The 132,958-nt window shown below is 39.2% G+C and overlaps 2 protein-coding genes across 4 annotated transcripts; one reads left to right on the top strand and one right to left on the bottom strand.

Moving 5' to 3' along the window:
* Nucleotides 1-26,896: 26,896 nt before the first annotated feature.
* Nucleotides 26,897-97,436, top strand: PDE8B (phosphodiesterase 8B). 2 transcript variants are annotated; one of them, XM_077790215.1, is made up of 22 exons: nt 26,897-27,208; nt 56,416-56,472; nt 61,084-61,274; nt 62,566-62,625; nt 64,574-64,631; nt 68,904-68,992; nt 71,650-71,728; nt 72,211-72,351; nt 73,690-73,778; nt 74,193-74,253; nt 80,696-80,747; nt 83,626-83,703; nt 84,539-84,615; nt 85,782-85,946; nt 86,708-86,753; nt 87,183-87,318; nt 88,523-88,721; nt 89,620-89,837; nt 90,817-90,952; nt 93,061-93,228; nt 94,744-94,873; nt 95,402-97,436. In XM_077790215.1, the coding sequence occupies exons 1-22, from the start codon at nt 26,897-26,899 to the stop codon at nt 95,515-95,517; spliced, it is 2,658 nt and encodes an 885-aa protein (XP_077646341.1). In that variant the 3' UTR covers nt 95,518-97,436. The 2 variants fall into 2 exon arrangements, with proteins under 2 accessions (XP_077646341.1, XP_021387511.2); XM_021531836.2 differs by having other exon boundaries at nt 56,413-56,472.
* A 2,304-nt stretch (nt 97,437-99,740) lies between these two features.
* Nucleotides 99,741-125,431, bottom strand: WDR41 (WD repeat domain 41). 2 transcript variants are annotated; one of them, XM_021531838.2, is made up of 13 exons: nt 125,335-125,431; nt 121,253-121,368; nt 118,399-118,447; nt 116,633-116,764; nt 116,203-116,265; nt 115,632-115,743; nt 114,220-114,282; nt 111,531-111,641; nt 110,081-110,265; nt 107,186-107,307; nt 106,129-106,217; nt 102,444-102,577; nt 99,741-100,667 (listed from the first exon to the last, which is right to left on the bottom strand). In XM_021531838.2, the coding sequence occupies exons 1-13, from the start codon at nt 125,383-125,385 to the stop codon at nt 100,515-100,517; spliced, it is 1,380 nt and encodes a 459-aa protein (XP_021387513.2). In that variant the 5' UTR covers nt 125,386-125,431; the 3' UTR covers nt 99,741-100,514. The 2 variants fall into 2 exon arrangements, with proteins under 2 accessions (XP_021387513.2, XP_077646342.1); XM_077790216.1 differs by having other exon boundaries at nt 110,081-110,247.
* Nucleotides 125,432-132,958: the final 7,527 nt, after the last annotated feature.

Here is a 132,958-nt window from a genome sequence, read left to right as displayed (position 1 = left end):
CAGGAAGACCCAGTGCGGCAGTAGTCTCGAGCACCTCATTAACACAGAACTATTAAATTAAATCTGCCATGCCCTGCCTGACTGTTGTAAAAAGCCTTACAGCTCCTGCTCCTCAGGTTACCCTGGCCCTCTCTTTGTCTTCCCTGTGCAAGGACAATGTTTTTGCCTTGATAGTCTTCAGGCAAACCTGGTTCCTACTGCAGATGGTGTGCTTTGGCCAAACCTCAACTGCTGAACCTCGTGGGACTGGAAAGTTTACAGATTGTCAAGCTAGAATGTGTAGCACTCTGAGTCTTGCACAAAAACCTGTTCATCTCCAACATTTTCCTCCTTCAATCCTTTATTTCTTACTTTGTTGTTTCCTTATTTTTTTCCTTAGCTCATCAGATTTCTTCATTTAGCTGCTTTCTATACATCAAAAACAATGTGATGAGTAAGTAATATTGTGATATTTAAGTTACCACCATCAGATTGCTCACTGGGCTTGTTTTTTCAACATTTTATCCTCTTTACTCAGCCTATACCACCACCAGGCAGGAATAGTCTAAAGTGGCCAGTGAGGTTGAGTAATGTTTATTGTGAATCAAAATTACAGTTTCTGTTCCATAAGTTCCTTGGCAAATCCCTAATCAATTGGTTTGATTCTTCAACTGTGCACTAAAAATAATACTATTTTTCCCCTTTTTAGAGGTATTGAAAAAGCAGACAGTACTATGTGGCCCTGCTTGAGCAGGGAGTTGGACAAGGTGACCACCAGATGTTATTTCCAACCTCAGCAGCTTTGCAGCTCTGTGATTATCACAGAAGGTGCAATGAAGAACTGCTTGGCATTTGGATATTGCAGGGGTAAAGGCTGTAGGCATATTAGGCAAAAAGAAGGAAGTACTGAACTCACAATAAAACCAACAAAGACCCCAAGGAGAATGGGCAATTGAAGACTTGGCAGCAAGGAAAAATCTGCTGACCACTCTACTCTTCACCAGCTGTCTTTGAAGCTGGGATTCATGATCCTACAGAGGTTACGTTGCAAGAACAATAAGCATGTGATGAGTCTGACTGGTAAAGATTAAACCAGGGTTATGGAAATGGCTTTGCAGGCTGGCAAGTCCAGCATTCCTCTACTGAGCATAGCAAAGAAGTATAGCTTAAAAAAAAAAAAAAGTTGATACAATCAGTAAGCAGCACAGCAGTGGACCATTTAGGTTTTTTAAATGCTGTCACATGGTTTTTAAAGATAGATTCTCCATTGTGTAACACTGTAAAAAGTTGTCGTGTTCCCAAACATTTGCTTAGCAGCAGGTCTGCGTGCAACTATAGGTGCACTCATCCTCCACTGAGACAGAGGCAGGATAAACCCCACTGAGGCATACCTGGGATGTGTTCTCTGTTTGGAAGACTTTCTGAAAGACTTTCTGACCTTTGTTGACCAAGAGGTTTGGGGTTTTTTGGTTGTGATTGACACAAGACAGCAGAGCTTCAGTCTAGGTGTGTTACTTGACACTGAACAATTGTACTCTACCAGTAAGTCAATATGATGTGAACATGGTAACCAGGGGGCCACTAGAAGTGGGCTTCTTCTTTGTTCAGGTTGAGCACAACATAACTGGGTGGCAAGTCCCCTATCCAACAGTTCTGAGCTTTTTAAAGCTCTTGATAAAAAGGAGGGTATAACTGGGGTGTTTCATTTTTGATTTTACCATATACATGCTTCATTTGAGACTTTTACCTTTATACAATAAAGCCTTGACTTGGAAATTGCTCACAGTACACAAGTTCCCTAAAATAGCTTTATCCACTGTTTGTCTTTAGTGTTTTTAAAGAAGGGTATATCTTCTGACAAATTTGCAGTATGTGGGGCTTTGTTACAAACTGAGATACGTTTTATATGCTTTTACTTGATTGGGAAATACATATGAAAGATGACTGTGATTTTCAGCTTTACCTGTTTTCGCCCATGTCTGAACATGAAGCACCCTGCAGACACCCTGCCATTAGGATGGTGATTGAAGTCTGCACCTTGCTTGATCAAATGCCCATTTACATTAAATTTTGCTACAATTTACATTGCCCATTACATTTGCCCATTTACATTGAATAAAGCCAGTGTTGAGTGTGAACTGAATGTGGTTTTAATGCTTGTAACCTTTCACACTCTGGAAGTATGAACAAGTTGCTACATTCCTTCTTCCTCAGGTCTTCTGCAAAATCCATGTCTTTTTATTTGGAGTTATTTGAGTGATGGTGAAGCATTACAAAAATGTTTAAACAACTGTCTACAACATGTGACATGATGCTCACCTCTTTCTTCACTGTCCTGTGACTTGCATTCAGTGATGTATTCTCTTTCCCCTAGACACTGCTGACACCTGGCTACAGTAATATGCCAATTCCCAGTAACTGCCATTAAAACTAACGAACTGTTGAAGCCTAGATAAATCACTTTAGTCATTACAAATAAAGATTAAAAAGGCTTAACTGAGTGTAGGGCTCATTTTTAAAATGCTGCAGTAGATGTGTTATCAGGAGACCTTTAAGTTGAGATCTCAGTATACTTCAAAGTCTTCCTGTAACAGCTGGAAGGATTATTAATAGCTGCCACTGCTGATTTAGGTAAAGAGTATGTTTTCTTGGGGGATTTTAACTAATGAGTCATGTCATTTTGTTCACCATAGTTTTTATTTGTTTTGCTTTGAAAGAAACAAGTTTCTGTTCACTAGATGGTGTGCCTGTGTTTGACAGCTCAAAAGAGCAACCTCCAGATTCTGGAATGTATGGATGGGAGCTCCAACTGGGATTTCAACCTGACTTCAGTGAGTGCATCCTGCCCGCCATCACCTAATGATCTGGCTGCTGAAGCTCATAAGCCAGTGTTACTGAATAGATAATGGCTTGGATGCTGGTACAGAACTCTGCACACACATATCCTTCCCCAGCTCTTCAAGCTGGAGGAGAAAACAAAATTATTGTGTCAGATTTTGCAGGAACAAAGTAGTGGTTTGATGCCGGTTTGATGCCAAGCACCCACCAAAGCCACACTCTCACTCCCCTCTGCCAGTGGACAGGAGAGAGAAAATACAGTAAAGTGTTCATGGGTTGAGATAAGAAGTCGCTCGCCAAATACTGTTGCAGGCAAAACAGACAGAACTTTGGGATATTACTTGAATTGATTACTAAAAAAAAACAGAGCAGGGTAATAAAGAGTAAGATCTTAAAAACTCCTTCTGCAAACCTCTCCCTCTTTTCCGAGCTCTACTTCCTACCTGTGCAGGGAGACAGGAAATAAGGGTTACAGCCAGTTCCATCACATTGTTCCTGTCACTGCACAGGGAGAGGGGTCCTTCTTCTGCTCCTGTGTGGGGTCTCTCCCACAGGAAACAGTTTCCTACAAACTCACCCAATGTGAGTCCATCCTACCGGCAGCGGTTCTCCATTAATGGCTCCAGCACAGGTCCCTTTTCACAGGGTGCAGTCCTTCAGGCACAGTCTGCTCCAATGTGGGTCCTTAACAGGGACACAAGTCCTACCAGGAAACCTGCTCCAGCGTAACTGCCTCTCTGGGTTCACAGGTCTCTGCCAGGACTGCACTCCAGCAAGTTTCACGGGCTTCTTTCAGGCGTTCACCTGCTCTGATGAGCAACTCTTCCCAGAGCTGCAGTTGGGTCTCTACTCCACCATGGATCTCCATGGGCTGCAGGGGCACAGCTGCTTCACCATAGTCTGCACCGTAGACTGCAGGGGAATCTTCAGTCTGGTACCTGGATCATTTTGTCCCCATCCTTCTCCACTGACCTTGGTGTGTGCACAGTTGTTCCTCTCACACATTCTCACTCCAGTACATCTGCACAATAACTTTTTCCCTTTTAAGTCTGTTGTCAGAGAGACCTTATCACCGTTTCTGATTGGCCCAGCCTTGGCCAGCAGTGGGTCAATCTCTGAGCCAGCTGGCTCTGGTTTTGTCAGACATAGGGGAAGCTTCTGGCAGTTTCTCACAGCAGCCACCTCTATTTGCTCCCTTGCTACCAAAATCTGTCCATCCAACCTGAATACAGTGTTGGTATAGAAGTCTACACATATATATATTTATGCCCCAACTCTTCAAGCTGGAGGAAAAATTTCACAGAATCACAGAACATTCTGAGTTGAAAGGGACCCAAGGATTATCAAGTCCAGCTCTTAAGTGGATGGTTTATATGGGGATCAAACCCATAACTTTGGCATTATTAGCATCATGCTCTAATGAACTGAGCTAATCTAATTTTGTGACTTAAAATGGTTGTGTCAGACTTTACAGGAACATGATCCCAAACTGAGGAAATGTGTTTTTATTTTGCAGCATCATCCTCCTGCCAAACTGCATGTTACACTACTGCAGTTAACCAAGGAAGATCTTTCTGTTGTCATTGATTTAGATCTCTTATGTTTGCTCACCTAAATAAAGCATTAATTGGCTGTTTGTACTCAGCATTTTGTTGAATCACCAACTATTAGTGCAGTGACAGCTGCACTAATAGTTGGTGCTATCATAGTGCCAGCCAAATTGCAGCAATGTTACAGGTGTCAGGATACTTGCTTATTTTGAAAACACTGCACTTTTCAGATTGTGTATCTTTCTTTTGAATAATACAGGTTTTATATTCTACATACTGTTAAAAATAGTCTAAAGCCTTGAAATACCTAACTCTTGACAGCTGCACTGGCATGATTTTTTCTATTGGCTTCAGTTGGAGTGGCTCGATTAACGGTTAGCAGTGGTTTTATAAAGTGTATTTTGGAATCTGTAAGGCTCATTTGGAGTGAAAAATCCTTTTATGCAAAGTAAAGATAACAGTCTTTGCTTTAGGCTTTCAGAATGGTATTTTTTCTCCAGCTACTTGCCACTTGTAAGTCTCTGTTGATTATGTAAGAATATGATGTTTATTTCATTGATGGTTGATCTGTTTGTTTAATGTTTGGGTTTTTTTTGTTTTTTGGGGTTTTTTTTTTATGATGACAACTCTTTGAGTTCAATTCAGTTACTTGGAATTCAAGTTAGAATTTATAAGAACAGAAATACCTTCCTAGTCCTGTATCCTCAGAATATGAGATAGTAACCAAAGCCAAAACATGGCTGAGCACATTGATACATCACAAGGAAAATCAATGTGAAGAGAACATTGTTATCATTGCATTAAGGCCCTCAAGTGCTGCAGAAAGGCAAGAACTATACTCTCCAGTTGTTGACTGCTTTAACTCCACTGTCATCTCTATGAAGTTTCCTTGCTTTATGATTTAATGTATAATTATATTCTTGTGCTGTCTTTACTCTCAGAGTCCCTAGCTTTTATTGCACAGGACAAAATGTGTTTAGCAAGCAAGCAACTGGATCAGACTTTTTGCCTTCATTTTCCATTTCCCCAGTTGTGTCTCCTATTCACATCTTCTGGCCTACAGCAAAAATCTCATGCTGTTACATGGATGTGTCTGTTCCATGACTGGGATTCCCACACTATCTGATCTGCACTCTACATCAGCACACTTACAACCAGTGCATGAAGATGAGGCTGAAGAAGCTGCAGTAAGTGGTGGCAGCAATTGAATTAATGATATTTAGGATTTAAAATATAAGCACATCAGCTACCTACTATTTTCCAGTGATAGAATCATAGGTTCACAAAATAGTTTGGGTTGAAAACTACCTTAAAGATGTCCTAGTTCCATGCCCTGCCATGGATAAGGAAACCTTCCACTAGACCAGATTGCTCAAATCCCCATCCAGCCTGGCCTTGAACACTTCCAGGAATGGGGCATCCACAGTTTCCCTGAGCAATTCTCTTCCAGTGCCTCAATGCAGTCACAGTAAAGAATTCTTCCTGATATCCAATATCATCTGTTCTCTTTCATTCCCCCTTATCCTATAATTACACTGATAAAAAAACCCTTGTCCAAAGTAATTCCCCCTTGTCTTAGATGTCTCCCTATTACCTTCTCTGCTGCAAACTGAATAACCCCAACTCTCTCAGCCTTTTCACATAAGAGAGGTACTACAGCTCTCTGGTCAGTTCTGTGGCCCTTCTCTGAATCTGCTTCAGCAGGTTCATGTCTTATGCTGGAGGCCCCTCCAGCGTGCTGTGGCCCCTCAGCAGTTGTGACACCACAAAGCTTGGTGCCATCAGCCAACTGCTGATGGTGCACCTGGTCCCACTGTCTGTGTCCCTGACAAAGATGTTACATAGTCCTGGCCCTCGTGCAGACCCCTGAGGAGCAGCGCTCGTCACTGCTCTCCACCCAGACTCCTGGCCATTGGCCACAACTCTTTGAGCAGGAGCGCTCAGGCAATTCCGTATCCACTGGGTGATCCACCTGCCAAATCCAGGTCTCTCCACTGTAGAGTCAAGGGTGTGCATGGAAGCATCAAATGCTTTTCAGAGGTCCAGTTAGATGGCATTCCTTTATCCGCCCATCACAGGAGGCCACCAAGTATGTCAGGCATGATTTGCCCTTAGTGAAGCCATGTTGACCACCATGTTGGTTACTGACATATGTAAAGTCAATGAACAAGCTTTAGTGCTTTGATGCACAAAACCAATATTTGAAGGCTCTTATCACTACGTGGTCAGTGTCTTTCTGCACTGCAGTCTTCCAGAATAGGTGAAAGTCCAAGATCTTCTTTGGACTGTTAAGGTTTCCATAAGGCATTCAGCACACATGGAAGAATTTGACCAAATTTCAGCCTTGAGGACAGCAATGCCCATTGGATAAATTTCCTGTGTCAAATTTTCCCTGTGTTTTTCCTTGTTGTTTCATGTCAAGAGTGATCATGCTGTAGCTCTGCACTGGTATACAATTGCCTTGTTCCTGCAGGTCACTGACATTATCACCAGGACTGCAAAAAACTGGAGACCTCTTTATTTGCAGCATGGCCACATAAGTAGGGATTATGGTCAGAGTAATGTCACAAAGGAGCACACGCACACAACATCTCCCAGGAGCAAAAAATATTTCTGCCTGGCCTGACATGGCCTGTTAAATGTTGCTGAGGTAGAGGCACCCTGAAGGTACGCAGAGAGTCTGTTATCACAAATCTAATGCTTTCAACACTCTTTATAAATGAAGTCACAATTGAAAATTCAACTGCCTGTTTGGCTGATGGTCAGCCAAACAGATACGAGACCTGGGTTTTCCCAGGTTGGAAAAATGACTTACACATCTCTGGCTTCATGCTCCTGCAGAATAAAAGGCTTGCTCTGCATGTAGGAGAAGTGCTAGTGGGTTTTTGGATTATTTACAGCTTCATATAAGTAATCTAAGCATTTATTTGGCATTCAGAAACCTCTTTTTCTGTGCATACCCCCCTCTCAGCTCCTACTGTGCCAGAATTTGGAAGTAGTATGGAGGACCATAGCCAGAATGACTAGAGGACTTAAATACATGGTTGGGATGACAAGCTAAAGAATTTGGTTTATCAGTTCTTAAAAAAAAAAAAAAAAAAAAAAAGAGAAGAGTGCATGGACAAAGAGTTTGCAGGCATGGTGTTGAAGAGGATGATAACCAGTTGTCTACCAAATTTATGAGGGAAAAAACTAGTATGACTGGATTTGGGAGTTTTTCCCCTTTCATGGGTGCCATGGAATCTCCAGGCGGAATGCAGATTTATTATAGCAAGTTGCACAGCTTGCACAGCTGTCCCTGTGCAAATTGTGCAAATGAGTTCTGTTTTGTACAAGGTCTTGCTTCCAAGAAGGCAGCCAGGGTAGATGTCCAGGAGCTTCTTCCAGCTCTATTCTAACTACTGTTGTGTGCTGCAGGGAGCGTGTACAGGAGCAACCTAGTAATGTTGTAGGATCACTTCAGCAGGGAGTCAGTCAGGTGGCCAGGAGATAATTTCATCTCTTGAAGTGCCCTCTACCTTCAAGTGTAAGTTCTAGAACACCTGTGTTTGGGTGTGCTTTTTTTACTATGCACCTCATCCTATTATTGGTACATCTCTCAAATTTGGGCATTTGCAATAGCAACAGAAACCTTTACTTTTCTGAACTTATTTTTCTGAACACTTTTGCAGAGTTTAGTAAATTCACATGATACCACTGACCTCCATACTGTGCAATCTTTACATCTTGATGTAATTCCATGCCCTATTTTGCATTTCATTTCAGTGTATTCTGTGAGACTAAGTGGAAATAACTAGGCAATTGATTTTTTCCTAAATGATTTTTCTAATTTATGTCTCTTGTTCATGTTTTCCATTTCATCTCTGGTTTCATAGATCTTTGTGTTCTTGGTCTCAATTTTTCCTGCTGAGAAGTGCTGACTGCTGTGTAGCATACATTTTTTCTTGTAGAAAAACAGCTATAATAGTAAAAAAAGAAGAAAAAAGAAAAAGAAAATTACTGTCTTCATATTAATCAGGAAAGAACGTGTCCCTGGCAGCTTCTGTTCAATCTGAGCCCAACATGGAGGATGATATAACAACTTGCAGTACTGATTTAAATGCCACATCTGTTACTGAGAAATAAAAACCAGAAAAGTGACCTTTTGTCAAGACCTATTTACACATCTAAAAACTTAAAGACATTTTTAATATATAAATATAGATTCAGATGTAAATCAGCATAGATACAACCATGCAGTTTTGCACTGCCTATTTTTGCACAAGACACTGTCCTTCATATTGGCAATCTTACCTCTAGCTATGTAGGACTATGTCTTGGTTTGAAAAGACAGGAGTCTGTGAAGGAAGGCGAAAGCCTCCTGTGAAATGGAAAAGGTAAACCCCCTCCCTCCGAATTACCACAATTTTAAAAAAGGTTCTCAGGCAAAGAATATGGGAATGGGAATAACAGTTCTTTACTAGGAGAAAAACAAAATAAAAATAATAATTAAAAAAATTAGTAAGTAGTACAAACAAAACTGGTGATAGAGTCAGAAACCTGACACCCTGAGGAGTCAGGGTGTTGGTAGTAGTCCAGTTAAAGTGGTGGCTGCTCCTCCTGGAGTGGCAGATGAAATGCTGCTGAAGTGGTGATCTCTAGAAGGGTGTAGTTTTCTCTGAAGGTCTGGTAGTAGTTGGCCTGGTCTTCCTCTGGGAATTCAGCAGAGAAGAGAGCTGCTTCTCTGGGAATCCAGTGAAGTGGTTGGCAGTGTCTCAAAAAGTGCTGATTTTATGCAGGTAGGAATGCTTGGCTCCTCCCTCTGGGTGGAGCATCTCACAATGGGATGATGGAACTTTGCCAGTCATGCAGTGAGTCATTCAATGGCCATTAACAGAAGATATCTCCCCGGAGGGAAACATTGTTATTGGAAGAGATAAGAAAACTGCCCAACCTCCAACAGATTGCAATAGAATACATGCTTATTTTACAAGCCAGAACAGACTATAATTTGTGCATTTGTGGATTGGCACACGTGAATGTGGATAAGCAATCCTCAGCAGGTCAAAAGCTCTGGAGCATGGTTTTCTTTAAGTATGACCTAATTCTCCAGATCTGTATTGCTCAGTTTAAATGATATATCCTCCCAAGATCATTCAGTGTGTGATTTATTGAAAAAATATGGATATTGATCTAGTACCACTATCCAACTGTGACGGACAAAAACTCTCTAACAGTTTAAATTTATAAAGTGTGTGTTTATTCTACACCAGGCAGCATGTGGGATAGCTCCCGAATACACACTGCACCTTTCAGGTGATTACAGAGTCTTTTTATCCATACAAGTATTGAATACACAAAATACAAATACATATTCATCATTTTGGTACATCCCATTCCACGCTTCATATGCTAATTACTCCAAAAGCTATTAAGCATGCGTAGTTTGTTCCTTGAAATGGGTCGGTGGTCCCTTTCATGGGGAGGGGTCCCAAAATGAGGAAGTAAATGAAGTCTTCCTCATTCTGACCTTTCTACCTTTTCAATGCAAATATGACAAATGAACTCTTGGTAGAGCTCCCATTCCTTGTCTTCAATTGGTTTCAGAACAGAGGAGACCCACAATTGTTTTATGTTCCTAAAAGCTATTTGTCAGTTTCTATATTCTTCATTATAAACCCAGCTAACTATTGTGCTGACAAGCAATCAATTATTAGTTAACTACTAACTCCTTACTTCATCTAGGCCTACTCATTTATTATTATTATTTTAATTAACTCTAGTAAGGCTTATTTCTAACTAAAATCTTAGTTCCTCTAAAATCTCTAAATTCCTTAAAATTTACTTTTCATGTGAACAAATTTAGCAAATGTACATTCTAATAAAGCTACCAGGACTCATGTTGCTGAGGCCCTCCAATAATCTAATGCTTCTTCAGACTGCTTTCAGAAAATTCAGAGGAAGTGAATTCCAAGCAGTGGATTAGCACCTATGGTGGCCTGATGTCTGTCACACCTACAACTCCTGGGAGCAGGTGCTGTCTTCACATACTTAAGGTGGGCTAATTAGAGTACTGTAAGCCTAAATACAAACTTTGCTTTAGACTGAATGGCTTATTTCAGCATAAGCCTGTGCTTCTCTAACCCAAACCTGATTAATATACTGGGTTTAAATTAAGGGATGACTGATTTTTTCTGGGTTTTGCACTGAAAAAACTACAAGGTTTAAATCACTTTTTTGAAAGAAACTCTGCATGCAGACAAGCCTTTAAGCTTCAGTTTGTTTGTGTGATATACAGACCAGAGAATACAAAGGGCATCCTTATTCTCCCACCAGTTTTGATCCACACATCTCTCTTTACTTGTTGTTCTCTGCTGGACCCATGAGGTCATCTCAGTTTGACTGTTCATTTGTGACTGCAATAGTAATGTTTTAGAAGATGACACAAGTGGTGAGAATACCTGTCCTAATACCATTAACAACATGGTGAAAGACAGGCTGACCACCTGGCCAGGGCTGAAGGTAGATTCTGGAAGTGCTGTTTTCCTTACCTGGGCCTGATTTCAGTCTCAAGCCTATTTGCAGTGCCAACATGCCGTCAGATTTCCAAAATACTCAAAGGAAGGATTTGTACTGACAGCTGCACTGATGAGTGCCCCTTCTGATTCCCCTCCCCCAGCTCATTAACATGCATGTCTTCCCTTATTAGTGTTTGTCATTATGTGAACAGCTGGTAACTGTTCTGTTTTTATTCTCATCAAAAAGAGGGCCTCACAGCCATGAGGAAAATTAGTATTAGGTACAAGCAATTTTTAATACTGACTCCAGGTCCATTAATTTTTTCATTATCGTTCTCATCATCATCATGGCAAGGGTGGGCAGGTAGTCTGCAGGCCTGATTCTCATCTCACTGGGAGGAGTATAAAGGGAGAGAAAGTCTTTCACAGGCAGTGGGCTTACACCAGTGCAAGGTGGGCTAAGTGCAGATCAGAGTCTGGCTCTCATTACATTTTTCATGGCTGCTTTTAAAATATGAATAGTTTCTCTTCCAATCCATTTTAACTGTAATTAACTGTAATGAAGATTTTTCTCTGCTTGTATTTCTGAAATACATGGTCCACCAAAGATTTTAAATGACCCCTGTGCTACATATCTTATAATCAAGGTATAAATTATTCCCCTCATGTATTTAAAGAGATGAGAAACTAAAAGATAATTGGTAACTAGACACATCTGCTGAGGTTCTAACTTTGATTTTTCTCTCAGTAAATGACTGGTTAGTAGGGAATATGCATTTTTAGTGGACCTGTATTCAGGACTCTGAGCAAGGACAGTCAAAGTATTTTGTGAGCTGTCTGAAATACTACAGCATTTAAATCTCCAAGTTCCAAGTTCTTAACCATTTTGGAGTGATATTTTGCCCTAGATTTTTAAATTACTTAGGAGGGTTATTTTCTTCCATGCTTTTCATCTGGCACATAAGATATTTACCATTTTCTCTTCTTAATCCATTAGCCTGAGAACACAGTCATTTTCCACAGGAACACAAGCAATATATGAATGATTTTTTTTTTTTCTGTTGTGGGAAACTTAGGTAAGCTGTAGTAGAGGTAAGAGAATATAAGAGCTGGATTTGTGTCTGACAGTACTAGTTAAAACTCTTTCTTACTTTGCCTAACTCAGCGCTAGTTAAACTCTTTTTAACTTTTTCTAATTTTGCCTTTATTATGGCAAAGTCTCCAGGAATAATGTCTGGTGGATCTAGAAATTTGGTAAATATATGAAATTTCCGTAGGAAAGAAGTCTCACGCTATCATAGATTATTTTTTTTAATACTGTTTTTAAGTTTACATGGGCTTAAAACAGCATGTAGCCACTCCCTCAAGGCCCTCTCTCTTCCCTTCCCACCCTGGTCAAATGGGAAGAAGAATTGAAATAAAACTTATATGTTGAGATAAGAACAGTTAATTAATTGAAAATAAAGAAAAACACACTAATAATGGTAAATAATAATAATAATAATAATAATAATAATAATAATAGTAATTATAATAATGAATAATGGTAGTAAGAAGGGAAAAAATCAAGTGCTGCACCCTGTAATTGCTCTACACCCAATGCCAGACCACACTTCCCAAACCCAGACTGGCCCCCCTTCTGCGTTTATATTCTGGACATGACCTCCTGTGATGAGGAGTGCCCCTTTGGGCAATTTGGGTTATCTGTCCCAGCTATGCTCCCTCCCAGTTTGTTTTTTTTTTACCTCACTGGCAGACCATAAGAAAAGAGGAAAAAAAGAGTCTTTGGATAAACAGGACTTAGCAAAAAGCCAAAACATGGGTGTGTTATCAACACCATTCTCATTTGGAATCCAAAACACAGCACTGTCAGAGCTACTGAGAAAAAATTAACTCTACCCTGGCTGAAACCAGGAAAAACAGTGCACTGTTTTTACACTTCTTGAACATTGAACTCAACTGATAACAGACTGTAAGTCAAGTAATTGCAGAAAAGAGCAAACATGGAACATATTATGTGCATATATAAAAATACTTACATATGTAAAATTAAGTTTAAATCTCCCTTGAAAAATATGGAACTATTAAGCTGCAATGTATGAACATGACAGATTAGGTCACTCTCAACTATTTTTCCAGGTTAAATACAAGTGCAAAACAGTGAATAGCCATTGAACCAACTAAATAGCATTGAAACCAACTAAATCCAGTATGTTCCGCAAATAAGTTAAAACACTCTTTGTTGCCACCAGTATATTGGAAAGTACTTCAAAATTAACTTCTGCTTCCTCCATATTTCCCTCCCAGTATTGTTATATACTATCTTTTTTTTTTTCATTTGATTATAATCTCCCATTCAAAGAAAATTAGTTTAAAACAAATTGGTGAAATAGTTTTAAACAAAAACATTTTAACCAGTCCGATGACATGAAAATTAAGGAAATGCTGGGAACGAAATACATGAAGATAAATAATTAAATTGGTTTTGAATGTTGAGCTGTTCCCCTGTCTTCCAGTGAAGAGATGCGTACAGTGATCAATTGTCCAAACAAAGCCGGTGAGACGTTCTCCTGCGTTCCTCTCCTTGCGGGACCGCGTTCCCACCTCGGGAGCTGCTCGTTCTGGGCCGCCAGAGGGTGCTCAGACAGCAGCATTACTGGGAATTACATCGTCCTTCCAGGGATTTGGGGCTTTTATGCAGCTAGCCGCGCCTTTCATTCTCATGTTCCTACATGCTTTGGCTGGTTTGTTCGTTTGTTTGTTTGTTTTCCCTGTGTCTCTTTATTTAGAGCTTCTGCAAGGTGAGGGGTTCTTGCTGAATGGCTTAATGATCAGCACAGCACAAATACTGCATCCCTTCTCATATGATCAGACATGCCTTTCTCCTCTGCAAATGTGATACCAGCATTAAACAACAGCTTCCAAGTAATTAAAATAGGTGTGATAGAATCCAGGAATTCAGGACCAGGATAAGCAAACCCACAGTACATGGCTCACTCCCTTCTCTGTCCCCTTCTGAGAAATAAGTATAAAAGTCTTCTCCAAACTTACCAACTTCAATTTCCCACTCAAGGAGACGTTCCATGTCCTAAAACTATTCACTGTGTCACCAGTACTAAAAAGCCTATGCAAATGCACAGAACTTGCATAAACATGCTTCATGCATGATGAGGGTTCCCACTCTTCTGGAAGTAAATTTCACTGCACTGTGTAACTTTTAGGGGATTACTGGAGTGAATGAATTGGAAGGAAAGAGAGCACCCAAGGACAAGAAGAAATGTATGATTGTAGGCTCTTGGCAATTTTCAAAGATGAGTGAGGAAAAGGTGATAAAGTCTCTGTGAAGAAAGCATTCCAGAAAAGTGCCTGACCAGCCTGTGGATACAGAACTGGGTGCCTTTGCTGTACACAGCTCTGCAGGCATATATTGTGGATTAAATTGTTCCAGAGTAAGCCAGAGTTTTTAGTTACTTGGATTAGAACGTAATTTTTCAGGGACAAAGACAAGGAGTTTTCTGTGAGTTTCAATGAATTCATTCCTTTTAAGAACAGATTGTACTACTGATCCTTTTTTTCATTGTCCTATGTAGAACTGGGTGTCACAATTTCTTCAGGTAGGTTTTGCTGACCTGCTGAAGCAAAAGTATCCATATAATTGTGGTTGTATTAAGTACTAACTGATGCTAAACTACTCCTTGTACAAAGGAGGATGAAAAAGTAATCTATCTGCCATCAGTATTTTTGATCAGTATTATTTCAGAGTTGTGTGAGTAAAAGAGCAGCAGTAGCTGTAGATGATGATCTTGCTATGGCCAGAAGTATGGTATGTATGCAGCAAGATTAACTTAATTTTGATTATTTCAATTTTGACTCTTGGTCATAAGACAGGATGAATATGTGATGATGGTCACAGATAGGAGAAGGCAGAACTGCTTTGGGATAATTTTTCTCTCTTGTATTTATTTGATCACTTCTTTTTTTCCCGTTGATCTTTTTTGTATTTAGAATCCTACTTCTGGTTGTACTCAATCAACTGGAAATCGTGACTGTCCTATGAGGGAATGGTCATTGTCAATATTTACTCTTCCAGTAATATGGATTACTCTGGCAGATAGGAATATTATCAGCCTTTAAAAGAACTGTTTGATGGATTAGTGAGAAAGCAGAAAGCTGATTTAAGGAGTCACAACTTAATTACAGGAAAATTAGGTAGAGATAGCAAACAGCATAACCCAAAAATTTGGAGGTGAGAGAAAGATGGTATGAGAAGGCAATAGTTTTATAAACTATTATTGCTGTGGAAAAGGTTTTGAATGGAAAACCAAGGTGTGGCCCTCTAGACAGGTGGGGCAAAAAGGCAAAAACTGCAAAAGATAAAAAGCTCACAGAGATGAGAAAAGACACAGAGAAGGGAGAAGCAATGGGATAAATATGTAAGTTTGAGGGGAAACTGAGGCAGGGTAGTCTCTGCAAAAGCACATTTTAATAAACATTAGTGGGTACTGTCATAAGTCTAAGGCAGCACATTTTTTTTACTGGGGTTTGTTTCCTTCTTTCACTGAAGTTGTGGCATTTGTTAGTATCTGAAATAACCCACTATGGAAAATCAATCCCCCTCATACAATGCACTGAGAAACCTATTATGTAATTTTAAAGTCAGATTTTAAAATGGATTTGAACTTTGTTTATTGATACAAGCCTGTAAACATTGTACACAGTGATTTGCAGCAAATAAAGAATATTTTACCTACCTGACTTGTGGATGAAAATGGTCTGGGTCCACAAACAAGTTGCAAGGAGTTGTATATTGTTGCAAGTGATCTTGCTTCCCTAGGTTTTTCTAGGAGGTGTTCTCCAGAAGTAGGTTGGACTGCCCTCTGACCTGTGATCTCATGTGTTTATTCTGTCACATGAAATATCTGGGGAAGAATGGTAGGGTTCATACCTTTTGTCGTTGCACCAGAAATTATCATTCAACTGAGTATTTACCTTTATCTGTGAGTTCTGTGAGGAGTGCTTTGCTTCTGGAGATCTTGCAGTCTGTGTGGTGTGATTTTCCAGCCCAGTGGGCTTGTGAGAAATCAGCCAGTCTCCTAAAGGGCAGCACATTCAGCTGCTGTAAGCACAAAAGTCACTACATAGCCATGCAGAGCAACGCAGCACAATGGCAAAGAAGGTGGTGAGATAGGTAGGATCTGGTTGCCACCCCTCCAGTAATTCATGCCCATGTGAAGTCTACAAGCTGGATGAACTGCAGACTGCAGCCAGACTGGGAGTTCTTGGCTTGGCAGGTATCATGCTGCTGCTTTGTGAGTAAAACTATTGGTATGCAGCAAGCAGTTCAGTGATTTACCCCCCAGGTTTATGAAATTTCAGACTGCCTTCAGGAATGAGGCACAAAGAGGTAACTGCACCCCTCTTTCTGTCCTTAGAGCATTATGCCTTGAACACACCAAAGATTTTTATATTCTCATTTGTGATGTGCAAAGGACTTCTGTGCCTTTTGTGCAGGTATATTTTTAACACACCTACTACCACAGCTGGGAAGAAGGTAGTGAAGATGCTGCTTGGATGCTTCTTGGAAGGCAACACAAGTAATCTTCATTGCTTGCAGAAATAAGCAGATTGCAGCTGTGGTACTAAAGACAGGACTGTGCAGCTCAAAGAGAAATGGGTAGTTCTGCCACCACCAGATCCTTCACACATTGGTATGCTCTTTATGGGTTTTTGTTGTTATGTTGGGTTTTTTAAAGTGTTGCTGCTTTTCAATTCCTGCTCTGGAAATCGGTTTTCTCCAAGCCTGACGTAACTAATTTGTAGATATCCTGAGACTACTGTATGCAAAGCACATGCAATTTTAATGTTACATGAAACAGAATGGTTTGATGGCTTTTTTTCCTGCCAACTGCTGAACCTAAGGAACTTTCAATTTATTTCTAAGATTATATCACTTTAGTCATTCCTTGAGTAACTTATTCTTGTGTGTGCTGCACTAATTCATCTAAATGGACAATAGAAAGGAAATATGCCTTTCTATATGAAATATAGAAGGAAAGGAAATATGAAAAGAGAGTTAGACCTTCTAAACTGTGTCTGTTTGTAGAAAGCCATGACTTGCACATCTGTGCACACTACTTTTTGGTGCAATGGCTCTGCATTAGACATTATAACATGCAACAGAAAGGATTCTTTCTGCTGTGTCTGTCTCATTAGTTGTTCAGGACCTATTGTGTTTCTACATGTTCCTGGCATTATTGCAAAATTATGAAAAAATTAGATTATTTCTGTACAATGAGCTGAGTAGTGTTTTCTTAAGCAATAACACTGGAGAGTTTTCAAATGAACCTGTTAAAATATTTGTATTCTAGCAGGTGCAGAAGCATTCATTGTAACTGTGGTATTAATACACGTTTTGCACAGGTATATTGTTTTTTGTCTCAGAACTGATGAGTTTTTTAAATGTCAGTGACTCACGTGAAGTTTGTATTCATCATAGTTACCCTGGCATGAGCCTGTGCCTGTCCATCCATGCATGGGTGTCACACAAGTACACAGTCTGTGATGTAATAATCATCTTTGACAAAGGATTGCTTACAACACAGTGCTGCTGTAGAGTGCTCTAAAATAGTGAATTCTTGTTTGTGTGTTTGAAGTGTTACCCTGAGAGATTACAAGCACAGAATGATTCATGTCACTTCCTTCTTTTGTGCCCTAGCCAAGTAACAGGATTCTGCCAAGTATTTGTAGCTCTTGAAAGCCATGTTCATATCTTTCCAGGATGGAAGATATTCTCAGCAAGTACACCGCCTGCCAAAATGAGAAGAAGAATTTCCCTACAATGGCTAAGATGAATACTTCTAATACTATTTTATAGCAAAATTTATGTCAGTGAATGCTCAACAGCAAATTCCCAAAGCTATTAGTTACTGTTCATTTGTGGCAGACAGCAAAAAGTACAGAGAAATTTTCTTGAACTAGAGAAAATTTTTATTTTACACTACTTTTAATGTTATATTTCTCTGCAATTCCTTTTTTTTTTTTTTTTAGAATACAGTAGAAGTGAGGATTTATACTTTATACTGTTTCCTAATTAGAGAATGTCTCCTTGCTCTGATTCTATTACTGGCATGGCTTCCTACAGAACCAGGAGTGGACCATATGATCCACCAGTAATGCATAATGATAGAACAAAACAGTGTCCTCATGCTGACCAGAGGACTTTTCTTTAGGTGTCCTAAATATACTTGAAAGTAAGAAATCTCATCTGAAATATGTGGTGAAATGTATGTTCCCTATTTTAGACAAAAATATCTTATAATACTTAATTTTGCTAGAATGGCTCCTCGAATTGGGCATTTCACTATCTGTAATTCTTCTTCAGTGTTGTGTAGTGTTCTCTTCTGATTTGCACTAAATCTAGAGAAAAGTAATATCCCTCAGGAGTATTTGCCTTGTGTGATGTTTGTGCCTTTCTAGGTTGTAGTTTAACAATTTAGCTATGCTATTTCTATACTATTTATATATTTAATTACTTTTTTTTTATTCATAAGAACATAAAACAGTTCCATCTGACCACACGTGTAGCAATAAATGGATTGTCTATCAACCAATGAACCACTCCAAGGCAAGACAAGAAGCTACTGTATATATCAACTGATGCAATGTATAACATCAGCTGATATGTACTTAAAATATAATGGAATTGACTACATACAAAGATTACACTGTGAAAGATTAACTATGGCAAATTGAATAATTGATACATTCTGAAGCCTATAGATAAAAGGATTAGTGAAGTATCCTGTAGCCTTTCACTCATGTTAGCAGTCCTATCAAAGTCAAATGCTATCAGGACTGTCTGAAGTCTGCTGGAAACTCTGGGAACTATCACCCCTCACTCTCAAGTGACCAGTAATTCTATTTCATCCCCTGTGGCTCAAAAAGGGGGACTGGGACTGACTAAGAACAAACCACCTAAAAAATCAGCATAAAGCCCACAGCTTTATCACCTTTATATTTTATATAAAATGGCAGCAAATTGTCCAGGAATGTAAACACACAACTATTGTTGTTTTTATTATTATTATTGTTGTTGTTGTTGTTGTTTTTATTGTTATTATTGTTATTATTGTTATTATTGTTATTATTACTACTGGGTGGCATTTGCTCTCTGAAAAAAATGGTTCCTTCTTAGCCACAAGCAACACTTTTCTGAGCACACATCACTTGATAAATCTCTGTCAGGTAGTGTCCTGTTCATCCAGCTGTGCTCTACTAGACAGTATTGTTAGATATCTGTTTACTTCAGCTCCTATCAACCCTTAATGATTTTTTTTCCATTTGTTCTTGTGATGGTCTGAAAACCTGCTGAGAAATTAAATTCTAGCTGGTGTATAAGGGCTGTATTTAAAAAATAATGAGGGAGAAATGCAGGGAAAGGATTGTGAGGAAACTGCAAAAAGTCTATGTTGCTGTATCGAAAACTTCATGCTGGGGGCCCTTGAAGCCCCTGTGTCCAGATGAGCACCTTGCCCTTGTTGTGGTGCCGTGGCTGGGTAAGATTCTTCTGGGGTTTTATTGCAAAGACAGCATGGCTGCACAGAATGGCACGAGTAATTAATTAGTCCCTAATTTTTCCACCTGGGGAAGCAGGGTACCAGGGCAGACTGTGATGCTTTCTTCTCTAACAGTTACTGGAAATAACAGGGCAAATCTAATTTTGAGATTAGCAGTTGGCTGACTGATACCTGCCACTTGTGCAGAGGTTCTGAAGAAAGAAGAACCTCCTCTGAGACCACATCAGGCTGCAGTGCCAAGTATCCAAGAATATGGCTGTGTGCAGCTGAGGCTGTAGCTAACCTCCCACCCAGCTCATCCATGCAGGACCAGGACCTTGAGAGAGTGTCAAAGTCACCCTGTCATATATGAGCTCCCAGACAACAGCTCTTGCAGATGTACAGCCACAAAAAGGGGGATGTTCTGACCTGCTTTTGAGGACATTTCAATATGTGCACTGTGTAGCATTTCTGGGGAGCTCAAGGATTGTATTTGCTGATTGTGTGTCTTTTCACTAGAAATAGGGCAAACCTTCACAGTCCCTAACCTCAATCTGACATAACCTGCTGGTCAATGCTGGTTCTGCTTTTCCTGTCTAGAACTAATTTTCTGTAGAGTATTAGTGTGTTAGGTTTGTTTTGTGTAGGAGTTGGGGTTTTTTATGGTTTTGGTTAGGCAGTTGCTGTGACTTGACCACTACCTGTCCCAAAGCTCCCAGTCATCTTTAATGTTGCTCTGTTTTTGTGACATTCGCATGTTCTCTACTGCCTTGTATGCAAGCCTTTGATTTTTTTTGGGTAGGAATTATTTTTTATGGGGTTGTCTGTATCTTATAGAGTTCCTTCATTGAGGTCTTGTGTACCTTTACAAAGCACTAACAATATTAATGAACTGTGCAGAAACAGCAGTACTCCAAAAAGAAAAGCAGACATTAGCTGCTTTTAAGCCAGGGGGGAAAGAGTAATAACATGAAAGAGTCGAGCCCAAAGATGTCATTCCCAAGATGATGCTTTCCACCTACCTTGTATATGCTGTATACTAGAATATTGCAAAGATTAATATAGGCTGTTTGAAATATGTTTCCAGTCCCACCTCTGGCAGTTTAGATTTGCTACAGATAGTGGCTATGCTACTCTTTCTCAACTCCAGGCAATTTGTGTCCCTTCTCCTAGAGTATGAGGCTGGGTTTTACTGGAGGATCCTGAAAAGCACCGGTAGCGAGCTATCAGTCCTGCATGTGGATTTTCCACTCTCTCTCAAAGAGAGCTGTGTAACTCTTAGCCATGTGAATCATGCTAGCCTCAGAGGACTCGGTTTGCCGCGCTTTCCCTGGGAGCTTTACCCCATTACTAAATGTTCCCGATCAACGCAAACAATGATCCAGCGCAGGGGCAAGAGAGGAGGCCCGCGGGGCAGAATAATTCGGGAAAGCCTTTTTGCGCTCCTTCGCCATGGGAGGCTCGGAGGCGAAACTCTGTCCTGGAGCGCTTCCCGCGGCGCTCCGGGGCGGGCCGGGGCAGGGACAGCGGCAGCGGCAGCCCGGCTCACCTGGGCAGCGCCGCCGCTCCCTGCGCTCCGGAGGATGAGCGCGCCGGGGAGGAAGGTAAGGGGACGTCGGGAGGGTCAGGGGCTGGCGGGACGACCCGGGGGCTGTCCCCTGCTCCAAGGTGCTCGAAGCACACTTTCCGGGCGTTCTCCCACTCCCGTCGGCGGGGCTGGAGATGTTTCCCACCGCCGATGCCGCCGCGGCGTCTGCCCCGCCCGGCTCAGCGCGGCTCGGCTTCGCCAGTTGTGTTCAGCAGTACCCGGAGCCCCAAAGCCAAGGAGTCAGCTTTTCCCTGACCACCCGAGAGGGATTTTCCGTGCAGATATTCCCGGAGAGCAATAAATCAAGGGAGAAGAGTTCTGCTGTTGAAACAATAACGAGCAAAGAGCAAGCTGCTTTTGAGGAAACGACCACCAAGTGCTGCTTGGGGGAACTGTTCAGTGCTGTCAGGAGAGCTGCAGCAGCATTTCTTAGCTTTTGAGTGCTGTGAAGTATTTGATTCCAGCCAACCCAAAGGCAAACCAAAGGGTTTTCTCGAGAGCAGCAGCCTAAGCCTTTTAAATGTGGTGTGATCCTTCTTGTTCTAGAAGATTTTCTCATAACTAGAAGTATATAGCCATTGTCCTGCTAGAAGTTGAGCTCTTCGGGTGAATGGTAACACTTGTTGCTACTGCTAGTGGCTGAAGACTGTTGTTGCTATGTGTTTTTATATGTTACTCTTCCTCTTCAAAACGTGTAGTAAAGATTTGCTGTGTCTCTCAAAATGAAGCTGATAGTAAGGACAGTACCATTTTCACCCATTCTAGGGAAAATTAATTACTGCAGGTGTTCATCCCCAGGGGAGAATCTGCATCCCTGGGGCAGCTCATGGCCTCTCGGCAGTGAGGAGCAATGTGCCAGGACTGCATCTTCTCCTACCCCTAGGGAGAGAGAAACAACTGCGGACAGAGAAGGGCAGGAGCCACTGAACTTCCTTGCTTGCACACAAAGCGGTGGAGAAGGTAGAGAATGAGAGGTCACCTGCCCCTCTGTAAACTCTCAGAACAATTTGTGCCCGGTGATTCATACAGTGTCAAGGGCTGCTAGTGGAAAGGAAACCAGACCGAGTTTCCTCTTCAGCTTTGCTCCCTTGAAACAGGCTTCTTTCACCTCTTGTAAAATATCCATAGTGTAAAGTATTTTATCAACTTCTGGGCAAAACTGAAGTGGCATTGTCCAAACCCGTCAAAATCTGACTGTTAAAGGAAGATCAAAGTCAAGTTCTATGGTGAGATTAGCAAGCAATTCCAGGAACCTCATTCTATTGAACAGTACCTACTGGAGAGTATATTTTTTGTGGATTTTGTGACTGGGAGACAGTTATTTGCAGCAGTCACAGAGACAGTGTAACAAAATCAAGGTAAATTAAAACACAGCTTTGCTGCAATGAGTGAATTTTCTGTTATGAAATTAAAGGAATTTGGGGAAGGAATTTTTTTAAAAAAGGATTATCTTGCTTTTTGGTTGAGTTTGAGATAGGTCACTACTGTTAGTGATGTTCCTCTTCATTTCATTATTGAGTGAGTCATTGAATTTGTGGACTGAAAACAACACTTTGCTCTTTCTCAAGCAAAAATAACCTTCATCTCTTGTATTTAATATATTTTTGATTTCCAACTGCCATAATTTCTTGCATTGTTGATGAGTAAAATCATGAAGTTAGCATTTGATAATACATTATACATTATCAAAGTACCATAAAGATGGGGGTGTTTTTAACAAAACAGAGGTGTACTGAGAAAAGATACATTCTAACTGTCATGACTATTTTTCTCATATTTAGTTTAAGTTAAAAAAAGTGCATGGGGTCTGGATAATTTAAATAATTTTTAGGTATTGACTTTGATGTAATCTGGGTGCAAAGGATGTTATTTTCTTCTGTACCTAAGAAATTTGTTGGCCCAATATGAAAAGACTGAGAAACTGTTGAACCTAAGAGCATAGTAATTTTTTTTTTTTTGTACAGTCTTATATATACTTTCTTAAACTGGTTTTACAGTAAATGACCCATGAATAGAGGTAAATGTCTTCAATAGTGAGCTGTCAAGTATTTTCAAGTCTTTGTAAAATTTGACCTCTGAAGTAGTATATTCTTACTGCAATGAACTGGAATTTACAGATGATACAACCAATAATACCGACATAAACTTAGCAATCTACTCATAGCCTAAAGCCTTAATATTGAGGTCAGAGTGAAGCCTATGACTGGCTTTGGAAGGGATATAAAGTGTTGAGGAGCATCTTTTCCTCATTCTGGAGGGATTTACAGGTGTAAACACCATAGAGAATGTATATCCACTGCTTTCTACTGGAAAAAACCAAAAATACAAGATGCTTCAGGGAAACCTCTGATTTCCAAAATCACTCATATGCTTAAATACATTATGCTGAAATTAGTCATGTGTAGAAAACTGGTTCCCATGAGCATAAAATTTGTTAGGATTTATATTGTTGCAGTTAAAGCCAGCAAAAGTTCTTTAGTAGTGGAAAAACTGATACATGTGAATATTTTCCAGTGCCTAGATGCACTGACTTCATTCAGGAGCCATACTAAATACGCATTTCTGAAGGCAGATTCTGCTTCAGTACAGCTGCCCCTTCTGTACATCCTTGGTTGGTGCATGCTGCTCACAATAAAGCCTTCTGCTTTAGTGCCCATCAGTCAGGGAATACTGCAGCAAGACAACTTTAGGAACATGACTGGAGTGTGCTATAAGTGTGCACCCTTTTAAATATTCCCTATTTCTCCTTGTTTAGTAAATCCATGGTTGTCCTCTCACAGGCAAGGTGCAGGAAAAGCACTGATGGTAGGAAAAGGAGTCTTTAATTTTCCTTCAATTCCTACTTCAGTGACAGGCATACTTCCCCTGTGCAGCCACTCACTCACCTCTGTTCCATCTTCTGATCACACTGATCATCATTTACTATATTCTATATATAGTTCTATATTCTTTTCTCTCTGAGCTCCTTCTGAGCACTGTGCTTCTGTGGCGAGGATGAGTTGGGACTGTTGAGTCTGGATAAGAGCAGACTCAGGGCATATCTCATCAATGTAAAACTAAAGGGAGGGTGCAAGGACAGACTCTTTCAGTGGTGTGCAGTGACAGGTGCAGAGGGAATGGACATGAAAGAAACATGTAAGATGGGAGATCCTCTCTGAACATCAGCAGAGTACTGTAGGGATGACTGAGCCCTAGAATGAATAGGTGGTCCAGAGGTGTCATCTTCATACTTGGAGTTACTAAAAAATACACCCAGATATGCGCATCCTAAGCAACCAGCTATAGATGGCCCTTCTTGGGTGTGTGGAGAATTTGACCACATGACCCTTTCAAACTCAACCATCTTTTGGTTCTAGGACTTTTTAATTCTGCTGTCAGGCCAAGCATTATTACTCTTCATACTTTCCTGTTGCTTTTCAGCAGTCCACATATTTCCCCATCCTAGAGAAGCCTTTGCTCCTCTCAAACATTCTGGCATGTTGCACAGAGAAGCTCACCCTCTTTAGTTATGCTCTTTCACCATAAACCTAAAGTAAACAGTGTGGGGGCTGCTGCTTGAGGGCTGCATTTAGCTATGCTTCTCCAGAATTGATACTTTTTATTCCTACAGCTTATTTTCTGGCATCAACTCAAATGTATACCTAAACAAGGGAAATCCAAGTGAGAATGGGTAGATTACTGCAATGCTATCTGAACTCAATAGCAAAGTTGTCACTGAATTCAATGGGAACAGGGCAGAAACGGGAATACTAGGATGTTAAGGAAACCTGACAGGCAGGGTTTAGGGTATGACATAATGTTTTCACCAAGCTCACTCTGCAAAGTCAAAATATGGTTTATGTTCATATCCTTTATTAAAATTATAAGTGCCATTAATACCTGGGGTGGATAAATTGTGATGAAAAATGTCTCAAACTAGGTAATCAACAAATCTTAGAGGTCTTTTGTTAACACCACTTACCCAAAAGCAACAGGTTTTGTGTGTACCCCACAAGTGTATGGCTTCTGAGTGGCATTCCTGAGCTCCTGGGTCTCTTCCAAATCTCAGTTGTAGTGTAGGGCAGGCAGCTCAAATCCCCAACTTAAGTTTCCCAATCATTAATAGAAAGGAAGAGACTTGAGAGTATTTCAATGCATGCATAAAAATGGCTGGTCCTGTTATTAAGTGAGATTTTAGGACACATTCATCTGCAACTAAGGGCATTATGCTCTGGGAGAATGAGGTCTCATCCAGAACTGCAGTCTAAGCAGCAAGAAAGGCCTCATAGTTGAGTGATGAAGCACAGTCTGCTTTGTTTTACTTATACTGAGCCTATCTCCAAGGTTGTCCTCAAAGATAGCTGCCAGCACAGCACTGTGGCAGTAGGCAAACGTGCAGATATGTAGCATGTGCAGGATGTTAACCACAACTTGATTTGTGAACAGTGGCAACTAGTGGGGAAAATAGTAACCTAGAAAATTGTGATTACCAGGGCCAACATGGGCTCACTGTGGTAACTGGAAAATTGAAAATACTTTGGCAAACAAATGGATGATCTCAGTCCGGTTTTTTGATAGACTAGTGCCTATCATTGCCATAATTGCAACGATCCATGCACTGCATCAAGAGAGACAGAGGCTAAGGCTCAAAAGCTCTCTAAACTGAGGCATTTTAGCTGTGAAACCATCACTTATGAGTAAACTGAAATCTAATTCATTAAAGTGCTTCAAAAGCATTAAGAACCAAAAATAACATATTTATACCATTTTGATGTAAAACATCACAATTCTTGCACCATGCTTCATGTTTTTAGTATTTTTACATCATTCACTAAAACTAGATGGAGAAACAGTGGTCAAACATCAGGTAATATTCCAAGAAGAAGAAAAGGTGTATACACAAGTGTTCCTTGGTGGCTGGGTTTCAGATAAATGCTTTATTAGTAGGAGGCATATTGCTTGGATAACATTACCAATTCTTGAAGGATTTATTATGTGCTATTTAAAACAGAGGGATTTAAACTAAAATCTTGCAAAGACTTAAAACCTCCATGTTTAGCTTTACACCTCCTACATAGTTTCACTGAGGTCAATGAAACTATTCACTGTGGAAAGCTAAGAAGGTGTGTAAATCCCTGTAGCATTAAACATTTTTCTTGATTATCTCAGCAGGGACTGGAAACGGGGATTGACAGCTATCAGCCACCAAGGATAAAATGGCAACTTGTGTCACTGAATGTTGGCTTAATTGAAAAGCAGCATTAAGCATTATGAAACAATTCTGGCTTTTTTCCCCCTAACTTGCACTGGGTGCTATATGGCTCTAAACTGCTCCCTCCAGGACCCTGAAACTGAGATTTGCTCACCCAAGAGTAGGGCACGTTTTGACTGTCAAAATAAGTATTTGTAACTTTTTTTTTTTTTTTTTTTTTTTTTTTTTTTTTTTAAGTATTTAGCGCAACCGGGATTGCTGGGGATGTGTGTGTGTGTCTGTGTGTGTGTGTGCGTGCGTATGTGTGTGTGTGTAATGTTGTCCCTGCGGGAGGCTTGAAAGTAGACCCTGTGGCTGGGTCACGATGGGGCTGCACCACCGATAATCATTCTTCTTCTCACCCTTCTCCTCATCCTCCTCCGCTTCACCCCACCCCAGGTGAACACAGCCCGGTCGCCTGGTCAGACGCTGCCGAAGAGGGGAAGGGGCTCAGCAGGTCCGGGGAGCGCGGAGGCAGCGCGGGGAGCGGGCGGCGGTGACGGGGAGGCGCCGCAGGGGCGGGAGCGGCCGGGGCAGCGCCGGCGGCGGGGGAGGCGCCGGTGCCGGCGGCGCGGGGAGCGCGGCGCAGGGCGGCGGCCCCGCAGCCGGGCGGGCGGCAGGTGGGAGCGGAGCGGAGCGGCGGCGCGGGAGGGGAAGGGATGGGCTGCGCACCCAGCATCCACGTCTCGCACAGCGGTGTGATATACTGCCGGGACTCGGAGGAGTCCAACTCCCCGCACCAGACCACCACGATCTCGCAGGGCACCGCCACCCTACACGGCCTCTTCGTTAAGACAGACGCGGCCGACTCCATCCCCTCCGTCCTCGCCTACCAGAGCCGGCGGCCGCCGCCCTCCTCCGGCCCCCGCCGCAAGGAGCGCAGGGAGTCCGGCGGCGCCTCCGCCCGCTCCAGGACGCCCCGCTGCTGCAGCGTCGAGGCGGAGACCCAGACCAGCAGCTCCAGCGCCAGGGTAAGCGCCGCCGCTCCGGGGGGATCTCCGGCGGTGCCGGTGCGGGTCCCCGCCGGCCGCGGCAGGGGGAGGACGGTGCGCGGAGCCAGCGCCTCCCCCGGCGGAGGATGCTCGGCGGGCGGGATGCAGCTGGAGGAGCGGTGCCCTGGTGCCCACTGACTCACCGCAGCTGCGGCGGCCGGGCCGGGCCGGGCTGGCACTGCTGCGGGGGGGCCGCCTCGCCGGGAGCTCGCCGGGGGCAGCAGCAGCCGCCGGGCCCCTCGGGCTCTCTCCGCCTTTCTCCGCGCCGAGCCCGCAGCCTTGGTGCGGCTCCGGGGCGCCCTGCGCTGGGATCGGCCGCGCACACCCAGCGAGCGGAGAAAGGGCTTGTTTCGAGCTCTGCGGCTGATGGCAGAGAGTACGTGGTGCTGGCTTTACTTCATCCCTTTTTCTTCCCGCCGTAGTTAAAATGAACTGTTGCTTCTAGGCGTGGATATTCGGCTCAGCACCGAGCCCCTGTGATCTGCAGACGTTTGCTACTGCACCTTGCTGGGGTAGGGCTGTGGAGATGCTCCTGGAGGAGCGGGTGAGGGCTGTGTCCATAGGGTACCTGTAAGACTTGGGTCCCCCTCTCAGTGGCTAAGGCAGGCACTGCTGCATCCTGCCTGTCAACGTCTTCACTTAAGTTTATAGCGCTTGAAAAGAGATCATTGAGCTGGATATTCTTTTTCCATGAGGTTTGTTTGGTTTGTGGGTTGGGGTTTTGTTGTTGTTGTTGTTTTGTTTTTGGTTTTTTTTGTTTGTTTGTTGTTTTTAATACCAGAGTAGGTAACTTCCCTGAAAGCCTTTTAGAAATGAAATTTTGCTTTGTTGCTCCCTTCCGAAGTTTATTAATTAAAACAAACAAAAAACCACCAAAACTAGTGCCATGATCCCAGCTGCATCTTAAGTTACTTTTCTTTGTACTAAGAAAGCAGGATATCATGTCACAAAGTAATCCTAGTATTTTGTTAGAATATCAGTAAGAAATTCCAAAGTTACAAAATATTCCTTAATAATTTAAAAATTCAGAAGTCATCTTAAGGAAAACATAAGTGGGAGAAATCACAGAAAAAAAATCCAGACATCCCCACAGCCGATTGTCAGTTCAAACACTGAGAAACTTGTAGAATTGTCTGCAGTCACATTGACTGTTTTACTTATTCAGATTAAGAGCCTGCATCATCAAAAATTCAAAATTTGGGACAAAATTCAAGCATGACTGGAGTAAAATAATTCCTGTATTTCTTGAGAATTGTTGATTTTTTTTTTAACTAGTCAGAGTGTAACACTTATGACAAAATATTATTTATTTTTTAATGCAGAGGAGAGCAAAATCAAAACACTTTCACAATGTTTTAAGTTGAGAATTGAAAAGAAAATTAGAAGGATTGGGAAAAAAAAGTTTTTTTAGTTATAACTCAGTTCTCAATAGTTGTTTACTATGTATTATTACATTATGTACTGTTATAAACAAATATATTTCCTAACTTTCTAGTTATTTGAACTGAATGTATTTCAGATATTTTTGAACTTTCTGATTGATATTGTAATATTATGGTTCAACAAGGCCAGTGCTTGTCCTGCCCTTGGGTCACAGCAACCCCAGGCAGCTCCACAGGCTGGGGCAGAGGGGCTGGAAAGCCCTGGGGGTGCTGGTGACAGTGGCTGGACATGAGCCAGCAGTGCCCAGGTGGCCAAGAAGGCCAATGGCATCCTGGGCTGGATCAGCAATGGTGTGGCCAGCAGGACCAGGGCAGGGGTTGTCCCCCTGCACTGGGCACTGGTGAGGCCACACCTGGAATCCTGTGTTCAGTTTTTGGGCTCTTCACTACAAGACATTGAGGTGCTGGAGCGAGTCCAGGAAAGGGAAACAGAGCTGTGGAAGGGTCTGGAGAACAAGTCCCGTGAAGAACAGCTGAGGGAGCTGGAGGTGAGAGAGAAGCCTGAAGAAAAGAAAGCTCAGGGGGGCCTTCCCACTCTCTGCAATTGCCTGAAAAGAGTGTGCAGCCAGTGGGGCTTGGTATCTTCTTCCAGGCAACAAGAAACAGGATGAGAGGAAACAGCCTCAAACTGCTACAGGGAAGGTTCAGGTGCTACATCAGGAAGAATTTCTTCACACAAAGGATTGTCAAGCATTGGAAGGGACTGGCCAGGAAAGTGATAAAGTCACCATCCCTGGCGTTGTTCAATAAATGACTGGTTGTGGCACTCTGTGCCATGGTCTCATTGATACAGTGGTAATTGGCCAAAGATTGGATTTGATCTTGGTCATCTTTTCACAGAATCACAGAGTTAACTAGGTTGGAAAAGACTTTTGAGATCATTGTGCCCAACCTGTGGCATAACATCACCTTGTCAACCAGCCCATGGCACTAAATGCCACATTCAGTCTTTCCCAACCTAAATGATTCTGTGCTTCAGTGATTTTTTACAAATTATGAGTTTTTTAGGTGTCTGGGATTTTTGAAGTTATTTAACAACTATTTCAATTATATAGTAGAAATATTTCCATTCCTATAAGAATTAAGATCTGCAAAATATTTTAAATTTTTTTTTTAGTTGAGTTAGAGCTGTCATTCTTATTGCCAGTCCTGTCATGATTCTGCAGATCACACTAAAGTATTGACTACAACAGCGTTGGCTTATTACAGAACAATCATAAAGGCAAAATAGTATACTATACTTGACAGATTAAAAAGAAGTGGAAAAGTGTGGAAATATGTTTCTGCAGCAGTACATGATAACAATATTTATTTCCATAAAAGCTCAGAAGGGAAGAATAATATTATTTATTTTGGTATGGAAAGAGTGTCTAGCAATACTACTTGGTTTTAGCTGCTGTAGTGCTGGCTGCACATATTAGCAGCATTGGATATTCTATACCATATGGCATCCCACTTGGGGAAAGAAGGAGGAGACATTTGAAGTGATGGTGTTTGTCCTCCCAAGTACCCACAGCACATGATGAGCCCTGCTCTCCTGGGAATGGCTTTACACCTGCCTACCCATAGGAAGTGGTAACTTAATTCCTTGTTTTGCTTTGCTCATGTGTGCACATCTTATTTTACCTATTAAAGTGTAAAAATTCATGAGTTATTTCACTTTTATTCTTCAGACTCTCTCCCCATCCTGTAGGTAGTGGAGTGAATGAGCAGCTGCCTGGGGCTTAGTTGCCATCTAGGGTCAAGCCACCACAAAATCTCATCTAAGTGTATTAGGGCACAAAACCAATATACTGGATGTTAGCACTATTATATATTAAAATAATTAGCTGTTGGGTAACTTCTCAAACCACTTAAACCATGTTGCTTGGTGTGTCTTCATTTTGTGTTCTGAACTGTTCTTTAGGTGTTTACAGAATCAAGTATTGCACTTTACATTTCATCCTGCCTCTTTAGAATGTTTTAAAACTCATCCACACTGTGGTATGAAACTAGCATTAAAATAAATCAGCCTGTAATGATTTCAACCCTGTTCAGTTCAAATAAAAAATAAAATAAAAGCCAACCACACAAAAAATTATCCTATGTCACTTAAAATATATGACTTATCTAAACCTTCTTTCAAAGTCTATTTTATCTGTATTAATTTGATGTGAGGTCAGTGTTACAAAAGGTAATTTTTTGTTGTTTTCTTTTCTTTTCCTTTCCTTAATGAAAAGTTCTGAACTGTTCAGGGTATTGAAATGTTTTGGTCCACTCACAATGTTCATGAGTAGCTGTTCAGCAGTTTTGGTGGGTGGGTGTGTTTCTTTTGCTCTTGAAAGCCTGGTAAACAATTATCTACAGGTTGCCTGACAAAAATCTCAAGTGCACTTGTTAAGGGTTAGAAGATGCATCTGTACCTTGATTTGGGAGAGGACTCACAGTTTCTGGTGCCCAGCCATACACTCTGTTCTAAAGGTACTTGGGCAGAAGCACTCAATTGAAAAAAAACAAGATATTCCTTCCCCTTGTACCCTCCTTAACAAAGCAAAACAGTTTTATGAAAAGAAAGAATATTAATATCTCAAATGCCCCATCAGCTTTGTATAAAGATACGAGGCATTTAGCTTCCATCACAGGAGCATAACAATGAGCTGAGAAGATGCTGACTGTATAATGGCTGCTTGACCCATTGCTCAGTTATTGCTGGTTCTGAAGTGCAATAGCACAGCTGTTTAGCAAGAGCTAAGCAGTTTTTTTGACACTTCCATGGGGATTTCAAGATGTCAAAAAATACTTATCTTATATATGTTTACATCTTTTAATTATGGCCAAATCTTAAGCAGACGTTGTGAAAAGTTCTGATTTTCTTGAGTATCTTGAGACTTCAGCATTAATAAAACTTTACAGCAACAGACAAGTTTCAAAGCTCATGTTGCTAACATATTAGCTAGATGGAAAAAACCTCCAAAGAACTTGCAGGCTTCCATTGATTATTTTATCATATTTTTCTTCTTGAAATTACAAGAACAGCAGGTATAATGATTTGGTTCTTCTTATGCTGTCATTTTTGTAGAAAAGGAAGACTTGTTTATGAGCCTGTCTTGGTCAGTCACAATAGCAATAGATTTTGGCAGTTTTCTGGCTTTTCTGTAGCAAAATAATTATTAGAAGAAAAGCTCAGAAATAAGCAAAAATACAGTGGGACAGTATTTCTTAACAGTGCTGGTCTGTGTTAAGTTCCAAGGTGGAAATTTTGGGACATATCCTTTTCTTCAAAATGTCAAGGCTTTTTTTGGCTGGGTGGGGTTTTTTTGTTTGTTTGTTTCTGTTTTGGTTTGGTTTTGGTTGTTTTGTTTTGCTTTGCTTTGTTCTTTATGTGGGGAATAAGTCAAAGACTGTAGCAGCCAAATATGAAGGAAATCCAGCCACTGAGAGAGTTGCATCAGATCATAGCTTCTGTAGAAATACAGTCCTAAGTATTGCCTTGATTTCAAATACAATTGTCTGCCAAGCAGTACCAAGTATATGAAAAATCAGTGTACTTCTTGTGCTTCTGGTTTTGTTTGAGGTGTACTATGGTTTAACTGGCTAGTAGTAAGTTCTGTAGCATGAGGAACACACCAGATGTAGTGTAAACTTAGAAAATAAAACTCCCAACTCTGTAACTTAGTGTGATGAAGGTCCATTTCACAACTCAGTAGGACACCTGAGACATAAGACACCTCTTGAATATAGCTGAAGTGTGCAGAGTTGGCATAAAAAAATTGAGCAGGCCAAAAATATTGAAATATGTTACAGTGCAGGACCTTGTTAATTTAGGCTAGCTGCTCTCTGAGAGGTGCTGGCCTGAATAGCTCTTACCATAAAGAAAATTGCTAGTATAGAGGTGTTCTTCTGTGACTAAGCCCACTCCTAAATGAATACAGTCAAAGGACTTCTGCTGCTCTGTATCTGACCTTTCCATTCCTCCTTCAAATGATGCAGGTGAGTTTTGGCACAGTAGTTATGCTCTTAAGCAATGTTAGACAGAAGAATTGTTACAGAACAGATAAAACCATTTCTTCAGAAAATATTAAACCACCTGGCAAAGAGAAGCCTGATTAACGACTTCGCATTGAGTCACACAACGTTCTGGACTTCCAAAACTGCTCTGGATGATATGCATTTATATCACTAAATATAAAATGAGCACCTGTGTGTGCACAGACAGGTGTATAAGAAAAGAGAATTGCTGAAAGTTTGTAAGAGAACAATGAGCCTCAATAGTTTCATCATTAGAACTCAACAGGTCCAGAACCCCTCTAAGTCCTTCAGTAAAAATTTATTTTGGAATTTTGACTTTCAATGCCCAAAATACCCAGTGGTTTTAAACTGACCACTATCAGCATCTGTTTTACACCTTTTACTGTTTGATATGCACAAAATGAGACTGAGGTTTTATCTTCTGAGGAGCTTGGTGGGAATCTTGCAACATTTTCTCTATTGTAATTGCCTTTAGTAAACACTGGATGTACCTGTGTGGCTGCTAGAAAATAACATATAAAATGTTTTATGATGCAGCGTTTATGTATTTTTGGTGAGTCTTGTCAAACCCAAGATTATACCTTAAGGAAATCAACAATCACATTTATTCACGTAAGAACAAAAGTACAGAGCATTGTAAAGAGCAGCCTGTGTTTGAAATGGTTGAGGGCATGAGCTTACAGCAACAACAGCCACCTGATGATCTCTTGTAGTCCTGTCTCCCTCTGGCATAGATCACTTGGTGCATTTCTAGCCCAGAAAGTCACCAGCAGGCACCTTGCTGCAGGGCAGCAGCACAATACCTGGCTGTGCCCTTGCTTCTCTGGGGGCATCTTCTCTGGGGCAATCTCACAGACCCTAAAGTAGAATGGGCTCATTCTGCATGAGCTTCCACAGCTCCCCCAAAACACCAGTGATTTTGGCTTATGAAGCTTGAGTCACCTATCCCTCTATGTGAGGAAGAAGCTCTGTGCAAAGATACATTATTAATTCTGAGTTAAGGTGACATTCTCTACAGCTTATTGGTGGCAGTGTCTATTCCAGGTAACTTCTTTCACTTGAGAGGACCATTAGTCCATTTGCCGGTGAACTTTATTTTTCCCTTTCATTTCAGCCATTTGTGTCAACCACAGCCCCATCCTTCAGCATCCAATTATTTATAAACCTCTTTCTCACCCATGTTGCCAGCTGTAAAAGAACAAAATGCATTAGAGACATGCTGTTCCTTTGTATTACCTCTGACTCTTTGGATAGCGAGGTACTCTGGAGGATAGTTTTTTAAATCTCGGTATATCTCTACCCTGTAAATCTCTGACTTGGCTATCCAATGCCATATATTTCATATCTTGGATGTAGAAAGGGTAGAGTGCAGATTTATGCTGAGAAACCCCTCAGCTAAATGGTGCTACTTCAGAAGCCGTCTCAATATGAAACTATTAATAATGTGAGTTACTCACTTTGAAAATGCATGTCTATTTTTGATGTAGATGCACAATCTGTTGACCTTTTGCCCTGGATTCTTATTGCATCTAAGGAGGCAGCTTTTGATCCAAAAGGATGGGAAAACTGGACCAATTGGTCCAGTTGGTTTCATAGTATGGAAGAAGGGAGCAGGAATTGCAAAGATCTGGGCCACCTGGACTCCAGCACACAGAATTCACAGACAATACAGCCAGGTGTGAACATGTGTATAGATATTATTAAACCACATTTAAATAAGAATTCCAAAGGGACAATGGATAGTTGAGAGACTCTGCATCAGTAGGGTCAGTAACATTCACTGATGAAATGGGCAGAATGGAGTTTTGAAGCAATATGGGTAGTAAAAATCAAGCTATTCAACTTCTGTTTTTAAGCCTAGGAGAAACTGTTCAAAATTAGTTTTCAGACAGAACTGCAGCCTGTCGGATTTAAGGATAATTCATTTGTTTATAGCTGGAAGAGTGAGGTCTGATTCCTATCTTGTAATATGCATGTTTTGATCAAATAGTGATATAGTTACAGGTGGTATACCTATCAGTGCTGTAAAAAAACCCAAAACAACACAAAACAAAAAAAACAATATAATTGAATGTAGAATTGAATATGAGGTCTCTGGTGTTAGCTTGGGAGCTGCTTCCAGCAGTCAATTTTCCCTTTTCTCTTAGGTTAGCCATTTTGTCATAAGAACAGTGAAGAGAGGCTTTCCTCTTCCTCTGTTGCTGATTTGGAAGGCTGGCTGAGGGCACCGTGGACTTGAATGTTGTCAGTGATCATTGTTCTCCTGCAGTTATCATGTCCATTATGAAATGCAATTTATCAAACCATTGTGCTAGCCTGAAAACCAAGAGATCCATTTTAGAAAAGGAGAGAGAAAATTAGGTTTAGCTTTTTGTATGCGTTCTTTTCCAAAGCTAATCAAATTTCTTCTGAGACCCCAGAATAAGTGTTAATGTAATGACTCAGGTGTTTTCTGGAGAGACACCCAAGCTCAAGTCTCTGTTTTGAAAGTGTCTAAAAAGGTTCTCCCTTTAGTGAGTTTGCTTCTTCCTGGGCTGTTGGCTATTGTGGGTTTCTCTTTCTCTTGCTTTTAAGATGGCTTCCCTGAAATCCATGCATTCCAAAGAGTCCTCCCTGATGAATCACTACTTCCTCCGTGTCAAAAAGACCAATTTTTCTTAAATAGCTGTTTAATTATATTGTGACAAAACACAAGATTTCAGAAAGAGTGATTATATTAAGTTCCAGAATAAATCCATTCACATGTGTTAAATGTTTAGGTCTGTGTTAATGTTCCAGTGTTGTGGCTTGTGGAAGACGTCAATAACTTCTGTGTCAAAGATCTTTCCATGGCCTTGTTTCAGGCTGCTGCTTTTACCTCAAATTGCAATGTGAAGGTGACTAGTATAGCAAGACAAAAAAGTTAAGATCTTTTTATTGCATTCTCGTGGTCATGGTGGGTGTACTGATCTGCAGCTGCTGGACAGCGCTCCTTCCCCTTGGAGCTCTGGATGGCGGCCACAGTGTTCTGGTGGAAACCTGGGAAATCTTTGGCTACCTTTGTTCCAAATACATCAAAAAGGTCAGCTGGAGTGCTAAGATGGTGTGGTGGGTGGTTAGAGAAAAGATGGATGAGGTGAAGGTCTGAGATGGACTAAGCAGGTGAGATATCATTGTTCAAGTAGTGGAAAAGTGTTCAATCTAGCCAAACTGGGGTGGTGTGGATGGGTCTGTGTTATGGGCTGGAGGAGGTCAGGGCAGAGAGACATGCCAAAGGCAATGAGGCTTAAGAGGCATGTGGGTAGAGGTGTTTGGGGGGAAAATAAAAGCCTTTTCTTGGTGGTACTGGATGTCTTTGATGCTTAGGAGTCTTGAGGAGATGTGATGTCTGAATCTTGAGATTTCTGTCCAAATCTTAGAGCTGCACAAAAAAACCATATCTTTACTGCTCAGTGCTGCCTAGATGATGTTCTGTGTACAAAACTGTAGTAATGTATCCACTGCTGCCTAAAATCACTTGTTAGTCTGTGCTTCTCTCCATTTTATTAATGAGCCCATCACAATAGCAGAGGACTCCTTCTACATCTTATAGTCAAACACTTGAAAGCAAAAGACAAGTATCTAATATTAGTCTAGACAAACTGAAGATCACTAACCACCTGTTTTCTGAAGGAAGTTTGACAAAAGAGAGACAAAAGCATTCTCCCCAAAACCAAAATTGCAGCAACAAAATAACACCAAAGCAAAATGAGTTAACACTAAGAATCAAAATTGTTCCAGTATGGTGATACTACTGATATAACTGGTTTTCATATAACTTCTGAGATAAGTTTGTTAAATGGCAGCATGCATCCCGATTAGGAGATAATTCACACAATGTGTTAGCTCTGTGAGTCTGGTGCACGGGAATAATTTAAACTTAATGTTATTTCTTTCTTTCAAATGTAACTTTGTATAAATTGTGTCATTTTGTTTGGTGCAACAGTTTCTCTGATATATTCTGGGATTTAATTTTTTTTGTTTGTTTGTTTGTTTCAATGCAACAGAACTTTTACTACTCCAGTTCTTTAGGTGAGGTTGGACTGAGCAACAGAACTGGGTTGTTTTTTTATTTTGCACCATTAGGGGGTTAAAAACTCTGTTTTTGATAGATTTATTTAAGGCTCACAATCAGGACAAGAGTTGTGCAAATCTTAAAGACAATATCTTTTAAATGTTATAATTTTAAGTTAGATTCTCTGCATCCTGGTGGTAGAGATGTCAGACTTTTTCTTTCAGATTTATATAAGTGAAATATAAAATTATTGAGACCAGAAAAACTAGTGGGACTAATGAGTACTACAGTCAAACAGAATGGGTGTCTGTTTGCAGATACACATTAACAAGAACAGCTGATGCACATACATATCTCTCTTGGCCCTCTGGCATTTTAGTGGCTTAGGGACTATCCACACAGTTCAAAGAGTTCAGTAATGAACTGTCTTCAAAGAAAGGAATCTTTTTCATGGGTTCCACTGCATTTATACAAGAGTCTATTTTTAGATGAAGCAATTTTTTGCCCCTTTGGAGCTATAAGACATTGGTGACCTCACCTTACCTTTGAAAAATCTGCTGTGTTGAATGTAACTCCTTTAAGGCCATCCTTTCATGTTTGCTTTATTGTTATTTTTTATTTAGTTGCAAGCATCTGCAGATGTGTAGATAGTTTTAAACTGAAAAAGGGGCTATATTTCTGTAGCTAACATGTGAAGTCTTGTCAGAGAATACTGTTTTCTTGCACGGCTGATGCACATGGTTGCCTGTCAAAGGATGATCTGAATTTTTGGTGTATAATTTCCTATCACTGAAGAAAGAGAAGCATTTTATTTCAAAATCTAATGAATGAGCTTAAAATATAGTATATACTGTACAAAACAATGTTTAATCATATGACATAAAAACTTGGTATCATTTTGCCCCTCCAACCCCAGTGCAGAAATGTGAAATGCCTACAATAGTCCAGTAGTACAAATTCAGATGTCACCACTCCATATGTTATAATGCAAATCTTGCATCTGGGAAGATAACACTGACATCAGTGAGATGATGATCTGGCTTTTTTTAGATAGGCAGTGGGCAAAAGGCTATTCAAATATACCGAAAATTTCCCCCCATTTTATTTTTAATTCAATAGGAATAAATGACTGGGCTGTGATACATTCTCTTGTGGCTAAGGGGCTAACAGGGATCAAAACAGCTGGCATTATACCTCCTACACAGCCCTTAGCTATTTTAGCTGTAGTTGGGCTGGGCAGTGCTGCTCTTTCAATTGGCTTGTTCCTAACTCTCCCTGGTAACTGTTCAACATTTCTTGGTGGGTGAAGGAGGTAGTGGCCATGCATTGGTGCAGTATACAAGATTTGCATCATTTGGAGATGTCAGCAGTGCTTCCTTTCATTTATCTGCCACTCTTCCTGTCACAGGATTTTTGTTTTTCACCTGTTCTTTCAGCATAGGATCACTGAGGAAGTGATCACATAGGAAAAGGATAGTTTGCGTTCTTTGAACAATGGGAGATTCTTTGGTGTGTTTGTACATATACTTGCTATATTCTTATCTGCAGGTGGGTGAGCCATCTGCTGGCATCTTTCCTCCAGTTTTGGTTGACTTTATTCCCAAAATACATTTTATTTATTTTATTGCCCCTCTCCTTGCCCTTTCAAATAGTTGCAGAGGTATTGCCATTACTGAAAATGGGATCAAAGCAGGATACATTTCAGGATACATTTTAATGTGTGGATTTCTTGGTCCTTTTTGGTCACAGTTCACAGCCTGCCTCTACCAGCTGCTAAGTATCTTCAATCATTCTTCCTCACTCTGAAGGAGGATTGTTCTTTGTCTATTCCAAGTATTGTCTAAGCTGATTAGTATCTGACAATATAGGTATATCTTCTTTTTTATTATCAATATGCATGGCATGGACAAGAAAAAATCATGGCATAAATGTGTGACAGAAAAAATACCTTCATGCTGCCTATCACAGAATTAAGTGCAAAACAGGTGAAGCATATTCTCTAATCTCCTTCCAAATTTTTCCTGCTTGTCTTCTTAAAAATTCACTAAGCAGATGATTGTATGCTAATGGGGATTTGTACGAATTGGATTTTCTGTTTATTCAAGAAAAATATTTCAGCTACAAAGTTCTGAGAAAAGTGTTTCATGTAAATTAGAACTTACTATAGTCAGTTTGAGATTCTGGTTATACTTTGATAGAAATGCTCTCTTTATTTACTGCTTCTTCAAAAGGCTTTATTTCTAATACATTAGTATCTTCTGCTAGCTGGGAGGATCCAGCTGAAAAATTTCTCCCTGTCTGGTACTGCTAACTTCACTTTGTGCTGCAGTGCGGAGGTCCAAAAGCATGTTACCATAGAGATACCCACAGCAGTTTTAAACCAACTTTAGGTTACTAAAGCTTGAGTACTAATGATTACTGCTACATCAGCTGCAGAATGCACACTGTCAGGATGGATACACGCTTCAGCAGCTGACTTCACTTAACTACAGCCTAGTGATGTTCCTTTTTGAGGTTGGAAGCATAGGACTGCGACCTTACAGCTCTTGCTGAGACTGAGCCACTCTTGTACCAGGGCACCTGACCAGGTGCACAAGCACCTCAGCTGTGCTGCTATTATAAGGTGGCCTTGAACAACTAGATCAAATCTAAAAATGCCCAGTGTCCCCAGATGGAATTGCAGTGCTTGCTGCTCTTTCTCCTTGTTTTGTAACTGACATGGTTTTTTAACTTTTTGTGATGATGTATTTCACAGCTTGGGTAGAGATTGCACTGTTAGATCAATATTCAGGGTGAAAAATAAAATGAGTGATTATTTACTCATCTCACCATCAGCCATAACATCTTGTATGTAGTTACAGATTTAGCTCCTCTGTGTATTTAATGCTTGCAGATGTGTTCAGTGAGCACATACAGAAATGGAAGTTTTGAAGAAAAAGATGGAGAACTAAGGTGAAGAATTTAGCAATCAATCTTTAAATAAAACGGTTTCTTATTTGGCTTGGTTCTGATCTAAAATTTGTCAAAAGAAACTAAGCAAGGTGGATGAGTAGGATGTTGCTGGTTCTGTTGTCATTTTCTTTTCATGGAGAACCTAGTCATATGAGGCAGCACATGGATGAAATATTTTCCTCTTTTTGCTGGCAGCGACAGAAGGGTGAAGTGTATGACAGTGGGTCGTGTATGTTCTGTTGTCTGTATAAATTCATGAACACTGTTGTGCTGCTTCATGCTGGACACATTTCAGTGAGAAGTAATAATCTCAGATAGGAACAACTGCAAGTCTACCTGTCAGGAGCAACATAGAAAATCATTAAACCAAGCCATCTTAAATAAGATGGGCACTCTTGCAGCTGTTTCATTTTCTCAGAATCAGTCTTTAAAGCAGTAATAAATCTTTCTGAATTAGAGTGTATTTATCCTATTTGTACAGTCACAGCCTCTTCACTAGTCTTCCATAACAATGGAATAATTTGTTATGGGTACCGGTGAAATCGCTGTGTTTATAGTAAAATCTAGTTAATTGACCATGTGTAAAGACTGTGAAAATCTGTGTCTAACCTGTGTAAATACTGCACTTTTTGGCAAGTGTCTCATGTAACAAAGAAAATTCAAAGTAACCAGTATGCATGAGAAATGCAAGAATAGTTTTTATTTTCTGTGAGCATAGATAAGGCTTCTTCGTTTTCCTAATGTGGTAACATGATCAATAACTGCGAAATTATTGCATTACCCTACATGCAGAAGTAGGGTAAACTTTTTTATGATCTAATATAGGAAAAGTTTGAAGTGTCAGTGTCCCAAGCTCTGAGATGTCCCAATGCCTTTCATGCTGTGGCTTTTGCCTCCCCAGTGAATACCACAGAGACAATTTCTGCTTTGGGATGAGGATTCCTGCAACACTGCAGAGGTTGTCTCAGTGTGACCAAGTGGGAACAAACTCCCCTGGCTGGAGGGGTAGTTTCCAATGCACAGATGAAGATCCCACTCCCAATATAAAAAGGGAACTGTGCCTAGACTTGCCTTTAGCTTGCTTTTGTAGACTTCCAAATATATATTTCTTAGCTTACTCATGGTAAGTGTTTTTAGGCAATTATATTTTGAATGTGGTAAAAGTGACTGAATAACTAAAAAATACCTCTGCATGCATCATGATTGAAGTTACAATGCAAGATTAGAGAATTACTTTTCTTTTGATTTTTATTTTTAATGGCAGAGTATATTTTTGGGGTGTTGTTTTAATGAAGTGAAATATAAAATGCTAGTTAATACAAAGACATTTTATTTAAACTTTTTAAACTGTAGAGGACAAACTGTATCTGCAAATATATATGTGTCTCTGCTGGAAGATGGAAGAGGAATTGAAACACAAGAAAGTTTAATATGAAATATTAAGCATTAGCCAGCACTTCAGACTTTTGTGGGGAAATGACATTTTCTCAGCATTTTTTTTGTATTCAATACATATTTTCTTAAAAAGTGATGCTGAAATAGGTCAGCAGTGCATGCTTCTATAAACTCCCCATAGTTCTCATCACTAGCAAAATTACTTCTTACCCTCTTTCTCATATTTCTGCTAACTTTTGTGGGGGCTCTTTTCCTGAGACATCCACTTGTCCTCTAGAGTACACAAGACAAATCCCCATCTCAGTACAGATCTCTCTGAGTGGTAAGTACACCATGCTGGCTGTAAAATTACCTTTAAATCTATCAGAGCTGTTGTCTCTGGCCTACTGCAGATTCAGAGCTACTGCAGTGGTGTGTCAAGGCCACTTGTTTTTTAGAGTACACAAGGCAAATTCCCATTTCAGAACAGATTTCTCTGCATGGTAAGTCAACCATGCTGACTGTAAAATTGCCTTTAGGACTATCAGAGCTGTTGTCTCAGACCTACTGTGGATTCAGGGCATGTTGATTCACACCAGCTTTGAAAATATTACTATATCTACCTAGAGGACTTTAAAATGTCTTTGCTTTATTTTTAATGTAAGTTTTCTGAATAATCTGTATCTGTTACGTGGCAGTCTCTATGAAAAACATAATGACTAGCAAATTACAGAATGTGTCAGACTGTGCTGTGCTTCTCAGCTATATATAAAAAAGGAGGTAGTGTTCCATGCGTAAGATCCCAGCAACACTACAAAAATAAGTAAAAGAGCTTTTTTGGGAGAATTAATAAGTAAAAAATTACTCCTGTGTGTTTTGGATATGTCTAAGGCCTTCAGTAGGGAATGCATTGGGAGGTGTCACACATGCTTAGGCTGGTCTGGTACAAATTATCCTGTGCTGACCATTCTGAGATACAGAGTTGGTTTGATGGCTTGATATAATCCTCTGCAGCTGCTACGTCTTTGCAATCCTGATCTGACTTAGCAAAATATTTAGGGGCACAGGTAGAACCATCCAGCTTGACTGGAAAAACCGGAGCACCTATTTGACTTAACTTTTTTGCAGGGTCATTGCACCCAGAAGTCTAAAATAGCCCTGGGGTGATTATGACCCACGGCTGGCAGCAAAATTTGGAGCAGTTGGTTAGCTCCATGCCATTGAGGTCTAAAAGGGAAAAATGGGATTTCTCCAAGAACTGCATATGTGAAAATTCATTGGTTTAGTAATTTTATATGGAGGTCTAAATTCTGTAAAGGGTAGTAATGATATATTTGCAATACCATAACTGAAAGAGTATGGGGTGCTCTTTTGTTATTTAGTGAGCAAGTCAGAGTGTTCTATGTGTGCACAGAAATGAACTTTTAATGTTCTTTGACTGTAACAATTACAGACATTTTATTACAGAGGAGAAGGCCTCCCAGCCCTAAGTCTCTTATTGCTTTTGGGAAAGCATTTGATCTTTAACAGCACCTTGCTATATGAAGTAAAATGTAATTTCTGGACTCTTGGGTCAGAAAGCTGGCCTTTGCAATTGTTGGAAGCCAACTCCTATACCTCCTTCAGTTTCATCAAAGCCTTAAAATGTTTATTTCTGGCCTTTGATTTACTAATGGGAGTCCTAAGTTGTCATGGCTGCTTTTTCTGTTGCATTCAGTTAAGAAGCTTCTAACATATAGCAACATAGCTCTTTGTATTGTTTGAATTTCACTTCATTTCTATGACTCCTACAGCCAAGGTTCTCTGCTACCCTACCTATCTTGCAGTTGGTTTTTTTCCTCCAGTTTTTTTAATAGCTTTGTCTGTGGCATTCCAACAAACCCTTTCCAGCAGTCTTGAACAGGACTAGTTTATTTAATTTTCTTTCTCTTGAAAATTTATTATTTTTTTTATGTTTCTGTTTATATATATGTATTTAGAAATCTTTAAATATGGTTTTGTCTGCACTCATTTTAGAGAGACCCCATATGTTTTATAAAATAATATTCTATGGCATCTTTTGTTCAACATAACTCAAAATTTTTGTTCTTCCATAGAACTCTGTCACAGAGTGACATAGATTAGTACAAGTGGCCTGAATGCCCAGACCACTTTTCCTGCTCTCTTGGCAGCTCTTTTCCTTCGGTTTATGACAATCAAATATTTCTTAACTTCTTTGAAAACTGAATGGGACCCAATAAGAAACTAACAGAAGTTACTGTTTCTGGTCTTGTGACATGCACTTGTAATGAGTACAATATTATCAGGGAACACAGCATATTTCCCTGCAGAGTGCCTCCAGAGATAGCAGTAAAATAGATATATGCAAGAGAGATATATAATGGAAAACTCAGCAATAGCTTTTTCTGTTGTAATCTCATGGACTGTAGTGTAACAGTGTGAATAACTTATGCACAGGAGTTATTCATTGGAGTTGTCCATGATACAGGGTCTAATCCACTGAAGTGAAGACATCATGTCTGTTAAAATCTATGTTGGGGAAAATGTTTGGCTGTGAATTGAAACTAAAATATTTTATGGCTTTCAGAGGCTGGATTTCTTAATTAAGGTGGTTGGAAAGTGTCAGGCTTTTAATGTCCATGTGATCTCTCTTGGAGATGAGATTAATATTCTTCCACAGTTCATGGTAGGTATATAGTTCCTGTTGCTTAGTAAGGGCTTAGTTCAGTGAAGTCCTGAACATTTGGGCTATGCTGCCTTTAACTTACAAAAAGCCCTTTCTTTCTCCAGAAATCTTGCTCATAAAATAGAATTAAACAATTGCTGAGGTGGGTTCATCTTCTGCAGTACAAGGTGCATGGAAACTAGGCAACTGCAACTCTTCTTTGGGGAGAGAAAATTTGACAGTTAACGCTGCACACAGCAGGCAGAACTTCCGCTTTTAATTCTTAAGGGTGGAAGTTCATGCTGTGCATGTGCAGAAGCTGTGGGAGAAAATTGATTGGCAAGATATTTGCAAGAGGGTCGTGCTTCACTGTGTGTGCAAATTTTTTTTATCTTCTCAGTAATGTGTTGGTAATAAGTTGCATAATTACATCCTCATAATGGACAATCCTAATGGTGGACAAAAATAACTATATTGTTTTCAAAGAGATGTCAGTACATAGAAACTGGAGTTGCAGTAAGAGGTCTCTGTAGAATCTTGTAATGCTGGGTCTGAACCGTGGCACTTAATTTAACGGCATGTCTCCTTGGTAAGACTGAAACAAAATGTCAAAAAGAACCCCTTTTTCTAGAAAGCTTTTAATTTCACACATAACACACTGTGTAAGTAGTGATGAGTAATACCAAAATTATTATTGCTTATTGTGTAAGTAATAATTTGCACTGGTTCAGTAGACCAGGTGAAGGTCTATTGTATGCCTTGTTTCCATACTTTTGCAGAGCTTATTTGGATTGCAGCTGTATGCAAAAGCTAAATCCTAAAATCAGATGCTTATCCTACCTGCGTTTATATGAATAGAATAATAGCAGTCAAATTTTCATGTCTGTATTCTGGTTTGTAAGACTGGGTAACTAAGTTTCATCAGAGTATTTCTTGTTTCAGTGAGGTATGAATGCATCTAATTCCTGCTTCTCTGTTCCTCCAAGTCAGAGCTTTTCCTTTCTCTACCACTTCGTGTATGTCACTTATACCTACCTTGTGTAAATACTCCTACTCTTTCTCACTCTTTGTTTGGGTAGAGCTTATAAGATCTGTCAGCCATGTGCCCTATTATAAAAGTCTTCTGTCTTTGAGAATAGCAAAATATGTGAGACAATCTTTGTAAACACTTTGTTCTTGAACGACAAAACTCAGAGGGTGTAAATGCTGGGTTTGGGTAGCATCTATTGTGGCTTAGTTTGATGACTCACAAGTGGGTAAGGCACTGTACATATCTCAGAGTGTCATATCTGGATATCAGTCTTGGAGTATTTGAGACATGACTGCTGCTGTCTGGATTAGCTGCAGTGGCTTTGTCAAAACTAGAATAGAAACTTGAACTGAATTAAATGTGATCATGAATTATTCAGTCATCATAAGAGCCTTGGAGATGTTTATTTAGATGAGAATATGGCTTTGATTTTTGTTGTCTGCACAATTTTTAGTGTGAGACATGGTGCAGACTTTCATGTTGATAATTTGTAGCTTCACAATAACAGACAGTGCTAAACTGGAGGCTTTGTTACACAAGACACCATCACTTGTTATACTTGAGATGGTAGGATCTGCTCTGGGAATAATTCTATTTGTGGGTTTCTAACTAAAGGTCAATGGCAAAATCAGTAATTTTGACATCTATTTAAATGCTAAGTTTGGATTTTAAAGTCAATGTAATGGGAAAAGTGTCCATACGTGCCTGTTATCCTATAAACTTGGGAAGATTTAATTTTTGTTTTATTGGTGATATACTGTGAATTTGCAATTTGGAGTGCTGTTGGGTTTTGTATTTTTGTGAAGGTTTGGGGATATTTTCAATAGAGTTCCTAGGCATAATTCTAAGACGTATCTTGTGGATACTAAAGTTTTAATCAAAAGCCAAACTAGTTGTTTCCCACTGCCTGCTCCCAAACTCAATAGTGAAGACAGAAATGCTGCAAAACAAATGCTGTCTGACAGTGTGAAGGAGCAGTGAGGATAGAACATTATGTTTTCAAAGGACATGTATCTGTCCTTTATGTACAATGCCCTGTTCTTTACTGGAGTTTATTTTGGTTTTTTGTAAAATGTAGATCAAAGTTCAATGCTGAGATTTTTTTCTAACTGCAAGACAGTTCAGAAAACTTCAATAAATTACTCACTCTCATCAGAACATGCTTGTTCTGGATTTTGTTAGTTTTTTTGGCTTTTTTTCTTCTTTGTTCCAGCAAGAGGAATATAGCGTTCTATAGAGGTTTTAGGCTGAGATAGTATGTAGGTGGCTTTCAGGAGCTGGCAAAAGAAGATAGGAACAGTCCTCTTTGAACCAGGAAAAATTTCATTCCAGCAATGCCTACCCAAGAGAAGAGGGGGTAATACAAACCCAACACTGATGGTGACATCCATCATGCATCTCTGAAGAAGCAGCCTGGTAACCACTGCAGCCTAGGGCTAGAGTTGAAAGCCAGCAGTATCTACAGCGAATAGTGTTGGAGAAATGGCAGCACAAAACCCCATGTGTTTGTTTTGCATGGCCTGTTTTGTAGCAGGGGAGCTACAGAGGTGGCTTCTGTGAGAAGCTGCCAGAAGCTTTCATCATGTGTGGCAGAACTAATCCCTGATGGCTCTGAGGATGGTCATGCTGCTGGCCAAGGCTGAGCCAATTAAAGATGATGGTAATACCTATATGATAACATGCATAAGAAGAAATCAAACTAAAAGTAGTGGTGTAGTTTTAATTCCAGCCAGAAAGGAGGAGGTGAGAACATGTCAAGGAAACAACGTTTCCCTCAGGAGACTCCAAAGTCAGGGAAGAAGGAGGGGAGGAGGTGCTCCAGGCACCGGAGCCGAGATAACTCTGCAGGCCCTGGTGAGACCATGGTGAAGCACCGTGCCCTGCAGCCCCTGGGGATCCATGGGGGATGCAGGGATCCACCCACAGCCCATGGGGGAGGTGCCCATGCTGGAGCGGGTGGATGCCTGGAGGAGGCTGTGGTCCGTGGGAGGCTGTGGAGAGAGGGGGCCCTGCTTCCAGGCTGGAGCAGCCTGTCCTTGGAGGACTGCACCCCATGGAAGAGTGACCAACCACAGCAGTTTTGGGAGGACTGTCTGCCCATGGGAGGGACCCAGTTTGCAGCAGTTTTGGGAGGACTGCTGCTGGTGAGATTGGAACCATGCTGGGGAAGGTCACAGAGAGCTGTGTCCCTTGGGAGGGACCCCATGGCCTCACGGGGGAAGGATTCCTCTCCCTGAGCAGCAGAAGGAAACCTCGGGTGATGAACTGACAAAAGCCCCATGCCCTGTCTCCCTGTGCTGCTGGTCAGAAGGAGGGAGGGGTTGGGGGGAAAAAGTGTTTTTAAGGGCTTATTTTTAGTTCTTATAATCCTCCTCTGATTCTGTTAGTAATAAACTCAGTATCTTTCATTTTAGACTGTTTTACCCTTGGAGTATTTTCTCTCAATCCTTAACTCATGAACTGTTCATGAAATTTTCTCTCTTCCATCCAGCTGTAGCAGGGAGGGTGACTGAGAGGTTTTCATGGGTGCCTGGCATTTGGCCAGTGTCAAACCATGACACCACAGCACATACCTTGAATCAGTTTTTTTTTCCCTTTTAACCCTTGTAATAGAGTCCATAATTACCTACATGTTACACCAAGATTTCAGGTGCTGCTTCTGGCTGCTGATAATATCTTAGTTATTTTGTTTACTTTCAGTAAAATGCTAAATAGTTTTTTCTAAATAGTGGAAGCCAAGACAACTACATTTTTCAGGTTATCTACTACTGGAAGAATAATGTTAAATTAATTGTGGTAGGTAACTCAGGTGCATGCAGGTAACTTCCAGATGCTTTTTCTTAATCAGTGTTTGGAAGGCAAAGTAAATTTTGCATTTTAAAATCATTGTTTGATTGCAGATTAGCAGTATGCATCACAAGTTATGAATATTTACCTAGGTCAAGAGGCGATAGAAGGCTATCATGGCTATTTAGCTAATCTCTTCCTGCAAATTATGTTCTAGTTGTTTCTGTTCATATTTTTATGATTGTATTACCTGAAATATCCGGTATTAAAACTCACTTCTTGGGGTGTTTGTATCAATTTTAATAGCCATGCTCGAGAATTGATCTACTGTATTAAACCATAAGCCTGTCTGTCTTGGGCAAGTGTAAGAAGTCTTAGACAGCAGAGAGAAAAGATTGCAGATGGAGAACAATCACTCCCTGGGCCTCGTTTAACTTACAGATGAAGGGCTTGTGAGCTGAGGTTATGTTCCTACTGGTGTGCTGTGCAGCAGCACAGGGACCCACCTTTGGCAAGTTTTGTTCAACTGCTCTTTTAACATTGCCCTTTCCAGTGGCCTGCTCTAAGTGCAGGAATCAAATCTCTTGTGTTGGGAATACTCTTGGTGAGTCATTCTTCATTCTGCTCTACGCTACTCCTGATTTCATAGATACCTGTTCGGGTCCTTAGGAAGCTCTCTTCCTAGAAGAAGCAGCCTAGTCTTTTTAGTTATCCAAAGATACTTGAAATTTTATTATTATTCTTGTTGCTTTCTCTTCAATTTTTCTACTTTTCATTAATTTATCTCAAGGAAAGCAAAAGATTATGTGCAACAATGAAAATGTTGGTTCGCCATAAATTTACATGGTAGTATAATGTTGTTTTGTTTGGATCTTTGTTGCTTTTTTGACTACCTCAACATAAAAAAAAATGAAAATACAATTAACTTTTATATCTCTCTGTATCTATAGTCTTGGATTTTTCTCTCTCCCAGACACCAGTGCAAATGTTTTTGAAACAGCTCAGTCTCAATTGGTGTGTTTTTCCCTAAGGTAAAGAAATTTGATCGGATTCCCTAGTAATGTGTGTGACTCATACTTCTGCGAAGTTGAGAATGGACAATAACGACAGATGGATTTACAGAAAGAAGTCTCACCATGCCAAGATCCATAAGTCTGGACATATTCTGTTCACTTTGACAGATGTTTGTAAAAGTTTGTTTTCCCTTCACCTCTTCACACTGCAAGGGCATTAACATAACTTACCTGCCAAGCATATTCAATGAAATGAAATTTGTGTGCTAATAAAATAAATATACTCTCAGAGAAACTTCTGTTGATAAAAGTATTCAAATTAAGCTTGATGCATTCTGTAGTTGTTTCTCCTTCCAAAAATCTAATAATAATAATAATCCGATAATAGTTTGGAAATTAAAGCACTTGTCCAGAAAATGGATTTTACTTTCTGTCTTGTCAGTACAGGCTGGAATGTGATTGCTGAGCTGCAGCCATGCTGGCAAGGGATAGACAAAGCCATGGCTGACCAAGCATCTTTCAGCACCACTTGAAGAGACCAGATGGCCTTCAAAAGTTTTGTGTTTCTTTATTCTTTGGAGTTTCTTTATTTCTTTGGAGTGAACATCTCAAGCCATTAGCCAAACACTTCTTCTTATTCACATTCCAAATATCTGGGGGAAGGGGTGGAAATTTCCCAATGCTGTGAGTTTTGATACACCTCTACATGGTCAGTGAAGAAAGGAATGATTTTAATTTACATGCCCTGCTGCTTTGTGAGCAGAAAAGCATAAGCTAAGACAAGCTATAAACATCAAGATTAGGGGTGTAAGGGACAGTGTCACTCAGTGCTTGTCCTGCTTTTGCATCTTCCAGTTTTCCATCTGCTTTTAGCCACTTTTGAAGACAGGATGTTGGACCAAGATTGGCTGGTTTGACAAATTTTTTTTTTGATTGCTCCTCACAGGTTTTTCAAAAATGGGAATTTTTTTTTGTTTGTTTTATTAAGGAGCATCCTACTCAAATTTATTCAGCCAACTGTATCTCAAATACCAAATTTATTCTATGTTAATACCAAAAACCAGAATTTTGGTAGTCATTCTAATAGTAGATCATGATCCTTGAATCCACATAAGAAAAATCTGCATGATGAGAAATGGCATGTACAAACTACAGGACTACTTCCAGATGCTGTTGAAAGTCCTAATCTGAAAATTATAGGAATAAATGAGATGTTAACTACCCTCTATGGGTAGGGGGTTTCTGAGTCTTTTGCAGCCTTGAAAGGTCTCAGAGTAGCTGCTGCTGTGAGCAGAATTGATGACAGCCCAACAATGGTAGTTTGTACGCCAAATGTAGCACCATAATGGCTGAACTAGTGTCTTTTTCTGCTTGTTTGTTCTATTGTCCTATTATGATAATGTATGCACAAGGAAGCTGCTACCAAACTGGGAACAGAATGTAAAAAGTCCTAAAATAATATTCTTTCTTCAGTTATCATTTTATATCAGATACATATTTATTATCTTAAACCTCATAGGATTATTTTAAAAGTGTCAGCTTGTTTGTTCAAGAAGTCATCTAAAATCTCTATCAACTTGACACTGATATTAATTTCTCAATTTTTGTTTTCCTTAAGGTGATCCACTACTTGTGACCTGTTGGTGCTAACTTCCTTTTGTTTCCCTCTCTCTTCTCCATGTCTTTCAGAGGTTTACCTTCATCCCTTTTGTTTGCTTTTCTCCCCTTACCACTGATTTTAAATTAAAACAGCAAGATTATATGACTACTACTGACTCTAGTTGCTTAAAAATGGATGACTTATGTCCTGGGCACAAAAAAAGGAGTGAGAAATAGAGAAGAAACAGATCTGTGGTTTTGACTACTTACTTTTCTAATTTTTTATTTGAAACACAAGTCAGGAAAACATATAGAGAAGAATGAGAATGAAGGAAGAAAGAAATCTTAACATCTGTTCCTGAAGCTGATTCTGAGACAAAACTTCTCAGCTTTGCACAAAAGGAGTTTGTACAAAGGAAAAGCAGACTCTGAGAATGAAACACAAATAACCCCAACCAACTTAGACATTCATTATGTTATCAACTGTGTCATTCACAGAAATTCAATTTTAGGCATTTGGTCCTTATTTTGAAGTTTTTATGAGGGCTCCTGCTTATCTCCAGAACTGGTGACCATCTTATCTCTACTAAGATATGAAGTCTTGGCATATGGCTCACACAGAAGAACATGTAGAATTAGCAGACAGAAGCATCTCTATGGCAGGTCCCCTTAGGAACCCAGTCAGGCTGGTATTCAGAGCACAGAAGAAATGCAGGGATGCAATGGGCTGGTGGATCTGATAGGTGATATTCTATGCCTAGCCATGCTTGGTTTAAAATGCTTCACTGCTAAATGACTGCTCTCTCACCAGGTGATGACAACGTTGGTAGGGAAGAAGGAGGTGGGAAAGAAAGTTAGGGATTAATGTTCCTTTTCAGACACAGGTCATTGCAGAAAAGGAGCTCAAAGGTCATGGGTGAGAGTACACAACAGGAGCTGAATTTCATCACCCAGAGGTGAAAGTAGTCATGGAAGGGCTCTTCTTCCTCTTTACTTTGTTCTGCTCCCTTTTAAATATCTAATTATCTTGTGTGCAGTGACACAGCTTTAAGTGGGGGTATTGATACGGCCTCAGCCCAATTCTGCTTGCTTTTGAGAGGCAAAAGAAGCAGATGCAGGTTTGTGAATGCTACCCTTGAGCTATATGCAGACCCTGCCAAACCTACAGGTCTTGTGGATTTAGGGTCCTGTTGTTGCCTGTGGATGAAGTATTTTATCCCGTATGCCTCAGTGTGTGTTGTCACAAGTGTTGTTAGTAGGCCACCACTTTTAAATGCATGTATGTATTTTTTACCTACATATCTTATGGGTCAGACTTCTCTTAGGAGTGCTTGCAGAGACTGAAGTGGCTGAACCAGCAGTGATAAAACCTTATTTCTTCTAAGTAGTATGTGTGTTTGATCATTGTTTTCAGAAAATCAAATATCATACCTTGCATTAACTTCAGAGTCGGGCTATCGAAATATCTAATGCTCCTTGGGACCCCATGGAAAAGTGGCAGTCAGCTGGCAGGAGGGGAGCAGCTGTGGAGCAGAGTTGGCAGCCCTCTAGTGGGGTGAGGAAAATGAAGGGGACGAGCAGCTCAGCAAGTAAATGTAGAAGTCAACTGGAAACCACAGCAAGGAGAATCTGACAGGAAAAAAAGTAAAAACCCAACAGAATTTGACAAAAAGGTGGCAGAGAGCCATCATTCCTGAAAGAGAGTTGCTGTAGTTACTGGGACAGTAGCTCTTCAGTGGGTGGAGAGGATAAGGAGTCAGTCAGTCAAATGAGCAAGGCAGGGAAAGATGGTGTCTGAAAAAGCTGGGGAGGTCAGACCACAAAACCATCTAGCTCAGGACCAAGCTCCAGCAATATGAGTATGTACTGTAGGAGTGATTAATCCTACTTAGTCTCCCAGCCTTTGCCAAATTATCATTTCGGGGCTTTTTGACTCAGAGGTGAAAGAAGCTCTCCAGTTTTCTCCCATAAATCTGTATCTTCTTTATAAACACAAATTGCTAAACAGGTCAAGTGATACTCTCTGTGACTGTAGAAGCTGACAAAGAAAGAGGTGGAGACTCCAAACAGAGAAAGAGTGGCCAAGTGTTAAACTGTACAAAAATACCTGTAGAGTTGGATGGACGAAAAGTGAAAAAAAAACTGGAAGAGGAGAAAGGTTGTGATATAGTTCTATTAAGGAAGACAAGACAAAAAAGGGGGGAAAACAGAGGAATGTAGCTTTTCTGAACAGCAGAAGGGGATCTGGGCACCCTTGTCTGGTGTGCTGTAGCAGGAAGAAGTGCAGGACACCAGCTCCAGGCCAAGGGTGTTGGACAAGAACTCTTGTCCCTGCATTGTGTAAGAGAATTCATGCAAGACTAACACCAGGGTTGAAGTCGTACATGGTTGTGGACTGCAGTTTGGCCAGGAAAAAGAAAAAAAAAAAAGCCAAGGGGCTTGAGGTTGAAAATAGTGGTACAATCAAACATGAAAATTGTAATAGCCAAGGAACAGGCTGAAGAGTCAATCTTCACCAGCAGTGTGGATAGAGGAAACTGAGCTGGAGAGCAGTGCAAACAAGCCCTGGCAAAGATGCAGCCAGGGAGCACAAGGCTGAGGTGAAAGCTGGGTCAAAAAGAGATTCCTGTTATTGGCTTGCAAAGCTAAAGGGCAGGTGTCTGAAAACACTACAAAGCTGAATGAAGGGATGCACTAGTGACAGGGAAGGGGAAGAGGGCAGAGAGCATCTGCGTGTTGCTTCTCAACTGGCACATCCATCCCGAGCCTTTTCGGGAGGCTGAATTCACTGACACCTTTGCATCGCTGCTTGGTTGGCTCTAGCTGCTATTGTTGCTTTGAAGCAGCACAGAATTATGCAAGATGATTTTGCTGTACTAATTAGTCTACACTAATTACAGTGGCGTGTTGGTAATTATTGATGATTCATAAACTGCATGGCCTGTAACTCTGCAGCCATACTGAGGTAAAGACTTTTGTACTGGCGATTTAGAAAGGTGAAAATTCAATGAAGTAGTAATGCATTTTGCTTAATGGCACTACTATGATAGTAAGGTAATTGATGATCACTGGTTTGCACAAAAGCATAAGAGCTAAGAAAGTGCTATTGACTTTGTTTCATAGCTGATTCCTGGGGAGACTGCTCAGGAGACTACAGTGATACTGAAAATAATATTGGGCAGTTAAAAATGTTAAAACAAACTTTTTTTTTTCCACTGGTTTTATGCTTTTATTATTTCTAGGTGGTAATTTCTTTGTTTTCAACACAGTGTCTGTTCCTCTGCTCACTGAAATTATGGATTTTCTCACTGGCCTCTTTAGAATCAAGCTTGTCTCTGCATGTTTTACCAGAAAAGTCTGTTATGAGCTACTACACTAATTGATTTAGGTTGCAGATCTATTAGCAGTCCTTCCTGGCAGTCAGTCAAATAATGAGAGTTTTATTTAAACTGGAAATCATCAGCAATATGATATTCACTTAAGTGAGGAAATGAACAGAGGTATGGTTATGGTAGCACTAATACATAATGTCCACATGGTCTGGATTGTCCACAGATTCTTCTGAGAGTTCAGGAGATGTGGAATTAATTCATTCAGGTGAGTGAGAGATCCATAGGACATTTATGAAGGCCAGACACACATGTCATTATTTTTGCTGCCTCCTTTAGCTGGGTTTGACAGAGAAAAGTGAGTCAGTTACTTACACCAACAGCAGTTTGGGCCTGTAAATCCAAGGGTCTGATTCTGATTTGAGTTGTAAAACAAGACTCAGAACTTAAAGACCAAAAAGGAGAATATCAGACATAGGTTTTCCTACATCTAATTAGAAGGTATATTTATCCTTCCCATATTCAGGTTCATTACCAATCTTAATTTGTCTCATCTGCTTCTGTGCATTGTATAATTGATGAAGTTGGGCGTTTTGGGAACTCAAAGACTACACATAGCAATCTTTCAAGTAGAGCAGCACCTAATCTCCGTCTCTCTGTGGTTCTGACCCTATCATGTCTGCACTGAGCAGGACAGTTCACCTACATCAGGAGTCTCTGATTTTTGAATTTTCACACCTAGCTTTTCTGCTGTTAGGAAAGGCAGGAGCACCCTGAATCTGGAAGGAAGGGAGAAGGAGAAAGACCCTGATTTTTTTGTCCTTCTATTCAAGTGTTTTCTATTCATTCATAAGGCTGACACAGAAACAGCTGGGAGAAAAACTCTGAGTCAGAGTCTGAGTGAGTGGATTATTTTGTTGCTCTTGTTTTAAAATAAACAGGATAAGAAAAGTGGCTAATCTATAAAGTAATCTTTGTAAAGGACTTGATAGACTTGCCTGCATTGATCTATGTCTTAGACACAGTTATTTCATTTCTGACAATATGGAGTGACTAACACTGGGTATCTTCTGAAGCAGTAGAAGGTGGAAGGCATTCATTTACAATGTGAGTTCCCTGATATTTCCCTGGCATTAATAAATTGAGAATAAAATAAATATCTGTGTCCAAACATACATGGCTGTGTCTGTATTCTTTTTTTGAAGAATCTGATGCTTTTGATCCACACCTTCTGAGACAGTCTGAGCTACGTATTGTCAAAAAACATGCTTTTGCTCTGAGGCTGGCTGAAGTCTTTGTGTAGTCTTACAGATTTGTCTAATGAGATCACTTCAAACCTTTTTTTTTTAATCAAAGTGGATGATGATAAAATATTTATTTAAGAGTTTCCTGTTGAGTACCATTGGAATATGAATGTGCTGTTTTTCTCTTTTGGTTGGGGCTTTCAGAGAACTGTTTCTTTAACTCACTCTCAACTCATGGTTGATGATGGGTGCTAAGTTCTGTTTCTGTTCAGATATGCTTACTGGCACTAAGCTACATTCTGCTACGGACAGAGCTCAAGTGGGAAGTGGAGATTTTCTGTGAGAAAAGGAGAGGTTAACTGCACTTATATTGGGGGCAGTTTTTGCTTTGGAAAACAGTGGCAGGCTTTGTAGTTTAATCTTTTGGAGCACTGCCCGTTACCACCTTCTGACGTACGTGGTGGGGCTGGGAAGAATCGATGAGCAGCGGTGCGTGAAGGTCCAGCCAGCCGGTTGTAGCTACACATAATGCCTCTGTCTCACGTGCAGGCAGGGCTGTTAATGCTTAACACGGTATCGTATTCCCTAAAGAAAGCATTAGAATTCCGGGAACTTCATCCGCTTTAAATGTTTATACATATTCCTTTGAAAAATACATCTTTTAAGGGTTAAGTATTGCCTGTATAAAAGGCTCGGATTAATGAGTGCTACAGAGAAAAATGCCACAGAAATAAGGCTGCAGCATTCCCATGTGCCAGGGAATGGCCTTGGGAATCTGCCTACAATTAGGGTTTTGGTCAGGTTACATGTCTTGCAGGGTGATTTCTTTAACTCATCTACATCTGGGGCACCTGGGGTACCTGGGCAAGGAATCTGCCCTTTTGGAGATTGGTAACATGCAACTAATTCTCCATATGCATGAACATTTTAAGGGTTTAAAGACTCTTCTCATGCACCTTTGTGTGGACATATGTATTGTTCTGTTGCTTAACAACCTTCTGTAGCTAATGGTCTGAAGTGAAACAAATCAGTACTGTGCAGGAGAAGTGTACTGAAATGTATCAAGACACAAAAACTATTAACGTAGTCCAGCTCCTAAGAAGTATAACAAACAAAGCAGCCACAGCCCACATGTACTGGCTTTCTCACAGTAGGTTTAAATTATGATGTGCTACCATGTCTTCTGAAAATGTCATGGCTCACATGGTAGGGATATTTTTACCTGAAAACTGAAGGCTATGGTTCTGGAAAACAACATTCAAATCTGAAACCCAAACAAGTTCTCTTTTCTCAAAAGTCACTTCTTTCCCTATCAATCCCAAGATCTTTTAAAGAAGTTTTTTATTGCATTCAAATGAATAACTTTTGGCCAGAGATAAATAGTTTTCTGCACTCTCCAGCAAAAACAAATTCTTCTATGTAACCTAGGTACTCTGTTGGGGAAAGAGGGAAAAGGAAGTGTGTGTTTCTTGCTTCCTTATTTAAAACCCTACCATTTCTAACTTACAGGCAAGTAAAACAAAAATAGGAATTTGGTAAAGATGATGTAAGATGCACTTCAAAGCAACAAAATTAAGCCTGCTATTCATATGCCAGTGTTGGCTTTTAGTATCTTTCATGGTTCTGTTTGATCTTTAATTCTTGTCTATAAAATGCTACCTTAAGAACCAGACTGAAAAAAAAAAAATCTGTATTTTTCTTCTTTAGCAGTCTTCAACTGCAGAAGTACAAGTTGGGCCCATGAGACTGACACAATACCCAATTCAGGTAAGATGCTCCTTCAGTTTCTGGAAGAGCCAATTCAGTATTGATAGATGAAGACATTAAGGTTCAAACCCTTTAGTTAACTATAATACTTTAATTTCACTTGTACAAGGACTGTGAGAGGGATAATGTGTGTTTTGTGTATCTGATTGCTTGAGAAGATCTACAAGTAAATTTATCAAGTAAATTAACTTGATAAATAGACCATTTAGATTTCCATTCCATAACATCCCCTCATTCCTCGTACCAGTAGGAGTGTGAGTGTGTGTACATCAACCAGGGAAAGAGCTGCCTCTATGGATATTAAAAACTGTTCAGTTTTTATATACCAGAGCTGAGAGATTAATGAAACTTAGGTATATGTCCAGTTTTGCTGGGTTTTGCGCAACAGGACAGGGAACTATGTTTTACAGACCACCAATCCAAGAAATCACATGAACTCCAACAAGACAGGTTCAAATTCAGCTAAGGAGCAGCACTTATCCATACATTCTTATTTTTCTGTACATTTTGTTCCTGTATCAGATGCCAAGTGCTATTTTTTTAGCTTATAGTAGATGTTGGAACTCTCAGATTATAGGAAATTAAATAATTTTAGCCTTTAACATTGTTTTAGTGATACATAATTCATCTGAATTAATTTATGTTTTTAATTCTGTAAAATACAGAGATGTCATCACCAATCACCCTTTCTATGAAAAACCTATGTGTGGAAGAAAAGCATTATAAAGCTTTACATTTTTATGGCTTTACATTCAGTCTTAATGATGACTTGATCTGTTGAAATTTCTTGTTTATATTGTAATAAGACTGTGGAGTAGCGACTTCAACACTAGAACATCCTTCAGTTTTGCAGGGAATTTCAACATACAAGTGTGGAACTTTTCACAGAAAAATATTTTTAGATCATGCTCATCTTCAGAAAGATTATCCAGAAAATATTTAACAACCACAAATACTCTTAGTACTTTTGTCAGAATATTACTTCGTAGAAATTGGATTTGCCCAAGGGAAAGTTGGATTTTTGTTGTTTCTAAAAACTGACTTTCTTCTTGGTATCTTTTCAAATGGGGGTGTTATATTGTATTCATACTTCACAACTGAGAATCTTAAGCAGAAATTATTAAGTAAAATTATTAACTATTAATTATCCTCAAAGATGCTGCCATATGTTAACTTATTTACAGTTAAGTAAAACACTTCATGTAAACCCACCTCGTTTGTTTGTGGAACATGCCACCTTACCTCAGATAATTTGGCAAGTAACACACACATCCCCACATTTTAAAAATATGTGCTAATCTTTTATTCCATCTTGACAATAAAATTATGTGTTTCTCTGTGCAGTGCAAACAGCTACTGAATATCACATTTAAAATGTCTATTGCAGATGATTAATCATGTTTACAATTGTCTGAGAAGTTCCTTTTGTTAAAACAACTGCCACTGGGGCTTTTCTTAGTGAACTTCATTTTATTCTGCTGTGTTTTATGCTGCTATGGGACACCTGTGCCAACCTCAAAATGGCACATATTTTTTGTCTGAGAAGTAACCTCACTTGTGCCTGTGACCTGCCATAAAGCCATTTAATAGATTCCCCACTGGGCTTCATGACCATATATGTCAGAGTAAAAATCTGGTTTCATTTGTACAGAATTGTGACCCAGGTGGTTCTGGCCTTAAGAGGTAAAGGGAAGAGTCCAAAGTAAACCAGCCAGCTCCAACCCTCCAAACATCCCATATACAGATTGCACAATTGCCTCAGCTTTGTACCAAGGCTTGTAAATAGGAATGGTTTGATTTCAGAAATGACAATGCTGGAAGTACACACAAATGTGCTTTTTCCAGGGGACACGGGAGATGTGGTTTTTATAAACAATTAGTGCACATAAAAAAGGTGTTGGATCCTCTTGCAGAAATGTTTGCTCATAAATGTTTGAATATGTTCCTATTCAAATGCTGCATTTTCTCACCTTTTAGGACATTCATTTACCATCATTTCTTTCACAGTGTTGACACTGTGATCTTTCCTGATGAGCTGCAAATAAAGCAGGATGATGCACAGCATTTCACTGTTCCCTCATACCAATATAAAAGGAGTGTCTCTCTAATTTTATTCATATACCATGTCTTTTCCACCTTGAAAGTCTCTTGCTGGGATATGATGCTTTGAAAATAATTAAGTAGCTTCTTAAGTTGCTGTCATTTTCTTTTTCCTTTTGATAGCTTGTTTATCCTCAGCTCGTGTTTCTTGTATTTCAAACTCTTTAAAGCAAATTTTTGTCTATTTTCTTTGTCCATATTATTTGTAGAATAAACAGGGAACAAGATGTGCAATAGTTCTGTGTCTTTCTAAGTAAATACTTAGAGTAAGTTAATACTTAGAAAGGGAGTAAAAATTTCAGTACATCACCAAAATTGGAAAAGCTTCTACAGAGAAAGTCCATGGTATTCCTAAACTAGAGCAACACTGAGTAAAATGAACTTCTTACAGTAACACTGGGAAATCATGAAGCAAAAAATTAACTACTTGAAGTTTTTTGGCAAGGAACACAGATTGAATTTAAGCATTTCCTTGATCATGTTTTTTATATGGATTATTATATTTTTGCCTTGACTTTGACAGCATTATTCAAATATACTTCTAGTTGCATTATGTTTGGATGATTTATAATAAGCTCCATATGAATGGTAATGAGAAAGCATAGTAGTAATACTTTAAAACAAATTTTAAAATTAATATTCTCAGAAAAATTTGTGCACTGATAATTAGCTACCAGGGAGAGATTGGATGGTTTAATTAAGCTCCATTATTTTAAAGCTGATAAATTATTGCATTTTGCCATCCTTTATTTCCAAACTGTGAGTGCTGATAAAAGGAAGATATGAAAAAACGTGGCATCCCTGCCCCCCTCAAATTTTCTTTCCCCATAATGTTTCAGACTAGGAACAAAATAAAACTAATGGCAGTTGGAACCAAACAGAAGATTGTATCAGAATAGGGACTTCACTCAGGAATCAGAAAACCTGCAGCTTGGCCAAATGACTGCTTTCCAACTCTGGAAAAAAAAAACCCAGGGATTAGAAAGAGTGACAACATTTACCTTGGATATTAAGTGTCAGTAAACCAATCTGCTTATTGATAACTGCAATCAAAAACCTTCCAATACATTAAAATTTTTACCTTCTTAATACTTACAGAATTTGTGAACATATAATTTTCTTCCATTGTTTAATGAAACTCTGACTGTCACAGTAACAATGATTGATTTTTTTATTGTTTAGAATTCAACAATCCAGACAGCTAAAGATAAGAAGAAAGCTATTGTCACCTTTTCTAGCTTCTAGACTGATGGTGCTGAAATTCATGTACTGACATCACAGCTGCATAAGGCAAGGCAGATAAAGGTTGTTGGCCTTTTCTACAGGCATTTGAAGGAAAATTTGACTTTTTTTTTTTTAACATATTGTTTCAGTAAAGTCAGGGGATGAGTTTTATTTGCAAAACAAATAGGATTTTTCTTTATACATGACTAATCTCTGGCTGCTGACTTTTTGTGCAATTTTAATAGCTATGGATAAACTTTTGACTTTTTGAGGCCTTCATTTTCACAGCATATTTGCACTAAATTAGCCCTTTTCTACATCTGACACATAGGGTAGCATGGTTAGTTATCAGCCGCTATGGTAAATATGTGCAGCTGTAATGGGGAATGAATGCATGACTTGGATTAAAACATTGGACGCTGATAAATTGTGTGTTATGGGGCAAGGATAAAAACTTTATTCTCTCTGAAAAAACACTTTATTTTACATGAGAAGCAAAGAAATACAGCTGTTTTCAGCTTCTATTCTGTGTGTCAGCTTGCAAACAGGCTTCCTACAGCATCTTTGGGGTGGCATCTCCATACACTTCCTAGCTGATCTTGTGGGAGCAGTATTTTAAGTGTTCAGTTTAAATTGTCTAAATTACTTCATAAGCTTAGGGACAGGTTGGTACAATTTATTGGGCAAAAATTTCTCACATTTGAATATTTTTCCTCCTGTACATGCTTGCTTGTCTGTTGTTCTTTTCAGCTTTGAAATAATATTGGTTAATGCCTTTTTTTTTTTTTTTTTTTTTTTTTTTGTGATCAAAGAAGAAAAGAACATTTTTTTGCCCATGTCTTCAGGGATGATAGGTAGTAATTGAGGCAGCTGCACTTCATAAATTCCTTACAACCAAAAGTGTGTGTAGCTGGGATGGCCTGATGAGAGTGGCAATGATGTTTGAACATTCTGGCTGGTTGCTGATTGAATTTGAACAGGAGCTAGGAAAAAATCATCACAGTTCAAGCTAGTTTTTTCCTGAACTTTTAAACAGTCCATGTTTAAAACTATTAACTATGTATATAGTTAACTGTTGTTAACTATTGATTATCTATTGACAACTGTGGTATCCATCAAGAAAGATGTACTACTGCATTGGTTGTTTTACAACCTGTGGCTCAAACTTCCCACTTTTAAAGCAGATTTTAAACCTTCCAAAGGGCAGAAGTGTTTGTTAAGACTTTCTTCATGCAGAGGACTACTTTACGTGCTTAATGTGGTGCTGCTGTTTTCCATCCCTTGCAGGTTTTGCTAATCTTTGCAAAAGAAGACAACCAAAGCAATGGTTTCTGGTGGGCTTGTGACAGAGCAGGATACAGGTGCAATGTTGCCTGGACTCTGGAATCAGCACTTGAATGTTTCCTGGATAAGCACCAGGAAATAATTGTTATAGATCACAGGAACTCCAAATATTTTGATGCAGAAGATATCTGCAGGTAACCTAAAGCACCTTATGCTTCTCTTAAAATTTGGAATACACTGTATGAAAACAAACCTCCTAATTTTAAACCAAAAATAAGGGGAAGAAAGATAAAATCAACAAACAAAAAATGAACACCTAAAATTGTAGTAAAATGGAAGTTTGGGGACCGAAGCTAGGAGGTTTGTATACATCTGTAAGAGGATAACAATATGAAAATTACGTTATGCCAAAGCTGAATTGTAGAATTATCTCTAGGTCATGGGGCTTCTATCAGAACATAGGCCAAAGCTGTTGTGAAACTATTCCCTGCTGTGGGTGCTGCTTCTTTCCTGGCTTACTGCTGCAGCAAAATCTGAAGCTGCAGACTTCAAAGGAATGTGTTTGTTTGTCCACAAGGCCAGGCACTGCCAGTTCTTCACAAAAGTTTGCATCACTCTTCTAGTCCACATGTTTGTGTTCAAGCTGCTTTAAGATTACAAGTGCTTAGTATTGAAATCCTTTGCTAAAATACATTGTTTCAGCTGAAGCATACCATTTGCACCATACTGTGCTTCTAGTCTGCCATGAGCTGAAATTTGCCATGTTTATGACAAAGGGCATTTTAATGCTCAAATATTTGTGCTGGTCTTTATAAACATATAGGTTGTCTATTTAGAACAGGGTGATATGAGTGAAAAAAACCTATCATTAGCCAGTAAAACACAAATGGGGTGTTCTTCTGATAGCTGGTCATATCTTTTTTTGGTTTCTCAATAATATGCAACATGGTAAACTTTTGTTTATTCAGTATTTAATGAACTGTAGTCTTTTGTAATTTGCTATGCCCATTTTTCTTACTTTCATGTCTTGAAAGCACTTCCCACCCTCTAAACAAAATTTTGCAATGTCTAGAAGGACAGTGATAAATTTGAGATATTCTTGTTTAAATTAGTCAAGGGCGTTGAAGATGCTTTGCATGTACTGACCTTTTTTGACACATGCATTCAGGGCAGTCTGCCCCAGATAAGCTGAGTACACAGAGGAAACCTTTGCTAGGTCATAAGAATGGGTCTGAAAAGCTGATGTTTGTACACTAAGGTTTTGGAGCTTTTACCCTCTTACCTGCATAGAAGAAAATGAGAAATCTGGTGGCAAAATGAAAATGGTTTGTCTAAATGGGGATAGGTAGGTTTGGCAGTGCACTTCATATTGTCTAGCCTCAGTGGTGTCTTTCAGTCCTGACTTTCATTTTTATTTTCAGTGAAAGAACTCAGAGCAATACTGAGAAAGCATTCAGTGTAACTGAGAAATTTTTGTTTCCTCAGGTCAATTCGTGCCACAGAGCTATCAGAGCACACTGTAATACTTGCTGTGGTTCCACGCACGTAAGTATTACTGGTTTGTGAAAGGTTTTCATTTTACTTTGTAATAACAGATATCTAATCTATAACAGTTATTTAATAACAGAAAGTATCTGACTAGCAAGTCTTACAGAGTAAATGTAGTATTTTTCACCTGAAATGGGCCGCTGATGTTTGATGTTTTGAGTATTTGATATTTTCCCTTTAGTACTGACTAGTATTATCCCTGTCATCTTCATGATGGGTTGTATAGTAAGAAAACCAGACAGATATGTGTTCTTTCTAAGAGGAAAGGAAAATACTAATCCAATCTAGAAAGCTGTGTATTACTTTCTAAAGGAAATAACTAGATAAATAACAAATTGTTGTTTACTGAACTGGGTGATGGGGCAAACTTCAATCCAATTGATGCTAAATTCACCAGAATGTTGTCTGTAAACCCTTATTCAGTAATTCATAACCCATGCATTTAGGAAGAATTCTTACTGACTTAAATATATATTTATCAAATATCTTCAAATACCCTTGTTAGAACTCCTACACACTACTGAATCCATTATAATTTTTATTCATTTCCTAAATCAATTAGGATATTAGGAAATAGAGTGGCTGGAGAGCTATTACTAGCAAGATTTGAAAATCAATTAAATTTTTTGCTGAACAAGATTTTACAACTGAGCTTCACCTTTATCTTAATAAAACATTTTTAGATTAATTCTCATAGGATATCACAGAATGTCTTTTTTATCTTCTTCATACTTTTTTTGCAATCCCCTTCTATGTATGTAAAGAGATACAGAACTTCTCTGGAGGGTCAGTCAGGTTTGCTGTAGGAGTAACTATCAAGCTGTATAGAAGCTGCAAATACATATAGTAGAAGACTGTAGCATCAACTTCTGTAACAATATGATTTTTCATATTTATTTAAGGAAAAACTCTTCTCACTGAGTTCCTTATGTTTAGAGAACTATGTTAGATTAATGCCATCTAATCCTCAAGTATTGTATCCCCTTATAGTAACTAATATACCAGCCCTGCTTAATATCTGTATCAATGACCTGGACAAGGGGATGGAGTGACCCTCAGGCAGTGTGCAGGTGACACCAAGCTGGGTGGGAGTGCTGATCTGCTGGAGGGCAGGAAGGCTCTGCAGAGGGGTCTGGGCAGGCTGGGTCATGGCCAAGGCCAGTGGTGTGAGGTACAACAAGGCCAGTGCTGGTCCTGCCCTTGGGTCACGACAACCCCAGGCAGCTCCACAGGCTGGGGCAGAGGGGCTGGAAAGGCCCTGGGGGTGCTGGTGACAGTGGCTGGACATGAGCCAGCAGTGCCCAGGTGGCCAAGAAGGCCAATGGCATCCTGGGCTGGATCAGCAATGGTGTGGCCAGCAGGACCAGGGCAGGGATTGTCCCCCTGTACTGGGCACTGGTGAGCCACACCTCGAGTGCTGTGTTTAGGCTAGTGCTAGTTTTAGGCTCTTCACTACAGAAAGGTCATTCTGGTGCTGGAGTGAGTCCAGAGAAGGGCAAACAGCTGGTGAAGGATCTGGAGGACAAGTTCTGTGAGGGGTGGCCAAGGGAGCAGGGGGTGTTTAGCCTTGAGAAAAGGAGACTTTGTTTATCTCTACAAATACCTGAAAGGAGGGTATATCCTCCCTACCAGGTAGGGTCCGGTTTTTCTCCCAAATATCAAGGGATCTGTCAATTGGAAATGGCCTCAGGTTGTCCTGAGAGAGGTTTATATTGGGCATTAGGAAAAGTTTCTTCCCTGAAAGGGTTGCAAACAATGGAACAGGCTGCCCAGGACAGTGGAATAACCATCCCTGCAGGTATTTAAAAGATGTGTGGATGTGGCACTTGGGAAGTGGTTCACTGCTGTTCAGTGCTTAGCACTGCTGGGTTAAAAGTTGGACTCAATGATCTAACAGTCTTTTCCAACCTGAATAATTCTGTGGTTGTGTGATTTTGTTTTGTAGATCTGCTGACCAAGAAGAGACTTCTGTTCTCCCCCTTCTTGATGCAGGCTTTGATAGGGTATGTATAAATTGCCTATGTAATATAGAAAACATAGTAGCTTCATAAATTACAGACACTTCTGCTTCCTCAAATAGAAAATTACACATCCTCTTCTGTCAGAAATATATTGATAAGAAACCAGTGGCAGTTGATTTAGTTTTCTTTTCAGGAGTATTCCAGAAGCGTATGAACCAAAAGCTCTGTGATCTAGGTGGTCCTTTCAGAATAGCAGCTGTACTCAGATTACCTTCTTGAGGTCTGGCTGGGTAGTGGGTGAGTTTTATGACTGCACCAAGAAACAGGGGTAGGAAACTCTGATTAACATATCACAGTCACCCAGACCCCTCCATCTGCCTTAGGCTGCTGGGATTTCTCTTCTAAAGGGACTATAAACCTGGTCCAGCTTGTGAAGATTTTTTTTCCCCTCATAATGACTGTTATATTCGTTTGCACCAATTCTTCTCAGTACAGAGTTAGAGACACTTCTGTACCAGTAGCAGAAGGGAGGAGTTAACTGTTCATACTGTTCCTCAAAGGGCTTTGTAGGAGAGAGCAGAAAAGCAGTTCTCAGCTCTGAAAATCTAGGTTTCTTACCCTCTCCCAACCTTTGTGTGAATGGCTTTGGATGGATATTAATGTTATGTTACTCTAAAGTAAACCAGCTGCATTTTATAAGTTAGCCATTCATAAGGAAGGATGTGTACTTAAGCAAAAGAAGCACATCTGGAGAATTAGTTTGAATTAACTGTATGTATTTTTTTAAAAATATACATGTTAAGGAAAATTAACTGTAGTAAGGAAAATCAGGGCAGAGATGGAATTAACCAGGCAAAAATCTCATTCTCCTATGGTCATACTGAGCCCAGGGTCTGAGCCAACTCACATTCAGCCGAAGTTTGTTTATACAGCAGAACATGAACCAGAATTACCATTTTCAGTTGATATCACAAAAATAGAGGTATAAAATCTTGCCTGTACTGCAAAAGTATTGTGGAGCCAAAGCATTTCTAAAGCACTTAGATGCTCTGAAAATTGGAAATGTGAGTCTAAGAGAAAGGTCAGCCCAAGAATTCCAGTGTTTTATTAGTGTAGCTTCTCTCTCTCCCTCCCTCCCTCTCTCTCTCTCTCTAGCTTAAATATTTTTCAAAGAGAAGTTTATTACTTCTCAGGTCTAATGTTTCATTTGAACCCAATGCAGGGCAATGTGTTTTGTAAAATAGATTAAAACTGTAGGTGTAGTACTGAGTGAAGTCAGAGGAGACTCTGTGGCTGTGAGATGTGGCTCAGTGGTACTCTGCCTTGGAAAGAAAAATCTTTTTGCACCTGACACCTGCGCTAACTACTCTCTCTTGCTGTCCCACATTTATCAGAGAGCTTGAATAATGTAATAATTTCCTATTGGAATTGTTTTCAAGACTTTAAAATAAATCTGATGTCAAAGTTTCTTTTTTGCTGTGGGGCGGACATAGGAATTATTTTTGCTTGGATGGGGGTCAGTAGGGACTAAATCCATTACCACAAAAGATTTAAAAATACCCCTGTTCAAACAGAGAGGTGGTATTTGCAGGGAATCTCTTTCTCAGCAGCAAAAATGACATTTATTTTTGGAAGATTGCAACTTGTGTAAATCATAATTTTTTCTTTTTGCTGACTTATTTCTGGTTTTTCTTCCTTCTTCTTAAGTCTATTTTATTACATCTGATTTTTCCTCTGTATCATTAACAGCTTTTGTGTTTGTGTATTAATGCTGTTGCTAATCCAGTACATTAATTATGCTGATTTTTTTTCCCCTCAACATCATAAATCTAATAGTGGTGGCCTACTTAGGATGGGCTAATTTGAATAAGCAATTTAGCTTCCTGACTGATTTTTAGCTATGAATTAAATTAGCAAACAGGAGATCTTAATGTTTGCAGTTACTGAATTACAACCTTGTCTTGTATTTTGAACTTATTTTCCTAAACAAATGTTGATTCTCATTGACCAGATACTATTAAAACTTACTAGATTGGAATAAAAGAAGTCTTTAATATTAAAACAAATTCTTATTGCTAAGCAAAAAGAGGGATGCATTCCTGCTAGCTTATAACTCTTGTGGCTTGTACTAAGTTCTGTATAGAACAACAGCAGAATCCTATTATAATGAAGTAAGAAATAATTTAAGAGAATGTGTTACTTAAATCAAAACACACTGCATAAATACAGAAGTTTCTTAAAAGAAAGTGTTTTGTCTGCCTTCTAATATCTGTGAGTTCAGAGATCTTCTTATTTTCGTGTCACATTAGAGGCACAGATTAGAAATGTTTCCTGCTATTTTCATGTCCCAGTTGATTTCTCAGTTTTGAGTCAGCCAGCAAATGACCAGCATCAGCACTATGAACTTAGATAAAGTGATTCTGTGCATCTGCAGAAGACTACACAACAGTTAAGAGAATGGCTAGCACTTTGATAAGCTGCAGTTCATGATTCTTAGTAAAAGATTTGTGCCAAGAGTTTTGTCAGTGAACAGCAGCACTTAATTTTTTTTCAGTAAAACACACTACTATAAAATTCAGTTTATAAAGAGCCTCAGTATATTCTAGTAATTATATTTAATAAAATAGGTTGCCATCATGGATAAATTTTAATTATTGAGAGTTGTTCTTATTGTTTTAAATTTAGCTTAAATTTATCTGAATATTTAAAAGAGCACCCAAAAACTGAAAATCTAAGTCTACATTGCTGTAAAAGAGAAGTTTGTCAGCAGGCAGTTTGATATGCAAAAACACAACATTATTTGCACCTTTGCTTCTGCGAACTTTATGTTGTACCTATTGTTTTCCCATGCATTCTGTAGCATGTGGAGTGAAAGTCACAGAAATATTTTAAGACATCAAAATTAAGGAGTGGAACAGACCGATGCCAACAGTTGTTATGTTTTACTCACAACTTGGAATTAAGCCACTGGTCTCCAAAACACAGTTTTTCATACAGGACAGAAGGACAGATTTCTTGAAAGCTATTCTCAGAGGCTTGCATGCTCCTCTGGGCTGTGCATGCAGCTGTGCTGTGAGAACTAGTGACAACACAGGGCATTTGCTATGATAACTAAAGTCAGTGCATGTGATTGATCAATAAACTTTAACTGAAGTCAGAGAATCTACTTCTTTTGTAGCAACATAACATTTCTAATTTCAGCAGGACCAAGCACAAGATCTTTTAGACCTAACAGATAGGGAACATTCTCTCCTGTCCGGAGTAAAAGTTTTTTCACTGTGGTCAGATGCTTCTTACTTTATATACTTCTGTGCACCTCTGAATTCTCAGTGACAGCTCAGTGAGATTACTTGTGAAGCAAAGTTACTTCATTTTTGGAGCTTTAGCTGCAATATTTGCTTGGAAAAAAATGCCAACTATATTTTTATTTCTTTTTTTTTTCCTAGCATGTGTGTTTTATGTCTCTTAGGTTTTCCATTTCCATTCTGAATTAAGGATAGATGTTCAAAATAAAACGTCTAGGCAATAATAGTTTTGTTTGAGACTGTGTATGGGGTTTTTTTAGAGTATCTGGTGGGTTGCTAAAACCAAACTGGAAAATCCAGTAAAGTATTTAGCATGTTTTTGTACTTGCTTTGTATTTAGATATTTGTGTTGTCCTAAAAAATAGAAACTCATTCCTGAGGAAAAGATTACTATTCACATCACAAAAGGTACAACAAAAGCTTATTTCTATCAGAAAAGAAAATATAGTTGAGGTTGGAAGGGACCTCTAGAGATCATCTTGTCCAACCTCCCTGCTCAAGTTTACTTCCCCACTAAAGCAAGTTTAGGACCACGCTACACAGCTTTTTTTTTTGCAGAATCTCCAGTATGGAAATCTGCAAATGATCCAATGATGGACATTCTGCAGCTTCTCTGGGTAGCCTGTGCCCAGCTCACCCTCACAGTAAAAAAAAAAAAAAGTGTTGCCTGATGTTCAGGCTCACTGAAACTCCTTTGCTTCTGTTTGTGCCCATTGCCTCTGGTTCTGTCACTGGGCACTAAGGAAAGAAGCTGGCTCTGTCTTCTTACAGTCTCCCTTCAGATATTCATATGCCTTGATACGTTCTCCACTTCAGCATTCTCCTTTTCAGGCTGAAAAGTCCCAGCTCTCTTGGCCTGTCTCACAGCAGAGGTGCTTTATCACCCCTGTGGGACTTTGCTGGCCTCATGCCAGCTCTGTTTAAAAAGTTAAAGTTTTAGATGCAGAAACAGAAAAAACAGTTTAAAACTATTCCAGCTTATTTCATGCACTCTTGATTTGTCTTCCAGCAATTCATGGAGAACAGCAGCGTAACAGCTTGTTACAATGAACTGGTTCAAATAGAACATGGGGAAGTGCGATCTCAGTTCAAATTACGGTATGTAGAGGTGTGAGAAACTGCAAACATCAATCTCTTGGTCTAAATAATAGTATTATGTTACTTTCTGCTTCTTCCCAGCTACGCATATATGTGCCTTGCATCTGTGTGTCAACTAATATACTACACTTTCTATTTTCTCCTTCTATGTTTTTGTGAAGGACAAACTCAATGCTTTAACAACTGGTACCCTGAGACATCTTAGTCAGTGTAGGTGTGGGCTGCAAATTTACGTGATGGTAAAACATTACAAAGTCATTCTTGATCTCATGTGTCTGAGCTTTCATATTCAGAGGCTTGAACTGAATGCAATCTTGATTCAGCTCTGAGTTTTTATTTTCTTGCTTGGCCAAGACTTGGCAGGCTAGGAGCACATATGTTCTCACATATGTTAGTGAGAAGTTAAATGATGTTCATTCCCACATGCACTTTTTCTTTAATGTGACTAATTCTGTATTTAATGCAGGTGCATTTGCATGCCTGTAGATATTTTTGCAATGCAACCATATGAAACTATAGGAAAGAAATGCAGAGAAGGGGCTGTTCTCTCTGTGGCATAAATTAATACCAGTTCCATCTACAGAAAATACTATCACTTTTCCACAGATTTCATTGTCTCTGTTTCAGAAGTTGATTTATTCTAAGATTTCATTGCAAACTGATACCAGAGTGACTTTACATTTTGAGTGATTGCATATTCATGCATGCAAACTGTAATGACAGTAAAATTCAAGGGAAAAAAATTGGATTTTTGTTTACACAATTTTAATAGTTGTTTTCTAAAACTCAGCAGGAATGTCTTCCCCTTACCTCTGTCTTATTAGGCAGATGCCATTAAAAACTAATCAGAGCAGATACTGATTATAACATTCGGGTGTATTTTTTTTTCATTTGTGTGGTTTAATTGAGTGGGGAAAAGAGTGCATGCCCATGTTCCTAGTGGATGATCTGCAGGTCTTCTATATAGTTTTATAGAAGTGCAAAGGAAGAGAATGAAGAAAGTTAGTTGATAGAATTAATCTCAGGACATGTCACATGTTCAGACACAAAAAATGTGATGAAAAAGTAGCACCAGCCCCAGAGAGCAGTAGATGAGGTCATGTCAGTGGTCAGAAGTGGCTTTCCATTCCTGGCACAGACTCTGCTTTTCCACATAGCTGGTTCTGATTTGAAACTTGGTTGGACATCTGTGTGCTAATTAAAGGGGATATGGGCCATTTAAACTTGTAATTTTGCTGGCTTGTTTGCCAGATCAAATGAAAATATGAAGGCTTGAATAGTGCAGACATATCTGTGTGTTTTCTTACAGAAAGTCTATGTAATTATGTTTGTTAGCAGCTGATGTACCAGACAAGCATCTATCACTGAGACAAATTAGTTCCTTCACACAGCACAAAATCACACTTGGGAAACAGCTTGAATTGCTAGAAAATCACATATGAAATTACACCCCAAGCTCCTTTTATTATATGAGCAGAAACACTTCTGACATCCTCTGTATAAAATACTTTGTCCTACAAATCTTCATCCACATGGCCGCATATCTATGTTCCTGTGTATGTCTCTTAGTGTATCCCATTTTGTTTAGAGTTATTTGCACAATAAGCAGAAGTAGTAATGTCCTGTATTTCTTAATTCTCTAGTCAGTGGTACTAATTCAAACCCTATCAGGCAGCCTGGAAGCAAGATGTTCCTTTTAGGTAATAAGTCTGTACAAGAATGTTTATGTATGATGCATTTTACCTCCCAGAAATGAGAGTTATATAAAAGATAATTAGTTTGTCTTTAGACCAAATCAAAGATGAGGTATGATGTCTATCAAAGCACGTATGACTGAGCTGCTTCTTCTAGTACTCACTCTTTCGGGCCATGGTAGCATCTTGGAACTACATGATCTTCATGCCCCTTCCAACCCAAATCTTCCTATGATTCTATGAGATATACATTTTCCCCTAGTAATAGAAGCCTATATTAATGTTAATGCCATCCTATGTAAATCATAATTTAAGCAATTTGAATTCTGTAGCAAGAAGGTGAGGCTTTTGTTTTCCTGCATTAGTTCAAAGATGGACCTGAAAAAAAATGGGTAACAAAGATCATCTGGGTCCTGAAATATGAGGATGTATGGAAATTAAGTCACTGCATTATTACTTGGAAGAAGAACAATTGGTATTTTTTGGACTAGAACTTTGAGCTGGCTTGAATTGTTTCCTTTAACTGTGTTGTATTACAGTTTCTTTGATAGTGCTAATCTATTTGCTGTACCAAAAACTTTGCATGTATCTGCTGTTGTGATTTTTGTGTTTCCAATCTTTAATGGTCACAAAACTTTCTGATGTAATAGTAATGTGTTATTTTTATTGCTAATTGTTAGTTCCTGCTGTTCGGAGCATGTGTGTAGATGCAAGTATACTCTTAATGTGCTGCAGAACCTATGAGCACTTTTACAATGTAATCTGCAGTAAAAGCACATTAACAATAGGCATGTCTGAGGCTGGATGTTCTGAAGAAGTCATAATAAAGATAGTGACATGGTCTAGTCAAAACAAGTGCTACTTTGTGGTTCATCTATCAATAAGCACAATTTAATCATGTATTTATAGTGAACAAAATGTTCTAACAATAAAACTGATGTGCTAATCATTTGCTACTTTCAGGGCTTGTAATGCAGTGTTTACGGCATTAGACCATTGTCAGGAAGCTGTAGAAATAACCAGTGAAGATCATGTCATTCAGGTAGGGGGGGGAAATGTTAACTATTTAACAGGATTTGAAAAGAGGAACCCCAAAGAGATCTTGGCTTGGTAGTTCCTGTTCTATATCAGTGTTTTAGTTTTGTTGCTCATTAGAAAGTCTTGTGCAATTCACTGCTTAATTTCTGGTTGCTGCACACTGATGCCTGCTAAATTTTTAAGACCTTTCCTTCTGTAACCTTATTGAGATGATAGTTTTCAGTAATGTTTCTGGTAAAACCTGCATTAGTTCTCTTTCTGTGCCTTCTGATAGATTACATATTGCCATCTCTGTTCAGCCTCTTGCTTGAATAAAATGTTTCACCATTACATAGTATTTTTATATGAGAAACACTGAATTTTATGGATGTGTGGTTGTGGCTTTAGCATATAACTTGTCAAACTTTGATACTTATACATAACTTACTAGCCTTTAAATAAGTTGTGTTTTTTTTAGATTGTACTAATGTACCTTTTTTTTGGCAGTATGTTAATCCAGCCTTTGAACGGATGATGGGGTACTGCAAGGGAGAACTTATTGGCAAGGAGCTTACTGAACTACCTAGAAGTGATAAAAACTCTGCAGATCTTTTGGACAACATAAACACATTTATTAAAAAAGGAAAGGTAAGCAAATAAAATAAACTCATTCGAAATTGCTATAGAGTTCTATTCTGATTTGGTTTTTATTGCTGTAGGTTTAAGAACACAAGATGTGCTCTTCGTGAGTACACATAATAAGACCAGACTTCTGTTTCTCAGATGTCTAAGCATAACAGCCCATGCCACAGACAAATGACTACAGCTTTCATTAGCTATGCTTTTAGGATCTGACTGAACTGCTGATTTGCTGGCTTAAGATCAGTATCAGAATGCTTTCTGTGTTCCTGGTTTGCTTAGAGCCCATGGAGCCTTTTGTTAGATGGAATGTCCCTCAGTCTCTCAGGTGGCTGAATCATCCAACCAAAATGTGTAACTTCTGTCAAACAGCAGAGTCTTCACTGACTGCATACTTAAAGCACCAAAATGTATTGGCACCCAGTGAGGTGCCAATTGCTTTCCTAATAATTGTACTTAGAATATCTGCAGTGCACTGTGAACTCCTGTCCTTGTGGTGATGGGCTTGGCAATATGTTCCCCTAATACATGCAATAGTGTCATATCCCATCTCCCCTGGGCTGCAGAAATATCTGTCGCTCTTCCATGTCTCATGTTCTGCTTCAAGACCTTTGGGGAGTTGTTGAACCTTTGAGTCATGTCCAGCAATGATCTGAGCTTTGTGAGTCACTGTCTGGAGTTACTTAAAGGTTCACCTTGGTTCATTAGCAATACCTACAGGCCACTCCTGCTGTGCTCCTCCTCATTTGTGTGGGCTGCCCAGCAGCCAGCACTGTCTGCTCAAAGGTACCTTCTACCCATTTTCCAACTTCATCCTACCCTGCTGCCAGGTAGTTCCCTCCTTAAGATATTTCCTCTTTGAGGTTAGTTGAAGGACATCTTTAGATCAAGGACTTCCAAAGTTTAGCATATATATCGTGTGACTACTGACAACTTCAAAGCCGAATGGTGCTTGGGCTTATTTCTACTGGTGCCAAGGGATATCCTCTGGCTGTGTTGCAGCCACTGCTCCTTATGGTGGCACCTAGCAAGAATGTTTGTCACCTCTTTAAGCAGTTGATACCTAAAGTTCCTTGTAAAAATTGTGAAGTTCCTTGTAATAAATACCTTCTCCCAAGAGGAACATAATGATATTGTCCTTATGTTAGTTAAAGGTGCTGGTCTCCATTGGGTAAATAGGTGCAGCTCACTCTCTCTCTCTGTGTTATACTTAAGAGTACATTAATTTTATACAATTTTAAAAAATACAACCATGAAATAAAAATAAGGACTATGCAGTAATAAACAAATATTTTTATGCAAGCTATGTATGCTTAGACGCTGTCTCTGTTTTGTGTGTTTCTTTAGGAATGGCAAGGAGTTTACTATGCAAGAAGAAAATCAGGAGACAGTATCCAGCAGCATGTGAAGATAACACCTGTGGTCGGTCAAGGAGGGTAACTAACTTGTCCAGAACATAATTGCTTTCTGGGTTTTAGGGCCTTCTCTCTGCTTTCTGCATCTGTAAGTTTGACATGAGCCTCTGTGTATTTAGCAACTGGGCAATACCCTTGTTTGTGCATGTGCTTGTACATATTCCCACCTTCGCAATTTAGAACAGACACATTGCCAAATTCTGCTCCCACATGTGCAGGAGAATTCCTGGACCAACAGAAGGATCAGGTGTCCTGCAACAAAAATGTCAATGTCACACTGAAGGAGTACTTGTCACCCAGTTGTCTTGCTGGTGTTGGGCTTGGTATCTGTTTTCCTAAGGGCAAGGAGATCTCTCCGTTAGAAAATAGCAATGTATCACTTCACTTCCGTCTTTACAATGTGATGTGGTAACAAAAGATAATTTCTGTTGCTAGGAAAATAAGACACTTTGTGTCCCTCAAAAGACTGCATTGTACCAATGAAAACAACAAACAGGTAATGTATTTCTTTCATGTGATAATTTTCATAGCTTTTAATGAACTGATATTTTTTGGCTTATAAATTATTCCAAGAAGATGTGATCTATATTGTCAATGAGATTCTCACTGATTGTTGGAGCAAGCAAGGAAATTTCAACATTTGCATGCATTAGTCTCTGTAGCACTCCTGAGGAAGACCACCTTTCGTTTTCTGGATCATGGATATGACAGTTGAGTCCACACTACTGTGGAGCAATACAGATCACAGTTCAAAGGGAGTTCAGGGCCTGTTTTGTAGGGCTGTTCTTGCCAGTCTGATCCGGTGTACTTACACCAACTAATGGCCCGTGCTCAGTGGCCCCAAGGTTTGACAATGTGTGGTACTTAGATGAAGTGCAGCCCTCATGCCGACCCTGACACTTCACACACCTGCCAGAACAGGTGCTGGAAGGGTGCAACTCAAGCCATGACCCCAGTAAACCAGCAGCATGGCAGAGCTGGGTCTCTGCAGTCCAGACACAAATCCACACCAGCTGCTCCTGCAACAAACCTGGTGGTGTGAGGAGCTGTTTGCTGTCATCTTCTCCTGGCTTCCTCCCTCTGATGGTGTCTGAGGCAAATGATCATATCACATACTTTGCCCCAGAAATACTCTAGTAAGTACCATGCTGAGTAAAGAAGTTCGGACTTTCGTGAGCAAAAGAGTGAAGCCTCTCTTTGGCATGTTGCCTCCAGGGGTGAGACAGAAAGCAGCTGGAAACATTTTAGACCAAGTATGTGCTCTGTAAAGAGGATATGTTTCCATGTCATTTAGGAGAGGGCTTATGTATCTTGTTTTATTTAGAATTTTATGTGGTTTTATCTGTGATGTGGGTAAAGACATTTAGACAGGAAAAGTATTTAGAAAGTCACTAGTATGTCTAGTTGCTCCTTCTTCAGTAGAACAATACTGAATATTAACACATTACTGGAAAACCACTACTTCTAAAATAATTTACGAGGGGTAGCATTTGACTGTTGAAACCATCCTTGCACAAGTTTTTGTGGAGGTAGGTAGTAACAAATCAAGAACTCTGCATAATTCTTGGAAGAACTTTGCATGTCTATCATTGAAAAATAAGACTCAGAATTTTAAACCAACTTCATCTTTAAATTTAAACATGTATTTTAGTATTAGCAGCAAAATACCATTTACAGTTGCAGGATGTTTTAAAATGCTCAGGCTAGAATGTAATAGAGTTCTATAAAAGCAGTGATAAAGTTTCATGTATTTTTAATTCATTGTTTAAACTTCATAACTGTTGTTTCATTTATAGATACTTTGATGTTGATTTGAAAGTAAGACATAATGTAATGGCTTTTTCTATATTATACACACAGCTGAAAGACTGGTACAAGGAGGTGTGGAGGTTTATATATTATATTCTTAATGCAAGATAATAAGTATTACAAACTTGTACCTATATGTAAAAAATAGTAGTAGGAATATAAGAAAAAAGTAAATTTTTTTTGTCCTTCTTTGTCCTGTAGATTGGACTGCTTAAACCAGTAAGAATCATACAATCACATATTGATTTGACTGGAAAGGCACCTTAAAGATAACCTAGTTCCAGCCCCCTTGTCACAGGCTGGATCTTCTAGACCAGGTTGTTCAAAGCCCCACCCAACCTGGCCTTGAATTTCCAGGGACCAAGCATCCACAACTCCTCTGGGGAACCTGTTCCAGTGTCTCACCACCCTCACAGTAAAGAATTTCTTCCTGATAGCTGGTTGAAACCTACTCTCTTTCAGTTTGAAACCATTGCCTCTTGTCCTATCACTATACACCCTTGTAAAATTTTGTTTTATTTTCTTGTAGGCCCCTTTAGTATTTGGAAGGTGCTAAAAGACTTCCCAGTCTTCTCTTCTGCAAACTGAACAACCCCAACTCTCTCAGCCTTTTCACATAAGAGAGGTGCTACAGCTCTCTGGTCAGTTCTGTGGCCCTTCTCTGAATCTGCTCCAGCAGGTTCATGTCTTATGCTGGAGGCCCCTCCAGCGTGCTGTGGCCCCTCAGCAGTTGTGACACCACAAAGCTTGGTGCCATCAGCCAACTGCTGATGGTGCACCTGGTCCCACTGTCTGTGTCCCTGACAAAGATGTTACATAGTCCTGGCCCTCGTGCAGACCCCCGAGGAGCAGCGCTCGTCACTGCTCTCCACCCAGACTCCTGGCCATTGGCCACAACTCTTTGAGCAGGAGCGCTCAGGCAATTCCGTATCCACTGGGTGATCCACCTGCCAAATCCAGGTCTCTCCACTGTAGAGTCAAGGGTGTGCATGGAAGCATCAAATGCTTTGCAGAGATCCAGTTAGATTACATTCCCAAATATGTCAGGCATGATTTGCCCTTAGTAAAGTGGAGCTTGTTGTCAGCAATTATCTTCTTATTTTCCATATGCCTTAGCATAGTTTCCAGAATCTGCTCCATGGATTGCAGGACACAGAGATGAGACTGGCCTGTCATTCCCTGGGTTTGCCTTTTTCTTTTCTAATCTTTAGAACTTACCATTAAATAAATGTCCCCATTTCCAGTCACTGGAAACTTCACTGGACTGCTATGACTACTCAAATCTGATAGATAGCAGTTTAGCCACTTCCTCCACCACTCCTTCAGGACTCACAAATGCTGATCAGGTCCTGTAATCTTGTGCACCTTCAAGTTCCTTGGATGTTCCCAAACCTGATCTTCTACAGAGGGTGGTTTTCATTTTCCCAGTCCCTGCCTTTACGTCCTGTGACTAGGGAAGTGCATGTAGTTGGAACACTTGCCAGTGAAGACCAAGGCAAAAGAGTCAGAGAGTACTTCAGCCCCCTATGTGTCCCAGGTAACCACATCTCCTGTTTCCTTCCAGAGAGGGACCACATTTTCTCTAATCTTCCTTTAATTCACCCAGGTACCTATAGAAACTTTTCTTGTCCTTAATGTCCCTGGCCAGATTTAATTCTATCAGGCTTTAGCTTTCCTATCATGATTCCTGCTCTTCAGACATTCTCTGTATTATTCCCAGGCAACCAGTAACTGTTTCCACTCTCTGTAGTCTTTGTTTTGTTTGAGTCTGTCACCAGGTTCTTTGTTCATCCACACAGGCCTCCTGGCATTTCTGCTACACAGGCCTTTTGGCATTTTTATGATTTCTCTTTGTTGTGAAGCATCATTCCTGAGCTTGGAAGAGGTGATCTTGAATACTAACCAGGTTTCTTGGGCCCATCTTCCCTCCAGGGCTTTACTCAATAGCACTACCAAGCAGGTTCCTGAAGAGGCCCAAGTCTGCTCTCCTGAGATCAATGGTATTGAGTTTACTGTGACCTCATCAATGCCCTGAGGATCTTGTACTCACTCCTCCATTTCATGATTGCTGCAGCCCAGGCTGCCAGGCTGCCCTTGAACTTCACATGCCCCATAAACCTCTCCTTGTTAGAGAGAAAAAGGGAAATTAAGAAACAAGGACTTGTGTCCAAGAAAACATTCATATTTTCCTGTACTGCTGGAATGTATAACCCATTCCTGTCTTTTTAATACTGGTTCATAAGAAGCTACTGGTAAATTAAGCACTGTAGGCCTGGGAAGATTACACATTTGGTGATCCCAGGGAATACGGCTTTCCAAAGGTTCTCCACAGATACAGGTACACATACAGGTACAGATACAGATACAGATACAGATACAGATACAGATACAGATACAGATACAAATACAGAGACAGAGACAGAGACAGAGACAGAGACAGAGACAGAGACAGAGACAGAGACAGAGACAGAGACAGATACAGAAGTCTGCCACAAAGGTTAAAGACTGCAGCCTAACAGAAAGTATGGTCTGTGGAGATTTTAGGTCCCTTGGGGAAAAAACAAGGTGTATTTGATAGAACTATGTAATTTATCTGTTTCACTTCTGTCACAGAAATAGCTCATGCCTGTAGGAGATCCTGGACATTGCAGTTTTCCTAATATCCATACCTTAATACTTGCAGCAGTAGAACCTTTCCTTCAACTAAAAAAAATAGGTTCCTTTTCAAGCTACATATAAATCTTTGTGGAAGGAAAAAAGGAAATCAAATTAAATATTTACTTAAGTTACAGACCAGTAAAAGCTGTCATAATTCAAATTTCATAATGTCAAATGTCTGATGCTTCATTTAATCAATATAATTCTAAACAGCTTGATCTCAGCATTCAGACAGTATATGTTGACTTAAAAACATCTTTACATCATTGCATACTGCTTCACCACAAAAAACATGTATTTTTTTCCAGTACCAACATCCTCTGTAAGGGATATCAGAGACTACTGGAACCTTCTTGTATTTCTGTGCCAGATTTATCACATAGAAAAACCTAGCATGTTAAATTTATGCATGGAAAAAAAAATATCTAAAAGAGCATTAAGCATTCTTACAGTGAAGATTTATGAATGGGGATTGACTTTCATGTGATTATTCCCATGTGCTGAGCCTAGGTAATTATTAATGCTGCCATTGTCAATTTGAGACCTGGTAGGGTAGAGTCTAGTGTTTTCACATTCATAAATTTACAAGAGAGGTGTTGTTTCTTTCAAGAACATATTGACCCAAGATTAACTGTGTAACTGCCCTCATAACTTACCTTACATGGTTCTTTCAGGACGTGCCTGCAGAAGGAGAAGAGAAGTATTCAGAACAGAAATGTGGTTTATTTTTTTAGTAAAGCACTTGGAGGACTGTGCCTATGTTTCCGCCAGTTGTGCAGTAGACAGAGAGCTTTGCTCCAGGATGAGGGCAGAACAAGCAGTTCAGATGCCTTGTGTCAGTGTACCAAATTTGATGAGATTTCCTTAACCTTACTCTGTTTGGATGAGATTATTTCTCCGAGAGTTTCTACATGGTTACAAGAGAAGTGTTCAAGCTTTTAAAATTTTTTTGGATAAAGAGTCAGTTCTTACACTCTCCTGAACAAGATTTATATGGAGCATGAACAAAGGGTTTCCCTTTCTTGTTTTGTTTTAATTAATTACAAAAAACCATGCCTGAATTTTGTGGGTTTTTATTCCTTTCCATTTTCTTCTCTTCTCCTTTCACCCTATGTCTCTCCCTGCCACAGCAGAAAGGAAAAAACGAAAGGTGTGCAAGAATGACAGAGTGACAGAAAAGGGAATTAGTATAATTCCTTTCCTTTCGTTCCTGAATAATCCCCATGAGGACCCTGCAGCATGCACAGTCACAAACTGATACAGACAGTAAGAGCACACAAGTGCAACCTTGTCATACTCTCCTTTTAATTGACAGGTGGCAGCCATGGATTTCATGCTTCCATGCAATCTAGTGCTTTGCTACAGGCAGGTGATGGATTTGGTCAGAGGAACCAATCACCATATGACAGTAATGGACTCCTAAATATTACATGTACTGAATAATTTGTAACTACAGTGTCAAGCACTGACAATTATACATGTGAAGTAAGAGGGTATGTGTATCTTCTCTAGTGACTACAAAAAAAAAGTAAGCATTATTCCTGGTAAGCATTATTTCTAGTCTTTCTCCGTGACTCCGTTATCTATACTTAAATACATCACAAACCAATTTTCAAGAAATAACTTGAGGAAATGCCATTTCTGGTCAGTTTTCCTATCAACAGCAAAACACTTTCTTCTAATCACATAACAAAGGAAAGGGGTGAGGTGATTAGCAGGTATTAAACTGTCATGAACTGGACAGAAGAATGAAAAATGAGAATTTCTTATTCTTTGAGAAGAATGAAAAAGCAGAGGAACATTTAATCTGTGTTATTGCAAACCAAGCAATAGCTGTACATTTTAATATAAGGAAATATCCTATCTAAATTCTGAGAAAGCTTGAAATACCTACTGTGGGAGCTACCTGAAAATGTTTCAGAAGAACAAAGAATTAAAATTTCATATTTAATTTTTCATTCATGAGAATGATTAAAAACTACTTGGAAATAAAGGTCTGATGAACAACACATACCTCTACCCCTTATTTCCTGGACAGTAGTTTTTATAACTGAGTTTTTTGAAATCCAGTTTATCAGTTATCCATAAAAGGATGCATTCAAAATTAGCTTCAACAGTTCTAAGAAAATTATTTTTAAAGCACAAAAAATAATTTTATAGGATTTATTCTTTCTGGTTCATATGCAATTTGCACTTAAAACGCTACCTAAATGAGTTCTCTTGTAAATACAGGCATTAAACAGGAATTCAGTACATAAAAGCACTTGTATCTGTGGTTTTCTGCATGGAATATCTGTTTGCTTTCCTATTATTTCTCTACATCTAATTACACCTGAAGAAGAGTCTTTGCCAAACAATTTTTTTATAAATAGCTGAGTGGAAAATGCTGGATATGGACAGTGTTGAATGCAGCCTGTTTAATTTTTTTTGTATTATTTTCTCTTACATATATATTTTACTCTTATCTCCAGCTCTACAAGAGTCACCGTGAGGATAAGTACACAGGAGACAATTCCCAGTCAGGTTAGAATATTACTATTTACCTCTACATTCCACTGTGCTGGAGGTTGTGTGGGGGTTCTCTGCTAGTAGGAATTGTTGTCTCTTCCCCCTGTCCAGTCAGTGGTCAGAGCTGATGGCCAAGGATACATGCCATCTGATACCACACCATGAATTGGACTTGTAGTCTTCAATAATTGAGTCTCCTGTGCAGACCTCTTGCTGTGCATTTGAAGTTCAGATGCATTGCTCTGTTGTATTAAAGCACTGTGCTTGATCCTGTGGCCAATGTGCCTTGGCACCTCTTTGTATTTGAAATGTGGAATGTGTTGATTTGTGCCAGCACACGTGCCACAGTGTGTCCAAGTTTAGGACCTGCCAGCAGGCCACTGGTTTGGCCCCAGCACAGGCTAAGACAGTTGTCTCTGAGATGTCCAGGCCTGAGCAACGCAGTTCTAGTCAGCACTGAGCTGCTGCAGCATGTCTGCAACCCTTGTCTTGTGTCTCAGGAAGGTTTGCTTACTCACAGACAGCACACTACAGCCCTCCCTGAGTTTTGCAGAGAGCTTTTAACTGGAAGCATAGAGCATAAGGGAATAATCCCTTCCTCCAGTACTATGTAGTTTTTGGAATACCACTTTTCCCCAAAGAAGGATGTACTTAAGGCAAATTTTAAGCAGTCTCAGCTAGACTGATGGCTTACAATTATGAGTGAAAAAGTTCTCATGCCTTGTTACTTTCTGGCACCTGAAACCTTTCCTGCTATGAAAGGTCAGACAACATTGCTGTGTAACTTCAGGCAGCTTCTTGTTTTCACACAGGAGGAGGATATAGCATCCTAAGAGCATGGGACATGACTGCTTGACATCCCCTGCTCTTTCAAGGAGCCTAATACATACAAACATCTGAGGGCTTTGTGATGCCAAGTAACTGGGCAGGGGGAAGACGAGACAATAGGAAATTGGCTGTCCTCATTCCCATTGCTGCCACCAGACCTGATCCACAGTATGTTAATCCATTTGCTCCTGTATCCCTGTAAGAAAAGCAGACTTTCTTCTCACTGTTTCTTTCCTGCAAACAAGAAGGTGAGGAAGACCATAAATTAAGCAGGACACTTGTTACTAACTAACACATTTATATTCGTTTACTCATGTTTTAGGTTTGCTCATTATTGTGACAGATTTCAGCAAGACAGGGAAGCCCCATGCTATGACACCACATTGATGACTACAGTGCAGTGAAAGTAGGCAGTCTCAGAGCATGTGATGTAGGTTATCCTTCCCTGCAGCCCATGGCTGTGCTCCAAGAATAACTTTTCAGAGCCATAGGCATATACCAATAAGTGATGAGAACAGAAGAGTAATCCGTGTGTATCATTCTATTTGCAGTGGTGTGATGTTTGAAACAACCTGGATGATAAGATTTTCTGCTCACCAGGTGAAGAAAAAATTTTTACGTAGGCATTTAAATATTTACAGATGAAACCATAATATGGCAGAGTAGCTTTTATGCACCTGTGACTGTTTGGGTGGCACTAGCAAAGTATCTGACTTGCTAGTTGGTATTTAACACAAGATTTGTTTTGTCAGCTATAGCCACTCACAGCTGTGTTTATGTGTAAATGCTTGCTCCCACTCAAGTGCCTTATGATAAACTCATCCAAATGTTAGTGCAAGAATGCAGTTTGTAAGAGGAGTGCTATCAAATAAATAAACTATTTAACATGCATTAGCTATGCCCTGCTCTTTGGTGTCAACAGAGGAAAATGCTTTCAATTTCTCCAGTTCAGATTACAACGAAGAAGACCCAAATTGTCTTATAAATCTGTGGTAGAAAAAGAGAATTAAGACAGAAACTATTTCAGTAATTTTAGGATGGATGAACTTTTAATTCTGGAGAATTATGGAGAAGTATGTTAACATTTTATTTTTCTAAAGAGATGCTGCATACATCCTGTCTTGTGACATTATAATGAAAATTCGTCTTTATGTTAAGAGTATCAAAGTCATAATATTTCTGACTCATCAGATGTTTTTACCCCGAGCTTTTGAAAGCCTGCTAGGGTCTCTGATCTTTGAGTGGCATTTTAGATACCTTGGGAATAGGTACTGTAAAGACTCTTGGAAAGTGGTGAATAGATGTATGGTTGCTGTTTTTAATCATAAGGGAGAGTACAGATTTTAATGTTTTGGAGAAAAATGTAATTTTACTAGAATTTTTTTTTTTTGAGACTTCTTACTGTCATTTCATCCAGCTTTTGAATTTGACTGGACATGATAATTTCTGACTTTAGCAAAGAGCAGTTTCAAGAATAAGTTTATTGCATGGCTAATATTCAGAAGAACTAAATTGATTGTTTAGTTATTCTCAGCATGTTGGATTTTCCTTAAACACAGGGTACAAATATTTATTGCAAATAAAAGCAAAAGCTGTCTGGGTCTGAACTATGCTTTGAATTTAAAAGTGTAGAGTAAGATGAGACTCTTCTCAATTAGCTAAAGTTTTAGGCAGTTAAACTCAGGCTTGTTCAGTGGTCAGAGCAGAGCAAAAAGAACTCGCACAAGGGGTTCAGCCCACCTGCCTGAAACATCTCTCCTGAAGCAGGATCTCTGATAACCTTAGATGATGACAGCCTGCATTTAGGAAGCTAAGGTTAGGTGAAGCAGGTCTCCTGTTCCATAAGGCATCTTGACATCCTTGCAAATGACTGTTCCAGGTAACTCCAGATAAATTGCTTTAAATTGATGGACACTGTTCTTGTTCTGATGTGCAGAAATTGCAATATTTCCCCCACTTTTGTGATATTGTTAAGATCGCTTAATTAAATTTCCAAAATTTTAGATGGATATTTTGTAGAGGTTTTACTTGATGCATTTTTAAAACTTTTGTTTTGTACTTACAGAATCCAGTTCTAACAAGGGCAAGAACAGAAGGAAAGATTCAGTTGATATTAAGTCAATAACATCTCAAAGTAGTGATGGTAAGAAAGCAAACTGTATGTACAATACTATAAATATACATTAATATATATTTATAAATAAATAAAGAACAGACTTGGCTTGGGCAATAAAAGAACAAAAGAATGACCAGACAGATTCACAGCTGGTTAAAAAAAAGATTACTCAATTTTTTTATAACTGCTGTAAAATTTCTTTCTGATTTGCAAAGCAGTGCCCCAAAATAAGTACCAGCATTGTTATACAATGCATGACAGTGCTGAATGCCTTCACATGGAGGAGGAGTGACTGTGCCAAGGGATAGAAGCAGCTTGCTGAAAGAGTATGTGATGATGTATTGGTGCCACCTCTCTTAGAAGACTGCAGCTTGTATTCCTAAGCACATATTTTGATTTATTGATGTTTAACATGAAAGAACCTACTGCTGCTGGTTATTTGAGAGCAGTACTTCTAATCCCATTTGTGACTGCTTACTGATGTGGGACAATGGTGACAGAGATTTCTTTCTGTCCCTGTGTGTAATGAGAGAAGCACTGCTTATGGGGAGCAGGAATGGTTTTCATTAGAGCAACTGTACCACCAAGAGGGACACACACAGACTTACAGGAGGAGTCATGTCTGGTAGACAGCCATTGCAGTCAAAGGGCATGAAGTGTAAGTACAATTCCATTCTCAAGTTAAGGATGGATGGAAAATCTGACAGCAAAAATGAGAGGTGGCTGCCAAAGAGACAGACAATGAAGAACTTGCAGGTGTAGAAATAGGACACAAGACTGGATTTCATTGTGCCATGCCCTGGCCTTTTGCACTCTTCAAATGCTGTCATCTGATTCACACTCTGTGGCTCTTTAATGGCAGCTCCAAGTTTACAGACCCGACGGTACTCCTCAATGGCACGGATTCATTCTATGACAATAGAAGCTCCTATCACAAAGGTGAGTCCCGGGCACTGACTTTTCCACAAACTCCAGAGTTTCGACTTGTGCTCATAGGGAAGTATGCAGTTTCTAGACAGACAAGCAGAGGCTTCCTGCACTTTGTATTTAACAGAGTAATAGAAGTAATTTGTTTTTGTTACCACTTCCTACATTTCATCATGGCATTCCAAATGCTAGTCATAAGGAAGAATATTAAGGAGGGCAGGAGGGTGCCCCTGCTAGATGCATGACTTCTGGCAGGAAGGGGACACTGCTCTGTTGGGTCATGTGTGAGTAGGAGGATGTTCTACCAATTTCACCTTTGCTCTCACTATTGATAAGATACCATGCAGAAGGCGGACCACCTGCATCATCTTCTCTCTCCCCCACTTTCTGCAGCCTCCTTCACTGTGTTACACAATTCTGTTGTCACAAATCAGCTGCACAGTCAGTTGTAACACATAAATTTCAAATCATTCTTTCCTGTCTCCCTATCTTTTCTTGCTATCATCAAGCTCTTACTTCCCAGCACCACTGTGACTGTAAGAGCAACTAGCTCCTTTCCTTTTCCTCAGTCATATGCACAGGGAGGCTTGTAGTGGCTGTGCAGCAGCCTCTGGCTCCTGGAGAAGAGAGAACTGGGACTTTCTTCCTGTCATTCTTGGCAGAGCCAGGAGCAGTCACTGCTGCACTTCCAGATTGTGGCTGAGGCACAGTGTGGGTTTCAAAGAGCCATCCTCTTCTCCCACAGTCCAGCACTTTCTGCTCTCTGCCTTTCTCTTCTACATGGAGACTATAATGGTATAATATCAGTGAATCTGAGTCACATCCAGGAGTTTGTTTGTTTGGGTTTTCCTTCAGGGATTGAATAATTTGTTTCAGAGCAGACCTGGATAGGCTGAAGTACTGGGACATTGCTGGTTTTTAGTCCAACCACCGCCAACTATTTCAGATAATTCACACCATTCTACTTCCATTTCCCAGGAGTTTGCCAGTTAAAAATAGCAGACAGATACCAGGAAAACTGAGCACAAATTTACATTTTCAGAGTTGTACTTCAAGGATTGTGGGGAATTACATTGCATTTTATGAGAATTAGCATAATCAAGACAAGAATAAAAATGTTGTAATAAGAAAAAAGTGCTGTTCACTTTTATTTGCCTGCCTCCTTAATCTGATTTCAGGTTATAAACATAATTAACGCTGCCCAGGAAAACAGCCCGATCACAGTAGCAGAGGCCTTGGACAGAGTTCTGGAAATCCTGCGGACAACAGAACTTTATTCCCCTCAGCTAGGCACCAAAGATGAAGACCCTCACACAAGTGATCTTGTTGGAGGTCTGATGAATGTGAGTAAAATTTAAGTAAAGACAAAATTGCTGGACCAGTATCCTACATCACAGTTCACTGCTCTGCTGTGCTAAAATTTCCCAAGCAATGGGAAAAGGGGACTTGTAATTCATCCATTTCAGTTAAGTATTTTGGCCTCTTTACTAGCAGTATGCAGGATGTAGTAAGCTATGGCCACATTTCAGTCCATTGCATGCATTCATCCTCAGATGCAAGTGAACAGACTTGCCACCAGAAACTATATCCAATCTCTCAGAAGATAATGAAGAAGGTACTTTCTAGAAGCTCTAGAAGCTTATATGGGATTAGAGGGCAAATTGGTCTATAGTTAGTCCAGTGTATCAGTGAGGTTGCTTTAATCAAGCCCTAATTCTGGTCCTGTAACAACAGCAAGAGACAAACTATCTTAATTTTGTCATAGATTTACTCATTTTTTAACAGACACTGAGCTAATCCCCACCAAAATAATATAAAGAAAAGGAAAAATAAATTATAATGGCCCATTTGAATGATGGAGGTGCCAGTGAGAGGGTCAAGGTGGGTGATACACTTTGTATTTGATATCTTTTCTGGAGATCTCATGCCAGTGTTTAGGGGATCCTTTCATGTTTGTTTTGAAAGACCCTAAAACCATGATTATGCTATAGAGCTGCAGTAAGAGTGTTGGTTTTAGTACCCAGGTATAGTACCTAAAATGCATATAGTGTTTTTGCAACTAGTGTTGCAAAAAAAACTAAGATAAACTTGCTTTCTTTTTCAGGATGGCTTGAGAAGACTGTCAGGAAATGAGTATGTGTTTTCTAAGAGTAAGCCATCATTTTAAAACTTCCCTTGCACATGTGACTTCTTTTGTTAATACTGCAAACATACAGCTTCAGGCTAATTTGCAGTGGGATATATGTCTCTAGAAATGGTCATCTAAATGACTGCAGCACAAGTGCTAGGCTGCCTCGATTTTGGTGTTGAAACAGGCTCAAACAATTAAAATAATGTATTTCAAAATGTTAGCAAGAAACAAAATTGTCACTCAAAGAAATGTTCACTGATCTTTTTGGTTTATGTTCAAATGCTCTGTAATAAACCTATTTTAGGCAATTACAGGCTTTTTCATATAAGGAAAAAAGTTGTTTTTCTTGAAAAAGAGCTGCTTTCTAAATGGAATTCTGAAGAGAGGCTGTGGTAGTGTAGAGGGAATAACCCAGAAATGTGTTGATTCCCAAATTCCATTTCAACAGATATGAACCCGAGCCATACTCACCTTCCAGTGCCAAACACCATCAGTGATGTTCCACCCTGTATTGTACAGCTCCTAGAAAACGAGGAAAGCTGGGACTTCAATATTTTTGAGTTGGAAGCTGTTACAAATAAAAGGTACTGGACTCCTTTCCGGGGTGCCCAGAGAAAGTTTGTTGAGGAGCTGTAGCTCTGGAAAAACTGCAAGACACAGCAAATCTGTGAGAGCAGTCTTGCTTGACACAGATCCACTCTGTCCAAATTACACTGTTCAATGTAGTCTGATGTTGCCACATGCTGGATGCCCTCCCTTCTTCTTGTTCATGTGCAAATGGTCTTGCTGGAAAAAGCAAACCTCTCCCCTCCTCCCCACCTAAATCATCCCACAATTTGGGAAGATCTAAGGCAACTGTAGCTTTTGATTATAGGGATAAAAAAATGGGATGGAGAATAAACCAGTGACAGGATCAACTGACTGGGATTTTAAAGCTTATAATGAAAACAGACATCAGTAGTTTTGAGGTCATGCAGACCTCAAAAATAAGCACGTCATCCAGACAGAAAAGTTGCTTTCATTCCAAGACGCAAAGAATCAAACAGACTATCCATTCTTATGTACTCTCTTTGCATAAAATAGCCATTTTAGAAATTTGCATTTGCCTGGTTTTAATCTGCACGTGTTGGGGTTTGGTTATGTCTTTCTCAACTCAGAGGCTCTGTAGGTCATCATGCAGGAGTGAAAAATCTAACTGATGGATTAGCTCTCTCACAGGCAACACGGAGTAAAAGACAACCCAGAGTGGATTTGGATTTAAGAATCAAAAAGATTAGAGGTTTTACTCTGTTTACTGTTTCACACATGGGATTCCCAGCATTATACAAACACACACACACCTACCCACACAGAGCACTTTACAACTGAAACTTGACCTTTTTTTTTTTTTTGCTTAGGACTTTTTAGCCTTTGGCATGTGCTCATGTCATGTTCAAAGTCTGCTTTTTCTCCTCAGGAAAAAAAATTAATGGAATTTTGTGTGATTGATAGATACTAATCACAAGAAAAGGGGGTTTTAAGTGTTTTATCTGAAGCCACAGGAATTGTTGAAATTCTAATGGAATTGTACCATTTCTACAAAACATTAAAATAACATCTGAAAGGATGATAGATGCAATCATTTGTACCTTTGGCCCAGCTTTTTAGAACTTATACATATGCAATTTAAAAATGTTTAGCTATACCCAGCCCTTTTAAAAGTCTTGGTTTCTTTGTTCAATGTATCACTTTTAGAACATCACAAGTTCCTATTTTACAGCAGTGCTTTTTTCTTCTATTGTTTTTCAGGCCATTAGTGTATTTGGGCTTAAAAGTTTTTGCCCGGTTTGGGGTCTCTGAGTTTTTAAACTGTTCGGAAGCAACACTGCGGGCATGGCTGCAGGTCATTGAAGCCAACTACCATTCCTCCAACTCATACCACAACTCCACACATGCAGCAGATGTCCTGCATGCTACTGCCTTCTTTCTCGGGAAGGAGAGAGTTAAGGTAGAACCATCACCTAGGAGTTCTTTGGGTTAGGATTTCAGCGTGTTTGCCATTTTATGTGTGTCATCCAGAAGTCAGATATTTAAATAATGGTCCTGTCTTCATGAACTCTTTCTGTCCTTGAAGTCTTCCTCTGATGCAAGCAGGCCCACATAGTTTCTCTAAAGTCTGTTTATACAAATTTACATTTTTAAGTAGCAATGATGGAGGTGGGGAGGGAACCTGGCTCTTTTCTGCCTCTTGTTAACTGGCTGTAGGTAACAGTTCTTAATAAACCTTTGCAAGAGCTTTGGAGACAGAGGTGTGAGCAACAGGATATATGGGAAAGATTCAAAGCTGTGCCAGGGGAAGTTCAGACTGGATATTAGGAAACAATTTTTTACTAAATGCTTATATACTGGAACAGGCTTCCCAGAGAGGTGGTTGATGCCCCACGCCTTGTCAGTGTCTAAGGGGCATTTGGACAATGCCCATAATAACATGCTTTAATTTTTGTTCAGTCCTGAAGTGATCAGGCAGTTTGGCCAACAATCATTGTAGGTTACTTCCAAATGAAACAGTCTATCCTATCCTGTCCTAAAACATCAGAGCTACATTCAGGCAAGCTACAAAGTAGAAGGAAACCACTAGGTCATCTATCCATTGAAGAATTCTATGCAAAGATATTGGTCAGGTGACAGCAGTGTAAAAAACTTCACTAAAGAAAGAGTATTTGGATAAGGGTAGGAGTGGAAGTTTTGTGGTAGGTAATCTGTGGGCAAAGTGAATGGAAAATGACTGCAAGGAGGTAGGATCCCTTCTTAAGTTTACATTTGTGTAATTGTGGGTACCTGGAAGTTATCAAAAAATATTTACTGTAATTTTTGTGCCACATTGTAATTTCTCTCTCTTCCTGTAGGGAAGTCTGGACCATCTAGATGAAGTAGCTGCATTAATAGCTGCCACCATTCATGATGTAGACCATCCTGGACGGACCAACTCTTTCCTGTGCAATGCAGGCAGTGAATTAGCTGTCCTTTACAATGATACAGCTGTATTAGAGAGTCATCACACAGCACTGGCGTTTCAGCTTACAACAAAAGACAGCAAATACAACATTTTCAAGAATATTGATAGGTGTGTCTGCTGGACAAGGGGAGTGTCCATGTGTGGACTGCTTATTTGGCAGTTTGGGGCAAATTGAAAGCCTACCTTCTAAACAAGAATACATAGTTTAAATACAGAGAATAAAATTTAACCTCTTCTGGAATCTTCTGTGGACATGATTTATAAAAAGGTTTTCATTTCCCCCTCACCAGCCCTTCTTCCAACTTGTAATTATTGGAAGCTTAGAGAAATATTTAATAATGTTTTATGAATTACGTTAACTTGGTCCAGTTAACAGCCTCAAGGATGCATCTTTGCCCACTGCCTTTTCATTGAAGGAGCCTGGGCACTACTTTTTTGGGGTCTGTTTTACACACCAACATCTAGATGCTGCACGTTGTGTCTGCATAAGGTTCTATGCATCCCTATGCAGCACTACTACATTCACGTGGAATAAGAAGGGTGGTAGCAGAGGACATGAAGCTCTGGGAGAGCTGGAAGCTCCCTGTGGTTGGCTGGGCATGCAAGCAGCCCAGGAGTTCCCACTGCATGACTCTAGCTTTTGTAGGGATAAGGTGAGAGAACAAGAGCTCTGAAAGAGCCTCATCCCAAAGAGGTAATTGATCTGTCTACCTCCCGAAACACTGTTGTTTTTGAAAAATCTGAGATTTGCATTCCAAGCTAACACTAATATACAGCACAACATATATGGACACACTGGTGCCATTCCTGGAGAAGTTATCTTAGTCTTACAACATTATGAAACTGAGATGTAAATTTTTGTTGACTCCACAGGATTTTCATTAGGTAACAATAACAGAGTGCGGAGAACTTGGAGAGGCATGATCTTGTCCATTCCTCCATTCTTAGACTGCTCCTAACTCTGAAGGTGCCAGCTTGTGGCTGAGTCCCTGAGCAGTGTTTTGTAGCACTGTGTGGGCAGGGATGAGGAAAAAGGGCTGAGCTCTATCTGGCAACCTCATGAGCAAGAACTCTTTTTCCTTCCTAGAAATCGCTACCGGACGTTGCGACAGGCCATTATTGACATGGTTTTGGCAACAGAGATGACAAAGCACTTTGAGCATGTGAACAAATTTGTGAACAGTATCAACAAGCCTATGGCATCTGAGGAGACCAGCCCACATGTAAGTGCTTGCAGGACTTTATGCTTTCAGGCATTTCAGTGAGGTTCTTCCCAGGCAACCTTAAGCTTAATTTTCATTCACCTTGTATTAATTTGCATTGTGGCAATGCCCAAATGACACAAATGGATTTGTGGCCTCACATACCAAAACGTGAAAAAATACGCTTTTTCTCTTTTCTGCTCTTAGTTCATTTAAACACTTCATTTTATAAGCCTTGTGTTAAAAGCCATCTTGTATTCAGGAAATATACAAGTGGATGTTGTTTTACATGGAAAATTCTGTGCATGGAGCCAGGTTGGCATGTGTTCCTGTGGTTCTGTCTCCAAACAGTGGGATTTGTCTGAGCCTAGGGATGTAACTGAAGAACCTCTTCAACAATTTTGTCTCTGGAGTCTTCAAGCCCTGAGGAATAACTTCCTGAGACCTCTCCACTCCTGATTGTACCAAGAGGTGTCCAGGCCTTTTTGCCTAACAGTTACACACCCTCATGCTCCACCAGGGTTTATTTAATAAGCTGCCTCTGAGCTTCCCATCCCCTGCATACTTTCTCTTGCCGCCTCTCTCAAGGCTGAGCACTCAGGACCTGACCAGGTTCTCCAGGGCAGTGTTACCTGAGGAAAGACTATCTTAATACACCTTAGTGAATAAAATGCTTTGTTGGAAACATGCAAAAAAAAATCAGACAAAACTGAAGATTAGCAATGCTAAAACCAAATTCTGTTAGCTATCCAAAATAGGACTTTGTACTGTAGACTGTCACAAGTACCTTTTACAACTTTAAAAGACAGTGTTCTCTCATCTGAAATTGCCTGCTTCTAGCGACTGCTGAGCTCCACCCTCCCACAGTATGAGCTGGAAACCAGAAATGCTGCTGAACTTATCTCCCAATAAACATGAAGGACAGAACCACTTGCACTACAGACTTCTTGTTTACTCTCAGCATTAAGTTGTTCTGTTCTTTACTGTTAACTGTGGCTCCTTCTGGTTTTGGTCTTGAACAGCAGTTAAGATACAGGGTTAATTTGACAGCTCTTTGCTGGGATACCCATGCTGAAAAAGGATTAACTGCTAAACATAAAGTTAGAAGACTAATGCCTGAATCGGCAAAAGACTTCCCCATAAGCCGCAAAGATATTAATTTAGTTATAGTGGCAAAAAATACTTACATTCAGTTTTTGACTCAAGAGTTGAATTTAGCAGTGAAGGGAGGCCAAAATCCCATAAATATATTGAGAATAGTATTAATGCCATGTGATCAGAGGTGGAAGCCTTTCATTACTCCATAGTTTACCTGTGCCTTTCTAAACTGTTCAAGACCCAAAATATGATGCCACAGCAGTCTGGATACAACTACCTTGTCACCACCACCTGGTCTCCAAAGCAGTCAGTAAGACATTTGGTAGTTTACTGTCTGGCAAGCAGAGAATTTCTGTAGTCAGTCTGCTGCTCCTGTGATTTCCTACTGTTAATCTCAGAGATTATGTAAAATTTCACCCTCACTGGGAACTGAGATCAAAGATTATTCCAGGCTGAAGGTTCAAAATCTGATACAAAGAAAGTAGTTCTTCTTGGAAACAGTCTTCTTGGAACTGAATGTCGGAGACCTGCTTTTCTGTGTGTAAAATAAATAGTTGTGCCAGTCAATTCAGCCCCCTGTGCCTGCCTCAGTTTTCTCATTTAGGAATAAAAATCTAACTCCAGAAACTCCATTAAGTGAAGCAGTCCCCTACCACCATCACCCCTGCAATAAACATTCAGAAGTGAGGATTGTTTATGAGCTTACAGTTGATGGATGTATCCCCTATCATTGTCCTCTTCCAAGAGGGTCAGGCTGGGATGCAGAGAAGGCAACATTCTACCCAATAGAGAGTCTGTGGCACTTTATTTCACAAAATTTGATATTAATTTTGAGAATGACCACAACTGTAATATGTATTTGAGCTCAGCAAGGCTCCAGTTCTCAGACATCATCTTCTCCAAGCTCCTGGTGTTCTTAAGGCAGTAGACTGGGTGCCTGCTTAGTGCCTAGGTCTGGTAGAGCTGATAATGATGCCCTCTGCTAGCAGGGAATGCCGCCACTGGCCCCTGTAACCAACTCTCCTTTACAGAGCGAAGGCAGCAACAGTGAATGTACAGCCAACATAAAGAATTTTCCAGACAACCAGACATTGATCAAGCGCATGATGATTAAATGTGCAGATGTAGCAAATCCATGTCGCCCGCTAGAGCTATGTATCGAATGGGCAGGCAGGATTTCAGAGGAGTACTTTGCACAGGTATGTATATTTTTATGATTTAACTATTATATTATATAAGGGAGTGCACATTGGCTGATCTGCTGTTCCACATAGGATCTCCCTGGTGTCATCACAGAGTCCAGATGTATGTTTTTAGTTTACAGTCAGAACTGGCCCTTCAATTTCATACAGAAGAATTCACCCCAATTAATTAGCTAGTTTGCTTATCATGAACTTTGTACAGAAAGTTGGAAAGGAGGTTTTACATTTCCATTATCTGACCAAAACAATTTGATTAGTCCTACTCAATTTAACTGGCTGAAATTCAAGAAGGTCAGCACTCTAGCTTCTTGTCCCAATACCTTCCCCAAAGATCAATGCGTCAGCTGAACTATTAGGATCGCCCTTTCTCATCTAAGATGGAACCTGAACTACTATCACTGTAGGCAGCATAGTAGTACAGGCATGTGGGCAATGTAAATAATTATCACATGGGATGTGTCCCATGTGGACATACGAGCTCAGCTGGAAGCTCAGCTTTCTTTCTTTGCATTCAGTTTTTCTGACAGAAATGCAACCAGCTTCCTGAAACACTCTTTTAGCTCTTTAATTAACAACTGATAAAACCTTACCTTTTATTTGCCAGTAATGGTGTGGAAATAAGCTATGGGTGGAGAGGAAGAAAAGTGGGCCTGCCTACCCTTCATATTCAGGTCACACATATGATAGCTACTACTGAAAGAAAATTGTAGCTACTACCTGAGACATGTCTGAATTTCATTTTAATCATAGTGAATAAATTTTGTAATGTCCTAAGAAAGATCAAACATCACTTATATCTCCCTAGCATTCAAGGTATCATAAACTAGCTGCTTGCAGCAATGTGAGATTCAGAGAGCTGTTCTCCTGCTTATACACCTCTGCTAATTTTGCAGACTGCTCTGCTGCCAATTCCTGTTTTAAATGCAGCCTGTACTACTTAAAAGGGGATGTTTTTCCAAATTACATTCTAAGAAACCATTGAGGTGATCTGATCCTCCACCATAATGGGTGCAAAACAACTAGGCCTCTTCCAGTTGGGAACAGAGTTAAAGGGCATACCTTTACTTCCATTCACCTTATAACCTAATACAAGCAGAGGAAGTAGCACCAGCAACAATCTCTTCTACTTAAAAGACAAATGGTTTGTAATACTCACTACAGATGTGGAAAAGTGAGAGATCAAACCTGTTCTCTGCTAAAGAACTCTGCAACCCCATTTTCCGTATTTTTAGCTGGTGTACCCTAATCACCAGATTACAGCATTCTGTCCTGTTGGAGTTAAGTGCAATCACAGGACTGCAGAAATAAAGAGTACTTGTGAAAGGGAAGAGATGTTGGATTTCAGTCCATGTTCTAGAGAAAAACCACACACGAAACTAAGGCAGATCACGTCAGGGGTTCTAAGGCATGTCTCAAATCTCCTATTGCAATTAATCTAATGTCTTAACTTTGGCTATTCCAGCACAGAAGTCAGCAAAGCTCGAGTTGCTAACTGGAGTTTTGTCTTCTTAGACTGATGAAGAGAAGAGACAGGGCCTGCCTGTTGTAATGCCAGTATTTGACAGAAACACCTGCAGCATCCCCAAGTCCCAGATTTCCTTCATTGATTATTTTATAACAGATATGTTCGATGCATGGGATGGTAAGTACTGATTTTTCTTCCTTGCTCTGACACAGAGATTCAGAGATTCCTACAGTCCAAAATTACTAATCTCAAACTGGCTTTGCATCCAGTTTTTTCAGCGGCAGTGCCCATATATAAGCAGTACAACAGAGGATATTGTTTAATCGTGACACTGAAGCCTGTTTCACTGCACACAATGAAGCTGTGCACTTACTGGGCAATCTATGTAGCGAAGGAGTAATGGCTTAAAACTAAGGGTTTTTTTTTAATGTTTTTTTTCATTTAACACTGTAATTCTTCTGAGCTGCAGAAACTAAGACCACCCATGGCTGCACGTTAGCATAATTTAATGAAGGCACCATGCATTCAGAAAGAGATTTTCTTGAAAGAGAAACACACATTAAAAAAAAATCTTTCCCATTTTAGTATTACTTTAAGGAATTGGAAGAAAAATAGAGAGTAGGAGAATGCCAATTTCAGATTAGGCTGGGCTGTTCTTCTGCCCATTCTATAAACATGGTAAAACACTTTTTCCTATTCTTTCAGCATTTGCACATCTGCCTGTTTTGATGCAACACTTGGCTAATAACTACAAACACTGGAAAACACTGGATGATTTGAAGTGCAAGAGTCTCAGGCTCCCATCAGAAAACAACAACTGATACTCAGTCAAGAAAACCAGACCTCTTGCTCTACCAGTTTCACTGTGAATCACTTAACAGAAACTCTTGGCTACAAAGGGGATTAATGTTGCTTTTCCAGTGAAATTAAGACTGCGTGACAAGAAGTAAATATTTTACTCATTTTTAAGCTTCTATGAATTCTACAGAAAAATGTTTTTAGAGGCTATATAAACCACAGATGACTAAGTGCTCTTTGGAAATAATATTTTGTGGCAGAAAATGTATTTCTGAAACTAGTTTCTAATACTGAATATGCACTTGTTGAATCTTGTAGTTGATACAACTGTATTCACTAATGCTTCACACAACTGTTTCTTCAGAGAGAGGGGTAATCTAGTCACCAGGAGAGGAAGAATAGCCTAACAAATAAGGATAGAAACTTCCCACTCATCTAGCATAAATTTGTTCCAATTCTATCAATGTTCTTCAGCCCTATGAACCATACTTCTAAAGAGAACATGCACAGCAAAACAAGTAAATCTTAATAAATTGGATACATAAAAAACCCAAACATGACACCTTTTAAAACACCTTCTTATTACTCAGACTCCCTCAGAGCACCACCTGTTCTTTCTTTTCCACATAAAATCTTGGTAGGAGTCAATGTTCTCTAAAATTAATCATATAATACAGGAAAATAAGCACGTTCTGTCCAGGTAGTGCCATCCATATTGGTTCTCTGCCATCTTGCAGATGTTATCACACAAGTTTTCACCAAATTTTACACAGAAAATTATTGTGGCACTTGATCACCATACTTTTTTATAGAAATGGTGTTTGTAAACATGGCCATAATTTTTATTAAACTGATCTAAATTTTATGGCAAGTTCATTTATTGTGTTACTTCTAGGATGAACTTATCACTTTTTAAAAAAAGTTGCCAAGCTATAATTTATAAAAGCATTATAATTTGTACTGCTTTACCCTTCTAATAAAATGCTGATTGGTTTTGTGATGTAAGAAGTACTTCAAAATATGTATATCATCTGGAAATCAAACATAGTTCTTCATTAGTTCTAAGGCATGAAATTTATGCTAAGGCTTTCAAAGCACAAATGTGTATTTTTGTACATCTCATTTGAATCACATGCAGAACATGTTCTCAGACTATTCAGTAAACAAATACTAGCAGAACTACTGATTTTTAACACTGTGCACTCCAGGCTACAAGCAAGACTGTCAAAGCTGTGGCTGCAGTTAAAGAAGCAGTCCACCTACCCTGTGCTATATCAAAAATCAAACTGGGTAAAGGAAAAGGGGAAAAAACGTAAACAACATAGATTGCTATGGAAGAATAGTGACAATGCTGTTTACTGCAGGTAGCTTACATATGTGCCAACCTTTTTTGTATGTTTTGTACCAAGTTCTGAAACAAAAGGCAACATTCATAAAATATATGTGCAGAAGAATGTATAGAAGCTATATTTTTGTTAGAATTGTAACAGATCCTTACTTCTATCATAGCCAAGGCAGGTTGCTGTGTATTAAAATGCCACATCATGTATATTTGAAGAATGGTGTTTCTGGTGAAGCATGGTTATTCATTCTTTCCTATGATATATGGCAACATTCTTCAGTGGGTTTTTATTCAGAGAAGTTGAACCTCTTTTTTAATACTGTATACTGTTTGCTTTTACCATTCCTTTATTCAGAACTAGTGGTTTTGGTGATTGTACCTTAACTATTCTGAACTGAACACTCATTGCAGTTTGCATTAGAGAAAAGAATTTCCCAAGATTTAAGCTTTGTTAATTTAATTTGTTAAATATAGCAACACTGTAAAACCATATCCATGTAAAACATTTAATTCATAATTTCTGTCACACTTCTGTCACACATAACAAAATGTCAACAGTGGAAGGCATCAAAAAAATAAAGTTCTTCTTGTGAACCAGAACTGTGGATAAGGCATTAATACAGAATCAATATAATTGTTGCAGGATCTTGTGTTTCTTCCCACAGTCAGACGAGAAGAGAGAGACAAAGAAGAGAGAGGAGAGAGAGGAGAGAGAGGAGAGAGAGGAGAGAGAGGAGAGAGAGGAGAGAGAGGAGAGAGAGGAGAGAGAGGAGAGAGAGGAGAGAGAGGAGAGAGAGAAAAACTGTGTGGATACAGGTCCTCTTTAGTAGCACAGATAAACCAGCGCAGATTAATCATAATCTGCCTGTTTTGTCAGATCTCCTCAACTAGTCCAGTTTACTAACAGCTGTTTGTTTTATGCTGTTGTCAGTGCACAGATGTAAAAGTAGCCACCTCAGAGTTGTAAAAGTATTAAGAGTAGGTCTGATATTTACTTCCATAATGTGAACATATGGAATTCAGTGTTACTGCAAGGTGGAAAAAAATTTAGGGCATCAGTTAGATGTAAAAAGTCTCATCTCCTCACCAAAATTCTGCTCAGTGCATCTCCCAACAGCAAGTGACAAACTCTCACTTAAGAAAGGAGTAGGATATATACCTATGTGCTCTGTTACACTCAAAGTTCATTCATTAAACAAAGAACTCAGTACTTTTAAGTCAACCACCTTTAAAAGAGGAGACCCTTGGAAGATCTACTGCCAAAGGAGTGTATCTGAGAATAATGGCAATTTTGGTAAATATAAATATTTATACATGCATGTAGGACTATTTAAAGCTGAATTACATCCCTGTAAAATGCACAGCAAGTTTTGTGACTAGAACTGTTCCGTTAAAAAGGTCTTTTTCTCTACCAGGAATTCACTTAACAGCAGTTAAATAAAAAGGAAATAGCTGTTCTCATGATATAAAAAGAGATAACAAAAAATACGACCTTCCTTCTCTCTAGTTATAACTGATGATAGCAGGAGGCTCTCCAAAAAACCAAAGTTTCATAAGCTTTCACTGTAAAGGTGCCATAACAATGTATACACACAAGCACTATATAAAACCAAATAGTTATTTTGCAATTAAAACAAGGAAGATCCAAAAAGACATTTTATCTCCCCAACTTCTCCTGGGTAAACCAAAAATGCAACATCTGCTGAAGAAGACAAGCTGAAGCAATATAAACTTAACATGCTTTCCTCTCTCAAGGTTAATACCATACACCCAAAGGCGTGTTATCCTCAGCTGCAATCCAAATGCCTTTCCTACATGAGTCAACAGAATAGTCAGCCTTCGCAAAGACCATGCAGCTCAATCTTTAACACTGATTTAACCTCCTTGAATTGAAAGGAGATGGTAATTTAACAATTCCTCCATCTGTTTTGTGGTTTTGAAATATGTTATTCTGAGCTCTATAATCAAGTAAGATTAGCTGTACAACCTTACTAAGCTAGGGAAAAATTACAAGTCAAAATCTTACTGCCCCTCTGCCCTTCATTCCAGGAAGATTACGGTCTCATAACAAGACTCAAGAGACAAAGGCGGTACCACTCTCCTTCTAAGTGGTGGGAGAAAGGAAAGTGCCCATGGTTGCTGCGGGAAGGAAGTCTGTAAGACTCTTTGGTTTCTTCTAGGAAGCTAGGAGCTTTCTCCTTTTGCTTCTGCTCTTGCGAGAATCTGCTTAGCCCTTTGTTTTAATCACACTTACTGCTACCACTGTATCTGAAGTCTGGAATTACAGCCATGTATTTTCCTGCACTGAAAACAATTCTCATTTATTCAAAGGGAAGAGATGACACTGAAAAGTTGCACAAGACTTATTCCTACACCATTTAAGAGCTGTATCTTCTGAGTAGACCTGAGGACAGTAGCACCCTCTTCTACATAGTTTTACAACCACTAAGTTCCCAAACTTTCCCTTTTCCTTAGCTCTTCTTTGTTCAAATGCTTATGTACCACTCATTATCTTGTCCTCCCTCATGCTTTCTTTGTATCAGATCTGGATTTAACTTTGCTTCATTTTTTGGTTTGTTGTTTTTTTTTTTTTTTTTCTGGGGGGGAAGGGATTATTTGCTTGTCTGTTGATTAGTTTTTGCTTTTGTGCTTTGAGCTTTATGTTTTATTTTGCATTTCTTTCCCTACTCCTGTTTATCTGCTGCTATCACAGACTCTTAGTACCTCTGTACTTAGCTACTTATTTTTTAACCCTGAAATACTCTTTATCCTTACAAACTTGGTGCAGATTTCTCTGAAGTCAGAGTTCAGTTGAGAATTTAGTATTCATATGGCAAAACACAGATTCACTACTATTGAAATATCAACTCCTACTGCTTAAGAAAGAATTTTACATTCTGAAAATTCATGGTAAGGCAAATGCTTTTTATTAGATACAAATTAATTTGATGAATGCACTATGGAAAGACCAAGCTAAATTAATCACACTAATTGCATGCTAAACTTGGTAATGGTGTAATAGTAATGCTGTATAAACTCCAGTAATGTAGGCTAATCCAAGTAAAATTGCAGCTACTACTAGTAAGCAGTTTCTATGTACCTCAGTTTGCCAAAAATCAGAACCTGACAAATTGGCATTACCTACTTTTTTCCTTTTTCTTACCATTTGTCCAGGATATTAACTTCAAATGCAAAATTTCTATTTGAGAATGCTTTCTTTCAGGGCTTTCCGTATACATACAAATCTGAGGCATCAGTGAAGAAAATTTCAGCTTCTAGAAATAAATTAGATAGAGCAGAAAGCTGCAGATTTCTTCCCATGCCTTCTTCCTGCACATAGCACTGTGGATGCCCTCAACTGCTTTAATTATGATATATCTAACGTATTTCATAATTCTTAATTTTGACATTCACCCATGATAATTTTAAACATTTGGAATAATATTAGAAACTATTTAATGAGTCATCATTACCTTCAGTCTTTCAAGAGAACACGATTTCTGCTGACGGAGCATAACAAAATTCAAAATCCTCCTTTTGAGAAGAGTAGCAACTAAAAGAAGTTCCAGTACAACACATGACATTAAGTGTAAGCCCTACAAGCAGTCAGATTCCCAGATTCTTTACACTCATGTTTACAACACATCCATTTTACAATACAGCCTGTATTCAAACAATTTAAAGTTTGAGCTGCAAATCACCATTTTGTGCCAATTTTTGAAAAAGTGTTAAACTGCGGAGGCTAGATTCTCGTTCACCATCCTTCCACAAAATAATGAGGTGGTCAGCAGAGCATGTAGCCAATCCCAGTTCACCAAAATACAGGAACATCTGCAATGAAACAACTATTATTACCATAATGCTTGCACAAGATGGTCAACTTGTTTAATTATTTAGTGCACAGCTGAACTAAACAAACATATGTATCTGAAATGGCTCTGCTTATAAATAGGAATACAAAATTACATACTGTATGTTAGAGATGCCATAAAATTGCTACACAAAACCAAACTCTTTAGTCATTTAATACTGAAAGATCTCAGTCTAAAAAAAGCAGTGAAGCCTTACAGATAAGGAAATTAAAGGACAGAATTCTGAAGAAGCTTGTTTCAAGTAAGCAGTACAAGAGTGAATTACTTGCATGAACTCTGATCTGGTTTCTTGGGAACAGAACACTATCCCCCCTCCCCCCTGCAACACACCAGAATACTAGCAGCAGACCTGGAAAGACCAAACAGCTGTGACAGACACAGGCCTAGTCACACAGAGGAAGTCAAGAAACACAATACTGAAGCGAAGTACAGCACCAGTGGAAGGGTTTTGCAAGACCAATGGAGCTGACTAATCATGAGTTAAACACATGACTTCTGAGATCTTCACAAGACTGCCTAAAATTAACCACTAACTGCAGTTCAACGTGACAGCCAATGGAACCAGTGATGTCACTATGGCCAGTTTGTTAAAGGGATCTGTCTGGAGGAAGCACTCAGGCCAAAGCCTACCTGCCCTGGGAATGGTCACTTAATAGCTACAGGGTTCCAGTAGACATAGTCTGCCAAGTCTTCATCTTGGCCATCACATTTCATCACCACTCCACATTTTCTTTCTCGACAGCTCCCGTCTTCCCAGAGTTTAAAAAACCCCAAAATTTTCCGTATGTTGAACATTGCAGGAAATCACATCCACCATCATCTCCATTACTCCTTTGCTCTGCATCTCAGCCAAGACCCAACATTTGCCTCTCACCTTCTTTGTGTCACTTGCTGAATTACACACTATGCCCTCTTGCTTAGATAGCAACCTTCCAAGTGGATAAGACCCTCTCCAACAGTTTTTCAAAAGACAGATGGCAGAAAGGGAAAGACAGCTTTGAAGAAACCCCTTTAGCAGAAAGGTTCACCTCAGCTATTAAAGAAAAGCTTTCAGGTTTTAGCAACAGTAGTCTGAAATCCAGTCTGTCTCATGAATGCTTGTGAGCAAAGCTACTCCAGAACCACATCATCCCCTTCTAACTGCTCTACCCCCTGCTCCTGCCAAGAATGTATGTAGAAGTCCACTGTAACGAAGTGCTTTGTTGCCCCAATAAGTTGTGACAGAAAAGTGTGGAGGGAAAATGCCATTTAAAAAAAACACACACTATTTTAGGCAGACTGAAGCATGGAATAATACTGGTAGTACTGCTTAAGTTAAAAAAAGACCTCTTTAATGCTCACAGCACAGAGGGCTAAGCAATTACTCTGCGTGTTTTGGTTTGGGTATTTTTTTTGTAGGAGCCCTTCTTTAGATTGTAAACTTAAGATGAAATCTGGGTATGTACATGGTTCCCAGCTGTATTGTCTGCAGTCTCTAAATGAAGCCAAATACTCTGTCAGATTATCTCTAACATTTATGTGCAAACACAGCCATCAGGCATCAGTGAGCAAGTAAATTGTCATTAGAATATTAAATCAGTGTGTATTACTGTTTTCACACTGCACTAAAGATACAACAAAATGTGCTCCTAGCCTCCAGAGCCCAACAGTCAAAAGGTAGATTTCAAAAAACACTGTGAAATTTATGTTACTTACTAACATTCACTTTTTCTCACTCTTACTAAAGCTGACCTACCTGCACAGCTGATGAATGACCAATCAAATCACCAACCAGATCCAAGAAATACACAGGTGTATTCTCCTGCATCTTCTTAGCAGCTTGGTTTGCCTGCTTGTTTGCCCTTCCAAATCCCCACATGTTGAAAAACCCTGAGAGGGGAAAAAAATCTCTTATTTTGACAAAAATCACAAATACCATTTATTTCTTCCAGCTAAAGAGAGAATTACAAAAGCCACATAAAATCTAAAAGCAGGACTCACTGTGTGGCAGACAGAAGCACTGTACTGTGCAGCCCTTTAGCATCTTATTATTATAATAATTATAATCAAGATTATTCATCTTGAGGGAAGAATGAAACAAAGCTACTTGTCCCACTTCATGTAATTTAGAAAACATGCTGAATTACACACCTGGATAACGCAATACACAGATTTAGGAACAAATACAAAGACTTCCTAAAAGAATGAACTGAACAGCAAAAGTAGATGCAGGACAAGTTAGTGCAGGTGTTTATCTTTGCTCTGCCCTCCTAAATTGTTACTTGTGCAAAGAGCACAAAAATGAGGCGCCAATCTCCCTTCTGTATGTTCTGCACTACAGCATCTAAGTGCCAGTCCATTGCCTCCTTCCTTCAGCAAAAACTATCAGCAAATGTGGAGTGTAAAGACAGTACTCCACATGTTCCATTTAGATTGCACAAAAGTACGCAGCCACAGCCCCCAGAACTGTGTAACAGCACTGAAACTAGTAAGAAGGCTGGGTTCTGTTGACAATGCAATTCAGACTTTATTCCCAATCCTTCTTTCAGTGCTATCAGCACATAAAACTAGAATTGTGCTAAACTTGGTGCAAGGGAGATAACTGGTGAGATGAACAGCTTCTCAGTGGATCCGTAGAATAAAAATAGTGCAAATCAACAGCAGTATCTCCCTAAGGTTTTTTCCAGACATCTTGATTCATAGGATGTATAAATTTCTAATGTGAAACCAAATACCACTTGTCACTATGCAAATCAACCTGTCATCAGCAATGCTGAAGATAGAATAGTCCTGAAAAAGTGTTTCTAAGTCAACCCAGGCAGCAAAAATACATTTTCAAAAGTTAACAACAAGAGATGAATAGCTAGGTAAACAAGATACACCAGGAAAATTACTCACACCTTGAATAAAAAAAATTCCTACAGAAAAGCAACAGTCTGTTGCTGCTCCCAGTCCTTGATACAAATTATATTGTCCACGGCACCTGCTGAAGACCACAACTGCCAGTGTGCAGGGGAGCTTGGTCAAAGAGTAGCAAGTACTACAAAGGAACTGTTATTACTCAAGCATAAGAATGAAATACACAAGAGATGGAAGCAGGATCAGGCCATTTGAAATTAATATAGAGAGGCTGTAAGAGTAAATAAAAATGAGACAAGGAAGGTCAAGACCCATCTGGAATTACAACTGGTCAAGGGTGTCAAAGACAACAAGGGCTTCCTCAAATACATCAAGAATAAAATGAAAACTAAGGAAAATGTGGACTTGTTACTAAATGGAGGGAGGGACCCTGTAGACCAGAATGCAGACAAGTCAGGTACTGCACTTCACTTCTGTCTTCAGTGATAAGACCAGCCCTCAGTATTCTCTGATCCAGCAGACCAGGGTAATGCTGGAAGAAAGACTTTTCCTGTGGTCAAGGAGGATTAGGTTAGAACCCATCTACGCAAACCTGACATTCACAAGTCCATGGGCCCTGAGTGGATGCATCCACAAGTGCTGAGAGCTGGTGGACACCATTGCAAGGTTGCTCATGATCATCTTTAAGAGGTCATGGAGATCAGGAGAGGTGCTGAGGACTAGAAGAAAGCAAATGTCACCCTGGTTTTCCAAAGGGGCAAGAAGGAGGGTCTAGGAAACTACCAGCTAGTCAGCCACACCTCAATTCCTGAAAAAGTAACAGAACATTTCATTCTGGAGACCATCTCTATCTACATGGATGAAAAGATGATGAATAGGCAGTATGGGTTCAATAAAGGTAAGTCATGTTAGACCAACCTAATTACCTTCTACAATGAAACAACTACTTGGATGGATGACGGGAAAGTAGTCTGTTGTCTAGGGGAAAGTAGTGCATATTGTCTACTTAACTTCAGCCGGGATCTCAACACTGTATCTCGCAACATCCTCATAGACATACTCAGGGATGTGGGCTGGATGAATAGACAGTGAGGTGGATCAAAAACTGGCTGAACAACAGATCCCAGTGGGCCAAAATCAGTGGCACAGTTGGAGCCCTGTTACTGGTGGAGTCCTCCAAGGTTCAATACTGGGCCCAGAACTGTTTCACTTGTTTATCCTTGACTTGTAAAAGGTGGAATGTGCCTCCTCAGCAAATTCACTGGGAAGACAAAGTTGGGAGGAATGGCCAACACTCTGGAGTACTGTGCAGCCCTTCAGAAGGACCTCACCAGTTTGGAAATGGGCAGAGAAAACCATCTGAAAGTCAAGAAAGGCAAATGAAGAGTCCTGCACCTGGGGAGGAACAGCCCCAGGCACCTGCTGGGGAGCAGCTCTGCAGAGAAGGACCTGGGGGTCCTGGTGTCCATGAGCCAGCAGCATGACCAAGAATGCCAATGGTATCCTGGGGTGCATTAGGAAGAACATTGCCAGCAGGTGATGGAAGGTGATCCTGCCCCTGTATGCAGCCCTAGCAAGGTCTCCCCTGGAGAGTGTCCAGTTCTGGACTCCTCAGAACAAGCAAGCAGGTCAAGCAGAACGCTGCAAAAATTATGAGAGGACTGGAGCTGGACAGGCTGAGGACAGTGGGCCTGATCAGCCTTGAGAGGGGACCTCATCAATGTCTATCAGTATCTGAAGGGAGGTATCAAGACAATGGACCAGACTCTTCTCAGAGGCGCTGAGTAGTAGGACAAGAGGCATTGGGCAGACACTGATGCACAGGAAGTTCCACCTGAATAAGAGGATGAACTTCTTTACTGTGTGGGTGACTGAACACCAGAACAGGTTGCCCAGAGGTTGTGTAGTCTCCCTCACTGGGAATACTCTAGAACCATGTGGACACAATCCTGTGCCATGTGCTCTATGTGCTCCTGTTTGAGCAGGGAGGTTATACCACATGACTCAGTGTAGAATCTTTCAACCTTATCCATTCTGTGATTCTGTGAATATCTACACTTGGGGAAAATGCTCCCTGTAACATAATCAACTAGCTCTGAGGACTGCAGTGCCCAGAGGCAGTATGTGAGCTTGGATACAGCTTCAAACCAAGTCCCAATATAATTCCAAGTTCAAAGAGGAGATGTGGAAAACTTCTTCTTTGCTGCCAGCTGCTTATCTGCAGCTTTTGTCACAAAGTCCTGCAGTTACTTATTCTTGTATGGTAAAGAATCCAGTACTGTCTGGGACAAGGAGGAAAGGATCAAGGTTTGTCAGGTGGTTTTTTTTAACCGTCTCATACAACTGTAAACTGTAAGTAAGCTTTATGGCACAGCATTGCTTCAGCTGGACCTTTTAGCATCCCAAATCAGATGTTGGAGGATTTGAACACACACGCTCTCTTCAGTTTCCCTCCCACACCTGTAATCAGTTGGTTAAACAAAAGACATTATCTCTCTTTAAAAAACCTGAAAGCTTCTCTATTCCTATGTGGTGAATACTGGATTTTTAAATGTTCCTTTCACTCCTCACTACTAGCAAACCTGTTGGAACTGGTTCAGCTGGCAGCTGCTGCTTTTCTCTGAGTTCCCAAATGCGCACACTGCCATCTTCTGAACAGGAGATCAGCTGCCTGTAAAAACAGTTGATAAGCAACACTGTCATGGACACTTACCTGTGCAAATCATCTTGTCATGCTTCTATGAAAGAGACAGTAAGTGCCTCAGGTTTACTAGAACTCTTAAATGTAGCAGGGTGTACAGATGTTCCACAGAAAACAAATTTCATTAGTAGCAGAAGGATAATAGATGTTTAGAATAAGTGGAAAAATAAACCTTTTCAGCTCCATATTAAAAGCATACAGCTATGTAACCCAAAACACAACCAGTCTAGGCTCTGCAAACACAGTTCCTCTAACTGGTTTCTGTAAGTTTACGTTCATTAAGCAAAATCCTATTTTTTCTTACAGAAAAATAATGAAAGGAAATGTACTCTGTTTCATTACATTTAGAACAGCTTAGAACACATGCATTTATAAGACCAAGACCTCAGTTTTTATCTTCTGGAAGATTTTTCCCCATTGAACAAGAACATAACAGGATCTAATACTATTATCTATAGTATATTATAGCATATACATATATATGAAGCAACTTGTCCAAATTGTCTGTCAAAACAAATTCCAGCTAGAAACTCTGCACTAAGAAACAAAAACTGCAAGTTATTAATTTTTGTTAAAACATTTCAAGTATTATAAAATATTTAATGAAAAATATATTCTGAATATGCTATATACCTTTGCCTTCCAGAAGTAAAATGCCATTAAGCTATATTTTCACAATACAGAAAAAAGTGCTTAATCAAATCTGATTTTGAAAATAGTCAAGATATTTTCAGCCTGTGTACCAGTAATACTGGAATATAGGTTTTCCCATTGAATTACAATGACAAATTTTCCAAAGTCAGATCAACAAGCTCTACCTAATAAAAGCAGCTCAAATTGAAAATCAAGTCCCTGCCCTGGAAACCCAATGTAGCTTTGCAGTCTGTCACTAGCCACCCTTTTCTTTATTGCATTAAAAAAAATGTACTATTCTGTACCTGTTTGGAAGCTTCTCAATGTGCAGCACAGAGGAGTCATGAGCAGTTCTCTGGCAGGCAATCACACGCTTCATTTGGAGATTATATACGTATATGCCTTTCCCAACAGCAGCAAAAACGCACTGGAAAGAAAATTCAATAGAGCAACTTACAGAAACAGATACTGAAAGATCACCTTGCATATAATGGATTTCCCATGATACTATGACCTAGCTTGCTTCCATCCTCATGTTACTGCTTTACCCCAAACATATGAAATTAGCAAATTATAAAAAGAGATGGATTTTTTAAAAGTAAATGTGGAATATAATTTTATATTCTAAGCAGTAATTTTTAGATTGTCCTTTTATCCTGTTCCTCACAGTCTAATCAGAAACTAAGGATATTAACCAATTAATACATTTCTGTAATTAAATGCTTATGTTCTTACAGTAAAATAATGTCCCATGCTTTGAAAAACTCTTGTTTTATCAATAAAACTTAAGGTTTATTCTTAGCTGAAGATAAAGATAGATAAAGAGACCTTGCTCAAGCATTTGAGTTCCACTTAATTCAGAAAAGGAACTCTCTCATAGTAAAGTATTACACAATACTGCATCTTGCATCCAATGCTCTTCTTCAAAAGACTGCAGGCATTCCATCTCATAACCATCATGACCCAAAGACATCAGAAACAAATCCTTGGACTTGGACCACTTCACATCTTTTGATGAACTTAAAAGAGGACAAGTGTACAATCCTGTGTATGTACACATGATTAATATTCAGCTCCAGAGAAGAGTGCAAAATGTTTCCATTCAGTAAATGTTTTTAGTTTTGAACATGCCTTGTTTAGTGCTCTCGAACACTTCTCTAGCCAGCAGCCAGCTTCCCTTTACACAACCCAAACATTATTATCTCACACACAATTCACACTACACATCTGTCAACATTCTGTACAACTTGTAACCTACGGTCTTTTGACTAAGGTTTCCTATATATATTCATCATTGTTTTGACATTGTTCAAAACTCTCTGTTCAGGTTTTTATTCTTTTTTTTTTCTCTTATGTGTATCTGTTGTGGGAGCACTGAAACTGAACAGATTTCTGATACCACCACTACCAAATCAAGACAAAAAAACAAACCGCTGAGTCTATTATCCTAGTTTTGCATAAGGTTCAAATTCAATGGCCTTCCACATAACTCTTCCACCTTGAGCCATACAATCTTAGAGCTTTGCAAAATATGCTCTTCGTGGAGCATTCTTCTTTTTTCACAAGCCCTGGCAAAATCCTGGTCATCTCAAAATCCAAGAAAACAAAACATAAGAAGCATAAATTGTACAGTTCCATTAACAGGCAAGCTAAACACACATATACCATGACAGCAGATACACTCCTTAGCACTGTTTCCTAGTTTTGAAAACCTTTACCATTCCATTTGTTTCTGAATCATGTTTTGCCTACAAGTCAGTGTCAAACTAGACAAGTGTATCTTCTCCAGCTACCTGACTACCAAGTCTGGAAAGCAGAGAAAACATGTATTTTACAGTTATTTATATTTTACCTATTTTTTTAACATGAAGAACAGTGTTCTGCTTTGAGGTAGCACATAACAAAATAATACCTTAGACAAATACATTTCTACACCACCCTTCAAGTTCCTTAAGAAGCTTTACAATACAGACAGCACTACCTTAAATGCACCTTTTATTTTGCCGCGTTTAAGAACACTAGATCCACCTGTTCTTCCCATCATTCAAAACTCTCACAATGAAAAAAAAGAAAATCACAGCAATTTATTTAGTTCAGTTCCGTGCATGGAAGAAAGCCTTCAGCAGCCCCTGATTCCACACTGAATGTTTTGACAACTTCTGTCCTTCCTCAAATTCTTACCTACTCCCTTAAAATACATAATATGTAGCCTTCAAGTATGGAATCTGTGTTTTGAAGCCAAATTACAGAACTACCCTAAATAAAATTAACTTTTGGCTCATTGATAACAAAACCACTGGAAATCTCATCTTTGAAGGCAACTACATCTTTTTTAGCCCCCCAGATCCCACAGTATTTCTCTCTCCAGGGTTTTAGGAAAGTTCTATTCAGAAAGAGGCAAATGCATCCGGCAACTATTTGGTCCTTACCCTATATTCAGGCTTTTACACAGCTTTTATTTTGTTACAGCTTATACATCTGAATCCATTTCCAAGAATCTCTTCTTAAACATTCTCAATAACTGACCTACATTCCCCAAACAAAATCCCACTTATTTTGCCACATTTAATTTAATGTTGGTAACATTTCACAAAATTAAATATCAACCTGAGTATTTTTAGTATTTGCTGTATCATAACTGAGTTACAACTAAGTATTCTGACCAAGAACTTATCTCTAAAGCATGAATATAGTAGACAGGCTCTTGGAAACATATTTGAGTATACAATTCTGTATAGTCCACCTGAACAGAAAGCACAATACTGATTTAGTATTTAAGCATAGACATATGCCTGCTCTAAAATAGTACCCCATAGTATTCTTATAGTAACCTCAGCTGTAACTGCTCAAACAGGTGTATTACTGGGAAAACTGTATTTCCAGAGGCTGGAAAACAAAAGATGCATGCCATTATACACACACCCATATTTATTTTTCTCTAGTGGTACTGTAAACAAGTAATAAATCTTTGTTAGTCAAAATGAAATGCTGTTCTTACAGTCCATTATGTTAGTTTCCACACCATCAACATATTAAACCCTTCATATAAGTCAACAGCCAGTATTTTATATAAAATAGCTGTGCATATTTAAAAGAGGCTTTTCATATTAAAACAAGGAAACTGAAAATATAAACCACTTAGTATTCAGTGGTAAGACCACCCTAGCTTACTTAAAGTAATTTACTCTGAAGCTTTTTACCTCATCGTCAGATGTCAAGTGTTGAACTGAAGATTCATGTGGGCTTTGGGATAACTTTATTTCTGTTTGTACATCTGGATGGACAGAGGAGTCCCAGAAGTTGCACTCAGATGCCTGCTTTGTCCAGTCAAGTGCATCCCAAACTATTAACTCACCTATGTAAGAACCTGTCACAAAAGTCAAATCTGAAGGAAAAAAAACACACATAGAAATCTCATATTAAAAAAATAAATTTCACACAAAACTACAACCCTAGCTAGAAAGGGAAGACAGCCCATTTATGTGTAAAGCTATGTAGAATGTGCGGTGCATAACTGACTGGACAAAAATATCTCTCTTTGAGTAAATACTCATCTAATTACCTGATATAGCTCAGACAAGCTCTTACGTAAAATTAGAATTAGGAAGGAGAACATTCACTGGCCACAGTGCACGGCACAGAGTTGCAAAGGTAAGGAACACCACCAGAAGTGTGTACAAATATCTGAACTTCATTTCTACATACAAAGCCTTTCTATTCCTTGGAAAAGCAGGTGTACAGACATCCCACACACACAGCTAAGTATGTCTTTGCCATAAATAGATATACTAATCAAAAATCAAATGAATGAGTTAATGACAATATTGAAGTAGTGGCTGATGACTTTATCACACATGGAAAGGAACTTCTACAACAGTATTTAATGCAGATAGCATGTCATCTTTTGAAGCCAAACACTGCTTGCCTTTCATAATCAAAAAGGAGAAAATAATGGCAACAGTTAAGCTCAGAAACATGTACCATAGAATCCAAGTTTTCTTTTTTCCAGCCTCCTGTTACCTGTGTAACACAGCCCCTTTGCGCCAGGCAGACCCAAGGATTAATACACACTCTCTTCCCCCAGCAATAATACATTTTCCTGGCTATGGAGTGCTCCATAAAAAAAAAAAACTCACAGGGAACAAAAGAGTACAAAGGGCTGATATTTGCATCAGAGCAGACAGAATTTCAGTATTACCCTTATGAGCAGCATAGATCATATCAGCTTCCAGACCTTCTCTACAGAGGACCTATATGCAGGCTCACATCTGCAAACTCGAAATCTCCAATTACCTTAGGACTACAACTGCAAGAGCCATGGCATCGTGTATCTCATTTTAAGAATAAGAAGGAACAAGACAAAAAATGTAGCATTTTTAACTTTCACAACAGAAAGACCAAGAGTTCCATTTCCATCAATGACATGAACACTTCTACATTACAATTCGCCTGGTTTCGTTTCATTACAAATCCATAAACAAAGGAATTATATTTTGTCATAGAGATATACCTTTGCAGCTACACAAAAAGGTACATCCATTGGTTACTAAGTTTTACTCCAGTTAAAACTTTGGTTCAAATAAAAAATCCATAGGTGAAATATCCCACTGGTAACTAACAAAACCAGTAACATTATAAAATTACTCTTACCATTAACACTGATTAATGATGAAATGTTATCCTGATGGTCAACAAGGCGCTTTACTTCAAGGATATTCCAAACTTCAGACCCATTGTTAGAAGCACTCAACCTAAAAATTACTTCAAAGATAGCAAAATTGTCAAAATAAACTTTTTCATTTGGAATAAGATGGAGCTATGCCTAAATAAAACAACATTTTCAGAGATATAAATTAAGCATTTTAAGTCAGACCATGTAAGAGCCACTTATGATCACTCATAACATCAAGAAACAGGAAGCACTTACTTCAGTGTTACCATTAAGGCCTCTTAACCACAGCAAATATAGGATAAAACACTTCAGCCTAGTAACTCTCAAATTCAGAAAACTGGTCAAACCCAGAAGTGAAAAATATCAGACTCTATGGATATGTTACTAAAAGTGAAATAAGTTTCTTCAGGACTCATCTGTCTGAAATATTAATATTCAAAAACAATGCAATATCCTCTAGTACGGCAACCAATATAGTCAGAAATTAAGACTTTATTTTAATCAGGCTTGTCATTTCTTTTCTATCTCAAGGGTACTACAAAAGCTACTCATTAGAGCTTTGGATAGTTAGAGATCTTCAATACCTCATACTTCAGATCCCAGGATATGGAGGCTCTAGAGAATCTGAGTATCTGACAGCTCAGATAAGCAATTCCAGACCTTCTCCAGAAGAATAAATGTCAACTGCTGCAAACAGATCTGTGGACAGGTCAGGTGGCACTAACCCTGAGGGAGCTGATGGAAGAGCTCACCAAGCTAATCTCCATCATTTATCATAGTCAGGAAGGTTCCAGTCAAATAGAGGCTGGCCAATGCGATGCCCATCTACACAACTGGTTGTAGGAAGGACTGAGGGAACCACAGCCCTGTCAGCTGAACCTCAGTGCCAGAGAAAGTGATGAAACAAATTATCTCGAGTGTGATCACACAGCGCACACAGGAATCAGACAGTGTCGGTTTAAGAAAAACAGGTCCTACTTGATCAACATGAGCCAGTGGGTGCCAAGGTGGCTCAGGCCAGTGGCATCCTGGCCTGTGTCAGCAACAGTGTGTCCAGCAGGACCAGGGCAGTGTTTGTCCCCTTGTACTTCATACTGGTGAGGCCACAACAGCCACTGGAGGTGACACCTCCAGTTCGGTGTTCAGTTCTGGGTCCCTTATGACAAGAAAGATACTGAGGTGCTGGAATGTGTCCAAAGAACACCAACAAAGCTGGTGAAGGGTCTGGAATACAAGTCTTATGAGAAGAGAGCTTGGGTTGTTTAGCATGGAGTAAAGGGAGACCTTTCACTTCCTACACCTACATAAGAGCAGGTCATGGCAAAATGGGCATTGGCCTCTTCTCACAGGCCACAAGTCACAGGAGAAAAGGAAGTGGCCTCAAGCTGTTCAAGGGGAGGTTCAGGTTGGACATAAGGAAGAATTTCTTCACTGAAAGGTGTCCTGGTTTGTCAGATAAGCTTGTATTCTATTTGCCATCTGTTGGAGGTTGGGCAGGTTTATTATCTCTTCCAAGAACGATGGTTTACTCCAAAGAGGTAATCATTTGTTAATGGGCCATTGACTGACTCACTGCAGGCCTGGTAACGTTACACCATCCCATTGTGAGATGCTCCACCCAGAGGGGGAAGCCAAGCACTCTTTTATTGTATAAAGTGGTACCTTTTTGGGAGACAGAGCAGCTCTCTCTTTGTGGGATTCCGAGAGAAGCAGCTCCTTCAGCGGGACTCCCAGAGAAGCAGCTCCTTCAGCGGGACTCCCAGAGAAGCAGCTCCTTCAGCGGGACTCCCAGAGAAGCAGCTCCTTCGGCAGGATTCCCAGAGAAGTGGCCGCTTCACTGGATTCCCAGAGAGACAGCTCTTTTTTTTTTTTTCTCTGCTGGATTCCCAGAGGAAGACCAGCCCAACTGCCACCAGATCTTCAGAGAAAACTATACCATTCTAAAGATCACCACTTCAGCTGCAATTCATCAGCCACTGCAAGAGGAGCAGCTATCATTTCAACTGGACTGATACCAACACCCCAACTCCTCAGGGTGTCAGGTTGTGGACTTTATCACTAGTTTTGTTTGTACCAATTGCATTTGCCTTTTTAAATTGTTATTTAGTTTCTCCTAGTAAAGAATTGTTACTCCCATTCCCATATCTTTGCCTGAGAGCCTTTTAATTTAAAAATCCTGGTAATTAGGAGGGAGGGAGTTTGCCTTCTCCATTGCACAGGAGGCTTTTGCCCTCCTTCACAGACTCCTGTCTTGTCAAACCAAGACAAAAGGGTAGTCAGGCATTGGAATGGCTTGCCCAGGGATGTGGAGGACTAAGCATCCTGAAGGTGTACTGGATATGGTACTTAGTTCTATGCTAGTTGGCAAAGTGCTGATTGGCCAAAGTTTAGACTCAATGATCTTGGAGATCTTTTCCAATCTTAATGATTCTATGATTCTAAATATAGAAAAGTTTTGTTTTGTATGTCATGCATATTTCTAAAAAATTCTCAAGTAAGATTAGCATAGTCTCCTGTTTGTCAATGGTGAAAGAAAAAAATGTTGCTGACCACACCCTAATACCATTTACTTTTCCTATACAATTCTAGCAGAATGCTCTGCACACATATCTCTGATAAGCAGCTGTTAAGGAGGAGCACGAACACTGGAAAATGCAAGATACTCACTTAGCTCTTTGCCAACTGCTGCTGCAACACAATTTTTGGGCAACTCAACCAAAGTACTGATACCTTTGAAAAAAGAGGTAAAAGGATATTAACTGATTATAAGAAAACACAACAAACAGCTAATTCCTTATTAACAAAATTTTTAACAATCTTTCCACTTATCAAAACCAAAGTCTATTGCCTGAATTTAAACAGCATCAGAAATTAACATATTATCTCAAACAGAGGTAAGGTCAGGAGTTTTGGTGCTGAATCAAGCAGAATTTTGAACATCAAACTTGTGGTGAAGCTGAAAGGAAATAATATTTTTATTTTAAATACAATTAAGATATTTATGTTCTAATGCTGGACAGTATTAAAAACACAATGACAATTATTGAGGCTCTAAATACAGGCAGTACCAAAATTATTAGATACTGATCCTACCTCAAGTATGCAGAATTCTAAAATAATGTGCAGAGCAAGATGAAAAAGAATAAAACATATGATAAAATACCCAGCTTCCTATCATCTTTCTTTCTTCATCCTGCACAGAATTTCCCCACCCTGTGCCAAAGAACCATCAGAGGAAAATTCCCCAAGGAATAAACAACCTCTTTCCCCACAAAAGTCAGAGATTAGGACAGAAGAGAGAGCTCATGCCATACATTCCATTATTCCTTCTACCAAAGTTTCAATAGCACTTCATACTAGGCACCACTGTCCAACTGGTATTTAGCATGATATTTCATAGTGAATCAAAAGATGTATTTATATCCTCAAGGATTCAGAAGGCTTTGCCTACCACTACTCTATTCTATGACAAAAATAAGGCAAATATCAGTTCCACCTTTGAATGTGACTCACAGCTTTGTAAGCAAGTAAGCATCTTGGTAAAGTATAGCAATAGCATGCAACAATTTTCTTCACATTGACAGATAATACAGAAGTTTTTTAACAGAAAAGTATGACTGACAGTCATTTCTGATTATTATATAACTATCAAAACATGCATTTTCTACATCAGAAGTACTGATTCTTAACAATAAAAAAGTAATCTTTACTGTTCTACTATTACAAAGCTTCACTTAGAAATATAATAAAACTCCCACTCAATCACACAAAAAGCCAATCAAAGGATTTGGTACATGTTACAGCAAACACAAAAATCAGCATCTGAGCTCTAGCCCTGTAGAACAAAATAACGTACAGTTACTGAGATCTGAGATACTCTAAAATTCAAACAACACAGAACATTAAAAACAGTCTTAGTTCGGAAACTATTAAATCTGACATTTAAAAAAATAAAGAGTGGCTCTAATACATAATGTTATCGTTAGAATTAAAATGAATTTTCCAATTGGTTTTGCATCATTATACAGATCCATTTTACTTGCACTTTAACAGCTATAATGAGTCATTTCCATTTTTACCTGCATCAGTAAGATGACTGGTCTTACACAAGAGATCTAAATTTTGGTTCCAAACACATAGATCACTCCCTCCAGACAACCATACATTCAGTCTTTGAAGAACTGTCAAACACTGCAGAACAAAAATCAGATATATTTCTCCTGCAAAAGTTCTTCAGGGAATTTCTCAGTGAAATGATCATGAGCTTTAGTTAGATAAATCTGTAAGTACTATGAAATACAGTATCAAGGTCTCTGAGAAATACATATTTAATTACATACTAATATGTTAAATTTTTCATCAAGAGTGTAAAACCTTTAAATGTTGTAGGTCGCCTTTTCCGACACAGTAGTAAAACCAAGTCACAGCACTACCTTTGATCTACATTCTTTCAAAAAGAAAACTGAGGTATATAAGAGTTCCAATAAAAGTTAAGAATTATGCCCACTTCTCAGCCACTCATTATGTACCTATTCTAAAATAAAGCAATGCTATTCATTCTAACACACCTGCCCACATGACCCATAAGCCAGACATAACAGCTTAATGTATAAAACAAAACAACAGACATTCACAGGTTTTCCTCAGTACCTTCACAGTAGAATGGAAACATGACACTTTTTGAACCTGTCTGCCACTAGCGCAGTCCCAAACCTGTCTTTATTTATTAAGGAAACTGAGAGGTTTCTATGTATCCTAAATGTAAATGCTCTTTTGGTAACTAAATGACAGATTAGGAAAGAGGTAGGCAGAGACTCAAGTCTCCTAAACCCTGACAGTCTTCTCAATATGGCCTAAACTATATATTCATAAAGGCCCATTATGGATTATTTTTTTTTTTTTTGTGCCAAGGGTTGTATCTACAAAAACTAGTCAAACCCCTGTGTAATACAATTACACCTAATGGGTATTGGTAGGCATTAAGTTTTGAGATGGGCTGCAGCCTGTGTCAGTGCTATCTCTAGAAGTAAAAACACAAAAAGCCCATAGAATTTTAAATTCTCTCCAGATCAAAGGATACAATAACTGTTCTGTCAGCTGATGCTGTTATAATAAAATCTGTTTTTTCTTCAGTAACATCTGATGAAGAAAATGGTGCTATAGCTGTAATTTTATGTGTGTGCCCATGAAGTTCATAAAGTTTTTCTCCAGTCTGAAAAAAAAAAAATGAAAAATTAAGGTTGAAATAAAAAAATGCCTACAAGTAGCATAAAATATAGGTATTAAATGACTTTTTAAAGCAAGAATTACTATGAGTGTAAAATTCTTCCTTTCTAAAGACTTTTAAGAATTTTCTACTTACTACCTCAGTACGTTCAAGATCTTAAATTAAATAACATACTATGAGTAAGTTTAAAGAAGTAGAACATAATGCAAATTATTCTCCAAGTAAAAAAACCCTAAAAGCCCTTAAGAACAAAATTCTGTATTAAACTCATTTACTTTTAAGGCAAAGATTGGCTAATCATCCTTCTTAATAAATACTATAGCAATTCAAATTTGTTGACAAACCCTTACTTGAATTTTTTTTTTTTTTTTTAATCTTAAGTATTGGAAAAACCTGACCTATATTTATGGCCAACCTCCTGCCAGATTTATTTACTATGCACATTATCTACAGATTCAAGGGGGTGCTTTAGACAACTACAGCTACTTCCACTAACATTTTAGTTAAATGGTAAAACCCTACAAACAAACATGCAGAAGAAACATACAGCAAAAATACAGGGTAATTTTAACTGCAAACTTCTTGACAGATGGGGATCAATGTTTTAAATTAAAAGTACAAAGATTTGCTTTAACAAACAAAATAGAAGTCCCACAGAAGTAGAAAATGGAACTCAGTTCATAAAGCTGGCTATCCAAATGAGTTTTAAATTCACAAGCTGTTCAGAATACTGGGCATATATATTCACACACATGGGTTTTAATAGTAAAATCCCTTTACTTTTCCAAATTATAGAATTATAAAATTATAAAAGGTCCTCAAAGCCAGCAAAGCACTAGCAGAAACTGCCCAAAAGAAAAGTTCCAAGTCTCTTATTCTGATCATTATAAATGTCACATAAATTTTTTCAGAATATTTAAAATAAAATTTAAAATCTGCAATTTTTGTTTCCTCAATTGGAAGTTTGATACACTGTAGACCCTTCAGGCTTCTTTCTAAACAATGTATACTAGACTTCCTTAACCTAGGTCTAATCCTCATTGGTTCTCTACAGTTTTGTCAATTATATGGAGAAACAGAGCAGTAAAGCAAAACAGCAGGTGTCACACTTAGAGAGCACTATTTGTATGATAAAACTAATGTCTTCTTAAGGTTTTCAAAAGTTCTAAAAAAGTTTTTATCACAGCAAGAAACTAAGGGCCAGTTCGTCATGAAATGTTTAAATCCTACTGACTTTGGTATATTTTAAATACAATTTTTTTGATAGCTCTCCATTAATCAATCATCCTAAAGAGGTATTACTAATAGAAATACTGAAATGTATTTAAATCTTACATGTATATAAAAATCCTGGCAAGTCTGGGATCTTGCTACATATTTGATGAGTTACTAGTCAGCATTTCAGCATTTACAGGAAACACAGAATAAACTTTCAAAGAGTAATTAAAGTCACAACCTCATACACACTTCTGCTTTTAAACAGAAAATCACTTTCAAACAGTAGCTCTGAAGCAATTCTTATTTATTCCACTTTTTTTGCTCCTAGACATTTCCACCCCTTCTCTACAACTTCTACCTTGTCCAGAGCACACAAGCCTCTTCTAAAATAGACAGCTAACCTGAGCATTCCACAGAAATACGATTCCATCATCTCCTGCAGATGCAAACCTGAAAAAAAACAAACCAAAGAACCATAACAAAATGAAAACTTCATTATAGCGTAATATAATGGAAAAGCAGTAAATATTTATGGAAGTAAAAATGCTTACAAAGATATATCAGATTCAGTCTTTAAAGAATAAACATGTATTTGTAAATCCTAATTACAGTTTCTAAACTGAAATAGTATATTTAAATAGGTGATTATCAGCATATACCTAATATAAGAACAGGACTTAAGAATTCCAATAGTGTTATAAAAAAGCATCTTCATGGGTCACCTCAGTCTTTTCCAGTCATGATCGCCATCATCTATAACCTTGTCTGTTTCCTGAAGGAGCAAGAAATGGTCAAATGATCAACAAAAAAATCTATTCTTAAAATGTGTTATGAACTCTGTTTAATTTAATATGTCTAATTCTAGAGTATTACTTGCAGTTTTATCTCAGTCCAGTTTTTGGCAGACTCTTGCTGGGGCTTAGCCTTCTTTAGTGATCTTACAATCAATATGAGCCTTACGTCATATTTAAAAAGTACAAGAGCAAAGAAGAAAAAAAAACAAAAAAAAAAAAACAACCAGCTTTCTGTTACATTCATAGAGGATTTATTTAGTATCTTCAAAAACCAATATGAGAAAATTTTCCACTCACTGGTTTTAGCTGAGCCACTGAGAAAACAAGAAAATCCTTCTGTAAAATTCTCACTAAGATGATATTATCTAAAGACCTGAAGCGTGAAACTTGGCTTACAATAGTTGACAAAAAGCACACAATGGAATAGCTGCAGAAACTAAACAAAAACATTTCAGAAGCTGAGTAACAATACTAGTCTTACTAAAAAGAATCAAGTGAAAAATATTGTGTGTTTAACAATATAGAAAATACCATATCCTTGATAAATAAAATTTAGGATTACTGCCAGTAACAACTGAAACAACTCTATTAAACTCCTCAAACTCTCAGAATACTAACCACCTATGCAATTCACTCGTTATCCATATGCTATTTCATAACCTATCTTAAACATCGCAAATAAGGCTTTAGTTTTACAATGATTATCATAATTTTAGCTTTAGTAATTTACCTGCCTCCAAATAAGGGAGTCCAAAATGGTAAAAGATTTCTTTTTATAAGACTTCATGTGCAAGCTAAGAATACTGTGGTGTTTCTATAAAGATGAATTACACATATTCACTTTACATTTGAGAAAAATATACTTTGATAAAGGATTATTTTACTAACTTGCCTGGGAAAAAAAAAAGACTGAAGAAAACACACAAGATTCTTCCATTTGAATGCATGAAACTTTCCTCACATAGATATATGTATTTTTATGACATTTAAAATAAAAACCAGCAAGATAAAAATCTTCCATGGAGTCTTCTGTGAAATTTTATTTTTATACATATATAGATATATGTAACATTAGAAAATAAGATTCTGTGGGCATTTCTGAACTGGAAGACACCACTAGCATGGTCACTTCCAATCAATGTACATGGGGAGGGAGACAACCTTCCTTCATTAAACACCTGCTGTCCACTGCAAGGATATAAAACAAACTCTTGGTCATATTAACTTCATGCAGTGTATTGATGGTTATATTAGAATTTCCCTTCTGTGTCTAATCTGTAAAAGATATAAACTACTACAGCTCCTTAACAGAGATAATCTTGTCTATTACTTATATTCTTAGTCACTAGACATTTTCTAATTCTCCACATCAGTCAAGAGTCACTACATTTTATGACTAAATAAAGACTCCACAACCTTATTTTTAAGGAAGAAAATTATTTCTTCTCTCATAAAATTATATTAAATTAAAGAACATGCAAGGTAAATTTAGAGAAAACTAAAATAGAAACTAGGTTGTAATGTACAATTGTTATAATTCATTCTCTCAGTCACACTTCCTAAGTGATAAAAGAAAATAAAATTACTTCATCTTAGGCAAATTTCCAGTTTTTGGATAACTCTGTCCTCAGAAGATAGATAACAGTCTTCAGAAGTTACAGACAGAGATTGTTAGGAAGTATACAGAAACGTGCATATATCTGAAACCTGAAGGAGAGAAACAAAGAAACTATCAGGTTTCAAACAAGTATAGCAAGTTGAACCAGATCAAACTGGAAGAGACTTTTAATGCAGAGGTTAGGCATATGGTGACTTGTGCTAAGTAGTCATTCTGAATAAAGTAGCTAAAAACTTTAAAATTTGCAAAGCTAAGAAAACTGCATTAACTAAAGCTCAAGTGAATTTAGCACTACAGCATCAAAAGAAAGTGCAACAAAAGATCAGAAAGAAAGGAAAAGCAACACTCGTTGCTGAAGATGTCATGTCCAATTGCTACAGCACATCTGTAGGAGTCTACTACACTCTTTCATAGAACCAGTAGGTAAAGCAACAGCTATCCTCAATTCTGAAACATAAAACACATGCATCCTGTTAGAACAGCAGCAGGTAGTACTGCATATTGTCCTGTGAGAATCTATGCATGTACAGAAGGCAGCACTCAGACCAGGAACAGACTGAAAAAGAACAGCTGAATTAGCTAAAGGAGATTTTTACAAACAAATGAATCTTTACTGAGAAACGTAACATTATCACCATCATTTTCTCATTAAAGTATTACTTAAAAGAGAAACCAAAAGATACAGTAACATAGCAAGAAAAGGGAGTATACATCCCTTGACTTAACACCAGTTTTTCCAGCTCTCACCCCGCAAAAGTAAAAAGACAGGATTAAAATGTTACTACATTTTTACAAACATATTGCCAAGGACATTGTGAAACAATTTGAAATGTCATTTCATACCTGCAATCATCTATTTGCACTAGAAATCGCACTATATCTTGATGGCCTTTCAATACAAGGAGCTCCGTGTAAGGATTCTGTATTTGTTCTTCACCAATTGTCTGTACAGAGGATTTCTAAAATTCATAAAAAAGGAAGTTAATTTATTTTGTACTAATGCAATTATTTTCATCAGGTCTTCACAATGTCTAACAATCTACATACAGATCCACGTGTAAAGTTTCTGAAATACCATTTTGCCTTAAAGAAAATCACTATAAAATAATAATTTTGTTATTTCATGTAAATAACAGCTTTCTATAGTATGTATTTAAATTACAATATAGCATTTTCTTTTCAACAAAAACATTTTGTACTGATTTAATCGTTGATACAGTGAGACTTGAAAACCCAGCTCAGTTATAAGCTGTCATGTGAAGCCAGCTTCATGACTGAATACACCATACATTCAGTTTTTCATTAAAGTACACCTCTTACGAGATGGCTGTGAAACTCTCATATCTTTCATCTACTGTTCAATTTTAAAATCCTATATAAAGACAACATATTTAAAACAGATAAGGACAAATGCTGTTCTGTTCCATAATATATAAATCACCCGATGGTACTCTATTCACAAAATACCAAAGCAAACTGCTTAAAAAAACATAGAGAATGATTAATCATTTTATAGAACAGCATCTGCAATTACCCCCAACTAGACTATTAATTAAAAGAACAATCAATCACTTGGAGCAAGCTGATCACTAGGCAGGGTCAATAAAATACTGCATAGAACTGCATTTTCAAGGCAGAATGGTTCTGCCAATCTCAATCATCATTTCATTTCAAGACAACTTTTTTCTAATTTAGATCTTAAACATTCTGAAACAACTTGTCAGGTTGTTTGTTTTTTTTTAACCATCTAAATAGCTCAGTGGTTACTCAGTGACAATACCCTCTCCCCTTAGATTTATCTTACACAACAGTCAACATCATACTATTTCCAAGACTCTCCTCTCTTTGAGAACTTCAATAGAATGTACACTGTAAAAAGAGCAGCTGCAGAATGCTGTACACCCAGCACATGACAGGTAACACCACATGAAACACAAACATGTTATCCTCAGAAAGTTGAACTTTTTCTTGCAGGATCAATAAATTATTTTCTATTACTTTGATATTGATACTATGACAATATTCTTCAGAAACTAAGAATGACACTGTTAATAAATATGGATAGAAAGAAACCTGTTTTTTTAAATGAAGAGTTATTAATTTTTAAATTAAGCTCTTGTGATTTTATCTTGATTTTGTGCTACCTGATGCATTTCATGAAGCAACTGTTCCTCATTTTTTGCAATCACATGAGAACAGCAGTTCTACTTTAAAATAATACAAATAGAATATGCATGGCTGTAATAACAAATTAAATAACACGGAGTTCACCCATTATAAGCTAATCAAAACATTTCTCTAAAAAAATGAGTGTTCTAAAAATCCTAAGGAAATCTCAGTATAGCAATACTACAATCAGAAAACATACATTAAGAAAAAAATTTTAACACCATTCTGAAAGTCTCAGAATTTGTATCATTAACACCCCAAATCTACAGTCTGATGCTGCTTCCTGTTCAATACAAGACAGTGTTATTTCTTTTGAACAACATGTCTAATCTTAACTCTAACAAGGCCTGTGAATACTAAAAGGTACAGTGCTTATAAGGTACTTATGCATGAGAACAAAATAATATATTTTTCCCAATAAAAGTCATAAAACAAGTTATGCTGTCTTCAGATCTTCATTGATATTTACCCAAGTGTTGGGTTACATGAGTGTTCTTTCTCTGAAGAAATCTATTTTTCTATACAAAGTACTAACTGGACTCTCCTGTAGCAATCAAGTTTTTGGAGGTAAAAGCTGAATATTGATGTTAATGGAATCTATTCCCAACATGCATATTTTTATGCATGACCTGTAAGCAACATTACAGTAATCAGAAAAAAAAATTCACCTCATCCTCAAAACTTCCCAAGATGTGAAGCATTTACAAAGTGAGGTTTTCAAAAGCTATTAATGAAAAACATAAGATACGAGAGTACACAGGAAAACTGAACTATGGACCATGGAGCATGACAGATTAGCTCCTATGGACCACGATGCCCCTGCACTTGAGTGCTCCCACCAGCAGAGCCACCCTGCCTAAGACGAACACCATGGCTGCCCAGCAAGTGAAAAAATTCTGATTCCACAGTTAAAAAAAAAAAAAAAAAAAAAAAAAAAAAAAAGGGTAAGGAGAATTTTCCATTTCACAAATTTAGACTTAGGACAGCTTTGCCAGAGGCCCCCTCTATTCACCCAGTGCAATGCCATTCTCTAACACAACTGTCTGAAGTGACACCACAGGAAACAAACACTGTAAATCCACAGCCCACACACTGCTGTGGGCTTTCTTACCTATTGCAGAACTAATGGTGACAAAGATGATTACATAAAACAATATTACATCATGCAGCAGGGGAAAAGTCTAGGGACTAACCCTCAGCAATACTTGTTCTTCAGATTTTTACCTGAGAAGCAAAATTATTACTGTCATTCCACAACTCTGTGAGAGCAAAACAATGAGGAAAGAAGCCCTGTGGATTGGATTTAACCAAGGTATGAATGGCAGAATGGAAGAAGTGGGCCATACCTTGATTTGTGCTCATGCTTTATTAAATCACAGTATATAAATCAAAGCCAGAGTCTAAACTTTGGAGAGGGACACACAACAATGCGGTTTCTAGCGCATCTTAGAAAACTGCATTGTATTTCCTATCCCCTTCTAAAAACAACTGCACACAAGCCTGCAAATGTGACTGCAATCCAACTGGCATTTTGACTGATGACAAAAGTCAGAGGTATTTCCACACATTCCAACCTGGTGCAGATACAAATTAAGTACAGACCTTTAAAGTCAACCATAACACTGGCATAACTTGCTCACAAACAGCAGCTGAAAAATAATTATTTCGTCATACTTGCCTAGACTACAAAAGCACGAAGTGCATGGAGCACAGCAATACTTTAATTAACTCTTGTTAAATCCATGCTGAGAACTTCAGCAGAGTCTTAGAGACATGAAAACTCCAGAAATCTCTCCCTCTAATCCAGTAACGTTACTTTTAATCTGAGCAGCAGCAAGGATGTCAGTGTATAGTGCACTCCATAACAAAGTATATTTCATGGATGAGGTACTAAGAAGAAATGCTGGAAAACTACTACAAACTACTGTGACACGTAAATAACAACTTACTGCCTATAACTTACATTATTGACCTCAGTGTCCTGACAGCAAGACTTGCAAGAGCTGCATGAAACACACCATAACTCCCGCAAAGCAGGAGCTTAGCTCAGTCGTTCTGCTGTTCACAGAGTCAATTTGGTTGGGAAACACGTTTGAGATGGAGCCCAGCCTATGATAAACATCACCTTGTCAACTAGACCACGTCCAGTCCTTAAACACCTCAAAGGATGGTGATTTCACTGCCTCCCTTAGCACTCCATTCCAATATCCAATCACTGTTTCTGTGTAGAAATTATCTCTGATGCTCAGCCTGAATCTCCCCCGGTGCGGCTGGAGACGGTGTCCTCATCCTGTCGCTGGTTGCTTGCGACAAGACACCAACCCCCAGGACTAACCCCTCTTTCAGGTAGTTGGAGAGAGTGGTAAGATCTCCCCTGAGCCTCCTTTTTCCCAAGATAAATCCAACCAACTAATCCTTTTCCCTCCTTTTTCCCCAAGATAAACCCAGCCGAGCCCCCTCAAGGACTCCACACAGGACTTGAGCTCCAAGCCCTGCACCCCGACACGCTCCAGCACCTCAATGTCCCCCTCGAACTGCAGCCCTAGACACAGTGAGGTTCGCCTCTGTGCTTCCCCAGCTGCCCCGTTGCTCTCCGTAACCCGTTCTATCGGCCCGACCGCCTCGCAGGCCGCGACCCGGCCCGGAGCACGACCCATCCCGGGGCCAAGACCCGCCCAGCGGGAAAGGCCGCGGCCCGGCGCCTCCCGACAGCACCAGCCCCAAGCGCCGGGCTGCCCGGGGGCCGGCTCACCCACCTCGGCCGAGCCCTGCGGCTCGCGGCCGCCGCCGATCAGCCAGCGCAGCATGGCGGCGGCGGCGGCGGCGCCCGCCGCACCGGCAGCCCGCGCAATCGAGCGCCGCGCCCGCGGGCGGCGCCGCGCGCGGCATGAGCAGTCGATCGCCGAGGCGCCGCGCCGTGAGGGCCGTCCCGGGTGTTCCGCGCGGCTTCGCACGGCGGGAAAGTGAAATATTTACCGGCCTGAAATATATACTGAAACATACTGAAATATATACTGTCTTCCGGCCTCAGAGAACACTTTTGCTATTACCTTCTACCGTATTGCATATTAGCACATTACAGTTATTGCCATTGTATTGTGACGGTCTCCAATTGTTTTCTGAAGTGGAATGAGCACCAAAATATTTCCCAAGTAGCAGATTTCCCTTGGCTGTGGCTGTTCCCATCCTCCCCCGCTGAGGTCTTCGATGCTTCTGTCAGGCGAGCCCGCCTGAGTGACAGTGCTGCTCCGGCGCTGCCCTCACAAATCGCAGAGCCGAGTGGCTGGGCTGGAAGGGACTTCAGGTTCTTCTAGTTACAGCTTCTCTACCATGGGCAGCGTGAAAAACGCTTGGTTTTAAAATTTTAAAAGTTTAGTAATGATAAAATGTTTATAAAAATAATAATACAATTAGAGTAATAAAATATAGAGTTAGGACAATTACGAGACAATAAAAAGCAAAGAATTACTGACGTACGGATGCTCTCGGACACTAAGTCATGAAAAGCATCCCTTGTGAACAAAGGAATAACCTTAAAAGCAATAGCCTGTTGCATATTTATATATCTCATACATGATGCATAAATTCCTTGCAAATTAAGAACTTTTCTGTTTTTTGTCAACTTCTCCTTAATCCTGTTGGTTCCACAAAGATGGAGAGAAGGTGGAAGAATGTTTGTCTTTTCTGATAAGGAGGTTGTAATTTTTATGGGCCCCCTTAGCTGACATCTCTGTGTGAAGAGTTTCTTGATTATCTTATCTTCCTGCTTGAGCTTGCAGCAAATTCTATATCGCAGAGTTTCTATTTTAACATTATGTTGTAACCTAAAACTACATTTAACACACTACATAAGAGAATTAATGCAGCATAACTTTCTAACATTACACATATAATATTCATTGTAACATTTGCGAAAAGCCAATCATAAAATATGCATTTTTCACAGAGTGGTTTGGGTTGCAAGGGATTTTAGGGTTCATCTAGTTCCAGCTTCTCTACCATGGGCAGGACCATCTTCCACTAGATCGCATTGCTTAAATCCCCATCCAGCCTGGCCGTGAACACTCCTAGGGGTGGGGCATCCACAACTTCTCTGGGCAGCCTGTGTCAGTGCCTCACCATCCTCACAGAAAAGAATTCCTTTATACAACCCAGTCTAAATCTACCCTCTTTCAGTTCAAAGGCATTCTTGTCTGGTCCTGTCACGTCATGCCCTTATAAAAAGATCATCTCCATGTTTCTTGTGGGCTTCCTTTAGGACCTCGAAGGCCACAAGAGAGTTGACTCAGAGCTTTCTCTTCCCCAGCTCAACAATCTCAAATATTTTCAGGCTTTCTTCACAGGAGAGGTGTTCTGCCCCTCCTGAACATCTGCTGTTGCCCAGTCTGAGCGTGTAAAACATGCTAGGATGAAATGACACTGTAGTAACTTAAGTTCAACAAATACTGTTGTAACCTGAGTTTTCCCATTCTTTAACTGCTGTGAACTCCTTGCAGTTTTGTAACCAGCTGAAATTGATAACAATCATAAACCAGTCTTAAAGCTGTTGTTTATCTACTTTAGCAGACTTCTGCTTTTTTATTTCAGTTCAATCATGCTGACTTCCATCTTAGAGATGCAGCTCCTGCAGACTAAGGGCACAGCCAGTGGAATTACTTGCTGCATGTAGATACACCTGCCAGGGTTTCCATGGTAATCAGCAGTTTTGTCATCAGCAATCTGGTCCCTGGCAGTGTCTCTAAATAATTTGGTATATTCTCCAAACTGGCAAGTGTTGAGTCATTTTGTTACATTTTATTTATTGGAAGGAAGGACTGCACAGCATAACAGTACTTACAGTTCTGTGACTTATATGACCACGTGAGATGAACTGACCACAACCTCGTTCCACCATCACCCTGCGCATCTGCAGGAGGAAGACAATTTGTGAGTAAAGTTGAGCCCATAAAGAAGGAAGACATGGAGAGAAGGTGTTGTAAAATGTCTTCCCCGTATTTCGCATTATCTTACTTACTCTGATTTGATTGACAATAAATTAAATTAAATTTTTCCCACATTGAGTCTGTTTCCTCTTGATGGAAATTGGTGACTGATGTCTCTGCATCCTTATCCTGACCCATGGGATTTTTGTTGTACTTTCTCTCCCCTCTCCAGCTGAGAAGGGGAGTGATAAAGCAGCTTGATGGGCACCTGGCATCCAGCCAGGGTCAACCCACTGCAGATGGACTTCAGGAGAGTGCTTTTTGTCTCTTTAATTAGAACTGACTTCAGAATTCTGCTTCTGAGCATCTTTTCATTCCTTCTTTAAACTAACAATGCTCTCTGCTTCCAGAATTTTTCTCCATTTTCCATTTCTCTGTCTTTGTATGTTGTATAAATTTCTGTACACTTCTTTTTTGAATCCTTCTTGCAATCTTTAAAAAAAAACAGTTTTATTGTTATTATTTCAAGCATCTAATGTATTGTACACTTCCAGGAAACTGAAGCAACTTCTCTGTTTCCCAGCGTGGTTGGTACATGTGCTGTGTTTGTTGTGGTGCCTGGGTAAAGAGTGCAATTGATCACAGCCTTGCATTTGCTAGGCCAAGTTGCAGTGTTTTTTGCAATTTATGGCTGTCAACCATTGGCAAAGCATCATGCTCAGGCTCTTAAACTGTGCAAAAATGATGGAGTGTTGGAGGATAACACTCACTGCAGGAATTGTGCAGCACACGTTGTGATTACACGAGCACACTTTTCCACCAGTGTGACATTTCTTGTCCTCAGAACTTAGTATCTGAATATAGGAATACTTTTCCTTCCCACCTTCTAGCATGATGGCTTCCCTTTTAACTTGCCTCAGTGAGATCCTGGCCTCTGCAGTAGTGACTAGGCATAGAAACTGTCACTAGGTTATCTCTGTTCTATTAACTAACATTTCCAGTATGTCACATTATTTGTATACGTCTTATAAATTGCTAAAGCCTATTACAGTTTCCTCAAGTTACACAGTTCAAATTTTTTCTGTAGATTTTATTCATTTAATAAAGTTCCTAGGAACAGGCGAACAGTTTACAATCAGTCTTACTCTAAGAATTACTTGGAGAGATTTTTACAAAGGAAGTACTAGAAAACATTATTTTAAAGGTGACTTCTCTAAATCAGACCATATATCTGTGAGATATCATTGTGATTCAGTTTCAAAATTCATGCCTAATCCACACTGTTTTTTCCTTTATGTCTAATAAATAGATCAGTTGAAAAGTGCGTGCAAGAATTTCACACACTGCCAAGATCAAATACAGTCAAAACACTTTACATATTAAAGAAACGGAGTTAGAAGCAGCCAACAAATTATATTTCAATGGACAGCATATACTACAGTCCTCCACAACCAGTACAAAACCCTTAAAAATCCATGCTGCTGTTTCTTGAATTCAATGGTGGTTAAATCCACCCACTCAGGAAATGGCTAACTTTGCATTCCCAGGCCAGGTGAGTGATACAAAATTTCAGACATGTATTATTCCTGTAGAGAAATTATCCATTTCAGTTCTGCACACCCTGTTAGAACTGCGGTGCTGGATGATGGGGGATAATAAATGTCACTTGCATCTTTCTGGTGCTTAAGGCCATGCTGTCTAACTAGTTCACTTTGTGACTGAAGGTGATTAAAAGTGCTGAGAAAAAATGGATCCTGTGGCTCCTGCAAGTTAAAGGGCACTGTTTTAGATATGCAGTGTACCACCAGAGCATCCTCATGGCATTCCTTACAGGATTCAATTAATTTTGTCACATGACCACCTATCTCCCAAGGAATCACTGGCATTTAGAGGTTTAGGAGAAGGGTAGGAGATCAACCAGCAATACCACTTGAACACATTGAGTTCCTCCTCTTGGCCTGAATCCTGGTTGCACTAGAGCTGGCCTAGGGATATTAGCTTGATTTAGGTGAACCTGAATCTAAACTCCAGGAACTTAAGAGGGAATGGAAGTTCAACCACCGATGGTAATTAACTTGACCCCCTTTATCCAAAGGAGATCTCTGCAGCTGCAGTGATGGTGTTGTATCTGAGCAAAATGTTTCCCCACCTTGATGAAAGGCTCAGCAGCTTCCATCATGAAATTCTGGAGTTGTTCACAGGCCAAATAAATGTGTGGGCTCAGCTTCATCGATGAAAATAAATAGTTTTGTATTTTTCTAGATTTTTGTGGCTGCAAGAAAAGGCTTTGTCACCCCTTCTCCCCTTGGTCTTAGATTTAGCATCTAAATGTGCAAAATATGTATTATTTTCTCCTGTCTGGTCAGATTCAGAAAAGTTCACCAAAAGCGTAGATGAATACTAGTAGTGTGGGGATGCTACCCTAGCTACATCCTAACAGCCTTCATTTGTATTAATTTGTACTTATCAGCTCCCATTTTTGTCATTTTGGCCCAATCCCTGAAATTAAAGTTGAGGAAAGTCTTATTTTTAACACTATTTTAACAGATTAAATTATTGTCTGTGTATTTCCATTTTTAGTACTTTGATGTTGCAGTTATCTGTGCTTGAACAATCCCTTTCCTGCCCCAACAAACTGTGGCCTTCTCCATCTGATGCAATCCAGTCTTTTCTGTGTGTTGTCAGTAAATAAACTTATTTTTGTGTTTCTTGTGTTTGGTTTACATTTATCTGTGAAAAATAGACTACCTCATACAGTGCGTAATGCTGTGTTTCTCTTCACAAAGCAAATTGGTTTGCCTCTTCATTGCCTATTTCTTGTATTATGTTCTTGCTGAAGGTCTAAGGAAGTAAGTGACATAAAATGGAATAACACCTGCATGAATTCCTCAAAGTCTGACTGTACTTTGTGAAGAAAATGGAGTGAACAATTTTTTTTTATCTCACAGTACAAATTGCATGCTGCTCTGATCTAAAGTGGAGTGTGATGGCAATATAAGCCCCCAGGTGGCATTCTAACCTTGTTTTTCCAAATCGTTTGTTTTCATAAGGAGTGGATCTGATTCTTTTGTTTAAAAAGAAATTTTCTTCAACCTCATGGTACATTTGAACAAAGAAATTAAAGCCACAAGCTGATCCTTTTTTTTGTTGTTTTTTGAGGTTTCCAATTTCTACATGTTTTGTAGATTCAAATGCAGTAGCCTCAAACTCAGCATGAAATCTGATAGATGCTTGATGAAATGATGAAAATTATACTATATTGCAGATACTGAAGCCTGTAACGTGATGATGTCCTGTAACAGTTTTCAATAAAATATACCATTTGAATTTTGAAAATCACAATTGCAGTAAAACACTTTGCAAACAGATTTATGAGAAAATCGTAAATCCAATTGTGACTAATACCTTACAACACATGTATATTAACTGATTCTGGCTTACAATGAAATCCAGGCAGAATTCAATATTATGACTACATGAAACTAGTGTGATTCCAGTTGGATTTCTGTTTCCTTCCAGGAGTACCAGATAGGCCTTTGCAAAGAGCACAACTTGTACCTCCTAGTTTAGGCACCCTGTTTATGTACTGAGGGTGCTGATGGTTCATCTTCAGGTTCCTCATTCACCAGAGGCTGGATGGCTTCCACAGAGATTTACTCAAACTACCTCACATAACTCCTCAGCTGAGCTGCTCCCTGCTGAAGCATTTCTTTCCCCATCATGTTCTCAGTTCAAAGCTGGGGCCTAGTGTCACTTTCACAGTATTTATTGCCTTTCAGCTCTCTCATACCCAGATGTTACTTTGCTAGTGAATACTTACGTGCTTTCCTCCATACTGTCTGGCACATGTGGGAGGAGTGCCCACAAAAAAAACTTCACAATCACCCTTAAAATCCTTTCTTCCAATTTTTCTCTGCAACAAAATGTACAACTTCCTTAGAAATTACTGGACTGATGTGCTGCAAGTTGTCCTTACAGCTCTGACCAAAACTGTTACCTAGTCATGTGCACCATGGGCTGCCCCACCTGCAACTCTTTGCAACCTCTGCTTATATTTGGATTACAACCTCTTCAGAAGGCAGACTGGTTTAGTTTGTATCTGTGCAGCACTCGGACAAAAGGAATCTTTGTCCCTCTTTAGGATTCCAGTGGGATATGGAGCACAAATACACAGTAATTATATTTAATAAAGCAAATGGAGCTAATTTAAATTACTGCTTAAAATATATCAGTATGTATTAGGTCATAAATAAAAATCGACCTACATGCTGTCCTTTCTTTCAGAGTGGGAGGAGTCATTAAGTCAGAGTATCATCAATCATAGTTCCTAAAGCAGCAAAACCCAAACTGCGCTGCACTGTAAGACTCTAAGTAGCCAGAAGGCACAGATGGAATGTTTGAAATTCAAACTTCATCTGTCTTTATTGTGTTTCAACCCTAAAGCTCTCAACAATCCTTCTGAAAAGTCATTCCTGTATATTTTTCAGTATAAGGACCAAGCCTTAATTTATAGTAGACTCTTGCAAGGTGTTGTCTCTGGGCTTTGGACTGGACAAATGTAAAACTTCTTGAGTTTAAACAGATTTTGAAATAAAGCCATGTATGTTTGTTCACAAAGGCTTATGAGTTACCCTTTGGGCTGTCTTGCACTGTGCACATTATACATTTCTGTTTAGTTATTTTCACATTTGTCAAACACATTTATTCATCCTAAGTTTTCTAGTGAAATTTAGTTATGGATATGTTTAAGTACTATGGATAAACATAAAATTTTAACCCCCTGTCCCCTTTACAGTAAGTCTGAAATGCATCACAGTGTATTCTCTTCCCTATTTCAGAAATGCTTGAGAGAATCCTTTGCCCTTACCAAAAAAAAAAAAAAAAAATAATAATAATAAAAAAAAATTCCTCTTGGGAGATAAAGTATAGCCTAACAGCTGATCACAGTAAAATTTCATACATGTAGCAAAGAGGTCCAAAATGGAAGAAAACTCACTAGTGAATACTCTGGCAGCTACAGCAAAATACCTTCTATACCTACAGCACATTAAGTAATCTCAGTGAGAGGATAGGTTACTCATTACCTTGCCTTGCCAAAGAAGTTGTTGAATGTCCTCTACTGTTACTTGCTTGATTCCCTTGGGGTGACACTTAGTTTGTGGCAATATGAGTACACTGGCAGTGTGGTGCAAATGTACAGCTAATCTTCACAGCTACAATGGTGAGATACTGCTAATACAGATTTATAAAGACCAGCAGGATGCTAGACAAGACCTGATGCACCATGTCAGCTGCATGTCTGGTTCTCCACTCAGAGAACACTAATTCACACCCTTGCGTGAGCACAGAGCAGTCAACCCCAAGGCTCATCATATCATATGATACCAGAAATTCAGCTCAACCAAACATAAATGAAAAGGGGACAACAGGAGTCCCTTGTGTATCATGGAGACAGTAG

Source organism: Lonchura striata, chromosome Z (genome assembly GCF_046129695.1).
Source record: "Lonchura striata isolate bLonStr1 chromosome Z, bLonStr1.mat, whole genome shotgun sequence".
NCBI lineage: Eukaryota > Metazoa > Chordata > Aves > Passeriformes > Estrildidae > Lonchura > Lonchura striata.
Note: the sequence above shows the minus strand (reverse complement) of the source record. Positions and strands in the feature narration are given on the sequence as shown.

What these genes read in the sequence shown, in the direction of transcription:
- PDE8B (XM_021531836.2), top strand. Translation starts at nt 26,897, where the DNA reads ATGGGCTGCGCACCCAGCATCCACGTCTCGCACAGCGGTGTGATATAC. An exon ending in GATGCAGAAGATATCTGCAG is followed by an intron (nt 61,275 to 62,565) that starts GTAACCTAAAGC and finishes TTGTTTCCTCAG; the next exon opens with GTCAATTCGTGCCACAGAGC. An exon ending in TCGGGAAGGAGAGAGTTAAG is followed by an intron (nt 88,722 to 89,619) that starts GTAGAACCATCA and finishes CTCTTCCTGTAG; the next exon opens with GGAAGTCTGGACCATCTAGA.
- WDR41 (XM_021531838.2), bottom strand. Translation starts at nt 125,385, where the DNA reads ATGCTGCGCTGGCTGATCGGCGGCGGCCGCGAGCCGCAGGGCTCGGCC. An exon ending in GTGCAAATAGATGATTGCAG is followed by an intron (nt 118,448 to 121,252) that starts GTATGAAATGAC and finishes GTTTTTTTTCAG; the next exon opens with GTTTGCATCTGCAGGAGATG. An exon ending in ACTTGACATCTGACGATGAG is followed by an intron (nt 107,308 to 110,080) that starts GTAAAAAGCTTC and finishes TTTTCTTTCCAG; the next exon opens with TGCGTTTTTGCTGCTGTTGG.